Consider the following 138,295-nt stretch of genomic DNA (forward strand, 5'->3'; position numbering starts at 1 on the left):
CTCTGTGTGCAGCAGGGGGGCTGCGCTGCAGCGCTTTGTTCTGGCAGCTCTTGCGCTCCTGTGTGGGATCGTGCCCACGTGCAGCCCCAGCCCTCCTGCTCCCGGCAGCCCCGGGGGCGCACGCGCAGCAGGGACGGTGCAGCCCAGCGCGGCAGGGGGACACACGGTGGGGACGGTGCAGCCCAGCGTGGCAGGGGGACACACGGTGGGGACGGTGCAGCCCAGCGCGGCAGGGGGACACACGGTGGGGACGGTGCAGCCCAGCGTGGCAGGGGGACACACGGCGGGGACGGTGCAGCCCAGCGTGGTGGGCGCCGTGTTGGCGCTGCTGCAGCCTGCACTGGGGTCGTAGGGCTGGGGCTCGAGCAGGCAGCAGTGCAAAGCCACGAAGCTGCTCTGCACATGCAGGCACTGTGGAAGAGTGGGGGGACATACCTTCAGCATGGTTTAAGCTCCGTAACAAGCAGATTTCCCTAAGGAATTTCAACTGCTGGCATATCTAGGAACTCTGCACTTTAATCTTACCTAGAGTCAAGGTCTTCTGAACACAGGCAGCAGAGTTGTTTTGAATCACATCTGATTAAAATTAGGATTGCTTCAGATTCAGATTTAGCCCCAAGTTCCAGTGCCAACTTGTTTGTTTCCTAAATAGATCTTTCTCCTCTTTGAAAGCTTCATGCTAATAGAAGAAACACCGATTCCACAATAAACACTCACATCCCTGATAATTATTTCTATTCTGTTTCAGTTGCAGAAGCTCTTGCTGTAATTTGGATCAAGAAAGATAAGTAGAGCCAAACTACTGTGAGACGAACCAGGGTATAGCAGTGAGTCAGGCTTATGCAAACGAAAGAGAAATTCAAGTGTAGGAAAGTATATGCTGAGATAAGTGGTAGTGCTGTGAACACCAACAATCACTGATAGCATGATTGTCCTTTATGCCATTTGTTACGAACAGTTTGTGAGGTTTGACGCAGTAAAATGACATTACAGCACTCACCACCTTTCAGGTGATCCTTCATCTCCTTTGAGCTTGCATCACAGAGTTCCTCTGTGCCTTTTTCTGTAACAGCATATGAAACCTCTTTATTCCAGCATCCAACCACCAATGTAGAAAGGAATAGAAAGGAAGGAATTTGTCTTTTTTTTTTTCAATCCATTCCTGATTGCAGTTGTTCAGTGAAAACTGATTAAAATGCAGTTCTGCGTGTATCTGCATTCTTTCCATTCCAGTCTCCTTTCCTGCAGTTTCCTCTGCTAGCTTTTGCTTTGCACCAGAATTGTCTGAATTAAGATGCTGCCCTCTAAGAAGGAACTGTTTGTAAACACAGCTTAAAAACACAGCATCCCCCAAGCAACCAGGCAGCTGGAAAAACTGAGCTTTGCCATTAACTGACAGGAGTGTCCTTGGGATCAGAGGGCAGCAATGCTGCCATGAAAGCACTTTTCAGTTGAGCAACAGTTTCAAAGAGTTAATCATCTCAAATGAGAAGGTTTCAGCAAGCAGTTTGAGACAAACGTAGAAAAACAGGGGTGTAAATAGGAGTCAAGGCTTAGAAATACAAACCAGAGAGATGGGATGGGTTTAAAAGGGCAACAGACAAGCTGGGTAAGGATTTATATACATGGATGAAAATGTCTAAGTACAGGGCAAAGAGGCAATGATTTTGGCAGCAGTGGAAGGGGAGGAAGAGAAAGCAACAGCAGTGAAAATGTTCCAAGAAATGCTGGGAGTGCATGTAAGCAATAGCAGAATCCAGTAAAAGAACTAAGCCTCATTAATGGGACTTTCCTACCCCGTGCATCACACTGCCATTGCACAATATTTCGTCTTTTCCCTCACAGTTCAAATAAACTTCAAGTTTTAAATACCCTTCCCTTTATCAAGCCTGTAGGAGCCTTCTGGGATGCTACAGAGCGGGGTAGTGCTGGTGTCTCGTACACCCCTGAGGCTGCCCTGGGGGAGGCCACGGGCCCCCTCGTGCTGCCATGGGGCTCCCGGGACCCCCAGTGCCTCCTCAGCCCCAGCAGCAGCTCACGGGACCCAGTCCCCAGCACTTCTGCCCTGGGGGTGGCTCGTGGCTGCTCCGCGCTGCCCGCGGCACCGCGCTCCTGGAGTGGCTCTGGATCCACAGCGCTGTCCTGGGCCCCTCAGCCCAGGGCAGTATCTAAACATACCCAGCCCTATGAATAGGCACCAATATCCCCCGAGGAGTTCAAGGGGCACCCATAGCTTTCTCTCTAGCAGTGCTCTTCCCCACAGTTGGCACTGATGACTACTGACAACATCCCCCTCTCCATAGCCACAGGCATCACTGTCTACTGCCTTCCATGCCTATTGGGTAACAATCCCTACCAATAGGTATCGATACCTCCCCATCTTGACTGGCATCCACAGCTTTCCCTCTCAGACTGTTTTTGCTCTTGCTACACACCAACGTTATCAGCAAGGACCGTCCTCAACAAGGGAGGCTTCAGCGTGTGTTATTCCCAGATGTATCGCTAGGCAACGACGGTTACACAGATCCAGCCCTACTGACGGGCATCAGCGTCTCTCGATCTAACGAGGCACCTATAGCTTTTGCTCTGTGCAGAGCTTGTCACAAGACCAAGCAGAGAAAAGGTCAGGAGGGAAGTACATGTGCTTGTCCATATCCATGGCTAGGATTAGTCCTGGAGCAGTCCAGGATGGGCCAGTCTGGCCCTTCCCATGTTCAATTCCAGTCCATGACAATGAGGATTTTTTCCTAATCAGACAAAGATGTTCCTTTTCCAGAAGTCAGCCAGGTCGTCCCTGGGATCTGCAGGAGACATGGGCATACCGGCTGCTCAAGCACTGCATGGTCAAACGCCCCAGGGCCTCAATCAGTGCTGGTTTCTGCCCTCAGGCCTGGCTGAGCATGAGTACACTCCAGCCTAACACCAACAATTTCACAGCTGACAGTAAATTCTTGCCAAAAATAGGGCAATCTAATTATGTTACAGCTCCACTTTGCCCACAATGGGAACAATTCTTTAGCTTCTTCATAGCCAGCCTCCCCTGTAGCCCTGCAGATGAGCTGACTATTTGTTAGGGCAAGTCCCTCCATGCTCCCCCCAGTCAGAGCACACTGTTGGAGAGTCCTGTTGTATCGAGCTGGGGGGCTGGCAGGAGGGCACAGCATGCTGGCAAACTGTCCACTCTTCCTAAAGCTCCGAGCTGCAGAACAACAGAAGAGGTGCACAACAGTGGAGTGTTCATTTACAGGATGTATTTATTACACTGTAAAAAGTCCATTGGATTTGTAGCCATTTACTCTATGTACACTGGCTCTGCGCCCAACCCAACCTTAGGTTCTTCTCAATACATTACATACTGGGTTGAAGCCATGCCCGTGCCCCTCCTAGTCACCAGTGGGATTTCTGAGATTGGTATTATTGAGGATTTAGCTGGCTAATTCAGATGTCAAGAGGAAGAAGTGAAATGCAGCGCTCGCCAGGTGGCTAGCTCAGCTCCACGCATGATGGGGTGGAAGAGAAGGATTGCAGCAAGGGAGAAGCAAAGGAGAAACTAGCAGGGCTGCGGCTCCCGGCTGCGGGAGCACTCTAGGTAGAGGAGGAGATGGGCTCCCAACAACTAGAAGGTGCAGAAGGGTACTAGTACTGCGTGAACTCCCATGAGAAAGGCTGTTCCTTAGCACAGCAGGGCTTGCCAGGCATCCATAAGCCAGTGCCACACATCTCAGGGTCTTCCCAAACTAAAAAGATATATATGGTCTCCTGAGAACTGAAGACAGCCCTGGGGCTGGGCACTAAGAGACCAACATAGCATGTGGTGAACAACACAGCACTCTCGTGCACCACAGAAGCAGCTCCCAAATGCTGTTTAGGAGATGGCCATACTGCTCTGCTCTCCAGTCTCTGCTTCCTTCCCATTTGCATAAACGGGCAGAGCTGTCTGAATTTTATCCCTCAACCCATAAAGAAGGGAGCAGGGCAGCCCTGCCCCCATGAGCCTTCTCTTCTCCCCATTGCCTATCTTTTGCTACTAGAAGGCCATGATGGACATCCCAGAAGGAAAGCATACAGCCACAGGAGACAAGGTCCTAAATAGCATGTTGGGAGCTGGACTGTAACTGATCCACATTTCTAAGCAGAATTGTCACCCTGCTGAGCCCAGGCATGCCCAGAGCTCAAAGCTGTGCAATCAGAAGCATGGGCAGAAAAGCTTGGGAATTGTTCAGGAACTGGACTGAATAATCGAAGACGCGGACTATACTCTAGCCCATCTCTGCTGTTACACTGAAGTTTTTCCTCTCTTTACCAGATGAAGTGATGGTGGCTTGGTCCCAGGCTGCTGAGTGTGGCTACTGCCTGGCCCCTGAGATTGTGAAGGCAATGAAACTAGTAAGTGGAAGTGGGCAACCCTCAGAGAAGGCAGCAGCCAGGGATTTCTGGGCAATTGCCACAAGAAGGGAGCAGAATCTGATAAGCTCCAAGTGGATTGCAGCAACTGCCTTTCGGCTAAGGTTTCCATCATCTTCTAAAGCAAACATGCCCACTCCTAGGGAACATTTGGCCAGCATCCTCCACCCGTACAGCTTCCTTAACAGACAGTTTTCAGACACCCTCAACCTAATTGACTTCAGAGGTTGTCATGGGGTCAGTGGGCCGTGGAGTAGCTAAGAGTGGAACAGGAGAGGTGGCTTCTATTAGTGCTGGGTTGAGAATGATTGGCAGAGACATAGGCGGCACCCCAACCTGCAGGGGAGAGGCAAGAGGCTGCAGGATGAGCGGTGGCTGTGCTGTCGTAGGAGGTATGTCTGTAACGGGACTTGTCTTCGCTGGAGCTGATGCCGAGAAAGGAGGAGAGGCAGGGGTGCTGATGGTGGGTGAACTGGGTGCAGTGGCTCTCTCGGGCTCTGGAAAAATACGGAGATAAAACAGATCCTTACATAGGCCCTGACAAAGTCACCTTTCAGATCTAAGCTAAGTGGACTCTCGCTCAGGGTCCTTACTCCATTTCTCCACATACCTTCATATGAGGCCTCAAGAAGCAGGTGCCAACCTGGCATTCTGCTCCAGCCTCTGCCCACCCAAATAGCTTCACTGAGAAAGCCAGAATTTGTTCATTTGCAAGCAGAACAGTTCCACAACACAACAGACCTGCTCATTGTAGATCATCCTAAACTAAGGGAAAGCAGATCCCCACCATCATGCCAGGGATCATGCTTCCGGAAAGAAGAAAATGGGGCTCACCACTGACACCCGGTTCACACAGCTTCTCCGGAGGTGCCGTATGAGTGGTTGGTCTCACATCCCCTGCAGGAGAGGGGGGTAAGGCAGACACTATTGATTTCTGAGGGTGCTGCTCCACTGGTAAGCTGGAGACAGTATCTAGACAAAAGAAACAAGGAATTAGCCCAAGCAGCAGTTCAGTCACCCCTTTTCCCCACCATCAGTTTGCCCTTTTCACACCAAGCTCTCAGGGCCTCCTGCACCTATTATCTCACCAACATTCAGGCACTACTGAAACTGGGTGGCGGAAGAAGTACAAGCACTGGAACCAAAACCTGATTCTTGGCGTTTCTCACTCCTCCATACCCTGGATAACTGTCTGTTTGAAGAGTTCATCCCGCAGCCTAGGTAAGAAGCAGTCGATCCGCTCCCAGGTTATTTCCCAAAGATCTGAGTATCCTGTCCGCGAGTCAGCACTGTGGAATATTCCAGCTGTATCCATTACAAGCAGCATATTCTTCAGAGACTCTGGGATGGCCTCCAGCTGTAATCAGAGACACTCCTCAGAACACAGAGAGGGGACACAGCAATGAATAAATGCTCAAAACAGCTAAGTGACACCAAAATGATAAACCATGGAATGAGGGTGTTTGGAAAGGAAGGGGTAAAACACAATAACTACCACAACCGCACAAGACAAAAACACACCTTGTAATGGTTGTTAAAAGCACTGCAGCATCACTTTTGGCACCTTACCAGTAAGTCACTGGAGCCAGCATGCATGTATTTGTCCATGAAGTCCAGGATTGTCAGCCACAGGGCAGCAAAGGTGGTCAGTGAGAGAAGTGGGGAGAGATGCTGCAAGAATACCTAGAAAAGAGCACAACTATGGTCAATGGGTAGCATCACGGCTGCTGCTCACAGCTCTACAGCCAATCTTGCATATCTAGAATTCACCTTCCTTGTGGCAAGCCAGAGGAATGCACAGGCCCAGCTGAAATAGTAGATACTGCCACTCCTCTAAGCTACACATGCAGGAGTGGAGCTTGTCTCCTTTGCATGAGACCACTTCTTCCAAGCCTTTAAGACTCATTAGCTTAAGGCTATGCAATGGGCTTCTGACTTGCCTCTTTTTTCCACTAAAATCAATCTTCAACTAACACTAGATGAAATAATCATCCCTATCCTTCAAAAGTCAAACTCCTGACAGCGTTTCTGAAAGTCAACATCAGGGAGACAGTTTTGGAAAAAAAAGGCCTGTCCTGGCAGCAGAAGGTGGTGAAGAAGCCCAGCATTGAAGGCAGTCAGACTATCAAACTGACACCAACACACACCAGAGCTGCCAAGAAGCTAACAGAGCAAAGAGTTTTGTCATGGTGATGCTCATGGTCTTCCCCGAGCTTTCAGGCAACAGCAGTATGTTCACCTTGGAAAGCAGCGTTGAAGCTCTCATCCTGGTCTCTTCCATCCCTCCAACATCAGCTGGGCTGATATTCTCAAGGAGCTTGGTTAGCAGCGGGAACAGCACCTGTTGGATCATTGACACTGCTATTTCATATCATATTTCATGGGAATGATATTTACATAGACGACGTTACAGGAAAGAGCAGGCTTTCTTTAGGGACTTGTTTCCAGACAGAGATGGGAGGAGCCATTCCTGTGTTCAGCATTGCTCTTCAGAACACTGTTGTCCTGCCCACATGCTCAGCCCAGCCAGGAGCTTACCTTGTTGAAGCAGGATTCCCACTCCAGGGCATCCAGTGCCTGCAGGTCATGCACCAGGAGGGCTCGCTGCAGGTAAGTGAGAGCCTGCATCCGCACTTGGCGTCGGGCGTCGCAGCACAGCCAGGCAATACCTGCAAGAGAGGGATTCAGGCAGAGCCCACGAGGAGGGAGAACATCCCCACGCACCCAGGAAAGTGGTACTTGGTATTGTAAGAATAACCACCACAACACTCAGTCTAAGGGGAAGAGGCTAATTAAGACCAAAACATTCTCTGTGGAAAACACTTATTCCAGGCCACAGATTGAGAATCTACTGTCTTGTCTAGGACCAAACTGGTAGCTAACTCATGATAAAGATACCTTTCTGTATCAGACCCAAGTCCTTTTTCAATTACACAAACCCTAAAAACAATCTCCTCTGCTTTCTGCAGCTAGTCTTTGGCTCCTCAACTGTCCTTATCTTGAAGTCTTTCTTCTTGCTCTCATCACAAGGGGTGGCTTTACCCTGTAGCAAAGGGCACCAGCAGTTGGACCACAGAGTTCGGGAATCTGCTTCGATTTTCCTGCCGGCAGGCTCTAGGTGGCGTTGCTCCTCAGCCCAGGAGCTGTAGATGGTGGCAGCTCGAGTGTGCAAGGTGTGCATGAGGTCCAGGAGCTGCAAGTCAAGCATCACATTAAGCAACAAACAGAATTCGAGCTCTTGAAGCAAACCTGATCTCTGCTCTTCCGCAAATGAAGACTAAAAGGTTCCCAGCAATTCAGCCATGCTTTCTCACATCCATGCATAACTATGGGATACTATCAAGTCTGAGTGCTCCCCAAGTGCACAAGTGCCAGCACCTTCAGTGAAACCTGTGTCAGACAGTAATTGTGTCAACCCGATCCTCACGAAGCAGCATCACAGGGCTGCCGAGTGAGAAAAAAAAAGAGCCATTCCCTGCAAAGACCATCCCAGCCTGAGGGAAAAAGCAGTGATGCAGCTGGGCTACACAGGAACAACCTCTCTGCCTTCCCTCCAGCTTAAAAAAAAAAAAAAAAAAAAAAAAAAGACAAAGTTCTCCCAGCTCTGTTCTCCACAGATGAAAAGTGGCATTCTAGCAAGTTTGACAGCAGCATTCTAGTAAATTTACTACTGAGCTGGGCCCCAACAGCCTGACGCTCAGTAAGCCTGTGTCCACAAACATCAAGAGACCCAACTAGAGAAACATAACACCAACATCCCAGTTCACTGCACTTGAAAACTGTCCCAGTCCATGGGACTTGCCTTCTATCTTGGGGACACTCACCTCTCCACACACTCATATGCCCCGTAAGACTTCCCTTCTAATCCCACAGAAACCTCATGCCTCCAATAGCTCTTGTCCTGTATCTGTCCTATATCTGCCTTCTGCAACGATTTTCAGTTCCAGAGACCCATCCTCCTGGTTTGATCAGAGGACTCTCCCCAACACTCTTCTTCCTCCTGTCCAAGTCATACTCTTCCTCTCTTGCTCCCAGAAGAGCCAGACCAACCCTTTGCCATCAGACCCACCCTTTGCTACCCAGCAGCTACTAACCCTAGATGCAGTCTCCCTTCCCACCATGCAGAATCCCAATGACTTCCTAGCCAGGCCCCGAATATGGGAAAGGAGAGGAGGAAATCCTTGCTATACTTACGTCCTGACTAACCTGTAAAGACACAGTGTGGTAGCTGGCAGGGATGCTCTCATCCTCATCCTCATCACTGTGTGCATGGCCCTGGTGCTGACTCGAGGCCCGTGATCGCCGCGTGGAGCTCTCCTTTGGCTTTTTTTTTAACCGGTTGGATTTGCTGTCATACCTGTGACTCTTTCCCCTCTTCTCCTGGGACTTGTAGCCTAAGAAAGGGAAAGACAGTAGAATATCACCCTTATGCCCCACAACAAAATGTTCTGCCTTTCAGTCCACACAACAATCACCTTCTAATACCCCCAATGGAGGGCCCTGTCCAGTAAAGTGACTGCTATCCACCTGAAGATGTGCCCAGAACCCCTCAGGAAACCATGATCCCTACTGATACTGCTAATTCCTTGTCAACTGCAGGCCTCCCTCCAACCCCAAATACAGCAGTAAGGTCCCTCTTGCTAGCACAAGCCAGAAGATTAGTCTCATGGGAGACTGTTTTCTGGAGATGGAGGACTCCTTCCCCGGCAGTGTGCTTCATGCATTCTAGCTTGCTGCCTGGTTACTCCAAGCCTCATTTTGGTTGTGAAACCAAGAGCCATCTCACCCCCATTCAAGCTCGCCTCCACAAAGATGCGTATGGTTTTGACACAGAGTTCGAAGTTCTCAGGCGTCACATGGGCAGCATCTCGCACGATGAAGGACAGGGACTCCACACACTTCATGAGAGACTTTGTATCATGAGGGCCCAAGTCCAGCCCCACAGTCAGGCTGTACTGGTTGACGAGAGGACATGGCCCCAGCCTGTTGAGCCCAACACTGGGTCTAGAGGTGTCAATGTCATCCTTTCCCACCTGCAAGGCACAGCAAGAGTGTAACATGAAAGTGTAAAAAGCAGCACATCATGCAGATGCTGAAGGGCCTTTCTTCAGAAACCAGCAGGTGATATTACTTTAGCAGGACTCATTGCTTCTTCCATACTTGTTCCTGGCCTTCCGCTACCCATCTGCATCTCTTCCCAATCCTCCCTTTACATTGTTACATTGGTCTTTTACTGTCTTTTTCTTTCTTTCTCTACCACATCCTCTTCCCACACCCACACCAGGAGTAATCTGTTTCAGGCACCAGAGGCCCATCCATTACTCACCACCAGCCAGCCACTGTTCATCATATCCACATCTGTCACCGAGCGATGCATCTTGCCTTGCTTTCCATGGTCAGTGTAAACCTCTGAATCAGAGGTGTAGCCACGGTCCAGGCTTGTATCACTTGGGTGGTAGGAGGAAGAGACTTCACTATCTGACTGAGCACCTTCAAGACAAAAGGCAAGGGTTTCAGACCAAAGCCAAAACAAGAACTCCAGTGAGGAGCTGTGGGATTAGTGGAGAAGCAATTCAGGTTAGTCAGATCAGTCAGCTGAGAACTGCCAGTGGATATTGGAAGAAACTGGGCCAGACCTCTCCTACTGCCAGAGGAAGAATAACTATCACAGCAGCATGCATAAAAAATGGCAAGAAACGGACCTTTGGCTCTGTTTCTCCCCACTAGGTATGTTTCCATTTAGGGGAAAGGAGTGTATTGCTCTCTGTCACTTCACTTGCCCCTGTCTATAGCTTTTAAGTAGCAGGAAGTCCAAAGTTTTGATGCTGCTAGAAGAATCAGACATACCACACACTTTAGGAACTACTGGAGGTCCTAAGTTGAACCAGGGCAACTCCAAAAATGCAACACAAAAAGACATGATCTAGATGGGGCCTCTGAGATCACTCAAGAAACTCCAAACAAATACTGATAAAAGTCCTCCTTATGGACAGCAATCAGCATCAGCATGTTCCACATCTGTTAAATCTCCCTTCCCTGAACTTTAGGGTAATCCATATCCCAAGCAGAGAAAGGCCTAATTTAGGCCACTGATATAATTTGATGTAGAAGCAAAAACCTTGTTCCCTTCATGATTCAACAATATCTAGCAACTCATGAGAAGAAAGACTTGCTGTGAGCACAGCACATTAAACATTTTCTGCAAGAAGTAATGAGAAATGATCTTCTGATTCTTTAAGGTGCCACAGTCAAGTAGATTGCTCAAGCAAAAGTAGTGAAAAAGACCTGAGTAAACAGCCCAGCATTATTTCCAGAAGGCAAAGACCATACAGGCTTGATCCTTCCCCAAGCTAGCTAGCAAAAAGCACCAGGACCTAGGTCTAGAAAAATAGAGAGAAAACTGAAATCCTCTAGAAAAGCTTTTGGTGTTTTCTTTAGAGGTCTGAAGCTGTCAACCTCAAATACACTGCCAGTCAGCTGAAGGGGAACATGAACAGACTTCTTTAACACCATCAAGAGAAGTGGGAAATAGTGTGTTGGTCTTGGCAGAATGGCTCAGGCACTCCCAACACAAATGGATTTAAAAAGAAAAGTTTAAAAATCAACTCCCTTTGCAAGATTCTTAAAAAAGGGATAGAAAGGAACAGTCTCACAAGAGAAACAAGCACCACAGAAACAACAGCTGGGTTTACATTACACACCCAGATGAGAGATTAAGGCTATATTACCCCAAGCACCAGACCACAACCACCAGAAAATACTCTTTGGGCAGAGCAAAGACCTTCTACAGCTGCTACAACTGATATCAGTTTTCCTCCCACTGTTTCCCCAGGGACTAGCACCTGGACTGCTGCTCAGGGAGTAGGAAGAGATGGCAGAGTAGAGACAGGGACAGACTATGGTGTACGAGTGAACAGCAGGTGCTGGTCTTTAATCCTGCTAATGTAGTTTAATATCAGCTTTGTTTTCTTCAGTGCCCTTTGCTAATTGAAAAGCTTGAGGAAGCAGCTGCTTATCTGGCAGGCAGGGCATCAGATTTCCTAGCAAAAGCTGGCCTGTCTTACCTGTGTCATTATCTGCCCTTGCTGTAACCTGCAGGGCTGCAGGCGGCTTCACTCCAGACCCAATACACTCCAGGAGGGTGAAGAGCGTGTACCAGTCATCCCCAGCATGAATGTTGGCAGCATTTGTCTTCAAGAGTTCATGAAGGCCATAAGCAACCTCATGGCTAACTCTGGAAAGCACATTTGGCTTCATCATGAGCAGGATACGTAGAGAGAGGAGAACCTGACCAAGAAGGGAAATGGCAAGAATAACAAACTATTATTTACACTGCATTCAAAGTCTTCCTCATTTGTTTAATGCTACTTACAACAGCAGTTCTGTTGTCACCTGCAGTGGAGAGGTTAAATGTGAGTCTGTATAACAGCAGTTGGTTTCCTGAGTTGCCAAATGTAGCCACAAACTCAGAGACTGTCCTTCATAAATCCCTTACCTGTGCACTGATTTCTTCCCGACGAAGAAGCCGAATTGCCAGTCTCAACAGCCCCACCACTGCCCTCTCCACCAGGAAGCAGAACTCCACAGCATGAACACAGAGATGATAGAGGTGGTCTCGGACAGTTTGCCATACACAGGTCACACGGTCCCTAGCCACAACAAGGAGGAGAGAAAGGGCAGAATGAAAGAAGATGAGACAAGAAGGATCCAGCTACCTCTCCAAGAGCTACAGACAACTTAATACTTCATTACTTCAGTGAAAAGCTCAAGCAGGGACACACTAGCAGACACAGAAATAACGAGGCCCACAAGCTTCTTTTTATTTACTTCATTATTCATGAAGCAACCAGGTGGGAAAACTCATTCTCTCTCTAGAATTTAGTTTGCCTTCTCCAAATCTCAGGATGTCAAGCAATAATTCATGGGTGAACAGTCTCTCTGTTTACACATGCTGGATTGGAATTGCTAAAGCCTGAAATTACAACCACATGCTGCGTAAGCTGGCAAAGCCAGCACATAAAGAACTTATTCCCTGAGCCTAGACAACAGCTGCAGTAGAGCAGGGACATTTACAACGAATCTGCACATATTTCAAGGTCCTACCTGTTCTCCAGCACAATCCTCAGAAGCATCTCCAAACAGAAAGCAGCATCCTCTTCATCATATGTCTCCTCATCAGGAGTCACAGAGATGAGAGCCTAGAAAAGCCAGGAATGAATCATTTGTTACCGACAACCCCACCAAAGTGCCAGGGAAGTCCAACAGCATGCTGCAACTCTAAAACTGCACTCCAACACCTGAGGAGGTTGTGCATAGTCTATAAAAATACATTGGAGCCTGGGTACTAAGCTAAACATATGGAAAATTATACCTTTTATTATGCAAACTGCATTATGAACTTAAGATGTTAAAACTATAATGGAATTTCCCTTATGGGGAGGGATAACGAAAGCCTAGCAGCATCTTACTAACAAAATATGAAGTAAAAGCAGACATACTGCAGAAAAACTACAAATATTGGAAGTGTCTTTCTCCAGCCACTAGCTCACAGATGAAGGGAGGCATAAAAGGAGTTACAGAAAAATGTTCATCCAAAATTGAAGTGGCAAGGATGGCATATGCAAACTGAGTCAACACTCCTCCAGGTGGTCCAGCAATGTAAGGTCTTTGTGTGAGCTAAGTATTAAGTTTTGGCTTAATTTTTTAGACTACTGTTCATTGGTGTTTCCTCACTTATAATCTACATCTGGAAACTCATTACTTGCTTTTTCAATCCTCTGCACAAAGCCTTAATAAACAAACCTTTCCTTTGTTTTAGCAAACATCTCAATAATGTCATGAGTCCAGATGAACTATGATAAGGCAGGAACTTGAAACTACAAGAGTCTGGAGAGAAAGGTCTTTGGGGTTTGAAGTGCTAACCCCCCGAGTATCACTGCTGAGCTGCACTGCACTACTGACTTTTCAAAGTGGTTTCCCTGCTGCACACCAACCAGTTTCCAGGCAGCTGCTGTGCAGGATTCATACTACAGCCTGGAGAGTCTCAAACTCCACACCAGCTTGAGGAGCTACCACTAGGCACCAGGTAGATGAGTCTCTATAGCCAAGGACTACTGAGTCCAGCTCTATTATACAGCAGACCAGTACTGCAGTATTTAGAAGAACAGAGTCAAATAATTCTGCAAAACTCCTGCATCTAAACTGGCCTCTAATGCCTCATCAGACATATGGCACACCAGAAAAGGTGAAAAGCACAACTTAAGCTCCTAAACAGAGCTACAAACATTTTTAGGCCCTTAACCTGACCCCCACTATGTTAGGATGCATTCCACAAATTAGTGCTTTCCTCTGCTACTAAGGCAATTGTGGCTTCCTGCACAGATGTCATACGTAACAGCTGAACTAATGACTGGCTTCAAATATGGAGCAAATCCAAGACCTCCTATGAGGAGCTAAGTGAATACATCACACATATCCGTGATCACGCACAGTATACCTTTCCCATCATCGGTTCTATCTCAGCCAGTATCTCTCACCTTCATGAGCTCCTGGAGTGACTCAAGTTGAAGGAACTTGCTTTCTGTAATCAACTTCTCAGGACCACATTGCTGCAAAAGACATGAAAGAGTAGAGTGTTTGGGCAGGGAAAGGCATATGAACCTTCAAAATCACAGCTCATTTCCAGAGAGACACAGTGTGTGGCTTCAGCACTCTAACCTGGCAGAAAACTCCTGCCAGCTGCTTTACCCAGTGAGAACCAATTACCCCCAACAGACTTGATCAGTGCTAGACAGATTTTAAAAAATAGCTCCCTGCACCTTAGAAAGGATCCACATGACCATAGACTAGAGCATATTATCCACCCAGCACTGTTACCATGTACCAGGGCATATTCTTCTATGGCCTTTGCACTACCTTTATGCACTCCAGAGCTGTTCGCTTTGCCTCCTGTGTCTCTGTAGATGGCCCTCTCATACCAGACTGTTCTGTGCCACTGAGGGTGAGCCAACTAACAAAACTCAGCACCGTAGATTCACCACTGCAATTAGAAGACACAAGTATCAGCAAGACAAGTCATATATTTTAATCTCCAACATTGGTATTAAAAATAAAGACACATGCAAGCATTTGCCTGGGCCATCTGCACCACTCACCGGTTAGACGGTGTCTCCTCACGCTGCAGAGAGATTTTGCCATTGGGATCCACAAAGTCTTCCACCTTGAAGATAGACAAGAACATGTATATGTTCAACATTGAAATGCTATACCCTCCTTGCCACGTATTGCCAACTCACTCTCTCACACACACACCTCCTTTAATCAAGTGTGCCTTCCATTCGGCAATGTCACAGCTGTCCTCTAACACTTCACCTCTCTGTTACATGCCTTTGTGCACAATATTCAAAATCTGCTAAAATCAAATGAATGCTGGAATTTGTCAAATCTAATAAAAACAATAAAAAGTGAACTGTATGAAGGAGGCTGGAGCCTGCAGGTAACTTGAGCACTGAGTCCTTTGCAGGCTCTCTTTCTCTGTACACGCTCTACCAAAGCCAGGCCTTTGCATGAGAACACTCACACCCTTTGGACTGTCTCTCTGCAAGGCCAGCTTCCCACTCCCCACCTTCAGTTAGCCCTGAGCTGGCAGCTGTTACCTCCACCATGCCCTTGGGCAGCAGCTCTGCTCGGAAAAGCTGCAGCATGGCCTCCATGATGTTTTTCCAGCCCTCCCGCAGAATGTCGCCATGGCGATGGGCCAACTGAAACACAGTCTTCGCTGCAATATGGGCCTTGGGATTACTTCCAAAAACAGTGGGCAGGTTCTCAATAGACTGCAGGAAAGAAAAAAGGGTGGCAGTTAGTCAGCAAGAGATGTTTCTTTTTCAACACAAATTAGGGCAGACTGTTCAGAATTGGTTTGGGAAGTAAAAGTCTGTGTACAACGCTGCGGATAACTCTTTAGTTCATACCTTCCAGAAAAAGTGGAGACATGGTGGGTTATGTGATACAAGCTGAATCACTGAGATCTAGATAGAGCTCACCAAGAATGACAGTGATACAGAGCACTCTGGAAGTGCTTGCTGAAAATTCACTAAGACTTTTTTTTGTACTATGAGAACTCATTTCAGGATCAAAGCCTCCGACAGTAGACTTTATTCAGTATCAGAGCTCCTCTGGGAGACAGCAATTATTTTGCACTATCATTTGAGAAAAAAAAAAAAAACATAGCAAAAATATTAGTGACTTACAAAGCTATTCTCACCACTAGTTAACAGTCAGGCTCAAAACAGAAGTGATGATTCCTGACATACAGTTTCTGGAAACAATTGCTGGGCCACAACTCCTCCATAACGTGCTCAATATATCCACTGCTATTCAAAATACAAACAAAATGCTAAAAACATTTACACCAACCAAATGCTTGATGCCAAGAAAGCTACCCAAAACCAAAAAAAAATCCCAGCAGCCATGTGAACTTGTATCAGACATAATAATAAGCTCGTATTTCTACAGAGTTGCTTAAGTTCACTGCAATATTACTTTTGATAAGAGATGGACTTTGCCATCCTCTTGCTTATGCGGACAAAAAACATACCTAATTCCTCCGTTAAGAAAAGGAGAGAGATGATAAAAGATAGGAAGGATTGGAAACTTGTCTCTTCAAATATCAGATTTGAAGGCCAGAAAATAGATGTGTCCCCATCCTGTAATTCTTAAATTCAACAGCTGTCTTGTAAACTACTTCTTGTAAACTCTTCAGCCAAGAGCTAGAAGCAAAGGGTCTTTGATCTAGAGGTGAAATGCATTAGAAGTGCTAGGCAAGACGCCTGCAGAAGTGACAGCCAATTTATTTTTTCTCCCACTGTTGCTTTGGTGAAATCTTTCCTTACTTTCTGGCGGTTACTCGGTTTTGTCTTCTCAGGGTCTGAGGACAACCTCTCCTTCTCCCCTTGCACCACATTGCCTCTCAAATATTTGTTCAGTTGTCATATTCTTGGAAATATTCAAAAGCTGTCTGATTAGGATCCTGTGCAACATGCTCTAGGTGACCCTACTTGAACAAGGGATGTTGAACTAAATATGCAGAGGTCCCTTCCAACCTCAACTGTTCCATGATTATGTGATCTACTGTCTCCAAGAGTTACTGGAATTTACTGCAACTTTGGTGTAGTTGGAATCCCACCAGAGATAAGAACTGTTTACATCCAAAAGTCCCTCATTCTACATCACCACCAAGAGACATTGCTTAATTCAGAGACCTAAGACTGCTTCAGATTCCAGTCTAACACAACTAGATGGGATGCAGCTGGCAATAGCTAGTGCCTCTGCAGTCTTAGTAGAGTAGTTTGACAGATATTTATACAGAAGCACCATTTGTTTCATGGCAGACATTCCTCTGCTTTATCATCTTTGGTCTCAAGGTCTGGCAAGCCTGGAGAGGATCAAGTATTTTATCTTTACTGTTGTAAGTTGCAGAAGGAGAGGGAATATAAAGTAACCCCATTATTTGGGATTTGTCTTTTAATAGCCAGAGAGGTACTCTCTCACTGCTACCTTGCCAGGATGCAAGTGACATAAAACATCCAGTCCACACAGTTCAATTTCCCCACAGAATAAACTTATGGTTTCAGAATAGCCTAATTCTGTTAACTGGATTAATTCACAGGATTATTTATTGCCTTTAAAGAGATTTCTTTCCTTTTAAAGGATTTCAGAAATCACTTGGCTTGATCTCTTTGCTTCCATGCTTTAAGTCTTGGATGACCTTGTTTCCCTTTTTTGTATGTTTGCACATTGTTCTGCTCACTATGGGTTTCGTGTAGTTTCTCAGAGCAATGCTGTGGACTTCTTTGCAAGTCTCGACCTTTGAAACGAGTTGCTTTTTTCTTTCTAGCACACAGCATGATCTGCCACTATCTATCAAGTACTTCAGAGAAAACAGGCTGACACTGTGCCACAAACAGATTTGGGAAAGAAAGCTTTTATCAATGACCGTATGATGACTTTATTCTCACAGTACTACTGGCAGAAAAAGTTTTTGCTGCTTGGCAAAAGTTGGACCAGCTCTGCTGATCCAGACTCCGGACAACAAGTGTCAATTCAGAACATTTATTTTTTTCTAACCCCTTTTTGCTAGGTAGATGCACAGCCTCAACACTTTGGAAGACTAGGTCATAAAACATCTCCTCCTGATGTTGTACAAGCCCTATAATTAAATCTCTAGTAGCTGAAACGTACAAACTTGCTTGGAATTGTGTATGATCGCTATCTCGATCACAGTGAGATTTAAGTTTCCTGAGACTAAGTAGGTAGGATATGGACTTCTGTATCATGGCATTCTGCTCTGCACAAACTAGCATCTGTGTGATAAGCAGAAGGAAATTTGTTTGTTTAAATCTGTGTGATGGAAATCCTGCTTTAATGTGTGCTTTGTCTTTACCTCCCCCAGAAAACTCTGGGCCAGGGCGGGGAGGAATAGCTATCTACAGATGCTTTGATAACTGAATAAATGAATACCACTGCTTAACAGAGAGGAAGAGAACTCCAACACACTAGAGCCACGCTTCTTTCCCCTCCACACAATCTTACCTCACTGCTGAGGGCTGTAAACTTGCAGAGAGAAATTATGAGATTGTCAAACACATCACTCAGGCCATAATGAGCAGAAATCATTGCACATTTCCTAGGGTGAAGAAAACAAGAAACAAGGTAACAACACAGCACAGGCATTTTTCTCTACAGAACAGCAAGTCAGATAGCCCTGTCACTTAGGTTTCAGATTCTCCTCTCCACCCACTTATAACAAATGTTAATGTACAACATTCTCCCTCAGGCAATGAAAATGCCCATCATTAGATCTGAGATCCTGAGTCCTTAATATTTCTCTGGATCACTTGTGAAAGTGATTCAAGGATCACTTTCAAGAAAAAAAAAAGTCCAAACAGGCCTCATACACCTGAGTTAACGTCCCTAATTTCATGTCTTGACATGAGTTTCTAAGATTAGCAGTAGTGCTGAAGTTCTAGTTTCCAAGAGATCCTTGCCACTGTAGTATATTAACAGAGCTTTAAAACTATGCTTGAAGGCCTGTTTTGGTATGAATTCAAGCATGACCAAAGATCCTTCCAATGGAGTTTCTAACAGATAGCAAGATTTCTGAATATTGTCTCAATAAATAAACAAAAACCCCAATGCCCCCTCCAAAAAAAGCCCAAAACAACAACAAAACACAACCAAAAAACCAAAAATGTCCCATCCCATTTAACAGCAGATATGGCTCCACTTATGACAGATTTTGCTTTTTCTACCAGCAACGGGCCAACTGAGAGCGACCATCCCTGTCACTTCTAAGCAGCACAAGTGTGTCAAGCAAGTCTTTTAAATGTAACCAGGTTGGAGTTTAAAAAACAAATGAACACCCTGTGCACTTTTATTTATTACAACGTAGCAGTCAAGCCAAACAGTGAGTGCCACCAAGAGAAGCTTAGATGAAATGAATCACTAGAAATACCAGAAACAAAACAAGGGGATTGTAGGTCACAAGAAAATACCCTTCAACTGTAGGGAAAGTAATGGTTATTCACAGTGATCTCTCTAGCACTCAGACATAACACACCAGCCGGACTGAAACCTTTCTGGGCCTCATCAATGTGAGAGAGTTACCTGAAACCACAGATAGCCTTCTGGATGATTGTTTCTTCTAAGCTCTTGTCAAAAACATAGGAAAGTGCTGCAATGGTTGGTCCCCATGTCATGGTGAAGAGGTCATGGTCATAGCTTCCAGGAGGCACATGGAGAAATATTCCCTCATCAGTGGCACCACGATGGAGCAAGACATTCCAGACATAATTTTCCTTCACCAGGCCTGTCTGTTCTTCTGGCATCACTATCTCATCATTTCTAACACAGAAGAATGCAGAAAAGGTCAGATTTTTCATTCTGAGCCAAACCTAAAACTCAGCAACACCTTTGGGTTGTCTGGGACCATACTGGTTCCCATAGTTATTCTGGAGTCACTTTGCCAGCTCTTGACACATTCTATCTTCCCAGCCTCTCCTGCTCCTCTCTTATATCCTGGCTATGATTACAGTGGTTCTCAGCAATACCCAGCAGCAACTGAGTAAGACTGGGTAAGAATCCAAAAACATAAATCCAGTGTACTCGCTGGGACAGGCACACTCTATGTCACTACCTATGCGACCACCTACATACCCTATGTATGTGTCACCACATACCCTATGGTGCTGGAAGGCAGTCTGAGGCAAACTGGCATGTGACTGCCTTCTTAGTACTCTCCAAAACTCTTACATATCAAACAGCTCTAGTTTACTCTCTGCACACAAGGAAGCAATGAAAGGCTGATTCTTACTTGATGGCATGGTACATATCTTCCAATATGTCCTGTTCAAAGTCTTTGCCTCCATTCACACCCTTCAGGTTCTTCCGAAACTCCTGAAAAAAGTTATAGTTAACAGCAAGGTAACTCTCCTAATATATCCTGCTTTAAGTGCTTGGCTCCGGTCACTACTCCAATTGCTTTTCACCAGATCCAAAAGTAAATTTCTCTCTTCTCCTCAATGTACAGCCTTAGAGCCCAAGGACTGCAAATGCTGTTGTTAGTGGCACAGCAGTGTGCAGCAACCCTTTTCACTTACAGAGAAGTTAACAGAGGTAGTACTATATATGCTGAGCTAAGGGTGAGCACTAGAAGAACATATCTGTACCAACACATGAATGCAGGCCTGGCAATCAAATTGGTTCAAAGTGGTTCAACAACTCTTCTCCTATTAATCAAATCTTCTCATTCTTACTATGATTTGTGATCTAGTTTGTTCACACACACTCGAGCCCCCTTAGCTTGCATTTCTTCAGACTCTCCCTTTCCCCCATCCCTCCTCTCTAACTGCATTCAATCCAGTATTCACCAACTTACTGGATACTGGAGTGAAGAATGACAAGTTAAAACAAAAAAGAAAGCATAATCACTACAGAAAGTAGATACCACCACTATCAATATTAGAGAAAAAAAGGAAGTGCCCACGCTCTAATACTCACCTCTAGAGTCATTGGGACATTCTGCTTGCGGACATTATGGTTGTGCTGGTCAGTGTTCAGCATAATAACTGCATAAGCCAGGGCAAAGCAGGCATCACTGTTAGCAAATGGGGACCCATTTGATTTCTGAAAAGCAAATGTAGACACGATTCAGTACTACAGGAATGGGCATACCAGTGATCCAAGAGAACCATTTTCCTTCTGCACTACTGAATCACCTCCTGGACTAACTAAAAAATAAACAAAAACACCTCAAGCGTCAGCTGCAGTTTTCAAAGAGGACCCTGGAAAACCATGTGCCACCTCATACAAAACAGATGCTGCCTGCAGGACACTGCAAGCTCATACAGACTGTTTTATCTAACAAGTCCATCATGGCAACCGGATGCACATCAAAGAATACATGCTCGAGTGTGTCTTCCCACCACGTACACACCCGCCAATGCTCTGTGAAGGCTTCCAACAGCCTGTGGATTACAGGTGCCTCTCCTGGTAACCTGAAGGCCTCTAGATAAAGTCGTAAAGCTTCATCCAGCCTTAAACCTTGGAAGCTGAAAGTCCTGCAAGAAGAATAAAAAAATCAATGAGAAATAACGAGGATGGGAAAAGTAGCAGAAACTTACTGACTGCAGTCTTGTCTGGTTCACCATCAGAATGCCAGATTTCAGAGAGGGCAGACAGTAAGGATGTGAGGATGAGGATAGAAGAAATATATCATGTGCAATAGACGAAAGTAATAAAAGAAAGCCAAAAGCCATCCAGCTACGGATGTCTGTAATCATCTCTGCAGTCTTCACAGAGACTGGAAGTACAGAAAGAAGCTTGGGTACCATGATGTATCTCAGGTGTAACCATATGCAAGAGCTGCACAGTATTAAGGTGTGCTGGTATACCGAGAAACAATCAATACGGACTCCATGGCTCCTGCAGCTCAGGTTCTACTGTTTTTAATGCATCATTAAATTCTCTAACTTGTACCCCTTTCTGATTAAGGGATACAGAAAGATACTCACCCCACAAAGCTCTCCAGCAAGTCTATGTTTTTACGGTCACTCACAAATTCCCCAATCATCTTCTTGTCCAGACGAGGATTTTCCCGTAGCCACCTGGCCACCTCATTGTTATCAATAGGGGTGGCGAGAAGGTTCTTCTCCTGCAGGAACTGGATCCCTTTCTTTGGCTTTTGGTTGAACTGCTCGGTGCCAGTTATCAGGAGCTGAAGGAGACATTCTGATAATTAGAATTTTGAAAAGGGGCATTAAGATTGCTTTTGGCATTTGCACCAAAAGCACAAGAAAAAATAAACTAACTTTAGCACGATCTAACTTATTATACTGTGCAAACGAGCAAGAAGGCTAACCAAGGTCAGAAAACCTGTAGTCATCCCAAGGAATCCATATTAAATCATACAGAAGAGAGCAAGCATGAACCACTATCTTCTAAAAGTTTTGAAGTTTCACTCAGTGATTAGTTCTGCTACTCCAAATGCCCCATTCACTCTGTTATGTAAATAGAGCAGCAGAAGGTTTCTGATGAACCCCAAGTGCCAAGGACACCAGCTCAAACCTTACAACAGCAGTGCTGCTCTACACCTTCCTCAGCCCCCTCTGTTTCTCATGCTCTGCCTCACTGCTAGGAGACATACAGCAAGAATCCCCAGCATGTACCCAGAAGGTATAAGAAGTGTTCTGAAAGCTTAAACTAAGAACATTCTGCTAGCAAGGCGTGTTCCCAAGAACAGCTGTTGCTCCAGCATGACAAGGAGCAGTGTAGGAAGAACAGATGCATTTTTGATTTTGAAGAGAAGCTGGCTTCTCTGCTCTGCCTGACTCTTATTTTAAGAAAGAGGACTGTGCCACAGCCATCGTGTAAGAAAACACCTGAGAAAGGGTTAACTGGAGGTTCTGCTGGTGTTCAGAAAAACCAAAAGCACAAACAACTGTGTGAACTTTACTAAGGCACCAGAATAAATGTCAGTTCCCCGTTAGCTCCTATTACCATCAAACTGCTAGTGGTGACCTAGTGAACTAAATTCGTGACCACCATGATTACTGGTTCCCTTGGGTTCTCGCATCTCAGAAGGCACCACCCCTGCCCTCCCTGCAAGCCTGTGTGAACATCCCCAAGCTGCACTGAAATATGGGACACCACAGAAGGCAGAGAGCTGCAGCGGGTGTGAAACAAAATAAACATGTGCAGTATGACAGGACTGAGGGGACTGTGTGACACAGTGGGAGCAGTTCTGTTGAGCAATAAAGCCTGTTACAAAAGCCCTAGGGTTCTCTAGGAACATATTCTACTTCCTAAAAGCACCTGAAAGGAGACCAGAGTGCTGGCACTTTACACTGCATTACGCCAGCTCTATGGCTTCAGGGCATCTGTTCTTTGCCTTTGGAAGCAGGGAAGAAATCTTCTCCTTTGATGCATAACTTGGTTTCTGTTTATTTACCTTTTGTTTTCTACTCTCCCAGCTATGGCAGTTTTTAGTATTTGAGAGGTTTAAGGAAATAGCACACCCTGGTGCTTTGTCAGTATTGACATTTCTGAAGTTGCTGTTCTGTGTGCCTTGTTCACATGTTCAGGATGAAACCATTACTAAATTTAGGGTCAGAAAAGAAGCGCCCATGGGGACTTTACAAATCAAATTCATTCACCATCTCCTGAGGTGAGCAAACATGCCATACTTGAGGTTTGACACAAGACAGCAGATAATTTCAAACCCACCAGCAAAGAGCATCTTTGCTGACCGTAGAGCTGGACCATGGAAGAGCTGCACAAAATTTAGACTGTAGCTTGGATTAGCAAGATTGGAAGAAACCAACACCTAGACAGAGAATGGCTTTGCGATAACCAAGCCATTATTTTTCCAGTCATCTTCATGATAAAGCAAAGATGAGAACAAACAAGAGAATTAGCTAGACTGTCACTTCTACCATTGGCCCCTTGATATGCTCCCCACCAACAGGTTTGACAAGAGCAAGCAACCTGCCCCTTTTGTCAAAGGCTGCCCAATTATCACAGTGAGATGCAAATCAGATCCAGCAACTTTCCCAGACAGAAGTCAGATGGACCTAGCTTACAAATTGTGCCAAATTGTGTCCCCAACACCTATTTTAACTCTTAGCACAACTGAGTAACCATAATAGGTAATAATCACTGTTGTCTCTGCAGTGTAGAAGAATTTTTGATGAGTGACTATTTAATTCATATCAACAGACTGGAACACAAAATTTCTAAGATATGACCAGTCATGCAAAACCCACATGAGAGAGGACGTAAGGGGAACGTTCAGAGATAAATTTGTAATACACTCCCAGTCATACCTTCTTTTTGTTCTTAATCTGCATAAGCTCCTGAGGGCTTGGAAGGACACATGAAAATCGAGTAGGCTTCCTGGAGACACTCTTGTCAGCTAGGAGGACAAATGATCATTAGAGTCGGATCCATTTCCATAGAGACACTCAGCACCCTATTGCACCCCACTTTTAATTTTCAGTCAGAATCTTGCTCCAATGCACTGCCATGCAAACTGTTGTCACACTTACCCTACTATCCAACCACTATATTCCCACCATCCAAATTTTATGCTGTGTAATTGCTTAGTAGCTTCTTGGTCTGAACTATTTCGTACTTCCACAAGATGTATTTTTCTGGCTATTGTGACCTGATTACTTTAAGAACAGTAGCATAGGAATGAATTTTACACACCTCTGCCCCAAAGAGGCCCACCAAATCTAACACAGAAGAAATGTAACTATAGCAGACATGTATCATACACACAGTAAATCAGTATTTGCCACATACCTCTTTCCAATCTGATTATAAACACATCATAGCTATAGTGAGCTATGGTATACTAGAACCAGACAGCAAATACCAGGACCATTCTCAGCACATACACATTCAGTAGGAATCAGCATCCTGCAGAGACTATTACCTGCCTCGCTTCCTCCTTCCAGTGCCATGCATCTCTGCTTCATCTGGTCAGCCATAAGGCACCCACTGGTAGGAGGACATGTCCCAGCTGGCTCAGCAGCCGCACTAGAACATTTTCCCTCACTGAGCACTCTCTCAGTATCTGTAGAAATTAAAATCAAAAACACACATAGACCCATAAGCCAAGGAAAAAAGCTACTAAAAGAAAGTTAGGAGAGTGATCATTCTGATTTGAAATGTGCTTATTCAAAACATTGAGTTATTTCCCCTGTAGTAATGGTAATTCCTCAGTATTTTGTTTATCTGAACTCCATGCCATGCCATCCTTCTGTTGGGACAGCCAGTCTTGAAACTGAATTTAAATCAAGCTTCAAAGGCGGGGGCACACTTTATTATCTATAGATTTCATTTCTACCTTATTGCATACTCAAAAGAACAGGTTGGGAAAAAGTGCTGAGAAGAGGCTTAACTCAAAAACTAGATACCTCACTCTTTCTATGCAATGGCTGAAAGAAAAAGTAGTTTGATAACTATAATTATGCTGATGAATGGCAAAGCAGGAAGCATGGCTGTCATTTACCTCACTTTGCAGATAACACAAATGAAGTCAGGGCAGGAATGGCTCTGCCCACTAATACTCATACAGATACAAATAAATCTCAGTTGCAAAAGCTGCTGGCCAGGAGGAGTCTGGTCTTATCCACAAGCACATAACAAGCAAAGTAAGGCTGTGTAATTTCTTTCCCCTGGTGAGGAGAAAGAGCATGTGCTGACTTGACCAAAAGTAAGATTTAAAACAATAACCAGAGCAAGACTAAAATTACATGTTCCCTTCTATGAAGTTAATAAAAATTGATCATTTTTGCGTATAAGGTTGCTAAGAGTATTCCATCCCTAAGAAATCTCTAGATCCTCTAACAGGTAAGGTATGGAAAGGAAAAGAGGCATAATATCATTCTGGAACAGTGGACTGCATCTCTCTGATATTCACAACGCAGTCTAGGCCTCCCTGGGGCCCTGTTCTGACAGCAAGGCTATCAACAGTGCAATCACAAAACACGTGATTTATTACATGAGCTATCAAAAGGCAATCTGCAGTATTATTGCAAGACTGAGTTAATACCAAAGTATCAAAGCAAGGGGTCTTACTATTGCTTGTTTCTTTGGTGAAGTTCATGGCTTCTGTGTTAGGTTTGGCAACTTCCTTCTCTTGTTGATGGATGCTGCTCACTTTGGCCTGGCAACGTGCCTCTGTGCTATCTATCACTGTCAACAATGCTTCCAGAGACAGCAGATGGACAGTATATAGTTGTCCAGAAACAGGAAAGGCATTCTGGGAAATAAAATCAATATTAGACAACTTTCATGCTTCTCTATGATGGAGGAATGGGGTTTTCTGCTTTCTCCCACTGCTTTGGGAACCCAAGAGTACACATGAGAATCTCCAAAACTTTCCAAACAAAGCTTTTGAGCACACACTTAATGGTTCAGATCTCCTCTCTTCTGCCTCCGAATGTTAAATGCATTCTTTATCACTACAACCTACTCATCCCAAATCTTCCACCCACTCCCAAGTTCTGCTTCTGTGCCTAACCCTGTTCCGAGTTGGCAGCCTCCCTTTCTGCACCCTCCTGCCCTCGAGGCCCAGGGCCGACGAGGTAGCGCAAGCCTGGCCCAGCGGGCACCTTGGAGAGCAGCTTGGTGAGCTCCTCGAAGAGGTTGGCGCAGTAGTAGTCACAGTCGTAGTTAATGTAGAGCTCAGTAGCAAAACTGGGAATCCGCCATAGCTGAACTATGGCTTCCAAAGCCATCTCCTTCATTTCATAGGGCATCTTGGGGTTTTCCACAGTGATTATTTCCATCAACTTCTTGACGTACATCTGACAGAAACACAGGGTAGCTCAGTTTAGGGAAAAAAAAGGAAAGCAGGACAGTGAATAGCTCTGAGGGTTACAGAACTATATGCGAGCTTAATCTTCCCACATGATATAACACACTCCATATTTAATGGTAGTTCGTTCTGGAGGAGATTGTAAAATAAGTTTCAAATGGCTCTACATCATTTGAAAGAGTACACCAATTCGGAAAACTACTGAGGCATTTATGCATACGTAACCTGGTAGTTAAACCACATCTTGCTGCCTTTGCAGTATGGCATTTGCCCAAAGGCACCCATATATTGATACTCAAAAACTCACCTCCAGCTGGAATTTCAGATGCTCTCTCATGCTCTCAAAGAGAAGAAAGCATACCCTGAGGGAGGTTGCATACAGATTGAGCCGTTCAACACTCAGTAGCTGAACAAGAAACCAACACAAAAAAGCCCAAGAATTACAAAGATTAGTCATTTTGGTTATGAGTAGCAGTACTATGACACTGCAGCCCCTCAAGATCCACACATGGCTTTCCACAGCAATGGTATAACAGAAAACAATCCCTATTTAACCTTCTGGTCTTTCTGCCAATGAAGATGAATATACTTTCTTTCTGCCTACAAGAAACACGATTTCCTACTACAATTTTGTTCTTTTGGCAAGCCCACAGAACACCTTAGTGGTGAAATAACTTGGGAGAGGACCCGCATTTAAGATGGTCCTTCTACAGTAAATAATTGGTTATTACAAAGGTCCTGCCTACTACTAAGTTGGCAAGTTGCAACCATAATTACCTCAGAACTTGTAGTTATTTCAAATCTGCAACACATTATTGATCTGTATTATCAAGACTGCTGTTTCACGCATACACTTTAGAACTCTGACTGCAGTATATGAGAGCTCATCTGAGGACTGAGACCTGCCAAACCTTTCAGCATATTAAAATTCCAATAGACTGTTTAATCCAATCAATATTTAAGTCCTCAGTGTCATATCCCATGCTAGCATAAACCAGACTCACTTGAAACAGGTGCCGGCACAACTCTTCCTTCACAAGTCCCAAGAGGGACTGGCAGTTTGCAATGGGGGCCGACTCCAGAGCAACAGTGAGCAGCTGCAGCCCCATATGGATCATCACATCAGAGTTGTGGCGGTCATTAGGGTTTGTGAGCGAGATAAGAAAGCGGAACAGCTCTCTAATACATGGGAGTCCATAGGGCACCAGCGCTGCTCCTGAGGGAAAATGAGAGCACTCTAACAACTTTCTTCACACTTTTTCATGATGTCTAACTAGTGGCACAAATCATATCATTTTAGACCAGTTCAGGAACATGAGCTTAACACCCTCTCAGCAGAGGGTGGTGCAGATTAGTGGAAACACAGAATCATAGAACAGGTGAGGTTGGAAGGGACCTTAAGAGACCATCTAGTTCTTTCCCCGCCCTGTTCAAGCAGGTGGCACACAGCTCATGATACCACCGGCTTTCTTTGCCACAAGGGCACATTGCTGGCTCAGGATCAACTTGATGTCCACTAAGATTTCCATGTTCTTCTCATGAGAGCTGCTCTCCAGTAGGTCAGTCCCCAGCCTATGTGCTGTACTGGTGCCTGGGGTTATTCCTCCCTAGGTGCAGGACTCTGCACTTCCCTTTGTTGAACTCCATGAGGTTCCTCTCTGCCCATCTCTCCAGCCTGCCAAGGTCCCTCTGAAGGGCAGCACAGCTCTCTGGTGCACCAGCTGCTCCTCCCAGTTTTGTATCATCGGGGTGCACTCTACCCCTTCGTCCAGGTCATGGATGAGTAGGTTGAACAAGACTGTAGCTGGTTTTGACCCTTGGGGAACACTTATAGCTACGGGCCTCCAAATAACTTTTATGTCACTGATCACAACCCTCCAAACTTTGTCATTTAGCCAGTTCAGCAGAAAGGACTGAAGCTCTACTGCCCTGCCCACCTCTCACCTTCTTTTTGGGAAGACTGAGTAAAACGAACTCCACGAGGATTTACATAATCCATATCATGAACAGAGGCAGAGTCAGAATGTTCTGCTACAGATGTACACTCCTCTAGTACCTCAGGGATAGACTCGACAGAGGCTGACTGGATCTTCTCCTCCCTCAGACCTTCATTCTTCATTGATATGGCATTTAAGAAGGAAAAAAAAAAAAAAAAAAAAAAGAGTAAAGTGTTAACAGGCACTACCTAAGCTAGGAAAATAAAGACTTATTCGCTCCCTGTTCCTTCAGAGTTATCAAAAATGTACTTTCTCTCATGGGAGAGAAGTAGGAGAAGTTTTAAGATGACCGAACACCTCTAGTTAATCTCTGTCTTCCTCCGCCCTTTCAATTCCATCTAGTTCAATCTATTTTGCATCAGTTTTGGCTGTTAAGCCTTAAAGACTTTACTTTCAAGATGCTCCTATAACCTAACAGTTCTTACTGCCAATGGGGTTGGGATTTTGAAATGTCATATAATTTCAACACACTATTTCTACCTCTTTGCCTTTAATCAGCTCAAACAATCCTCCCTCTTTCTTAGCATTTGTACCATTCATAATATCTGCAGTTCAGAAAGATGTAGTTCTATATCCACCCCCTCAGCAATGTGTGTTGTGGGAGAACTAAAGACAACAAGTGAACAGACTTATTGACAAAGGCCTTGGTTCAGATTTTTTTTTTTCCCCACACTAACACATGTACATGCATAGGCACCAAAACCTGCAATCTCCAGAAAGTCAAAAAAAATGTTCAAAGATAGCAAGTTTTCCTACACATTTCACTCCAACTGTTTCTCCTTTAATTAAGGCTGAAAACATTGATGGAAGCACATCTCGATATGACATGCACTGCTGGGCTGCACAGTTATCTTTTCTGTGCTAATGAGGCTGGTCTTGAGAAAAAACAAATAATGAATATTTGTGAATTTTCATATCGTTTACAGTGAAGGAGCTTTTATTTTGACCTAAGCCTTGGAATAAAGAATAAACAATATGATGAGAGAGAGGAGGAGGAGAAAAAAACATGCTCAACTCACAATTAGTTAGGTTGAGAGTTGGAACTTCACATACCTGGACTTCCTGCTGATTTTGGTGTTCAGTGACTTTGGCCTCACTGACAGGCATTCCTGCATTAAGCCCCAAAGAATTCATCTGGTCCAAGTCTGTCAGATCTTCCTTGGAGGCAGTCTGAGACGACAACTCTAAGCCACTGTCTGTAACTGGGCTGACTGCAGATGAGACATTTTCTGAGCTTCCAGATGAGCTGGGAGAAGGAGCATCTGTGAAAGTAACTCCACTTGCTGATGAGAAACAGAAGCAAAGAGACTGGTATAATTTTGTCCTCAACATACTGAAGACAGCAACAAAGGATTGCTTCGATCACTATATTACACCACAAATGATCTCAAACAGTTACATATTAAATAAAAAACATGGCAAAAAAGTTCTCTTTTATTAGGCATTACATGATTCAAATAGGTAAACAGGTGAGATAGTAACAGTTTTCCAAATCAACACACACCAGTTTAGAATGTAACAGACTTGGAAAAAATATAACTCAGTTAAATAAAGGAGGCATGACATTCAGAGAGAGAAAGGGAAAAGGATAGATGAAAAGCAAGTGATTGACAAGATTCAGCAAAAACATAAGCATGTAAAAACAAAAACTAACAAGAAAATAAAGCAGAATAATAGGTTAATAGAAATAAAAACTAAAAATTTAAAGAAAAAAAACAAATCATACAAAAAAAGCCCTTCTCAAACAAATACCATCTGGTCTCTGGAAACACATTTCAACCTACCTGTTATGTTACTACCATTGGTTACTGCTTGTTCTGTCCCAGGAGAGACCTTAGTTACATGTCGAGGTGGTCTTGGCGATTTCTTCTGCCTTTTCCATTTTGATGAATCACTCATTCCTCCAGCTCTCATTTTCAACTGAAAACCATAAATCATTAAGAATATCAGTATGGCAAAACCATATGGCAACGAGATCACACAAGCCAATCAAAAAAGGCTGCCTCAAAACCATGAGTCAGGCAACAGTGATCAAACATATCATATGAATTAATCAGCACCTCAATCATGCAAACCAGCTCATGGCTTCTCACTGCCCACACATTAGCCAGCATCTCCATGCCTGCATTAAGGTACAATGTGCTGCAGCTACTCTACTTCAACACATACCTGCTGTCCAAGTAACATAACACTTCCTCTTCCCTATCTGTGCCTCCTGATTTTATATTAGGATAAAAATTCTCTTAAGACATTCATGCACATCTCAAAACTCATTTGCTTTTGCCAATTTTTCCAACACATACTGATCTCTTCAGTTTGGGATGAAGGCTTAAACACCGTGAAGAGGTACCTTGTGTGACCTAAAAACCATTAAGCTTAAATCTCAGTACCAGTTCTCATTTGGTATTTTCCTTTGTAAAATTATTTATACCAGTCAATTTACATTCTAAGCTTATTTTAATATTCTTGTCTTACTACTTCTTGCATCAGTAATATTAGATTTAAATTCTCTGGAAGACAGCTATTGTATTTAGTCTCTCGGTTTTCTTCCTTCAGCATGATTCTTTAACTTCTCCCCTATCAGCTATTACTACTCTTAAATGTGCCAGTTAACCTTACAGGTTCCACTACTGTTTTTCTATCTCTTTCCCTTTTCCATCTAGAATTCTAACACACTCTACATGGCATAATTTTTCTCATTTAAACAGAGCTTGTGAAAATGTTATGTCCCAGTGCAGTAAACCATATGTGTAACTTTTCTTTGCACCACAAATTATATTTGTTTAACTACTAATCCCTAAGATTTAGCTATGCTACTGTTTCTTTGAACTAGTTAATTAAGAACAAATTCAGAACTGCTTTGTCCCTTGCTGTTTCTTCCAAATTTTGAAGCAAGAACATCACTCTAAATGTTTTTTTTCTTCTAACAAACATTTGCATAACACGCATAGTTATAATGTACAATTTTGAAGGTTTCAAGTGTGTCAAAAACCTTACAGATTGCAATTCTTTCAATTTTGTCAGCTATCTCATCTTTCCTATTCCCCAGTTCATAGGGTTATAAAATACTTGTTATCTCTTTCTAATCCCTAACATTTCATCTCTATTAGTTTCACTTTCATTTTAAAATCTCTTGGAGACTTAAATATTATCAGTAGATTTATCCATGAAGGCTTAAGCAGCAAAATGAATCACATAATTTCTTTTACCCACTACGTGCTCTACAAATAGCTGTATTTACATTAATCTGTATTTACATTAACCTGTATTTACAAATTTACAATAAGCTGTATTTACAATTAACCATGTAAATGCCACTGCTTTGTTATCGCCATCTTGGAAGTCAGTGCAGAATCCATTACGTGTATCTATATTACCTTGCATAAAAAAATGTGCACATCAAACAGTAGAATTAAGAAATGGGAAGACTCCTAATGCATCCTTTGGAAGACATGGCTGTAACAAACACCAGCTCAGGGCTAAGAAAGTGAAGAAAAAATATAATACTGCAAGGTTCTTTTTAAATGGTCCAGGAGGCCCAATTTTTCCACAAGCCACCTTACTTGCACTCATTTTTCTATAGTATACTGTAAGCCTCAAGGAAAAAAGGCATTGATTAGTAGCTAAAGGGGTTATACTGAAACATGAGCTCAGTCTAGATGCCGCACGGAGCTGGTCAGCACACCCCGTGGCGTTCCAGACAGGCAGCACGCACGGAAGGCAGTTCACGATCCACGTCCTGGAGACGCTGACGCGGTCCCGCCATCTCACCTGCCTGCCTGGACTGCAGCAACCAATGACTTTTATTTGGTAAAATACATTCATGTATCTTAGACAACTACAAACATAAACCATTCCTCAAATCTGTGAAACTGCAGATTTGGGTTCCTGACTGCCACCTCAAAACCCAGCATTTAGATGCGGTACTTTTACCTTCAAGGGAAACACTACTTAGGTTCCTTTACTGGGCAACTCTCAGTAAGTCTTGGGAGCCTCCAACCATGCTTTTTCCAAACTTTCCTTACCACAGGCTGAAGAAATAACAAAGGCATCTCTAAGTGTTCATTTCAGCACTATCTGGAGCAAACAACAAAGGGCAGACAAGAACTGCATTTGGACTGAGCTAATCAACCAACACAGAAATCCAAGGGAGTTTAGATAGAACCAAAGGCTTCTCTCCAAACTAGTTTCCCAAGGCTTCTGTGATAATCTAAAAACAATAGGCTACAAGCCTAAAATACTTCTTTAAAACTATTTTGTAGAGAAATTGCTTAGTTCAGTCTGGGCCCACTCATCTTCCATTAGCAAATGTGATGGAAATAATATTTTTGTTCTGTAGAAAAATGACTAAAGACATGGAAAACATAGAGCAATCTGCTTCACAAAATTTGTCAACACTGAACTCTATGTGCCTGTACCAAGCAACAAAATCCAGAGAATCACCTTGAGTCTTACACATTAATATTGAGTCTTCGGCTATGTTACTACTTCTATAATCAATGTCAGTATCTAGGACATACAATAGGGAAACAATCTACATTTTTTAATATGTTTCTTCAGTTTTTCAGTGTCACAGAGGATTGGATCTTTGCCCACACCCTCCCATTCCCATCCTTCAAAGGGCTCCATGACGGTGTCTTCGATGCCACTTACCAAGACACTGCAAGGTTCAGTGAAACAAGGCTGTCTCCCCCCAAACCCTGCCCAGCTGGAGCCACAACACTGCAAAGCAGCCACATGCGCTCTCCCCAAAAGCCATGCTGCGCCACGTGAGTGGAGGGAGATTTGCTACACACAACATAACTGTCTCCACGTTGTGTTTACAGGAGAAGGGAGTGAGGGACAAAGGGAGAGAGAGAGAGACCTTCAGGTTCTTAAAGAGCAGTACCCTCTCTAATTGGTTCAGGGCTTTGGGCTGTTCCCCACTACTTAGCTCCAGTTTGTTGAGGAGACAGGAAGAGATCTGTGAAAGATAGGCAAATGTATGGTTTAAACAAAGCAAAAGAAACCCAAAGAGAAGAATAACCTGGTGGAGTGTAAGGATCTAGTGGAGACTCCTGGCATGCACAGAAAATATGTAGTACAAGGTAAATGATCAGACACAAGACATAACATTACTTTATGGAGCTGGGAGCAGCCATCACTTGATAAGGGAAAGCTTCCTGAGCTTAAATTCACTTTCATGTTACACCTTATGTTACACCTTCTGTACAGATGAGGACAAATTCTGGTATTCGCAGTAAATCATCCTGTTCTTTCAGCTTTCCAACCTACACGCAACACAAACTTTGCCACATTCCTCCAGTGGCAAGGGAAACGAGATCATGACATCACTTTGTTACTACACAAGACTCAAAGCACAATTGCTTTCAGATTCCTAAAAATAAGCATATTCAATCTTCTAAAATCCTGCTGCACCAGCTCTGAAATGTAAATTTACCCAACTTTGTCATTTTTCTCATGCCACTCAAAGAGAGTGGCGAGTTGCATGTTATAAACAGCATGTTCACTATAATAAGCTCAAAGGTAGCTTTCTCTATCACTTTTTTTCCACCCTGTTACTCTCAATATTTGAATCGTGTATTTTTACTGACATTCTTTATAACCCAGATGAAGATCCTCAGGTGATCTTCCCTCCATCTAAGAAAATGCTATATTAATATACATATAATGTTAGTAAGCATATACCATTAATAAGCATATACTATTAATAAACAAGAATGTGAGATCACATTCATGGTATTTGTCCTACTGTATCCATCTGCTAAAAAATCCCTGGAAAGAGTGGTATGTTTTTTGTGAACAAAACTTGGACCTTTCACCACTGAAGACATTGGCAAGGGAGAAAGAAAGAGCAGGTTACTCTGGTTTGTTACTAAGAACAGAGATGGGACTGTGCCTTGAACTAAGATTTTCATTACAGAGTGTCCCTTCTAAAAGCCATCAAAACTGTTCCTATAATATCCCATTCCTATCTTACCAGCTTTTTCAACTTTTTAAATTAAGAATCAGAACATCTTGAAAGCGCAATGTTAGACTTGCCATGAATAAGGAAGGATAAGAAAAGCTGCAGAAAGCAGGCAGCAAAATTCTGAAGATATTACCATCAGGTCCCAGTATTTGTTGGGGCTTTCTTGCCCAGCAGCTGATGGCTGTTCCCAGAATCCAGGGTGACTCACCTAGGCCACAGTATCATTGCCAAGATTCACTGATGGACTATTTGGGCTTAATTCCACAAAATTAATGAAGCTATGCCCATTTATGCTTTTAAACATGCTCCTTCTGTGAACTAAGGACTTGCAGGAATGAAGAAAAACAAGTGTGAAAAACTGGAGAGAGGTGAATGCAAGCTTGAGACAAGAGCCAAACTGCCAATAAGGTAATGAGCCTTACCTTCTTCATATTAGTTCCCATGTAGCTTTTGGGCTCTTCTTTAAACTGAGGCAACCTGAAAGACAAAAAACAAGCTAAAATTCAAAAGCTTCCTTGAGTTAACAAGAAGAAAAAAACAAGTCTAGATGGGAGGCTATTTTTAAACCATTTATCATTACTGATAATGGCAATTCAACAATATTGATCTTCAGTGCTAAGAGTCATGTAAGTGCAGTTACTCTTCCTTCAGTAAATGTTCTCAACAGTAGACTAATAAGATAAGTTCAAAATAGGTTCCATTAATGCTATAAACAGCTGCTGAGACAGAGTATCATTCATACCAGGACTGTTACAGTTTTAGCATACCTAGTCTTGGCAGCTCTTCTCATCAACTTACTTAGAAATGCTAGTGGTTATCCTCCATTCTGAACCATACGAACAGAATTACAATGCAAACTGGATCTGAGCTTAAGTTGAATGCTCAGAGTTAAGCAGCCCCTCTCCTAGAAGTAAAGGAGGCACACAGCTCTCACCTGCACTACCGAATGATCTCCAGAACAAACATTTACACCTCTACAACTCCACATACCCTGCACTTCCCTCTGCTCCTTTACTACATCTCTATCTTCACTTGTTGAAGGGATGCAAGCCTGCAGTACAGCTTTGACTGTTCCTCTTTCTGAAAAGCAAGATGACAATACTCAAAAAATAAACAGAGAGCCACATCATGTCCACAGCTGCTGCCTTTGCCTTGCTTCTATATCCCAATGTCTGCAAGCACTGCTAATTTCAACTATTCTGCCACCTTCCCTGAAAAGGAGAGCCTCTCTCAGCCATACTGACAAGAACAACAGAGATGATGCACAGTAACTAATGAATAAGTATTATGTCAAAATCACATGTGTGTCTGGAGAAAAAGAAAGTGACAGCCTCTCCTCTTTGATAATACTTGCTTCTGACTCTGCCCTACATCCTACAGCTCTGCCTAACAGGATGCACAAAGGAAACAAGTCCTGAGAACTCACTGGAGCCAAGTGTGGCAGTAGAGGAAAATGATTACCTGAGCTGTGTTTCAGAAGTGATCAGGTTTATTACAATCTTTTCCTAACACACTTGTTTCTATAGCTGCACACACCCTTCTTAAAACACTCAGAAAACCTGCTTGGAGAACAGTTTTGAAGTAACTTCTGAGTTTAAAACAGAGGGACCACCTTAATTACCTGAAAGGTGCTGAAAAGGGTAGAACACTTATCAACACAACATATGATTTCAGGAGTTTAGAATTCTCTTTGATATGTGAGGGCAGAGCTCTCAGATTGAATTCAGCATGTGACTATTCAACACTATCTCTTTTCTTTCTCTTAAGAGAACTAAATTTTTAGAGAACTATTTTTCTGAAGAGAAGTTTGCATTAACTGCCCTTAAAGAACCAGTTCTCGATCTTAAAGCTCTTCATTACTTGGCTGTCCATCTCTCCTCGAAGGACACCGTAAACCACGCAACTTTGCCTACCTCATTCTCCCCACAGTCTGAGAGGGTCAGCCCAAGAGAAAAGGACCAAATCCTTCATCCCCTTCCACCTCTAAATAATGGCCATTTCAGATGATTTTTCTGAGGCCCTTAAGTGGAAGCGTGGAATCCTTCTGTCCTTAGAGGGCCATCTCAGCAATGCTGAGGCAAACACAAGCAGGTTTACCTTGTGAAGAGCAGCTGCACCATGTCGACCAGAGTGTGCTCTGCAGATTTTCTCAATAACTCTGCGAAGACAAAAACAAATAACACAGGTGTCATTACTCAGTGTGATATTATCAAGAGGCTTCTTCAAGCAGACTCCCCTCCGAGCCTTGTTTACAGAGATTACGGCAAATTTATTAAAACCAGCTCCAAGGCTGCATTACTGCAAATGGACATATAATCACAAGGTGGCGCCACAAAGCTGAGGAAAAAAAGGAGTCCAAAGTTGGACAATGAGCTCTGAGCACCTAACAAGTTTTACATGAAGTTGCAGAGACACACAATAATACAAAGCTCAGCAGGTTTCCACAGCTGCATTTTCTATAGTGGAAGCAGTCAACTAATGCTGAAGAGACCAGACCATTTTCTAGGAGTAACCACTGCAGAAACACGAGCAAACCTACCGCTGAGTCTCATCTCAAAGCATATGCGGAAACAGGACTGCATTATCTCACACACGGATTCATTGGTGAGGTGGGCTCCCACTGGAGTAAGCAGCAACGTTCTCAAAACCTGTAAAAAACAGCACACGTACATCACGTTGTACCAATGCCATCTACGTGTACGTCCAAGAGAAGGCTGTCTCCCTCAGAAGGCCTCCCTGGAATTACCACCTTGAGCAGAAAGCAAAAGTTTCCTCAAAGTCATTTCAATCTTAATGTTGTGCTCAAGAACAGAAAGAGTAAAGTTAAGAATGATGTCTCAGCCTACTTCTCAAAGACTGATATGTGCTGCATGCCACTGAACATTTAATTCAGTAACTAGCCCTCTGCCCAAAAGTAAATAGACCATAACTGTGTATCTCATAGGTTTGTCTCTACAAAGAATTTCTCTCAAAAAAAAAAAACTTTGAGAGCTCCATATGCTTACCTTCCCCCTCTCCAGCAAAGACCACGCATAAGGCATGATTACCAAGGTTACTGCATATCAAGCCCTTGATTTAAAATCATTTCATTTAAGCTTTTAATTATTTTCATTTGGAAAAGCTTTTACCACAGGTATATGAGCCATCTGTTTAAAAATAAGGTCTGTCACTAAGCTCCTGCAGAGTCAAAACACTGTTCCCTCCTCCTCAGCTCCATGTAACAGGATACGGCCCACGATGGGCAGCAGCCATTATGGTAATTACCATTTCTCTCCACTTACCTGTAGGATTTTCATCAGGACGACCTCATCGCTTGCATGATCTGTGCCCACGAACCGGGCATGAGTGACAGCATCTGCCATATTCTCCATTCCCTCAGCTGTGCCCTCATGGCTGGGATCTGAGTAACAGAATAAAAATACATGATGAGGAAAAGCCACCTACAGCTTGTCACCTCTATGGGGAGACATCCACACGGAGATACTTTGCTTCCTTCTGCCACGTTAATTTGTGCAATTCATACTAAGCAGGCTGTATGAGAGAGAAATTGAACTCTCACCAACAAAAACTTTTTAGAATGGGGAGCTTTCATTATGACTTTATCAAAAATCTCCTTACACTTTCAGAAAAATGAGACTTAAATCACAGCAAGAGAAAGAATTGCAATTCAGTTTATTACTGGCGCTAAAATTTTAAATGTTAGTTTGTAAGATTATGTCTTCTCCCTTATAACACAGCACAGCCAGCTGTTAAATACATTGAAATTTTCCCTGTGGTGGAAAGAAAACTGATTTTAAGCATACAGAGCCCTAAATTTACTCCCACAAGGACAAACTGTCAGTTTCCACCAAATTGAGAAGGAAATTGCCTCTCATTCTACATCCCTCCCAAGGAATAAGATCTGGTTAAGGAATGGACTGGTAGTTTTCCCCAGAGAAAACAGCAGACAGACACTATCCTGGTTTAGATATCAGCTTTGCAGGCCTCCCGCTTCAATCATTCATCAAGGCTCCTCTCTCCATTTCAGCCTTTTGTAGCTACAAACAATGGTGCATTTGAGAGAGTGTTTGGGACAAGATTGTTGCTAGTAACCGTATCTTGTGCTACATTACATTGGCTTGAGAAAGGCTGCCTCCGGCTTTGATTTCATTCTCACTTAAACAACACTGCATTGGGCAAGAATCTCGTTACCTTCCTACCTAAACAGTCATTAGGAAAGAAAAGAGACAACCTAAACACCAGCTAATACCTCATTAGTTGGTGATGGGGCCTCCTGAGCTCCAGCAAGCTGAATGAAGCTAGCAGAGAAAGCAAGCCAGGCTTCCTACACTTTGCAGAGAAGCTTTTGCAGACTCCCCCTTTACTCCAGTTGTGGTCGCACCTAAGGGCTAAGCCTGAGGCATTAAAGAAAACTGTCCTTACTGTGGTCTATATCCAGTAAGAGCAGCATCCACCATACAAGGTGGATTTTGAAAACCTGCAGGGTAAGAAACTTTTCATAATTGAGAAAAAGTGAAATGGAATCAGTGCACGTGAAAATACCATCAGCTTGCACAGGTAGCAGCTCTCCTTTCCCTTCTCTCATGTGCGTGACAGAAGATCTGCCCTACTTGGGCAGACCTTGCCTGCTTTTGAATCCTCTCACACACAAATCTTGCATAGTTCACACTGAATTCTCCTCCTGAGCTGCTGGTCAAGCCTCACTGAGCCAAGAGATCCATTCAAAGACAGCTTCAGGGGCGCTATTCAACAGGACACCAAACAGTGACACTGGGCAGCAGCAGCTGAGAGGCCTAGCCGATAAAGGCACTTCTTTTTGTACCTCTAAGTGCCCGTATAGGAATTTATATTCCACCAGAAACTACTGCGCTTCGAAACTAGAGGCAATAAAATTAAGACACAGATTGGGACTCTATGCATCCTGATTCACAATTGAGCATTTAGTTTTAATAGTCAGTGGTGATCTGGGATTATCCCAAACTGCTGTAATTAAATCAGACAGGCCAGTGTGGTTACAATGCCAGCAGCTCCATTAACATCACTGTTAACCAACATCACTGTTAACCAGCCTCATTGCTAGAGCAGAAAGAAACTCGAAGGGCATCAAGGGGAAGCAAAAACAAACAAAAACCCCATACTTGCTGCATTTGAAGACTGCATTTGTAAGTAGACCATGCGAAAAGGAAATACAAGTTGTGTGAATGCTTCTTTAACCTATCTGTGACTGCTGCTTCACTGTTCTATCCTCTACTTTCAATGCTAATAAACACACCTCTCCCAACACACATCACGCCTGGCTACTTCAGTCCCGGGTCCCTGGAACAGCTCCACAAAATTCAGCTCAATTTATAAAGTCTCTTGAGTTCAATTATGAACCATAGATATTTCTACTTTGCAGAAACAAGATAGAGTCAGGATCAACACGCTGCTTTGTTCTGTGGTGAGAAAACAGTATGGAAAGATGTGACAATGCCTGCCCAGAATTACTAATAAAAGTAAGTTTTTGTGATATAGAATTCAGACTTGAAGACTGCAACCTGTGATGCAAAGATTTGGAAATCTCCATCTAGACTCACACATTTTGTATAGGGCACACTCCCAAAACAGACAGGCAAAGCAAAAAGCAGAAAGGGGAAAATCCAGGCTCTTAACCTTCAGAGAAATCCAGGAAAGCCAGAGCCTGCTCAATAAGACCTTTAAAGGAGCTGAAATAAATCACCAAGGTGACCGAGAAGGCAGAGGGGAGAATGTGCTTTTAACTCTCCAAATGGCCAGTTGCGTTGCTGAAAGCTGAGCAACAGCTACCCACCTATAGACATGCAGCTTCCAGGTGTGAAGAGAAAGTTAATTTCAGAAACAGAGACCCTGAAAACTGCTACGGACACACAGTGACAATAATCACAGTAAAATAACATATTTTCTTCAGCTGGAAATACAACAAATCATTTTCAAATTCAACCACTAGTCTTCCTGCACCTCAGGTCTGAGCCCATGATAAAGACTGACATCTAGCTGTGGTGCATAACTGATGAATAAGGAAATTACTAATCCAGTGGATAAAAATCAACGAATGTAGAAGTAACACAAAGTTTTCTTGCATTTTTCAAATAGGGCTCTTGAAACAACAGTGTTTATTTCAGAGCAGAAGACAACCTCTGTAATGCTAGCTATGCCTATCAAACTGCATGTATAAGGGATATTAAACCATTTTATCCAACTGAGCTGCTGACTGCACACTATACCATTAGTCAACTGTGGATACAGGCAACATAGAACAGGTCTTTGCAATTCAGACAATTAAAGATCAAAAGTATAAAGGTTATTTAAGAATTTCGCTTTTCTCAGTTGTTTAAAAACACATACTCCTCAACAATACTGACCAGGAAAGCAGACAGACAACTAACTGTTGACATGTGAGAGACTAAGAAAACAATGTAAGAGTATTAAGATTAGCCATGGAATGCTCTGAAAATATGAAAAAGGCAGTTTTAAACAAAGATAACTATCAAACAAGGTTGGCCCTTTCCTGTCCACTTGTTTTAGACCCAGCACACTGTAGAAGTTGCCTTAACACAAATCAGGCACAACTACTGATGCTTTTGAGAAGAGTTCTGGTTTCTACTTCCAGTTATGCAGCACCAAAAGGCACCACAAACATCAGTCACATTATATTTTCTTCATTGTGATTATGCTGGAGTCCTTCCTTGTCCTGTACGGTTTGAAAAGCCCTACATGATAAGGACAGTTAAAGCTTTTCCTATCTTTGAACAGATAGTCTCACATTACAGGGAGAAATATAAGAGCAGGAAACTTTAATTTAACAACACAACCCTAGCCAGATGTTCAGTTAGCACCGTTAATCCCTGCCTCACTGGTATCTAGAGCAGCAGAAAAGACAAGGTCCCTGTGAATGTCACCTAAAGCAAGAACTGAGGTCTTGGATTACAGATTCTGCTCCTCAACAAAATCTTTTCTACTGGAGCATGAAGACACACATCCACGCAGAGTTACAGAAATGGGCTCTTCCTAGGGTGATACAATTAATATTTTAACTAACAGGTTGCTAAAAAAAAGTCTACAAATTTGCAACCACTTTTTTCCACCCCGCCGTTTCTCTGTCTCAAATTAAGTATTTGTAGCCAGTTGCCTACACAGAGACTGGAGATGTGACATCAGTCTCACAGTCTGATCCCATTAAGACCATAAAAGACCAAAAGATTCTGTGTTCTCATTCCAATTTGTAACAGATATATTTTGCATTATTGCTTATTCCTTCAGAGACATATGTTAAAGGCTTATTTATACAGATCTTTTTTATTTTGCTATAAAGTGATATTAATATCTCATCATTTTAGATGAGGTACCCCTAACAACAGGTTGTCACAATGCAAAGGCAGACAACAAGCTACTGCACATCAGTTGAGCCATGATACCCACCACACGTACACTGTTAGACTTTCCCCAACATGAAGGAAAATACACACATGTAAAAGTGATAGAAAGAAAAGTGAATGTGTTTTATCTCATATTGAGACAAATAATATGCACAGAGAAACTGAAACAGTTCAGCTGATACACTGAAACTTGAGTATATTTCACAATTAACCTGTATCCCGAAGATAGCAAAGTGTTATCATGTTCATGTTTCCCTAACACATCCCCTTTACACCTAGTGGTTTTATCTGAGCCCAAAGAGAGAACTAAGGCCATTTGCCAGAGGCTGCTACTATCAAGCTTTCAAAAGTCCAATATGTGTGCACGCATTCTGCATATAAGCAACTAAGTCATGCGATGGCCTAGTTCAGTGCAGGTACATTACAAAACCTTTGCACAAAAGCTGTCTTCCAGAAAAACTTTCCAAGTGATGAAAATTTCCTCTAAGTAAGGATGAAACCCACATTTACTCCTATTTGTTCTATTCAAGGGCTTTATTTCTTGTGAAGTTGCAGTGAAAAACACAGGAAATCTAAGTCACAACATACTCTGCTTAGTTTTATTTCAAGGAGCTGCCTTGAGAAGCTGCTGCTTAGGAGCAGATTTCAACTGCAGCATGAGACTAAAGGGCTTCCTCATATTTCCGATCTCTCCACCTCTTCATTACAGGTGGTGACTTCTGAACATCCTGGAATAACGCAGGTCTGACCCAGCTATGCTCCACAATTCAGCAATAGGTCTTAAGCACACACAGCAGTCAGGAAAGACTAACAGTCTGGCTCCATTTCCCACCACTGCTGTGGTAGTGCCATGAAAAAAGAACAGAAATGATGCTAAGAAAGTGTGGATGCCTATTTCCCCAATATTATTTTCACTTCTTATTTCCCCAGATTCCTCATTTACACTGCAAGCCTACATGCTGACCAAAGGGACACTGCTCAAGGAGACACATTTGTCCAGCATTTGGGTAAGTCCCAAGAAGTCACATAACATACCTATTAATGCATACGACAGAAACTTATTCACAGAGGTGAGGGCCAATCCAGTGATGGGGCCTGTAGTGTCTTCAGAACGGATTACTTCCAGGAAAGGCCGAAGAAAGATATTGGGTTCAATTTCAGAGAGCTCTGGGGGGAAAAAAAAAAAAAAAAAAAGAGCATTATTAGACTCATTGTATTAGACTTCCATTTATCAGGTTTCATTTCATTATCCCTTTAAGAACTTGGAGCAAGCTTAACCTCTGGCAAAAGAGGCTTTGCAAAAGCTTTGTTTCAGGAAGTTGGTGGGAAGGTCAGGGCTGCATGTGTGCATGCATCTGTTTGTGTGTGTTAGTACGCAAGCAAATAAACCAACGAAATAAAAAAGGGCACTATTTTTGGTTGGCTGCTTTGACAGCAAGCATTTCTAAAGCTCCCTATAAAAGATGGCAGAGCTCTCAAGTTGGAAAATAAAAAAAACAGAAAAGCAACAAACTTTCTAAACCTGAAGACCATCCCTGCCTAAGAAACTTCAGGAATGAAACACAGAAAAGAACAGCCAGAACTTGGGAGTGACAAGTAAGACGAAAACACAAGGAATTAAGAAGAAAACCTAAAGAGGATCGCAGAGAAAAAGCACTGAGAAGTACGTGTATGCAATGACAACGCAACAAGCAGACAGGCACAGAAAAGCATATGAAAAGTAACTTGGAAGATCACAGTCTCAGCATACAGACCTCTCCTTTACATTTAAATAGAGATACTTTTCCCAACTTCATAAAATGTACATTTTATTCCTAATAAAAGTCAAAAAGCCTGTTGGCTAATACTGTCACAGAAACACTGACATTTAAATTTGTGACAACCTGATATTTCACTTGTCCGTAATATGAACTTCTTTGGGGTGGGAGAGAAAAGTCCTGTGATTCCTGAATCCTTACACAAGCTGCTGTTTGTTGTTGTTGTTTTCCTTTTTTTTTTTTAAAAAAAAACTCATAAAATTCAACTAAATAAATTAAAACAATAAAACTATCCCAAAAGTCCTAACTGTAAAATAAGCAAAATGTCATTTGATCATAGTTCCTATTGAAAGGCTATACATATCAAAGTAAAAAGCCTATCGGAAAGCATGTTAATATACCTGTGACAACTTATGAGTAAGACGCAAATAATTTTTTTTTTTAATGCTAAAGATCACACAGACAATAGCGAAGTGCAATCATTTTGTTGTCAACTACAACAAAGCTATATTTACAGAAGACGTAAATGTGCAAATCATTACAGCACACAGAGTCTCTTAGCTTCCAGCTTCTAGTTCAAATCAGGCCAACACAGCTAACTTGTGAGAGGTTAAAAGGAACGTGATGATTCAATCTTTTTGGCTTAAGGACAACTCCCCCGACTTGTCAGATAATATTCTGGTGTTACATTACAATTGTGTCACCTCTCAATAGCTCATGGAAATGCAGAGGACTTGCTTTCATCAACCTTTATTTAAGTGTCCTTTATGGAGCACCTATCTCTGGTCATAACCATTCGGACAATATTAAATACAAGACGATTACGGATCAACACTCAAACTTGCCCCAAAGCTGTCTATACAGCAGTCACCACCTAACCAATTCATCATAATTCTGTCAATTCCTGCAGCCGCCTTCATCCCATCCGCAAGAGTCCTAGTTGGATGAGCTGCACTTTGAGCAGCAACAAAACTGGACTTTAGCTGACATATTGCTGCCCCAGCACGTGTCCCAGCACCAGGCACTCCACACAGCAGCAGCTCAACAGAGCTAAGTGGCCTCTTGTCAAACCCAGAGTTGGTCATTCAGCTGTTCCTGTTGGGTTCTGTGATTTCTGTTTTACAAACACTGTGCACAGTAAACCCTAAGAGAACACGCACTACATCACCAGGATCTATCCTGCTGCTCTACTGCATTACTGTTGAGCCAAAACAGGATTAACTCGAGAAAACTTACAAGCCTACAAGAAAGCCAAACCAAGAATAACAAACACGTGCACCCTACCAGTCGAGAGGACTTATATAAGACACTGATATTTCTTTCCCTAAGCCACAAGCACCTCCATAATAGTTCTGTTAAGCTGGAAAGCATAATACATTTGCAGCAAGGCAAAAGGAAGACATGCCAGACATCATCCTGAATACACAACAACTCAGCCCACAGTAGCCCTGCTAAATATGCACATAACTGCACAGGTGGAATGAGATGATGAAGCCATATTTGCTAGCATAGGATACATGGCACACCACAATCCTCTCGCCACTAATTCAGTTTTTGGACAACTAGACCTTCTCTTCAAAACGGCAGTTTTCCCTCTGCTTTTTAAAAACCACACTAAAGACAAGGTAGTTGTAAGTCCTGAAGAGAGAATTACTTATGGATTAGATTCCCATGTAGTCCAGTTCAAATTTCCAACGTAGGCAAAACTCACAAAATTGTTTTGCCTCAGAAAGGACAGTAAAATCAATTAGAACTGTGATAGTTCCTTTCCCAAAATAAAGGATGTATATTAGGTAAATAAAGAACATTTGGAAAGCCAAATTTGCACTCAAAAATTAAGCTATGCTTTTTCATCCCTTTGATTTTTGCTATGCTCAGTTCAGGCATTCAGGCACTGCAAGTGAGGAAACCATAACCAATGGGAGACCTGAGAAATGCTGATAGTGATGTTTCTCCAACTGTATTTCCCAACAAGAGACATTTCTCATTGTTTTAACTGGAAAACATGCGAAGTTTCTCTGTTTAGGTAACTACTTGCAGCTACATTACAAAAAGACCACAAAGCATGACCTCAGCCTAATGCATTATAAAGAGGAAAAACTGAGTGAGTGTCAAAAAGGAGATCAGAGCTTCAGTAAGGATTTGTACAAGCAGCTTTCCTTTTTAAACCGCTCTGAGCTTGGGAAAATTATATTAAAAAATAATTTGATTTACACAAAGAGCCATCCGTCAATGAAGTTTGAGGAAATGAGACCAGCACCAACACTGCACAGCTCAAACCAGTGCACGGGGACTGAAAAGTAGAGAAAACTATTCTAAATCAGCACCATATCAGCAAGCTAGCTTTTCAGGTGAGCAAGTTTAGTATCAGTATGGAAATCCTGAGACCACAATACCTACCTTCACGCATCCTATGGATAATTTACCTTTAGACAGACATACCTACAAGGACACTTAAACAACTAATTTATGTTTAAGCACCCGATTTACATTTCTACAATCCCACCCGGCCGCTCCGGCAGCCCTGGCAGCCACCTGCATCAGAGCCCGGGTCCCCTCGCTCCTCAGGCACCGCAGCAGGTGCCCCCGCAAGAGGCTCCTCGCTGCCCATACGCTGTTGGCACATTCCTGATCTAAAACGCTCACATAAGCTGCTTTCCCCAGCAGTTAAACTCTTCACTCCTGAATGACTCTTATCAGGACCGACTATGCGTTCCGAATCAGACTAAATGAACGAGAAAAGATTGTTTATGACAAGTTATTTCAACATCATTTGTCCCCAGGACAGGCAACTGCAACCCAAACCACATGACCTGGACTCCTCTTCTGCAGCAGCTGTTGGCCTTTGACGCGCAGCCTTCAGAAAGGCTGTTTAAATTTTATCCCACGCACCTCTCTAATGCAAACCAGCTCGGAAAAGAGCAAAGTTTCAAGCATGTGCTACTGCCTTCTCAGCTTATTCACTGAACTTATGAACAGCCATTCCCTTTTCTTGTTAAGGTTAGGGAAAAGAGAAAAAAAAAAAAAAAAAAAGGCAAACCCCAAATCCCAACACTGGTAAAAGACTAGAAACCCTGGTCTGCAGGACTCCTGCCTAGGAGCTCTACAAGTTTCTGCCACAAAAAAAACTGATGCACCCACAAGCACTTCCTGGTTCACCATCAAGAATACCTTCTACAAACATGCCCTTCTGGCCTACACGGTGCTACATGAGCCACACTCCTAGCTCACCCACCACACAGCACATGGCTCTTTTCACAAAAGGGTGGGAACTTCCCGCAGTTCCTCTCCAGCAAGGTAAGGAGGGAAGAAAAGATACAAGAAAGAAGGACAAAACTGTACTTCTAGTACAAGTGCTGGAACAACAGTGGCTTAATTTCATCTAGACTAAACTATGAGACCAAAGGGAAGGAGAAAACTTTTGAGTTATCCCCACAATTACTTGTTGGTTAATTTTGACAATGACAAACATAGCAAAAGGAACTACAGTAACTTGTCCTGCTCTAAAAATGGGCACAGCTTGTATTTGCTTCTCTTGTAGTACACTAGGTAAGTGCCACAGCACATGCCTGTTCGTTATAGGACCTTCAGTTGACTAGAGCATGGGCCAGTCTGCACTGCAGTGAAAGACACGTCCCCGAGTAGCTAGAAAGTTTGGTCCGACATCAAACTCCAATTCAATAGTGGCCAACTGCCATTGTTACCCAAAGATTTTTTGTTTTGTTTTGTTTTTGTTCTTTAATAAAAAAGCTAGATGATTCCTAGACATTGCTCCCCTCCACATAGACCTGGCAGAGTCTGCTAGTTCTCAACTGAAATGCATCCATTACCACCAGCACCCTCTCGCAAACAAAGAGTCTTCCTAAAATTTTGATCCCATTTTCCTTGCAGTGTCTAGTCCAGCCATTTCAACATGATGTTTAAATTAGGATGTAGCAAATTTCTAGAGAATTTCTCATCTGAAACCAGAATGCACTGCTACTTAGAGAATCTGATGCAGCAGCTAACGTGATTATAGAAACTTACAATCCCAATTACCTGAAAACACCAAAGGCAAGCTTACTACACTCAAAACATAGGAAGCGGATATAGAAAAAGAGCACAGTTACCTCATGTTTCCTACAGGTTCCCCAGAATATCATCTTCTCTCCTCTAGCCTAAGCTCTTAGTAGATGGTAAGGACTTGATTCCACATCTACCATGTGCAGGCAGCACAAGAGAAGCAGAGGAGCTGGGTGCTTACATTGCAGCTTCCAGACAGTATAGTTATCTTTACTTTAAAAATACCAATTATTTTAAAAGACTGATGATACACAGCATACGAACTCACCATGGTGATCCATGGAAGTGAGTTTTTTAAGTCCCTGAAATCAATACTTTATTGTAATAAATGTTATCAAACCAAAAGGTTTACATTGTAATAAATGTTAACAAATCAAAAGACTTACATATGATAGAAAACATAAATCTACAATTAAGGATAGTCATGCCAATAAAGGAGAACTGAGAATTAACTGCAATCCTTTTTTGTATTCCAGTAAAATATACTCTCCAAAGCTAATTCCCTGTGAATTAAAGCAGCCATTCAGGGGCCCAGACCCACCATACCAAGGGGAAAACAGTGCCATTCACAGCCACACATGAATGCAAGGCTAGAATTACAAATGCAGTTTGACAGGGGAAACCCAGAGCTGTCAAGCCTGTTCTGTTTGCCTAATTTCATTACAATGGTACAAATGCTTTCATTTGTCACACTGCAGCTTCATGTGTTTATCTCCCTTTCATTAGACATGACTTTAACAAATGATTGTTCCGCAGTGTCAAGATCTCAAGAGCCCCTCAGAATTGAGATTTTATTCTGGGGAAGGATGACAGAATACACACTGAGCATTTGATGGCCTTGATATGCTCTGGTCAGGGCAGCATTAGCTCAACTGAAACCTCGTCTCCTACAGGAATTATTTACACCTACTAGCAAAGCAGTATCACTCACAGTCTCACCCGTGATGGCCATTAGTTAAGGGGTTTCATCTGCTGCCATGCTTCAGCTTCAGCTGTTCTGCCCACACAATAAAAATCCCTGGACATTTCTCATAAGCAGGTACTTGCTCTAGTATCTTCAGCCAAAATTACACTGAAAACTCCATCCGTGTCTCCACTTTTATTCCAGTTGCTTTTCACCCAGGCATAGTATTCTATTCCAAAGGGACATATGCTTCAGTGATATTACAAAAAGCAGAAGATATTCACTTCAGTCACAAGAAAAAGAAATGCTATCAACAGGAAGTCTGGGGCTACACAAAACACAAGGCTTTCAGGATTTCTCTCCAGATGGATTTAAAGCACAAAAGAAAAAAAAAAAAAAAAAAAAGGGATCTGGGGTGCATTCTTAGCCCAACACAATTTATTTTTTCTTGGATTCTCATATAAGCTGTGAAGGCATTCTAGTCATACATGCTGTTGACTGCAGAAAAAAAATGTTGCTCCAAGAATTTATTATTTCAAAGGTTAAAGTTAGAAGAATTTTTTTCAACTCTGCTCTCATTTCTGAGGAGACTGTGATTGGAATAGTATTTTATGAAACCTTTCCTGAGCTGTAGCTGACACGTAATTAGTCAGAGATGATACTCAGAAGGCTCCGGCGCTCCGAAAATGAATGGAGTGGTAAGTTGACAGAGAGACATTGGAGGTCACTGGGAAGAGACTTGCTATGGACCCTATGATGTTACCTCTTGCCCTGTGACCCGATACCTCCACAAGAATCTTGGCTATTTGGATGAAAAGGCAAGAAATCTATTATTCTACACCAAGTACGAAAAGCCTATCATTTCTGTATTGTCTACTCATCTATCTTCTATCTCCCCAACGGTGTTCAGAGACAGTATTAATGGCAATACCCATCTACCTTGTAGTCTATTTTAAATGCTTATTACCCATACTTGTTTTCTAGAAACTCATCTGATCTCATACAAGAGGATGAGCACTAGAATAACACATAATTACACCAGCACATTTCAGGAAAAGATTGCACTGGGACTCATGCTTTGTAAATTCACACATGCAAAATCCTAATCACTTAAATTTTGATCTCTGCTGTGGGGAAGCTGATGCCCTTATCTCCTTTCCTTCAAGGCAATCCAGTTGAGCTGAACCCCTAATAGGTTTGGGAACACAAAACTAGTTTCATGTCTTTGGAAAAGCCACACGAGCTCTGAATTGTAGGGTCCCTTGTAGTGGGTCTTCCTTATTCCACGAAGTGTTCAGCACTGGAGATAACTAACATCCTCCAACCTCACCAATCACCATGTGAATTCTGAAGGCCTGACAGAAAGTGTGACCAGGAGCATTCCCCTGCCACACAGCACAAGCACGGATGCACAGGAAACACAACTCCTCCACAACTGGGCAAAGACGCTCTGAGCCAGTGCTTCTCATCCACTGTGGACAATATAAGTAAAATATAAAATAACTTGTGTCCTTGCACATCATCAAAATGGAAGCAAGCATATTTATAGGCTTGCACCTAGCTCAAATATTTCAGTGGAATATATCAGAAAGCCCCAAGTTTAAAGCTAGTTTTATTAAGACTTCCTGGCAGCTTATCTCTTTTTAAAGAATGAAAATACCAAGTCTTAAATCCATTGCTGAATAAAAATCAGTTATTCACACTGATAAAGGTTGATGCTTTTAAGAAACCCTTTCTTCTGGTGTAGGAAACAGCCATCTGTACAATTGCTCCAAGGCTCAAAGTTAGTGAAGGTAGTCCAGAGTAGCCTTCTGGTAGCTGCTTATACAGATATTCTCTAAAAGGCTTCCTAACCATTCTTCTGCAGACAGTCAGTATTCTTTACTAGGTCAGCAGCTCCTATGGCCGGCCTGGGGTGGGAGCACTGTTTTATTAACTGATTTTATAAGATCTGTGATGAAAACATCCACAAAGTCTAATTAAAGTGCACTAGTGAAATGCAGGTATGTTTTACCTTTTATCTCTGTTCAGAGCCAGCAGACATGGTTTCAGAAGATTTCTTACCAAAAATACACACAGGACAGCAGTCAGTCCCTGTGATGAACCTGCAGCAGCTCCAGGGTTCAGTACTCATGGGCAGCCCTCTGAGGCAGCAATGTATGACCGCAAATGAAATTACTAAATCAAGCTAAATCAAAGCAAAAAGCAGCCACCGCATGACAAATTCATCTGCCCTTGACCAAACACTGAGAGTTATTGATCTTCCTGCTGTTGCGAATTAGGGCCAGGTTTCCCCAGGTTCCCTCCTAATATGAGGAAGGAAGCATGGCCACTCTAACAAGGCCAACCAGGCTAAATGAAACCTGCGGGGAATTGCGTTGCACACTGCAAGTGCAGGAGACGGGCTGATCCGTCCATCTCGCTAACAGCACAAGTTTGATGTCTGTCAAGTTTAAGCACTCTTCCTCTCTGAAAGAAATTGGCACATGTCAAAGAAAGAGCAATTACTTGTGACACTCCATAGAACTCTATTCAGTCACTCTGCTTGCTCCACTACGGTATTTTATACACGTCTTGCAGGGTACCGGGCCCAAACTAAGTAGGCAATTTCAAAGCCCAGGAGAAATTAAAACTTCTTTTCTGGTGTTTTAAAGCGCTGTAATACTCCACAGCTTTGTGTGTCAACCACAGTATGAAGAGTTCTCTTATTGCAAATTCACCATGTTGTCAAAAGTAAAGCTTTTCTATTTCTAAGAGGCAATGGGGAAAAAGGAAAAAAAAAGGGGGGGGGGGGCGGGGAAAGAATTACAGTTTTATCATCAATTAGCTGCCAGGATGTTATCCATTCTGTTTCCTCCTTCCTCAAGGAAAGCCCCATGAATGCCAAGGGGAAGAAAAAATAAGAAAAAAATGAAAGAATAGCATATCTCTCCAAAGTCAAGACATTTCTTGTGTTGCCAAAGAATCTAAAAACATCGGCAAAACAGAAAAAAAAGTATTATTAATAGAAAGCAAACGTTCCTGGTCCTAATGGGAAAATATAATTACCTACATTTCAAGTTCCAGTACACTAACTCACCACAGATTCTAAATGGAACCTCATGAAACCGGGTGCAAAACTTTCTTTGGAGTATCAGTTTCAAACTACCCCACAACTTTACTCCTGCTAAAGAGTGTAAATGGTAGAGCGAACAAAAGTAAAAGGCAGGCAAACAGACCTGGCCATAGCTAGTCCAACTGTTGTCCCCAGGCTGCAAAAGTCAAGGTGTTTAGCAAGAAGATTTTTTTGGCCTGCATTAACAAGACCCATAGATTACTATGGTTATAGCATCACTCCAAAGCATTCTCTTTATGCTACTATTTCAGAGAGCAAATACCCATGGATGCAACTATTTCCATGAGGCAACATGGTACTCTGGAGCCCTAGACTAAGTTGAAGTTTCCCCTGCAACACCTTTGCCCCTGATCAGCTGCAACCTGGGACAAGATTCTTCTGCTCAACCCTTAACTCTTCCAAGTTTGGCCAAAATCTTTTCAGGGCAAGGAGAGATCATGTGTGTACTGACAACATGTATCTCTTCTGAGATCATTCCAAACACTGGGTAAAGATTCAGGTACCATGCAAGCTGATTAAATGAACTGATGGTCTTATCCCCTACTGTATAGCAATATGGTACTGGATATGTTTAATATATTCATTCAATGGATAACAAATAACCAGCAACCTGGGCAGCAGGCTTGCAAAGGGAATATAAGCAATGCTTTGGCATACAGGACACTGCCACTATAGCCTGGAAAGAGGATATTGGTTTCAGTCTCTAAGAAAACGACAAATAAATCCATTAACATCCTTTTCTGAAGTTTGTGATGCAGCATATGCCATGACAGAAGAAACCTGAAGCACTCCAAATGACCCTGTCCTCGCTTTATGAAGATCATCACTGACTGCCCGTTGTCTAGCAAGAGCAATCTAAAATCAACAGCACAGAGCAAAACTTTAATTCACACAGATAAATAGGACCTGTTTGTTCAAGCCATCCCTCAGTTCACACACTTACGTAGGCTTCTTCAATCCCTCTCTCCTTCCCTTAGGGCATGAAGCAGACAGGCTCTCCAAGTGAAATATAAAACACACATTTAACAGATCAGCAGACACAATTCTGCTTTAACCTCTCACCTCTAACTTTTCAGCTACCACGACCTTTGGGATATAATCATTAAACTTCAGCTGCGTTTGTTCCTAATACTTGTTTAAAAGGCAAAGTCGGAAGAATTTCTTTTAGATTTTTAAACCTAGACCTGATAGAATTTGCTCTGACAGGATTTAAGCACATGCATAAATAAACGGGGCATCAGATGGTAGCAAGGGTCTTGATCAAAGATACGGAAGCTAGTTCAGTTCTCTGTCCCTGCTACTGTTCCCCCTTCATGCTCTTGGCCAAGTGACTTTGTCTCTACTTCAATTTCTCATACAGAAATGAGAAATACTCGGCCTTTGCAGGTGCTATACTATTACCTTACCTGAGAATAACCTTTAAAAATAATTCACTGCAGCAATCCAATAAAAGCCTCCGGTCCTACCATCCCACTTTTCTCCCCAATCTCAAGTAAGATTCACAGCAAAGGATGTTGCTTTTCAAGTTCACATTTAAATTAGCCAGGTTAAGATCAAAATGATCTTACTGATTTATCACATACAGCAGCAGTAGCTCAGAGTTCAGTTTGTCAAGCGTCAAAGAAATAAACAGGACATACTAGAATCACATCTAGAAACAACTTTGCAATGTTTGGTCGTCCACTTTTGTGATGTTGCTGTTAAAAAGCATTTGCTAACTTATTGGGGAGATAATGAATGAGGGAAAATGTACATCATTTATTAGGCAGCAGCAGTTAAAGAGCTAGTAAATCCCCACGGCCTTGCTGGAACGAACGGCTCGCTGCAGAGCAATAGTCTGTGTGGCTTGGAGGCCATTGCTTAAAAACAGAAAGTGACTGTAGGTAACAGAAGGATTTCGCAGACTCTTCCAAAAACTTGGGATGAAATCCCAAAGCTCTGGGAGAGCAAGGCAAGCACCTGTTTTCCTGAACAGTCCATTTTTTTATGCTGCATACTTTACACAGAAGCTGCATTATTCTGGCAAAGCTGCATTCCAGCCAAAAGTGCACAGTTAATGTTTTTTGCAGCCCCTCGCGTCCAGTGATGGATGACCATTTTATAATGAAATACTTTATGCTCAATCAACTTACAAATAACGGATGTTTTATCACACTGAATTAAAAAAAAAAAAAAGATTTTCAGAAAAAGAGCAACAGACAAGAAGATCAGTGATGAGCAGAAGCAAAAGTTATTCCTGCTAAGAGTAGTTAAAAGAGGAAACAAAAATCCAAGTGCTGTTTTCCTTTAACTCTTTCACTACTCTTCAGTAAAATGAAAAGAAATAATGCATGAGGGAGTTATTTTTTTGAAAACACTTGCAAGTCTTGGTCCAAATTATTTGAAATACAAGTATTTCAAATTTCTACAAAAGGTTGTGATGTACAGCATCTTGAGTAGGTGTCCAAAAAGCTAAGTAGCATTTCTATATACTACTTATATACTCTATAAGGCTAATGAATAAGCATTGTCAAACAAAAAGTCTCTGAAAATACTCAAACCTCCGTACTCTTAAAATTCAGAATTACAAAAAATCATTCCTCAAACAACCCTCAGCTGGCTGGGAGATTTCTTCTCCTAGTTCCACTTTCACCTCTCAGTGATAAACCAGAGAAGCTGCATGCCAAAACTGCTGCCATTTCTGGATCAAGATCTTGAACTAAACACCAAAATTAAACTGATAAACACGTTCAGGATCCAGTGCTCACTGTTACACAACAACTGTCACTGTTGTCACACATTACAGGTCAAGAAAACCCACAGCTTACAAGGCCTTACATTCAGGCAACATCAGTCCTTGAGAAAGCCTCTGATCTAGTCCAAACATGGCAGAATGATTCTCTTCAGATAAATACAAGACAAAATAGACACAAGTTGCAACTGGGGAAATTGCAATTAGGTTTTAGGAATGACATTTCTGAAAGAAGGGTGGCAAACACCAGAACAGTGCTCAGAGAGGTTCCGAGATCTCCATCCTTGGCCGCATTCAGATTCCAGCTGGCTCTAAACTAAACATCATGATCTCACTTCCAGGCCAGCCCTGCTCTGAGGAGAGGATAGGAGCAGATGACCTCAAGGGGTCTCCTCCTACCTGAAGGATCCTAATTTTGGTTTCAGATTGAACAAAAATCAGAAAAGCTTTGTGCTGTTTTGCATGACAAATACAGCTTTTCTAATGTTTAGTGAACGAATTGCATGAAGTTTCCTTTCTCAGGCCCTCTGTTGGTTAATATCAGTAACAATTCAGTAACAGTACAGTCACAGTAACACACAGTGACAGTAAAAATCAGTAACAAACGAGAAGCTCTTTCCGGAACTATCCCTACAAAACATTCATAATTTTTCTAAATCAGCCTTTTAAAGAGAAAATGCAGACTCAGGCTGAGAAGCACATGGTTAGTTTACCAAATTTGGGGATTTCCTGAAAACTGGAATAGAAATGGAACACACTGGTCCAATCTAGAGCAGAGGCTATAGATATTAAGATCCACAAAGAAACAGCACCTTGGTCCTGAGCCACATCTCCAGACAGAATTTCCACCAGTCCCACTGCACCACCCTGAGCTCCTCAAAGTTCAGAGTTAATTTATGAAGCTTTTATTCTACTGGTGAAGGACTGCAAATATTAATAAGGCTAAGATTTTAGGGGAAAAAAAAAAGCCCTCTTCCCCTCCCCATTCCTCAGCTGAAGGCTGGCACTCAGTGAATCAGAGCAAAGGGAGAATAGGGTTTCCAGCACCTGCTTCTGCTTTTAAGTGTCCAACTGAAACTGCTGTGATCCAGCAGCAGGCAGTCTGAAAATGTCGTTTTCTTGCTCTGTGAAGGACTGAATCACAGCACACACAGAATCCAGATAGAGAAATGAGTGAAAAGAGCAGCAGTGCACAAAGGAAGCTGTATCTTAACTTCATGTGGCCACAGGAAAAACGCAGCTGAAGACAGTACGTTTAAGTACCATGTCCTCCCTAGTAGCAAACACAGTATTCACCCTCTGGACACTGCTGAATATGCAGCATTTTTCACTTTAGCATCAGCATTCTTTCAAAGAAGAGGGTAGAATGCAACTCCTCACTGCTGTTTGCTTTGGAATCACATTGGTGCCAAGACATTATAGACAAAGGTGTTTTCCCCAGAAATTTCAGGATTTGGGATCTGCAAATATAAAATACATTCCCTCCTAGGAGGAAACTCAGGAAACAGACAGCTTGTTCATGTTATACCAGCACACTGCTGGGAAGCTTCCTTTCTACATAAAGAACAAACAACGTGGAAAATAAAATTCCACAAACTGGGAAACTCTTCACACAACATGCTGTAATACAAGGCAAAAGAAAAAAAAAAGGATACCCTCTGGCTCTGGTCAACACAGAGCATTTATAACATTTCCGCTCAAGAATGAAATTTAAGCCTCAGAAGCACCCACAATAGTTAAGTTGCACTGACAGATTGCTGTAAAAGAGTTCAATTCGAGTTTAGATTTACTACAGAAGTGGAGAGTTATCAGGATCGTATACTATCACTGCAAAAATGCACCTGTATTAAAGGAGCTAGAAACTTCCTGCACACATCGCACCTCATTTAAAAGATTATATACCGTTCCCCTAAATGCTCACTGAGATCCAAGTCTTCTTCCACCTTTAAAGGCTTCTTTGTCCACAGAAATTGCTCACTGAAATTTCCCAGAATTTTGGAGAGACAGAAGGCAGAGTGGAGAAAGGGTTAATCCACAGCTGGGAGAAAGTTGCCCTGGAAAATTGGAACACATGCTGCGGCTGTGACTAAATTTCACACTGGTTCAGTTGAGTACAAACATCCACAACTGTGTGCATTTCAGAGTCACAGAAAAAGAAATGCTCCTTATATATTAGTTTCACCTGCTAGGTTCCTTCAAATGGACAATGACACGCTCCAGGGAACAGCAGAATCCTTCAGATTCACTGCACTTTTCAAGCAGAAACGATGTGCCAAAGCAAAGGGGAAAAAAGAGAATAAATGGAAGGAAACAGACCTTCCCTTTCCTGCTCTCACATTTTTTTGCAACATACTGGAAAGTCAAGCGTATGGTCTGGAAGACTTGACTCCACTGTTTAAGATTAGATATGCTAACACAGAAGCCACCTAACCTGAAATTTAAGACACATCTGTTCCATGCAAGTAAATTAAAAGAGAAATTACACAGAGGGGAAAAAAGGAAATATCCAAGATTTTATATTACATACATACATATATGGTTATATATATATATATATATGGCTATAGATATATATAAATGGATATATAAAAAAAATGTATCTATGTGTTTGTGGTCATCTATCCACACACATATATGTGTATATAGATATAAAATACATACATACATGCTGAAAGAGTAATGATGGCCTAGATCGGCTAACCCAGAATCACAGAAAGATTCAGGCTGGAAGAGATCTCTGGAGGTCGCCTAGTCCATCCTCTTGCTCTAGAGCTGTATTCGATCACTCAGGCCTTGTCCAGTCAAACTTTGAAACCCTTTAAGTGGGGAGATTCCAGTCCCTCTCTTTTCCCATGTCCCAGTATTTAATTCTGTCCAAGGACAAATTCTGCCCTATCCCCAAGTGGAAATTTTCTTGTTGAAACAACAAGATTGTCACTTCTTGTACTTTTGATGTGTTCCTCCAAGGAGGAGTTCCTCCTCTGTCTTCTCTATAACCCTCCTTCAGGTAGCAGGAGACTGCAAACAGATCCCTCACAGCCAAAGGACCATGCAAAGCAGATTGGTCATCTGGAGTCAATAGTCACCTGGAGACTGGTCGCCTGGAGTCAATAGTGAAAAACAGAGTCATTTTCACGATGTGGGTGATTCTCATGCAAGTTTGTATTGGTTAAGCGCATTGCAATTAGAAAGTAGTTCTTATTCTCAGAATAAAAAGAGAGGTAGTGCGTCAGAAGTGGCAGGCAACAATCTCTTCTGCTAGTTTACAAAAGAAAAATGGAGGAAAATGTTACGCGTTTAACCCATAGTGATGCAAAGACTACAGGGAAGTGAGAGCTATTCTACTGGAGAGCCAGAGCAGTGCTCTGAATTGAGCAACTACTCCAGAAATAATTTATGACTTAGCATATGAACACCCACCACATGAGCTAGGGAAAAAAAAAATCCTACTTCCTCACTGTTAAGCTTTTTAGATGCCGCAGTCACGTTATCTTGCTCTGTTTCATGTTAAAATTTTAATTTCTCAGGATAAATCCTATCAATTTCCTTGCTTCCTTGTGTATCTTCAGAGTAACAATCAACTTGGCAATCCATAATACAACAGATTTCAGAGGATATTAAGATCCTCCTGTGCAAACTGGAATTTCACTATCATCCAAACAAATCTGTACTGCTCTGTTCGTTGATGAAAAGCCGTAGCAGCACTGTGAAGGGGGCTTGGATGAGGAGCTGAAAACAGTACAAAGTCAGAGGAAAAACAAACAAAAAAAATAGAAACGATGGGCGTCTGCTACCGTTAATTGATAAAATCCAAAAGCCAGATAAAACAAAACAACAAAAAATTATTTGATAAGTCATTAACTCAATAGCAATCAATTTGACAATCTTGTAATTTTGTATTTGACAATCTTAGCTCAGAACCATGACGATATGGGACAATAAAGACCAAAACAGACATTTCAGCAAGCTGCATATTTAGCATATTTTAAATTTCCTTACTACAACCAGATTTATTCTATCAGAAATGTTATATGGTCTCTGAAGAACTAGTGCATGACCCTGCATCTCTTATGAGAAGTCACAGCTGTATTCCCACATTGACTGATAAAGACAACTGAACAGACAAGCAGAGTCCCATCCCCTCTTCAAAACAGGCTAGACATTTTAACTTATCTCACTGAAAATGATTTGCTGCCATCATAATTATGCAGTTCTGGCTTTCTATTACATGGTTCAAAACTAAACACGCCGCACAAGAGGTGCCAGAGAACTTCATACTCTTGATTACAAATGGCAAGAGGTAAGAAAATACCATGAAGCCTCACTCATCCCCTTCTAAAAGGCTAACACACTCCCAAGACAGATTTTAATGCAGTCAAAATTGGCTTGGATCTCAAAGAAGATTCAGCACAAAATCAGAAATCTTTGAAGTTGAAAAGAAAGGTCAGATACGGGAACTGGAAAACATGGCACTAAAATATAGTAGTTGCAGAAGCAGAACACCTGGCTAGAAAAAAAAACATATTTCAAGAAAGCTGGGATGACAAAGGAAGCAATAGGCAATAAAACAAATCTGGGGAGAACTTTGCTTAACATCACCAAAAAGCAATTAAGTGACTCAACACTTAGCAAGTAAGCAATAATACATATTTTTCCCCCATTGTACAGAGAGACAAGTCTTTAAAATGTTTTAAACGTCTGTCACTTACCAGTCATCTCCGAAATCCGTGCCAAGGCAAGTATTTCAACTCAAAGCATTGCAACTTAGTGCAATAAGCATTCTTATTGATACTAAGGAAGCCAATAGAGCAACTCCAAGCCCACTCTCCACAAGGATAATCCCTATTCGGTCTAAGTAGTCTTTAAATATAAGCTTTTACTTCTGTTTAAGTGAAATATCAAATCTATTGAGCAGTTCTGAATCCCTGTCAGACACAACTCAGCTAGCGCCGTGCCTCTCACCAGCCCCTCGGCAGCCTGCAGCTCGGGCTTAACCAACCTGTATGTCTGTACCACATCCTGGGTTAATTCGGCCACTATCGCTTTATTTTCCACCCTGTTAAATGCAATTGGCTCTGTCTTGTTGGGCCTGTATTTTCACTCTTCCTGTCACACATGACCAATGAGATACTGCTTCTTTTGAGCAGCTTTCCATTTCAAGAGAAGCTTTAAATTTTATTTTAGATTAAAAAAAAATGCAAAAAGGGATAGGAATAAAGACCTTGAAATACTTGCACAAAAATCGTAATCTTTCCTTGCCAGCTTTTGCACTGCCTCTTCAACTCATGCTACAGCTTCCTGCAATGCAGTATTGCACAACATCTTTCAGCCTGTCAGCTCCAAAAGACATTGATTAGACAGGACTTGGATCATTTTCTAAACTCTAAGTTTGGGGTCCTTCCCAACTACAACAAAACAGCCATGTCACCAAGGCTGAGGTCAGAACGTCACTTCTTCAGAGCTATATAGGCAGACACTCCTTGCCAAGACCGTAGCTTGGCTTTTCCTGCTTAGTTTCTTTAACCAACCCTTTTTAATCTAAACCAGTAAATAACCCATCAAAAACAATTCCACAGAGGCATACACTATGCTCACAAGAAAAACCCAGATATTTTTCCAAAGTGTTGGAATTGGAGCCTTAGATAATTTTAAAGAGCAGGTTAATGCTCATCAGCTTAGTGCTAATTAACTGTCTGCATACTCTGTAGCTTGAATGTTTGCTGAGGGGATGTTAATTGGCACGTTGCATTGGGAGGATCAGAACAGCTACTGGAAGGATCTGCTACCTCCTCACAGCACAGTGCAGAACCTGAGCCGTTTTTGCCGCTAAATACAATGTGTAAGTGTATCCACGCTCCTCCCAATCTCTTCATTTTTGACAGCAGGTCTTTTAAAGACGCGTTTGAATAAGTTTACCTCTTGACACATGCTGTGTCCAGCTAGAAAATCATTACCACTAATCCACAAAGGTAAAGTCCACTGAACCCTGTGATAAGGATCCCTTCCACTCCTGTTTCTTCCTAGCCTGTCCTCCAATTGTGTCCCAATCTGCCAGCATTAACACAGATACACAGCGGTATTTATTTGATGCCTATTCCACCAAGCTGTATTCACACTAAATCCTCCATGTGTATTTAATAAATCACACTAGTTAGGTGGGCAGGATTAGTTCCAAGTCACCTAATGACTATATCATGAGCTGCAGTATTAAAGGGATTAATATTAATCTTAGCCATTTCAATTCACTGCGAGAGGCCAGCCCCTGCTCCAACAGGAGCCGCAGCAGGCGGCACAAGAAATTCTAAACAAGAGCACGAAGATTAATGAGGGCTTCCTCATTCTGCCTGCGAGTCTTCCCCACCAGGACACGGGGCAGCGAATCCCCAGCAAAGACAGGCTCATAAATAAACACAAGGCACCACAAATACTTTGAGCAGCTGAGCCCAGCATAGAGTTGTTTTCACTCACTATCTGCTTCTCCTGTAACCCACACCTCCGGGCACACTCTGGAATTTGAAAGGCTCGCGCAGCGGCTGGTTTGTTTTCTTTCACGTAAAAGCACACACCTCATTACTCATAATAAATTACTCATTTTAAATGAGTCTGTTTGTGGAACTAACAGCTAAAATGAGCTGTCTGTGCTCAGAAAGCAGGAGCAGAGCAGCAGGGGAGGCTGAACAGATAACTCACTGCAATAAGGTTAAAAAGAATCTCAGACTAACAGATCTTATCTGTTTTATTTTTGGCAAGAACAGTTGCAAGCAAAAGGAGTTACTAAAATACGGCAGAAAGTCCTTTCTCTGGTCTTTGTGGCAAATTAAAACAAACGAATGGATTAATACAACTAAACAAACCCACCACAGTGCTGCATTTCATCACAGAGCCACCAAAGATCCCTGACAAAGCAACAATGATGGTCTCTGCTCCACTGATGTGTGAGAGTATCGGCCACAATCATTAATAAAAAAATTGCAAAAATGCATCGTGGTCCATTGAGGATTTTGATGCAGCTGAATGCTGAGGAAGGAGTAACCTTTCACAGCTTCACCGTTAACTCAGCAAGGGTGAACATGACGGCAGCAGCAAAAGAAATTCAAACAGCTACATCTTACAGAATACTGGAACGGGAGCTGAGCTGGCAGCGTTCTTCTCCTTCAGTAAAAAACTTAAGGCTCTCAAAAAAGCCCCAAGTCAGGCTAAGCTGGATTGTAGACACACCACAAGCCATTAACAGCTCAGCAGGTCCTCCAGGGCCGCAGCGCAGATACGCTCTGGAGACGAACACAGTACGTCCGCTCGCAAGCGAGCGGCTGCTTCGCAATGCAACAAGGACGGACCACGACATCAGCTAGCACGGAATAAAGGCTTGAAGTTTTATTTCACTCATGTGTAACAGATATGAGGAACTGGTGCCCATTTATCTGAGTTTATAAACTGAACACCAGCAAACTGAGTGGAACTGCTTCCCATGCAGCTGAGCAGATGGGCAGGGACCCATTAGTGCAGTATCCAGCCATTCCAGAGGCAGGATGGAGCAGAGATGGAGTTGACATTTTCTGTATTTGTCAACAATCTGCTGTTCTGTCACACGAGAAATATCTGGCAGCAAAGAAAGGCAAAGCTCAGATCTTACACCTGGCTTCCCCCCCCCCCCTTTTGTTAAGGAAAATACAGAGGAGGAAAACCAAGAAACCAACAAGACATAAGGCATGTAAATCTCGAACTCCATGAGCCCTCACAGTCAGAGCTCAAATCCCAATGCAACTTTAAAAGCTCTGCTAAGGGCTATGCAGCTAAAACCATTTTAGAGGTTTGTTGTGTTTCAGAATGAATGTAACACTGTGGAGGTACATTAAGACATAGGCAGACTCTTGAATATATTACTCGGGGTAAGCAACCAAGTAGTCAGTGGAGCCACATAAAGGTTTGAAAGATTTCAGCTCCTGAACAGTTCACGGAGTACCAGAAAAACAAGAAATTTGATGCCCAAAAAAAAACCCTCATGATTTTAAATTACTCTTAAAAAATAAGAGAAGGCAGCAAGAAGGGGAAAAAAAAATCTGTCTTCGGGTTTGAGGTTCCAAAAAGTTCACATTAAACTGTTTTTCAATGCTGCCATGGTTAGTTCAACGGTGAAATGCCATCACCCAACCATTTCGTGCTGCAGGAGGCTGGAGCTCCTTCCGTGTGTCCATCTATGCACCCTGGCAATACTGGGTGCTCCCAGGGCTCCAAGACCAGCTGCATGAAGCCACAGAGCAAACCGATGTTGCGCGACCAAAACGGAGTTAGCCAAGACAGGGGATCCAGAGTCATCTCTTTGCATTCACTCCAGTGTAGTTTGAAACACATACCGTACTGTAATAACCACCGTACTAGCTCTCTTAGAAATTTTACTTCAGGATTCTTTTAAAGATGACAGTCTTCATTAAACCTACTGTTTAAAGATGGGTTTCGGTTAAAGGTAGCCATCCAGCTTGCAGTTTGCCTTGCAAGCAGATTAAGTTGAAACTTTGGTAACTTAGATAACTGTGAGGAAAAATACCAGATTTGCTTCTATCTACTAAATTACATTTCTTGAAGTGCTTGCTCTTTTATATCAGGAAATGGTAAAACAGTTTTCACATGCTAAAGGCCTAAGCTGTCTGCTTTCAGGGCTTCTGGAGTGTTTATTTTTAAATGAAACAAATAGAACCTTTACATTCAAACCTCCTTAGAATTGATGACACATATGTATAACTTTCACTTTATTTTACAAAATTAACACAAGCAAAGTCTTCTTGCAGCTTCTGATGAGGGTATTTATAGCACTTTGGCAGGGACAAAGACAGTCCCAGTACCAGACGTTCTTGTACTGCTAACAGGCTGTAAAACCCTCATACGAAAGATGCTATTCAGACCGGTGGACACTGTATAAATATAGGCGTATGTGAGAACTATTTCTGTGCACGATAGCAAATTTTTCCTCCCCATGAAGTGCTCTATAGATGAAACCATTCTGCCTGCTGCTGTGTCCACAGTCCATTCTGCACACAAGGTCAGGCCCATCCAGTGGAGCTGCATCAGTCTCCTGGAATGCTGAAGTCCACATATTTGCCATTCAACATGAAAACTGCTTTTCAAGTTCAATCAGCTATAAATGTTGCTTTGTTTTAATTTTCCACTGAACTTCCTGGAACCTATTATCAGACTGTCAGGGATGTATATTTAGCAATGGCAACACAGCCTCTTTGCCGCTGCCCCACTGATCATGTCACCTCCAATAAACAGAAAAACAATCCCCCAGCAAATGACTATTTTTTTGCAGGCTATCTACTGCCAGCATTGAACTGTGGATGAAATAGGAAAGGCAAAAGGAAGCCTTCGCTCACTTTTGGGGTGTGTATGTGCGCGTGTGTGTGTGTGTGTGTGTTAATCAAGCGCTCCCTAAGGAAAGGAACAAAAGGGAACATTAATTTACCACTTACACTTCAGGTCTCATTTACTACCTGGAGCTGATATCCACGAGGTCTCAGTTTAAGTGAAAAAGAATTGCAGAGAAAAGCTGACTCAAGGAAAACATTTTGTTATTATACCTGCAGTTGTCTAACCTTTGAAACAGCCATGCATGAAGGGACTGCATTTGCATAAATGATTATTCTGTGGCAGTACAGGAGGCAGAGCTGCTGAATGCTGGAGCTTAAAAGAAGACAGATAAATAAATAAAATGATGAAATCCAGTTCCCTTCCCTGTTGAAATACTACCTCAAAGAAAACGTTCTCATTTCTATTCCTGAAAAATATATTTAGTGATATAATCTTCTCTCAAATGCAACCAGACATCACTAACTTTAAAGAGCCTGTGAGAGGCAGATACAAAAGTCAAACAGCTGATTTATTGCAATTAATCATTAGCACCCTTTTTGATAGCTCTACACATAACTTGCCACTAAGAAAAATAAATCAAAGCATTTCATACAAATATGCAAGGCTACTTCAAGAAAACAGAAAGTCAACAAATCATCAAGATGCAGTACTGAAATCTCTTGATGCCGCTAACAGCAGCATAAAACTAACCCTACAGTGTAAATCATTAAGTCTAGCCTTTCTTTTTATTTATTTATGCCCATCTTTGCCTAAAGCTTGTGATCAAATACTGCTTTAGATCTGTGGAGATTCACGAAGACAAGCTCTGAGATCTGAAATTTCACCTTTCTGCAGACAGAGTTGCCAGATCCTGCATATGAAAAATTTTAAAGGGAATATACATTGTGATTGTTTTCATGTCCAAGTTAGCCTGAATAACTAAGGTTTTAGGAAACCAAAGACTGAAAATGATTGGATGAAAAATTCCAATCTTTCACAAAAATCTGGTATAGTTTGAACAGCACATTGGTTGGACGATCAATCATGCTCTATATCGACTTTGGTACACTAATCCCAGAATTACAGCAATAATTGCTGCATTCTGAAATAAGCTGAATTTTTATTTTCTTAATGGACTCTTTCTGAAATAAATTTGCCTTTGATGTGCTTTCACCAGTGCTACAAATACACTTGAATTCAAAGGCACACACTGAGGAAGGGCCACCCTGTGCTCTAAGCACAGTCTCCTTTTCTTCCTACTCGGTTCCTTCACAAAACTTACTCAAGGATCTTCAGTCAAGAAATGGACATTTTCCAGAATGCATAAAATCACAGCTATATGTGAAATCCTAAGAATGAGTTTGGAGAAGCTGAAATGAAAAAAGATCTTGTAAGAGAAAATTGTCTGCCCATCCTTCAGTGTCCTCGGAAACAATTTGCATACGTAGTAGCTGGCGGAAGTTGGCAGCTGCAAAACAGTGACTATCTTAGTTTTCCTTTTCATCTGCAAAACTTTTCACAACAAAACTACCATTCAGCACTGCTTCTAGAGTGGTACATTAAAACCTTTTGCCTAAAGTTCACTTCGCACGGGTAGCACAATTCCTAGGCAATTGACAGAGTAGGCACCTGCAACAGAATTTAGAGCAAAATTTGTATGGCATTTTAATGCAATTAACCATCAGGCAGCTTCTTGCCAAACAGTAATAGGCAGAAATGAATTAGCCAAAGAACATTTTCATTAAAGTTACCAGTTATTGCCACACATTTATGGCCCGTTCTTCAGAGATTAGAATACTGGCCCTCCAATTTCTGCCAGAGCTGGTTACAGACAAATAAATAACGTTTTAGAAAAACAATACCAACAAATTTATTGACTTAGGTTACTTCAATAAACAAAATAAGATTCTATTACTCAAGGAAAAATATTTATACTTGTGAACTGTATAAAAGCCAAGAGGCAAATGCCATTTATCACCCGAAAAGAAGGTTTTCATAATAGACTGTGATAAACATTTCCTGAAGGCCAACTCTTATGATACCTAAGAGATGACTGTTAGCTCTGTTATACTTGTTTTATACACTTTGTCCTGCACGACTAGATAACTACTCACTTTTGCTGAGGAAAGGCCCTGAACACCGGGAATATACAAACCTCAGAACAGGACTGCTGAGGGGGAAATTCCATTAGCAGATGAGCAACGCAGTGCTCAAATTTTTACAAGCAGGTACCTAAGAGGGGGTAACCTAGAGGGGGCCGATGCAGTGTCACTTCTCCCCACTTTTCCCAGCAGACAGTCTAACATGGCAGAATGGCAGACTTCTCCACTTCCAGAAATAACCTAAAATATTGAGGATTACTATATGTGTGGATTTAAATAACCCAAAAGACAGAAGAATTAGATGGATGGCTCAGTAATACTGAATAATCATAAAGGGGAAACTCCACTGCCTTCAATACAACTACTCATTAGCCTAATTTAAAGCATATACATTTTTCTCCTCCAGAGTAAAAGCTGCATTGTGCAAGTTCTTCTGGGCTAGAATTTGTGGCTTTATAAAGACCTAGGATGATCACTCTCTAATCCTAACTGCGTTCTTTATATGGTATAACAAATTAAGTAATAGAAGCATTTTTCATAATAAGAAATACACAAAATATGGTACAGGAAAAGCCTTGTAAACATTCAGGCTCAGTACAGCCAGATTAGTAAATGGAAATTCTACATGAACTCCAAGCAGAATCTCTTTCCACCTTCCACATAATTTATAGCTTAATGTCAGCTAAACATAGTAACTAATCCCATTTATCCACTGAAAGTAAATTCTTGGCTGCTCTTCCAACGTCATTGCAGACATTGCTGTCAATCCCCAAACTGCAGCCTGTCCAATCAAAGTGTCAGCACTTACCTGCTGCTCAACACTTCGGACACATGGGCTGTCATATCAGTCAGTGACTGATCAGGCGCAGAAATCAGATAGAGCCTCCTCTTGACAACCAGGCTTGACCGGAGCCCAAGCTATGCATCAGCCTCCAAAGCCCAACAAACGCAGGCCCACGTTAGTAGAAGGCAGCTTTAAAACTCTTGATACCGGAGCTGCTATCGCCTTTGCAAACACTTGGTAGGGGCAGGCTACCAATAACAGCAATAGCTGCAAAAGCTTGAAAAAGCTCCCCTCCTCCCTTACTGCATATGCTGAAGTGATTAAGAAAATGCTTAACAACTAGTCCAAGGATCAAAAGTCTTCTGCAGATTCACAGAGGAAGTAAAAACAGGGACAAAGAATGATGACCTCTCTGCACATGAGCTCCCAATACAAAGTCTAAATACAGAGGTACAGAAAGGAGGCGCTCTTAAGAACTGGTCTCTCTCTAACCCCATTCCAACTTTCATACCAAAAGCAATATATGAACTGGGCAATGACAGCAGAAACAAGATAGGATTGCTCGCCTTGCAGAGGCTACTGAATAACCTCTGAAGAATGTGCACTTTTCCCGGACTTTTTGGAGGTTCCAAAGGTTACACATGGAATCTGCAACAAATTTTGATCTTTTCCTTGACCTTAGCTGCACATGAACCAATGCAGTGGGGAGCAGTGCACAAAAACTGCATTCCATTACTAGCCTACCCTCAACCTCCTATACCGTATTAGCAAAGAGCTACAACAGGCTACAGGGCTCCGAAATTATGAGGGAATTGTGCCTGTCCTCACGAATGAAGGTATCATTACACTAGTTTCTCCCAGATAAAACAAAGATCATCAATCCCAGTGCTGAAGAACAGAGCCCTTATCTTTTTACAGAAATACACAATTTCCGCATGTTTGAATCCTTTGGGAACATTCAAGCTTCAGATGCTTTCTGTAGCTTGTGCTTTGCACTGGTTTTCTCTTCTTCAGGGAGGGCTCCATACAAGCCCTCTAGCAGGAAGAAGACACCAGCATCTTTGTTAAGACGTTTTCCCACAGTGAAGCCTTAGCCCTAAGGCAGAATTGAGCAGATACTTCCTAGCATGTATTATACACAGCTATTTTGAGCTCACACCAAACACTGCAAAATAAGGAACATGGCCTCAGTAAAACAAAACCAGCCACTACAGGACTAAGTTTATCAGTAATAATGTCAAAGCTCCACTTTCAAAACTTTTATTCCCATCGCAAGTGCAAAAAGCCTATGCCAGGACGACCTTAGATTTTTTTAGCTCATGAGTCAAGTTTGCCCACTGCTGTCATCTTCTAATACAGAACATGAGTCTGGCAGCAGGAAACGACTCTAGGAGTCACAGCTGTTGCAGAGCCCAGACTTCATCCTCCAGCCACGAAGACTACTTCTGATTTTCTTTTTCTAATCGACAGACCCCATGCACCAAGTTAACCACTAAAAAAAATGATGTCCCAAATCTACTAATACAAATAGTGGAAATTTATCTCCTCTATAAAGAAAGATAGAATCTATGAAGTAAGATTTACTTTATACCTGCTGAAGAGCTTAAGTCCTTAGACACTTGCTTCTCTAGCATCATGCATCCATAGACTGTAGCAACAAATTATGCTCAACAGTCCAAAAAGCTCAGAAAGATTCAGTACAGCCCAACACAGAACAGAGTATTTCTGTTCATTACAACAGAAATATTTTAGGATAAAAGTGACTTACTGACTGCAAACCCACATTGCTACAAAAACTTGAGGCCATTGCAAGTTTAGACAATTATTAAAGATCCTCCAGCCAGTATTTCAAATTAAATTCCACTGCCCAGAACTATCTTCCAGGTCCTTTCTTTACAAGGAGGGAATCGCTATCTCAGTGAAAGCGGAGAGAGAACAGCTTGTATTTCTGAATTTTGAAATTTTCATCTCTCATTCTTAGCTACTTGAAGATGTCAAAATATGTGAAAAAGTGAAAAAACAAAAGCTGATGGTAAAGAAATCATTGCCTATTTCAATTCACTTTAAAATGCCACAATCAATACACTAGGTTTGCAGTTAGACATCACATTACACCCTCAAGAAACAAGTTAGCTTTACAGCTTGACACCAGATTAGACCCCAAAAAACACAGAATTCCTCAGGATACATTCTACAGAATTCCTGAGGAGTCTAAGTGCCTCCAAAACCCATCTTGCCTCTCACGTCCATAGCTCAGGGACAGCTTTTGTTTCAAAAACAGAAAACAGAGATTGTTAAATTGCTCCCCGATTATGCTGCTCTCATCAGCGTAGCAGAGTCTGCAGCTGAAGCATGGCATTAAGAATACAGAAGCAGAACTGCCAAGATGTATCAGAAAGAAACAGAATATGTGTCCCAATGCCCATAGCACCCACATATGCTCAAGAAAAGTAGGCATTCAGATCTCTTCAGAAAGAAAGTGAACTTCAGAAGGCGGCATTACTGTGCAATTTGATGATCCATCAATATCCACTCCTGCATCTTTCCCTCTCTCTTAGAGGAAAGATGATATCTAATGAATAAGAGCAAAACTTTCATTAGAGTTTTGTTTACACATTATTATTCAATACCAACTTTCAAAACAAGCTATGATAAATAGAGAAAGATAACCTATACACGGCTGTGCTTTAAATTCACCTCATCCGTTAAAACAAATTAACATTTAAAGTATAGATAAATTTTTACCCAGGAGCAAAGCAATTGCTTACAGAAGGGGATGGGGTAGGGAGGAATACTTGCACACAATACAACAATAGTGCAAAGATAACAAAAAATGGGTATTTCCATGCATAAATAAACACATTATTGTAGTAGCCTCTGCACGACTTGCATTCGCACATCTGATTTACCAATAATCCTCAAAACCTCAAGAAAGAATGGGAAAAACAACATCTGTAGCATTCTAATTTGGGGGCTAAGCGACATTCTCATCTTTATTTTTACATCCTGTCCTTCATCTCACATTTTGCCCTTCATTTACTTAGTTTGCCTACCAATACACATTCAGTACTTGAAAGGAACTCCTCAACACAAGACCAGAATGAAAACCTAATTCCATTGCCTGCAGGCTGCACACAGGCAAACCAGCAAGTTCTGCCTAGCAAAACATGACATTAGGAAGATGCCCTCAGTCAGTAACAGCACTGCTGGCCTCAGCCTCTCCCCTCGCTCCTCCACTTCATAATGTGCATTATCTAACTGAAAAGGAAAACGTTGATCCTAATGATTTCCGACACCTGATGAGAATAAAGAAACACAAAGGGGCCGGGTGATGTGTTATTTAACGCATGATTGTTTTAATAGGGCCGTCTAACTTTTGGATGCACAGGGCCCATATCCAATGCCCCCCACTGCAACCCATCAGCTATTTGCCACATTCCATTCGCCACATCACATGGCTGCATTATTGGCAGTTCCTGAAGGTTAGTTTAATCAAGGCACCAATAGGACAATAGCTTCCTGGGTTAGAAAAGGTTAATTAGAAGCAGCACTTAGAGCAGAGCAATTTGCTATAGTGCAATGTTAAGCTTTTACTATTCAAGAAACTTTCAGTACCAGTTTCAAAGACTTACAAAATATTACTGTATTTTTTCAATCCTGTATCTCAATATGCATTACAAACGATAGCATTCTTGACCTATTTTTTAAATACCGAATTTAAAATTTAGACCACTAAAAGTGCTTTTTCAAGCTTCCACTGGCTAAGTGATGGAAAAGTCTTCTATGTATCAGCAAACACATATTTATAGTTTATCTATAAGAAAAACGAGCTTGAAAAGATGAGACATATCTTAAGCTAGACAAGGGCAGATTCCAGCTTGAACATTTATTTCAACCTGTGAGCAGCTTTCTTCAATTGTTAAAACTTGATAAAAATCTTTGATTAAATAAAACACAAGACAAACTGTGCTCCTTCAAACTCTCTCTCACCCCTAGATATTAAAATTTGCTGAGACATGGTGTGCCCTATTTGCATCCAATGGCAAGTACCATAGAGAGACAAAAAGATAACAAAAAAAAAGTTTGAAACTTTAACTCTGCCCTCTACCACCATCAAAGGAAAATGCTACCTGATGATTTTGTTCGTTAAGTGTTTTCTTTAAATCTAAATACAAAAGCATTAACACAAATGTCACTAAGATAAGGAATTACTGCGTAACACAGAGAAGGCTGAAGCTGTGACTGTTTGAATGCCTTTTCTAGATCTTTTTTTCTTCAATACCCAATTTCCTTTATGCCAAGGTATGGATTCATATTACACCAAATCCAATAGGACTGCAGGTTCCACTGGCTGACAGGAACAGTCCAGTTCTCCTGCTGCACTTCTGTGGCTTCCTTGCCTCACACACAGCCATCACTTCATTACAGATAAGCTAGTTCACCAAGTTGATCTGATGGTAAACAAGAGCAGAGCAGAGGGAGCAGCTCTATTGCCTTCTTTTCTAACAGAGATGCATGAAGGAGAACACTGCAGTGAAAATACAAACAACGGTCAGGAGAGCTGGCCAACTCATCTAAGCACCTTGGTAGTTGGATATATCCAAATTCCTGTACACCAACTTAGCATTTCTGCATAAAATTTGGCTGCAAAGAAAGGGTGCAACTGGTTTACCTCCAGAGTTGTAAGAATGCATGCTCAGAGTTGCAGAAGCTCCATGTCAGTAGCTTGTAAAAGTCACTACTTAATTAGTACCTGCTGCTGTCAGCTGGGCCTAGGCTAGATACATTCCCAATTTCCAAGTCTGAAAAGTCATCTTCCATTAACATCCATTCAGCTCATGACAAAAATGCTGCATGCTCAAAGGCCCGTTTTTAATCGATTTCAGTGGAACGAAACTTATGGGTAAACTTTCAGAAATCCATTCTAAGCTCGATATCCTACACACTCACAGAGGACTGGATTTCTCCTCACATAAGAAGCTAACCAAATCCTAGCCTTCTATCTGCAACTTAATTTTAACTATGGAACCAGAGAGAATATTTGCACAGATAAAGATGAAACGCTACAATTATTTAGGAGTGGCAGATCAAACAATTTATTACTTGCAATTCTAAGTTAGTAAGATAAACACTTTCTCCAATACAAACTGGTCTCATATTCCAGCCTTTGAAATGGATTTTCTTACACAGAAAATAAACACCTATCTCTCCTCCCTCCTAATGCTTGGTGGCTCATTTGCACGAGGTTCAAAATTTAACTAATAGTGGATGAATCACAGCTGTCATCCAGACCTGGGGACTGTACTGCTTTGTTAATACAACATCATAAACAGGCATAAGTTCCCTTCTAATACCAGACTTAACCTGTAGCCAACTGCACACATGTAGCCAACTGCACCTTAACTGCTACAGTTAAGATGTACTACAGATGAACAGAGATCCTGTTTCACCACTGCTTCATCAACTACCATCAGGATTGCTGCCAGGCTCATTTATACTACCACCAAACACACACGCAGCAGACAGTGTCAAGAAGCTGTTGTTAGTCTCCTGCAAACTGTACTGGTCAGAGTTAGGCCAGCAACAGAGCGGCTACAGTCCCAAAGCTGGTTTTGCAAGGATCCCACACAATGCTTCTGTCAGCACTTCAGGAACCCCAATCTGATTAATTACATTTGTCTGGGACCCTCCATCCAACCAGCATATTGTTGAAAGCTGTTGAAGCAGGACAACAGTTGTAACCTCCTTCACATCAGGCGTAAGACAAACCTGTCACTCCCTGTTTAAAGTGCCATTAACTGGCCAGATTTACAACTCCGACCCAGTAGCTTCAAGGCTGCTCATTGTAATGACTTCTGTGAATCACTACAATGTGTCCAAGTCACATGGAGACTTGCAGTCGCTCACTCCTTCCAGTCTGGGTGACAAAGATAACAAGATATGTCATCTCAAAAGAAAAGACTAGCTCGCTGCTCTTAGCCACAAAACGTTTCAAAAGCCTTGAAGGCATCAGCACTTGTTTGTCTGTTTCTGGTAACCTGAGCAGCAGCAGGAATTGCACTGTTATTCCGACCATCTCATTTACGTATAGAAATAAGAATTCAGTACATTTAAAAAAAAAAAAAAAGTCTGAATAGGAAAAAAGAGGCCTTCCTTTAAATAAATAAATAAAAAAAAAAGGGTTCAGTGTTACCTGGGTGGTTTAAAGAAAAATTCACTACTACCCTTTCCATGCCTGTTTATTTATCAGTCCATGAATCCTGAAACGTCATGCTTTAAGCTGCAATTTACACAGCGACTACCTGATACTTTCTTCTTTACAGACATGACTAACAATGGAAGAGATTTATCAATTTGACCAAAATTTCAAGAAGGAAGAGGAAATGATGTCCTTCAAAAACTTTCAGTATATAAATTACCTTCACGGACATAAGAGAGGCTACCTGGATGAAGCTGGAGATGAGTCTGGCCAGGCAGCAGCCACCATTCCCACTCAAGCTTCAAGGAAGATTTCCCCCAACCCCTTTAAAGGGGCAAGAAGTGCGGTGCCACATGAAGCATTTACCAACAAAGACAACAGGCAAAAGTTACTCAAAATAGATAAATTAAATATGTGTTGAAATAAAGTGCATCATTTCATAATTAATTGAAAGACTGATCCTCTTTGCTCCCCCACAGTTAATTATCCATATAGAATCTCTCTCATACAGCTTATTTCAAGTTACATCTGGCCTAAATTATCAGCAGAATCAAGACTTTGCAGGCCAGGTTATCTACACAGAAGGCAATTACCTCTTGTTTTGTTTTAATTTGATTCATGCTTTGTTAGTTAGCTGTTACCTTAATGCCTGCCAAATGCCCTTCGCCACCAGTTTTCTGAGGCTCCAGAAAGTGAGGTGGAACACATTTAAACTGATCAATGAGACGAAAAAAAAAAGCCTCTGAGATACCAAAGCCACTTAATGCAATCACCAAGAAGGACAAGCTTTGTGCACTTTACTTCCCTTCCCTCTCCTTCTGACTGATTAACCACGACCTTATGTTTAAAATTGCTACTCAGGTCAAACCCTTCTGAAGGCCTGGCTTGCCTATAAAGCAACAAGGTTAATCTTCAACAGATTCCATTACAGCCCATTCAGCTATTCTAGCAATGCTGTTTGAACACGCTTCCTCCACAAAGCAGGTCTTTTTCCAAGGTGGTGTTAGCTGTCTTGTTATTTTGAGAAAGCAGGCAATGCCCTTTTCTTCAGCCCCCATACTCACCCTTCTCATCCTTGACTATGTGGAGCCCAACAGAGGCTTATCCCAACTTGAGACTGAGGAACATAAATACTGCAGTAACATTACTAGCTTCATTCAGTTATTGCTTGAAAGAAGCTCAATTCATCCTTGCCTACTACTTTTTCACTTAGTAGCCAAAACCTATTTGCACAGGAGAGGCAACAAGTAACCTATTAACACAAGGGGTTGTCAAAACAGTTCCTCACTACTCAACCTTTAAGAGGACCTCAGTTGTCTAGCGGAGAGAGTACTAAAATTAACTTCACCTTTGGACCATCACATTTCTGCTTCAGAACACCAAGCTCAAGAGTTAAGTTGTGTTCTAGCATTTTAAGGTCAGTCAAAAATAAAAATGCTTCTTCTAAAGAGGAGCAAGCAGGCACAGCCCCACAGATCATCCCTCAGGGCTCCAATACAAGTTGGCTGCTCTCACTCACAGTAAGGCTAGGAGCCCTGCATGAAGGCACTCGTTAAAGCCTCCACCTCCTCAACCAGTCTACATCTAAGGCAAAGCTAGTTGCAGATCATCTTCAGAGAATTGTCATTACTGTAGCTAAAAAATGAAAGGTGTTAGTAATAAAGCAAGCAGAAAATGATACATACTAACACATTTAATATTTTTCTTCATTTTATCCAATACTAGATCATAGTCTAACAATTTCTGGTTTCTAACAGTGATCCATTCAGTAAACCTGATATGCCATGAACACTGATGTGAACCTGTGCTCCCCCATCCCGTGACAGTGCTGCATTAAATACAAAAGGCCAGCAGGAGAAAAAAAAAAAAAAAAAAAAAAAGAACACACCTTCAAAATTACCTACATTGTATTGTCAACCTTGACATAAACAAGTTTGGTTCAGAAAACTTCAGATTTAGGCACTGAATATGGTGTACATCTGTACTGTCTTAGTATATATGTTATACTGGCAAAACCTAGTGTGGTAGAAGCTAACAAAACCGATTTCTGCATAAAAATCTGCACAAAACTGTGGGAATACAAAAATTGTTGTACATTTAAAAGTCCATATCATAAGCTTAGATAAACAGAGTGGCAATGTTTAGGAAACATAGCTCTTATTCATAACTAGTACACGTGTGGATGCGTGTAAATGCTACAGGTAGGAGATGGAGCCCCCTAGCCTCTGGAGAACCCCTCTCTGAATGAAATTAGCCATCAGCTTCCCCCTGCCCAAGCCTTTGCAGCTGTCTGCTCCTCCTCTTTCCAAAATTACAAACTCTTACAGTGGACTTAAGGAAACATATGGCCACTATGATCCACTTCAGTATGAAGTCCGGCACAGTATCTGACTGTTATCCTGATGCTGACACAAATTTCTGTGGGTAATTTTTATGCATAATTATGTAATGAAAAATTCATCCTGCCAGTGCAGCATTTTGCTCGGCGGTATAAGTTATAACATTATAAAAAACACCACAGACTTGCCAGATCTTATCTGTCAGCTGCCTTAGTCATAGAAGTTATTGTGGGCAAGAAAAGGAACTTCCTTTTCCTCCTAAACCTTCCCGTTTATCTGCATTGAAAGAAGCGAGGATGGAGACTTCCCAGCTAGCTCAGTACTGAACGATGCCTCCAACTTAAACCCACAGCTGTCAGGGGAGCAGGTCCCTGCCAGTCGTCTCTGAAGAAAGGGGATACCCAACTCAGCCAAGTCTTCACGCGCTTCCCAACGACCAGCTGCATACCACAGAGCTTTTCCAAAGCTGAGTTGCGCATAATTGCATAAAACCAAACTAAAAATAGCTTCAAGAGGATTTGCCATTGGGGACTCCATCACTTCATTGACTGGATCAGAACAGGAAAGGCTCAAAAGAAAGTATTTTGCTGTCTCACCATGAAGAACCAGTGCTAGATGAGTGAATACGATATGTCCCGATACGACAGCTCTTCAACTCTGAGGCCTAGCCAGGAAGCATCAGGACAAGATTCAGATCCCAGCTATACGAATACCGGCCACCCTGGTATTCCAGGGCCACAAAACCACAGACCACGGCAAGTTCTACCATACGTTAATTATGTGGCACTGCTACAAACGGCTGCCATCCTCTGCCAACAAGGCCAGGGTAAAAAAAATCAGGTGGCAGGTTCACTCTGAGAGATGCATCTCCGAACTGAACTCAGGTTCAGCAGCCTTGCCCAGAGCTTTATGTGTCTCTGAATTCTGGGGTGACTCTTACTCACTAAACACTAACATTTGTATGAATAAAAATGAAGGGATTTAACAAATCTTGTTCCTGCACACAGTTGTCAAAAAAATCTGACCTTTAGAACAGGAAAAAGAGGGGGGATTTAAAGGTTTAAAGAAGAGGCAGTGGCTGCCTGATGTATAACAAACCTTTGAAAAATTATGAAGCAGTGAAAATCCCCTACAGGTACCAACAAAATATGTCCAATTTGCATTCCTGCAAGCCTTCCATACACACCACTCTGCTCCTGTGTGTACACAGGCAAATAAATCCCTAGGAACAATACAACTGGGACCTGAATCTGATCTCCAATATATTATTGCTCCAGAGCTCTCTTCCAGCCTTCACAAACTGCCTTTTTTGTTCCAGATAACTAAATCAAAGTAGTCTCGATAAGCTTTCAAAACAGGGAATGTAAGGAATGGTTTAATGAATGTTACAACTCAACCTATTATAGACTACAGAGCATTATAAGAGAAGAGAGAGGAAAAAAAATTGCAAACACCCCTCCACGTCTGGAAGTCTTCTACTCAAAAGCAGAAGCACCTGCTTTTTTAAGCTTCTTTATATTAAGCCCAGCAAAAATTCAGTGTTGACTACACAAAGGAACACACCAAACAGGAACTGAGAAGTACTGGAACTGAGAGGCTTTCCTATTGAAAAATTATGTGAAGAGACTGACAAAAATGCATAAAGGAAACCAGTGGCACAAAGGGAAAAGAGTAAGAGTTATGGAAAAGACATTCAAAAACAAATCAAACCTTCTCTAGTAGCATTTTCTTTTTGCAAAGTCATTTCTGCAGTATCTACAGTTGACCCTAAATACTATTTACACACTACAAGAAACAGACACAGCTTTTGCAGTAAAGAAGTTATGCTATGCAGGGCATGCTTGAAATCTCTATATCCTGGTCACAATTTTTGCCTCACCTTCATCCACCTCTGTCTCCAAACAGAAGAGATTCTCCTCTCAAAACCAGAAATAAGGTTGCAGCATAAATATTTTACTACATTTTCCTTTAGCCAATAGAGTTATCTGCAGTTTAAGTTTGTTGACTCAGGCTGAAAGATTATGTTAAGCTAATAGACCAGGTGATTTTTACAAGGTGGAATTTTAACTCTTACAACACAAGACACACTAAGGTATCTCACAAAGGCAGTGACCACCTCCATTTGTATGTACCACCTATGTGGTGGTCAAGAAGAGGAGAAAGAAAAAAAAAAAAAAGGTAAGAATAAAAGTAACTACGTTCCACTTAGATTCCATTTGCCTAAATGTCCCTCTTTGCTCCACTCATCACCTTATCCACACCTTGTCCCAGAATCAGTAGCCCCAGCACTAAAGTGGCCTAAATAAAGGCATGTTTAGATGAAATGACTGCTGTCCTCACAGAATAAACAATTGAGATTACCAGAACAAGCTAGCAGTTCAACATTTACTACCATAACTAAGGCTCAAATACACTAAGATCTCAGTATTATCTAAGATGTTGCTGCTGACTTGGTTGTCAAATTTAAAAGAGAAAACTGCAATTCTAGAACTGAGTAAGCCATCATGTGGATATATTTAGAACAAAGTCATTCTTATAGTAGAGCAATGGTCACTTTTCCTTTACAGCAGGAAAAATGTCTTTCAGCATTTTCCCATTTTTAACTTATTACGGAACACATCTCTCCCCTTTGCAATTTCATGGTGCACACACAAGGTCTGCTATTTTTCCTCCCACTTCCACTTCTGATCCATGTTCATGCAATGCTGCAGTCTCTCAATTCTTTCCTTTAGTCCACAGTAGAACCCTGCCCTTTTTGAAAGGCAAAATATAAATTACAGGGAAATGACCAACAGCCTTTTATTAAATACTAGAGAACACATGAGCCTAGACAATATTTTTTGGAAATGGGATTGATTTGACTTCTGTTGTGTTGGCTATTTGATTACAAAGGAGTTCACTGCAGTCCATGATGATGGCTGATGCACTGAAAAGCAAACAGTTCCTTGACGTGACAGGCCTGTGAACCAGAACCCGTGAACAGACAGCATGCTGTCCTTTGACATGAAACTTCTGCAAGCAAATGGAGTACAGTCACTTAAGCTTTATTCCAGAGTGGGCCAGACAAAATACAGCAAAAAAGGTTCCACTGTTCATAAATTCTGGAAAAAAGCAGATGAAAAAACACAGCCCAGTGAATCAAGAACATCTTTCAAATTGCATTAGATCAAGTTATTCACTGATTTATGGACAGGGAAAAAGCATAATCGGCTAGTACTGACATCTGAGTGGTATTTTCACGTTATCTCCAGCTTCCCTTGACAAAATTTTAAAGGTCTGCAATTAGCTGTTGAGTTTTCTGTTGTTTGTATCTGTTGAGATTGCAGCCGTCATTACCCACAATTATGCCTTTCTGTGTAAAACCAGCATTCTTGAATCCTCACACGTACTTCTGTAAGCCACTCCTTAACACTGTTGCTCCTCTCAATTTTCTCCACGAAAAGCAGTATTTGGTTTGGGACTAGAACCCATATTGCAAAGGCAAAAGCAAGAAGCTTTATTCCTTTCCCAATCATTTTTCCTTGGTGTAAAACCTTGTAATCCACTGTTTTTCTATCCCTGCTCATCTTCTAGACAGAAGCACTCAACCAAAGAAAGGTCTCAGTATAAGTTTCTGGCACCTTTTCAGTTTTTTTTTTTCCTGTAACTACATAGGCTAGAAACAACTGTGCTTCGTAGCAAAAGTCTGTATTACCATGTCCTGAGATTTTGGGAGTTATCTTCCTATCTGGTCTCCGTACAATGAGACCCTCTGCCCTATTTTCTAAAGTAGCTGAAACTAGAACGAAGCGTGTACCACTACTAATTAAACACCACAAATTATATCGATGCCAATTCTCTAAAACTATCATATCTACCATTTCTGGCAATATTCCCACACACATGGGCGAACGGCAACACACACAACAAGGCAAACATGCAGATGCTGCCAATGTCTTAGGTACACTGCGAGAAGAGAAAGCTGCAGAAATGTAGGAAATCATTATTCAGTTGACAGACAACACTTCCTTTCCCAGAACAATCCGTCTCCTACTCTGACAACCCGTTCCTGCTATATTTACCCAACCAAACTTTGCCAGTGCTAGGTTTCCAGATGCACTTGAGCCACATGGCCCTGTCAGTCAGCCCGAGCACAGAGGAATTTGAGCAGAGAACAGCTCCTAGAAATCACTACATGTTAATCCATGCTTCCTCTCTCGCCGGCCTTTAGAGTTAAAGGAGACAAAATGTGCAAAGCATTATTCTCGGTTTATTTTGGAAGCAGTTGTGGGGACAAGAGGTACTCCATGTGATACAGCTATTTACTTCAACTGCTTTCACTGTGGCTGACAGAGGCACCTGAGCAATAAAAAAAATCTGAAGCATGCAGTTAAAAATAACTGGCTGTTTCAACCAATTAATACGGGCTGTCTATAAAGCATTGTAAGGCTGCCTGAAAAAAGCCTAAATGCTAAACCAGGAGCTCACAGCTCTAACCTGCCCTGGGAGACCCAGCTCCACAGCCAGATGAAGTTGCCATCTTTGCTGCAGAAAGGCAGCACAGATCAACCGGGGAGAAACAGTTTTAGACTGCAGATAGCTCAGGTTAAGAACGGGGATGAGCTAAAACACACCCGGGTTTGCAGCAATAAAGATAAGATCTTCCTATACCACATATACTTCTTATACTCTACCACATATACTTCTGTTCTCATTCTATCTTTTCCAAACACAACTGCACAGCTAGGTCCCCCCTTATTTTCATAATTCTATAAAATACTCAGCACTCGTATCTTCTGACAGCAATTCAGCAAGAGCTATATAATTAGGTTTCCGGATATTCTTTGGTCAGAGAACCACATAAACTCCACTCGTGTTTTTTAAATGTGCTCTCAATATTTCCTACCTTAACATGCCTTCAATACCAAAGTGCATGTTTTTAGACTGCAGCAGCAGAAAAAAAAATAAGAAAGTCACCTCCAGGGATCTTATTAGCAGGATAACTTTAGGCCAGGCAATGGAGCAGAGGCGCTCTCAGCCCTCTAAGAAGGATGGGGTCCAACTTCAGCATGTGAGAGCAAGGGATGAACAGAAGAAGAGAAGGAGTTTAAACTTCTGCGGATCCTTCCTCTGGCTCCTTGCTCCCCTTCTCTGAAAAGTGCGCAGACAGTTTTACCTTTCTGGGGTTTATAACTGGGTTAACAGAGGGTCCTAACAAGTCACAATCAAGCTTCGTAAATAAAAAGCAGAAGTTGAAATTAACCGTGGATATATTAAAACTCATGGCAGGGCCAATTACTCAAGAACGAATTAAGAATCATTGCAATCTTTTTCTTAGTTCTTCACATAACAAGACCGCTGCAGCTGGCTGGATGAAGCAAAGGATGGTAAGAACAAAAGTTTTTTTTTTTTTTTAAACAGATTCTTCTAAGACAAAAAAAAAAAAAAAAAAAAACACCCCTAGGCTCATATCCCAAACCGGTACTGTTTAAAGACCAGTACATCCTTTAGAATAAGCTAGATAATTTTTACTGCAAGCACTAAACATGAAACATCTTGAAAAATTTTTAAATATGAAATTTTTTTAAAGATTTTCTACAGAGATTACTCCTACTTCTTAAACCGTATGCACTATTATATTTTCTAGTATCCTTTCCTTTTGAAAACCTTCGCACTGGAACACTTTTCAAGCACTCAATGGCAGATGAGTTGAGGGGACTGGAGATGGGATAGGCAAGAGAGCAGTGAAGGTCTTATGGGTGGTATTGAAAGATGTTAAAAATACTGGCTGATGCTGAGCAGGCTCACATGAAATGTGGACAAAATACGAACTGCATTACATGTTACAGCTCATTAGCAGCCCCATACAGCTGCTCCAATTCAGGCATCTAGTACAGGGATGTGAACAGCTGGTGCCATCACCTGCTCTTCCTGCAGAGCCAGTGCTAGTGCGTGGCCTTCCGCCACGCGCACGAGTCCCGGGATGGGCTGTGAAAACCAACAGCATTAAGAACTGCCTTGCAGGAAAACGAACTACACAGTTTAGGGCAGTTGAATAAAATGGCTTCACTTCAAGATTTCTAATAGATTGTTAATAACAGAAGAAAAATGGGAAAAGTTTACAATATTTAAGCTGACGCTGCCTCTAACGCAAAGATTTAATAGCCAGTTACTAATCAACCATTAAAGTAAGCATTCCAGAAGGCCTGTGATGGTTTCCCTCCATTACTTCACTTGGGGTCTCTTGAGCAACTTCTTTTTTTGAACAAAAAACTTTCTTTTTTCCCCCCCAACACTGAACTATCACTCAACTACTCTGCCGGAAAGCTTGAGAAAGCTTCTTCTGACTTTAATGAATTACCTTGCAGCAAACACTTTTTATTCAAAATTCAATGCTTGAATCTTTATTTCTTCCTCCTCTATGTTTCCAAAGCACATTGGAAAAGAGGAAATATTCCTTTCCCAGGCAAGTACATTTTTATTTACCAAACATGTATATTGCTTCATCTGAGTTCTTAATGAAGCAAAAGTTTTCATGCTATAAAAGATCACACAAGTGTTCACACTCATGCACCAAACAGCGAAGGCATATGCTTTCTCAAAGATTTTAATTTGTAATTTATTCCAAGAAATGCTGGCACAATAGACCTTAATGCTGACATCATATTTCTACATCAGATAAAAAAATACCGAATATTTTTTCGTAAAAAATAGTGTTCAGATAAAACAGTATATTTCTGAATGACCAACGTGAAAAATCTCAGACTGAAGTGACAATCAGCTAACGATGTCTCTTCCTATGGAGCCACAGCAGCCATCCTAGTTATTACAGAACTGTAACAGACCATCATAAACCGTTTAATCTAGCTTGAAGAACATCCAAGTTCCCAAGCGCAGTTGCTGAAGATAGTTAGATAAGCAACCACTGTCATTCTTTTTATTTGCAGAATAAAGCCTCTCCCCTAGGCTACCACAACTAACAACCTAGGTACCACAACTAACAGTGCTCACCTCCAGGTCACCACGGTCAGGATCACAACCACACTCTGGGCCTCCACTTTGGCCCTTCTGTCAAGAACTTTTAGTTCAACACTATCTCATATATATAATCTGTCAGCTAAATTATTTAAGCAGTTAATCAAGGGGTAAACGGGATCTAATTCAACAGGCACTTGGCAGACTTCCTCTTCATTATATCAAAACAAAGGACAATTTCAAAAAAGCAGGGGACATAAGGAGACTTTTTGATAATAAACCCCTCGTCACCATGAGGTTAAAAAAGCCTGGCAACGCTGACAGTAAATTAGTAGTGCAGGGACAGGATGCAGAATGAATGTATGATCACAGTCAAAGTATCATCACCACTGAACAATTTAAGACAGTTGAGCTAATGAGCATTAATTAAGTGCAGTCCGTGAGTATCACAGTTGTATAACTGATTACAGTGTAGAATACATTAGCATAAACTATTATGGAGGTAGTTTATCAGCTAAAAGATTTTGATTTTAACAAGATAGCTAAAGCCAGTATCACCCTAAATTTTAGTTCCACTGCTTGTATATGCTTGTATAAGCAAACATGTTTTTACTTTTGCATTTTAGCTCCTCTCCAATTGTCCTTTTCTTGTCCTAATGTCTAGCCTTGTTCCTCAGTTGTCACATACCTACACACCTCTGCTTTCTTCCGTGACCTGCTCAAACACAAAAGCAACTAAACCAGCAATTTCAACCCCATAATTACACCATGGAAAGAGCACAGGCATTTTCATTCAGTGAAGTTCAAGTGATGAGGAATCCCTGTATTCCAGCAACCACCTGTTCATAGCCTTATATTCTGACATTTCTTGGTTGATTTAAGTAGAAGAGGCGTTTAAAGAAAAAATAGGTTGCTTTAACATTTAGAACGGTTGTTCCGCATCGCATGGATACAGCACCTCATACAACAGTGATGCTTAAGCTTTCCACAATAACTGCTGTGAGTAGTTGGTAAGTACTGCTCCTAAAAATGAGGTTTATTTCTTACAATTCTGTGATGACATGTATATTCACTGCCTTTAGAAAGTGTACATACTACAGTAACTCAGTTGTGCATTAACCTCTTCACACTTATGATCAGGTTTTACTGCACCCTTTAAACTTTACCCAGAAGATATCTGCTGGAAACACCAATAAGGGAATGAATGTACTTCAGACTCACTTGTGACATGACACTTCCATTTCTTTTACATTGAAATCCACCACATGATAAACCATCAGACCATACATTTAAGTTATTTCATTATAAGCAATATATACCAGAATTTCTTTATAGCATTTGGAGGTGCTGTTAGGCAAGTTAAAGTCCTGTCGTATAAAAGATAACAGAAGTTTTCAAAGGACTGGATGCAGCTGGAAATTTTTATGTCTGCTTCCAGGTCAAAATGCCTTTATTGTATTATTTTCTAAAGACAAATAAGGAAGTGAAATGTTCGCTATCTATCCAAAATTCTTCTGAACTTACCCTGAAGAGGTCCATAATGTATGGGAAGAAAATATCTTGCCCCAAGCACAAAAGGTAAAGTTGCCTTAGAAAGGAGAGAACTCATGCAAGTTTTCTTCAAACAGACAAGCTACCAGTTGCACATCCCTCAATATTAGTGCTCCTTAACCAATCAAAAATCCTGCTTCAGTAACGACCTGTTAGCAAGTACTTGACTACCCTTATTCACACCTTTGAATCCGTCCAGTTCTGCCTTTCTTCCTGCTAGCTTCTGCCTCCCACATTGAGGATGTGGAAGCAGCACTTCATCACATCTCTCTGCACTACCCCTGTAAACAAACTGCATCATCTTTCAAACCTCTCCTTAAAACTCATCTCTTGCTATAATCTGTATCGGATACCAGCCAATGATGACTTGTTTGAAGGACAAATGGAGGTAGTCATTAAGAAAAAAAAACCTCTCAAGTGTTTAACAACTTTATATACTTAATGACTTCTCTCTGCTTCCACCCTCTTGAGCTACTAACTCTTCAAGGTGAGGAATGTTTCAGTATGTGTTGTGTACACATGACCAAGACTTCTTGGCAGTCCTATTACATATTAGATAGCTACATAAACATGCATCTGCACTTCTGACACAAGTATTGCTTCTTTCAAGCAAGTAACCTTCCAGACACTCTTTTTTAAAAGAAAAAAAAAAGTTAGATGGCAGCAGTTTATCAACAAGAGGGGATAGTAAAGAGAAGGAAGGGTAACAAACACAGGAAAAAAAATCTATATATTTAAGCACTCCTACTTGAATTCAGCAATTTCATATACACTGCTATTTCCAGAAAGTTTTTACTACCATATGAATATCTTTATGTTTTGTTAACTCAACCACAGTCCCTTTTAACTTCAGTCTCAAGCAACTAAGACAAAACAGCATGGCCAAAACCACCTGGAGCAAACCCTCCGTGGATGACTTGAGAGGAACCTTAACTTTAACAGAGTATCTGGCACTGCCTTTCTACCGACTCAAACTACAATTTATTGCCTTCTAATATATGTACACAGGCCGTTTCCTTTATGGCTCCACTTCACACAGAGGCAGTAACTGAAGGAAATAATGGAGTGCCCAACAAGTGGGATGGTAATTGCTCAGCAAGCGTGGCACCAGGCGAGCCAGGCGCACAGCGTGCACATGTGGCAGCCCCTCCGAGCCCGGCGGCAGCGCTCACACAGGGCTGGTGTTTCAGGGCAAGCCCAGAGCGGGCACCGCGCCAGCACACGGCCAGCAGCGCTTGTCCATCTCCATCTGCAGATCCCTAAGGATCAGGGGCCAGGAAACAATTCCTTCCAACAGCACCACCTCCTGCCTGACCTGCCAGTCACTAGCCACGCAGACAGGAGTCAGTGTTAAGCTTCAAGCTCTAGTCTTAGATGACTGCCATTCCAAGGTTTCTATTCCCCGGACTCTGAGTTCATGTAGCATCCCAGGTTGGAGGCCTCAGTGACCACGTCAGAGGTGGTTACTGTCCAGAACGACCCCTCTCTGACTGCTCACACGCTGCCCAAATGCTGCACAACGCAGAATAAGAAGAGCCTGTAACAAGGTTACAGTGCACCTGCTATTGCCACAAATACTCACAGCTACCCCCCATCAAGCATATGCCTTCAAATTTGGCATTAGCTCTGGGCTTGAGAAACTTGCATTCCGGGTCCCCCAATGTACTTAGCATTTTTAGGACACACTGTATTTAAAAACAAACCAAACCCACACACAAAGTCAAACGCTCTCCTGGATCTCATTTGGAATTGCCATTGCATAGTGCTTCTATCATGAAAGTCCAACAGTCACTACTGTCACCCCAGGTATCTCACTTAGAAAATGAGAGCAACCACTTGGAAAAGTCTAGTTTTTGATTTCTTTCCAGCACCACAAAGAAACACTATGACACATATATCCACAGAAATCAATTCCCTAGCAAATGCAAAGATCTCGGCCATAATATGGTCATTTGATTCATTTCATGCTACAATGAGATTAGAAGGAAGATTCACATCTCTCAAAGACTGTTTTTGAAATTATCTGCAGCTCCAAAGCAAAAATACTGCATCCGTTTATATTTTGCCTGCACTCGAAGAATGCCTGCATTCATGAGGACTAGGAACTTTTTTTTTTTCTTAAATTACAATTTCTAGCACCGCATAGCCTGAATACAAGTAGAGTAGTGTGGATTCAGCCTGCTAGCAAACCATTTGACAACATTCATCTTTACTCATAACAAGAAAGTGACAGAAAAATATTAAAAGAAAAACGTCACTTAAGTATAGTATCTCATGTGATCTGATATAAACAACTGTATCCATCCACTAATTAGAATGAGGTTGATTTAAAATGTATGCAAAAAACAAGCAAACAAAAAAACCCACCCTTCCGCCTTGTAGAAATTTTATACAGAATGCAAAAACATCTAAATGTCAGCCTAAGTTGCTCAGTCTTGCAAAATACCCCGATAACATGTTAGTCTGAGTTACTTGGTCTTCCAAAATACTAGGTTAACATGTTCAGATATTTGCTACTTAAATAAATAAATAATTGAAGTCCTCATATGAACAGAGATGAACTAGGAGACCAGCTAGGCTCCTAGGCATTTTCTATGAAACTGACACCCAGGAGAAAGCAAGCGAGCAGCTTAGCTCGTGATTTTTTTAAAAATGTCCTTCTCTACATCAGCTGCAAGTCCTCCATACAAACAAAAGGAAAAGTGTCCCAGCTTACTGTTTAGTCAATATTTGTTATTGACTAATAAGTCCAGTCACTTTCTGCTGCAGCTCTAAGTATAAATAATAAATAAGGCATCGCTTGCATCTGCAAACTGAAATCACGGCAACAAGCATTACAGAACTAAACATATCTGTATCATCCAATTTCTACACTTCTTTTACAGAAGATTATTTTAATTTCTTCATTTAAGCAGACGCCAATGAATCTCTCGGATCTATTCAACAGCACTGAACAGCTGAGAATAGACTGAGAAGAAGCCATACATTTGCATTTACTCTTGTGAGTTACCACTTCATAGAACTAGATCTTACAGAAAAAGCTCAGACTTTAATACCACTTCATACGAGTGTCAGAATTCCCCCAAAACTTGCCTTTCCAGAGCTCAAACAGGGAAGATGGGTGTGCAATTAAATCTACACACCAGCAAACTGATGGCTACAGTAACAAGTATATTAAATCACTACACTGGGCAAAGGCTCTCTTACAGTTACAGTCATTTGACCTTTAGCCAGCTCTTAATGCCCCAGCCAACCCTCTAAAGATGGAGATTTGCAACAGCTTCTTGTCTGAAATAAGCCATGAAAAGATTCTTCTGAACCCACTGCATAAGCATTCATTTAAAATGTCATGAATGTGCATGAAATCAGAGTGCTTCTAACAGCTTACTTCGCAGCTCCTGTTTAAATGCACCAACTCTGAACCACTAGAGGATAAAAGGACTCAGACCTTCCAGTCTGACACTCATGGCCCTAAAATATACACAAGCACCTCTTCACAGGTGTGTTTACCTACTTTAAACCTTATTTAAATAGACTCTTGATGCACACACTTTCCACAAACACCTGCTTCTCGCATTGCAGAGCTGCCTCGTCCGAGGCAGTTGCATTCAGTCATTTTCTGACCTAAAGTCATCCTACACACCATTAAGCAGGAACTCACTCATGAAAAGCCTTGTTACTGACTCAGCCCCAAATCAGAGCTAAGTGCAAATAGGTGAGCTGGAGGGCTAGCAAATTTAGCTCTGCCTCCTGGTATTTAGCCTCTGTAGCTCCTGTAGCTCGGAGTTATTACCATTTACAGAGAGTACCCTTCATTTCACTTTCTGGAGAACTATTACCGAAGTATCTGCTCTGAATTTAACTGATGCATCATACTGGAATAGCCTGAACTCAAACAGCTACAAGATTCAGGGAAATCCAATCCTCATTAGATTCATAGAAAAAGATGGGCTTATAATTAATTCATACTCCCAGCCATTTTGTTATAAAAACTCCCTGCCCAACTCAATCGTTCTGCTGAACTCAAGGACACCTTAACTTGGAAATGCTCAGGAAAAGAAAGGTGCTAAGTCATCACTGGATGACAAAAAGTTCCTTTTTGTTGACTCCAATCCATAACATAACTGACAAAATTAAGTATAACCATGATTTCATCCAGAGATATTTTTGCAGATAAACATAACTTCTTTTTAAAGTAATTTGAGTAAGTTGTGACAACACTGAACCCAGATTCAGAGGTATCATTACTAAGCTTTCCATCAGCTTCTAAATAACTGTTGAAGATATAGTTTATTTCAATTTTGCACATATGGTAAAGCTTAATAATCAGTGTTTGCATCTGATCGTAATTCAGGATGCTGAATTTTGTTTATTTCAGAGCACTGGGAACGAGATACCACATCAAACCTGGCTTTTCATTGCCTGTCTTAGTACGAGCATTCAGCTGTTAAACTTGCTTTGGACTAACCTCTACCACACTTGAGATGCCAGAATCTCTTTCTTATCTATCTTTCAGGCAACTACTATCAATAATATTAGCATACATGCAGCACATGCAAAGTGTAAAAAAATGACATAAAATATACCAAGTGAAAAAGTGGATCAGAGCACACACACTTCTTATTTTCAAATGATTAAATAGCTTTCATAAATCTATATAGAACTACCACAGAACTTAAATTTCACAATTAGGATTTAAAGAGCAATAGGATCATTCTACATAATCCAGGTCTGGGGCCCTTAAAGCTGGACTGTAGAAGCAAGAAGTTACTCTTATCGCAATCACAGCAGTCTCTGCACCCTCTCCAGATGCAGCCTTCAAGAGCCTGCTTAGATGCTGCAGTGGGGTGGGATACTACAAGTTGGTTGCATGCAAGGATTTACTATTTTTGGTAATCAAATAAATCAGGTTATATAATTTACTTACTCTTGAGGAACAACATATTGAAATGAGAATCTTTAGCTGCTGGAGGCATAGGGTGCCTTTATACCCTTGACCAGGGTATTTGAGCATCACAGCCAGGACAGAGTTAATACCCACTAGCTCAGAGGAGAACAAAAGGTACTCCACTGCAACATGCCTAACATTTACATTGCCTCTCTTTGCTCATTAAACAGGTTTTGGTTAAATAATGAACAAACTGTATTACAGACTCCGATGAGAATTCCAAAATTATAAATCAACTGGTAAAGCCCAGAGGAGAATGAAGGGAGTGGGAGGGAAGGAAGGATAATATTGACTGATATAAAGGGCGCAGCTTGACAGTGGATATTCCTGCCACACCTGATCAAACACGCGCCATGGGGGAGGGGAAGGCAGGGCGAGAGCAAGAGGGGAGATGGGACAAGGCAGCCTGAAATTTGCATCCGGAACAGATTAAAACGGGTTCTTGGGGGATTGAGAAAATACATAATATATATTACTATAAATGCAAAACTGTACTAAAAGCTAACTCAAATGTCAAAGATTACAGCTTGAATAAATTTAAATATAAAAGCAATGTGTTTCCATGAGCTAATGAAAGAGACATGAAAGGAAGGTCTAGGCAAGAAAACTAAGCTTGGACTTTTCCTTGCTTGGAAGACGAGACAGGAAGCTCCATATCTTTCAAAGTATTACTTGGGAACCATCCCATACCTAAAACTGAAAGAAATGCAGCATAGCAACTATATTTATTTCAAGACATCAGTCTATAAATAGCAACCAGTGAAGCTGAAATAATGTGTTTAGAGCCCCACACAGTCAAACCAATACAGTATCATTACATATAAGCAATTATTAGTTCAGTATTAACCACATACACAAGATGCCTCTACTAATTCAGTTTCAGTCTCTGAATCTCTCAGTACATAAAACTTTGCTTTCTCTAACATGAGCAGATAGTTGGCTTGCAGGTTTTCCAGGCAAGTCAACAGCAAATCATATCTAGGTACTCAACGGTCCCTACTGTTTACTCATATTGCATTTATTTAAGTATCACAATATTCTCACTTGTTATTAATCAAATAATATATTAGCAACAACAGTGAATCAGCAGCCTCACTTTGAAGAAAGCTTCATACCACTGAAATGAAAGATTAGACCCAGTAAGTATTTCCTCCTAAAAAACTTCTGATGACTGTGCTCACATCCTACAGAAGATGAGCATGCTTACAAAAACTGTAAATCCAGTCTGTCACATTTTGGGGGGACAAATCATCCCCCCAAAACAAATTCTAAACAAGATATTATCCAGAAATGCAAAGTATGCAGAAATTTCCTAAGAGGTCCATATGACATAACCTGACATGAGACTTCCTTTATCAAGGAAAGTCCATCAAACAAGGAAAAATAAAGCACTACACTTGCAGGTATGCATAGAAGAGGAAGGACAACAGGTCAGAGATGGCAGATGCTCTCAGAAACTCTCAACGACAAGCAGCTGCACTACTGTAGTTTTACTGAAGGTATGTTTTTAAGGGGATAGCAGGCTCAGCACTAACATTGGAAGAGCATGGTCCACAAGCAGAAATGTAAATAGTCCATCTCAAACTTGCAATTCTGAACACTAGTTGGACTAAAGAGACCAGAAACAAAGTTTACTTTTAAATATTAAAATCAGTAAGATGACAAATCCTGTGGTGAACCTTCAGAATGCCACATGCAGCTCAGGATTAGCCTTCCAGACTCCTGGGTTAAGTTAAACAAAGACTCCCGAAACAACCAATGGAGAAAATCTCAGAGGATAGTGGGAAAAGAGGGAGGACCAAAAACCTGGTCATAGTCCACATCACAGCCACGCATAAAGAAGAATCAGATAACGGGAGGCTCCTTTCCAAGCAGATTCTTCCCATCATTCACATGATATTACACACAACAATACACCATATATTTGACTATAGACTTCAGTGCATTGAAGAAACACGTCAGAGGTAGGGAGGGGTTTTTCTGTTACCTTATAAACATAGAGTGTTATCCACAAGTACTACATCCATACTACACAATACACAAAAACAAACAACAGTTTGACAAAAAGGAAGCAAATTCATTCATCTTATCGAAAAACAATGGTGTTGGAGGCAAGTTTTAAAAAGCAGTAACAACTTGGGATAAGCCGATTTACAACATACCAGGGCTTCTTGGGTGGATTAAATCTTAACAGTACGTGTATGTGCTTGCATTTGTTATTCTAATTTCTTAAACAGTATGGAATTGTACAGGCAATATATAGTTTCCAGAGAGTGCAAGTAGTGTTATATGTTTACTAGTTTCACGCTGATATTATTTATATAGAAGTATAATCATATTTCTCCATTTTGTCAATATTTAGGATGATTGAAGCATTAGAAAAAAACAGTGCTGTACAAGTCCAAAAAACTTATCCATATATACGCTACCAGGTGCACATACCTGCAAAACTCTATAAGCTTACCTGTTTTACTATTCAGTACTTCTTTTAAAAGGCTAAAGCTATGCAGCAGGGGATCCCTTTCTTCATCCTATAGATTACATATACAAAGAAAGTCATTGACAAAGGAAGCAACATTCCTGAAGGCATGTATTAATAATGGATCCATAAAGACTTCACCTTCATTTCAAGGAAGTAACAAAGCTTGAGTTTATCACTTTCAATCTACTTACTCCATTAAAATTAAGAGAAGCATATTATCTTCCTTCTAGGGCTACCCAACACTGTAGAGTCCAAACGCCAAAAAGCACATTAAAGACTGGGCATCTTGGTTTCATTTTGTTGTCCTTAGAAGTATTTCTGATTAGCCCTCTGATTTTCAATAAATTTTGGGGCAAATCTATCCCAAACCATACTGAAACGGCTCATCAGGATTTTCAGCAAAGTTAATCTATGCAACAATTTGTAATGAGAAGAGAAATACAACAATATTTGGTGCCACTCAAATATTTTGAAGAAAGAATAATTGTGTGAATTTTATATGAATAATTGAATCCTTTAATTTCGGTCTATCTTTGTTATATAAAAATAAGGAGGAGAAGTATTTCCTCCAAACACATGTGTACATCTGCAGCCACACACCCTGAGTGGCAAGAGCAACTAATGGCAAGAAGGCCCTGCCCTTCGATGGACTGAAGCTATTTGTGTGGCTGACAGCCACCTGCCTGCCATTTATATGACATTTTCAAGTGCAACACACCCGCAGCTCTGCCGACACACCTTTACACTGGGGAACCCATACACAAACCAAGACGTCATTACATCTAGAAGAATTGTATTAGCGGCTTTTGACAAAAGAGACTGGAAACCATTAACATGTTTCAGTCAGGAATATAGTCAGCAGGCACAAAACAGAGCAAAGACACTGTGCCATATGAAAAATGGCCTGCATGTAACAATTTCTCCAGTTTTTTGTTTCATACATCTCTTGATAAAGGATATGATCTGTAGTAGGACACAAAAAGATATATAAAATGTTCTAAATCAAGAGTAACCATATCTTCAAAATCCCTGATGCAACAGGAGATAAAAGTTTTTTAAAAATACTGAATGGCCTTGAAATAATTTTATGATATTCCCACACAGAAAGACAGAATACAATGTTGTTTTTACTATTCACAAGGTTTAAAAGTGGGAGAATTTCAGTTTTGTACCTCTGACAGTCAGTGACACACACAGGTACAGCAAAAAAAGCCTAAACTGCTTACCATGAAATAATGCAGAAAATAATTGCAACTGTACTTACAGAAGTGCTACCAAGAGTGCTAAAAATCAGGACCTTCCTAAAGCAGATGTTTTTGACACAGCATGAACAGACAGCATCAATTCCAGAGAACTTACCAGATGTGTGTGAGTGCTCCATCGGGCGTTGCGCTTTATGGCTCCCACCACTGCATTGATTTCACCTTGGACAATGTAAATGTTCTTATCCACCATCCTGGCAGTCCTGAAAATAAAGATAAAATAAATTAATCAACAACCCCTCGGAATCATTCGCATTCTCAGGTGAAACATCATGTTGTCTCTCGTCAACCAGGAAGCTGTGAAGATAACAGAAACATCTTCAGATTTTTTTTGTGTGTGTGTGTGAGGATGAATACAAGGAAGACGCACACTTTCCACAGAGCACATTTTCAAAAACAAGACAGCAGAGAGTTAGTTGTAATAGAGCACATGGAGGAAGAGACAACTTCATCAAGCCGTATGCATTTTTTTTCCAGTATACATAATTTCAAAGGAAGATGTCATGTTCGGGAATTAGGACATACATTCATGACAATGCAATACCAACAAGCACGTCCAGCACTCGTGCAAAGTCCTGCGGCTCCACATAGAACAGAAAGCCAATCTCCCGCTCTGTTAAATAAGCATCAGCAGCTTGAATAACCTGGCCAAAATGAAAACTCTTGGGGACTTTAATCTTTGACAAAATAAAGTCATTCAGATGCTGATTTTACACTTGCTTCATGAAAAAGGCTTCTTAGGAGAAGAAAGGACAATCACAAAAGCCAAGATTTATACTTCCAAAGAGATCAGCAAACTGGAAATAAAACTGGACAAAAGGAATGGAAAAAGTGAGAACGGTAGCCCAAGGTCTCATGATGTACCTGGACAGATAGCCAGAGAAGAAGGAATTCCATATGGAAGAAAAGAAACATTTTTAATGGTGCGAGAAAAAGAAGCCAAGAGTGGATTACTGTAAGATTGTTCTCTCTATAGTATCTGTAACCCAGATACAGTCAGTTGTAAAGAAATAAGGACAGAATTTATAGACCTGACCATTTACAGAAAAACAGATTTATATGGATACCAGAAAGTAAAAACATATAATCTCTGCAGATGGGGGAGATTTAATGAAATAGTAATCAAATAATGAGAAATTTCCAGAATATGCAAAAGGAAAATACAAGTATTTTCCTGAGGAATACAGTTTGAAATCACAACAGGGCATTCGCAGAGGAAAAAAAAAAAAAAAGACTGAACACAGAGCAAACACTATCAGCAACACTTCAAATCAGAGCATCTTATTTATAGACTCCATTCAAAAAAAAAAAAAAAAAAAAAAAAAAAAAAAAGAAACAATATGAGGAAGATTGTTGGCCATGTAGCAAAGCCCAAAGCTGAGAGGAAACAATTTGGGGATTATTTCTACAAGCTTCAAAATCACCAGCACACACAAATTTCAAAGCATATATCCTGGATCTGTCAGGCTTCAGGTTAATTAAAATATCAGAGCTATCAACAACACTTCAAATACACGAATATCCTCCAATGGAAACAAATAAATTTGCTTTAGGAGTCTGTAAACAATGAAAAAAAGCGAAATACCATAAAAGGATGTCTTACCAAGAGAAAGCTACAGATTTGGCATTTAGATTTAACATGGGTTTGTAGCAGGATGAATTACCTTGGCAGTACTACTATCTCTTACTTCATTCTATTAATTAAAAATAATGTAATACCCAAATGTTATACAATAAATCAGGGATAGAGACATTAAAAAACTGTAATACAGGAACAGTCATAACAGACCAGATCAGTATTTATTCTAGTTCACTACTAGATGATTCAGAAAAACAAACAAATAAATCTGCCAAGTAGTTTGCTTACGTCCTGCGGAACAAAGGTTAATTATCCTTCTACCACGCTCGCATATAACAAAACCACAGATGTTCTTGCTCACATGTCTAACGTCTGAAAGATGTTCTTGTCCTCATTGATACCTTATTCCATATATTAGCTACAGGTTGCATGAGAATACTGCAGAAAAAAATCCCTTGATTTTTTCAAATTCAGTATGTCATCCGTATTTTAGCAAAAGCTGTTAATAGGAGGTTTTATGCCCCATTTAAAATTCCCAAATTAATCATCTCTTCTATTATTAATACTGATATTTTCCATGTCCTTCCCTAGCAATTTTCAGAGGTCAGCACTTTAGCGCACAGAAGTACTTTTGGGAAAGAGCATCTACATTTACACTTGGCAGAACCCAAGACAGAACTTTTAGAAGACAATACTGAGCAGGTAAACCTCGCTGGGCCGTTCCAGGTACTTAGCAAACTGAATTTTGTAAACAAAAGCTCCCCCGGACCTTATCTGGGAAGCATAAAGAAATGCTAAACATACATATTATGCGTCTTGCATACACACATACACTCAAAAGCTCTGACAATATTTTAAGTGATACAGAAAAGAGTCCTATTACTTCTACTTTTAATCAAAAGGTATCAAGAAGAAAAAGTCCATTAAATTCAGTCCTCCTGAACATAGGGTGCTTGAAATGCTCAACTCCAGGCCCTATTTCCCATTCAGCAAATTGTGAAGGGGGTAGGCAAAAATTCCAACATAAACATTTTACTTTTCTCATGCTGGGAAACAAACAAAAAAAATTATTTGTTTGACAGCCTTTCCTAGCATATTAAAATGCTGCATGACTTAAGGATTTTTGTAGTGTCATCATTTCAGTGCTAACTTTTTTAGAAGATTTGATGAGAATGTCTTCGTTTTTATCTCACTACAGATTATAATGGCAGTTTTTACTTTACACACAATCTAGTGGTCCAATGCAATTAAATGTCTTTTTATACTGGAAGACCCAAATTTGCTGTCAGAGCTCTGCCATACTGCACATACAGCCCACATCACCACTCACACTGGGTAAAAGTGGAGGTAACTCCTGCTTTATCTTTAAATTTGTAATCAGCCAAGCAACATCACAAGTACATTTTAGAAGAAACCACAGCTAGCTATCCTCATTCTTGCAAAACATCTTCGTAACTGTATACTGGTGAAAGGTATAGGGGAGATGCACTTCGTAAGCTAAATTTACCAAAAGCTGCAACCATCACTGTATGAGTTCAAAGTTTATCTCAAGCAATGTATGTAGCTTCTCTTAAACTCTGCCTATCCCTTTGGAATCACCAATTTTCAGTGTGCACTCCTTCAATTGTATCTTAATTACAAGAAATAATGGCTCACACTTTCTAGCTCAGTAACATTTCTTTCGACCTAAAAGATTAGCAACACAGAAAGCAACACTTTGTAGAGAAAGTAACAACATTTACTAGGTCAGCACTAAGTGACCAACTGAACGCAAGAGAACATGGTGCTGGCCAAGCAAAACCAAGCCAGAATATAAATGGTACCACTGAACCAGGCTTGATACTAAAAAGGAACAGCCTCAAGCATGGGATACCATTTAGCTGTCAGGCAGGCTATCACACTAGCAATGTCAATGGACACTAAATGATGAAGCAAATTCCCTAGCAAAGTAGCGGATTCTACACTTCTTGATGTCTTTAAATCAAGACAGGACACCTTTCTTAAAGGTAATATTTAATCACACACAAGGTATGAACTTGGGACAGGAACAAATGGATGAAGTTCTATTGCCCTGAGTTAGGCACAAGGTCAAGATTAAAACATTTAAAAGACACATATCAAGTTTCAAATGCATTTGAGTTCCTAGTATCATTAGTTAATCTTACACAAACAGACATTTCTTTCTGATGATGGGTTTATACATCTGCTTAAATGTGCAGACCAGTCCTCAGATTTTGCTTCTGCTTGGAACTCTGACAGGCTGCACAGTGAAAATGACAGCTCTGACCAAGCCAACACAGCTGCCCAGCACGCTGTGAGAAGCAGGGCAGCTGCAGGCACTCACTGCATCACTGCTAGCAGGCTGAAAGACCCTTGGGTAGAAAAACAGGGACAGAAGCATTTCACAGAAGAGCGAGATCTAAACTCCATATGCTTGTCAAAGCCTGCAGGAGTCTCTTCTCTGAGAAAGGAGTCATCCTTCTGAGAGTCATCTGCGGAAATTCAGATATTCAATTTTCATGTAAAAACACTGGTATGATTTACACCTGCTAGAATCTCAAACGTGCCTAAACAGGCCACTGGTCAGCACTGAAATGTATTGTCCTGAAGCATCCTGGGGTGTAGGAACCCACATTTTTCCTGGGTATTATTGCAAGAACTCTGAGGTGCACTTTAGGAAATACTCCCTTCCACGCAGGGAAGGATCTACAACTCTTTTGGAAAATGAGCAAGAGTTAGCCATGAAAGTGACTCTACCAGACAGACTTCTATCACGCTACTTCTTCCTATCTCTAACTTTGGCCTTCGACTACAGTAACTGACTCAAATCCAGTGAAGCTACTGCAACAAATAGCTATAGTGAAAAGTGGCATAATCAGTACACATGCAAGAAAAGCCATATTTAAAAATAAGCGTCTGTTGACCTAGATTTGCACCGTTTATAATAGCACACAAATAATCTACAGAGGTTCTGACCTGGATGTGCTCATCCAAGTCTAAATCAGAACGCACACACGCCCTTCAATCCACGTATTACACTAGCTAGCTTACCAAGGAGCCCAGGCGATACTGAAAAATCTTTTTCTTCCTCTTAAACTTCAAATGAGGAGTACATGAACGTGAATCACAAAATCTAATTTGCTTGGCCTTTTCATGCAAACACTACTCTGAAAAAAAAAACAACAATCAGAAGAGACAAGGGAACTTGAGGTGTTTCTCGAGAAGCTGAAGCTAAAAAGGGAGTGATAATTTAGAACAACGCCAAGGGGCTGTGCAGCTCGCTGACGCTGCGGCCTAGAGCACTCAGAGCTGGCCGAGGGGACAGCGCTGCGGCGGCAGCCGGGGCACACGGAGGTGAAGGCGGGATGGGCTTCCCAGCAGCGCCCCGAGCTCCACCGCAGCCGCGAGGCAGCACCAGGGCCGCGGGCAGGGGGCAGGCGCCTCCCGTACGGCCGCCATTGGCGCCTGCGGAGCGATGCCGGGGCTAAGGGCAGGCGGAGGAGGCCGCTCCCGCAGGGGCGGCCCGGGGACCGGCACCCTCCGAGGCCGTGGCCGCCCCGGTCCCGCGGGGCCTCCGCTCCGCTCCCTCCGCAGCCGCCGGGCTCCGCGTCACGCGCCACGTCACCCGCCCAGCGCGCGGCCTCCGGGAGCTCCCGGGCTGCCCCCGCCGGCCCCGCCGCTCCTCCCCGCGGGCGCCGCGCCCCCCGCCGCTTCCCCCCGCCGCGTCGCGATACTATCGCGACAGGCGCTCGCCGCCCGGCACTGACCCCCGCGTCCAAAATGGCGGCGCCTGCTCCCCGCGGCGGCGGCGGCCGCCTCGCACATGGGCAGCGGGGGCGGCCCGCGAGGGGGCGGTCCCGGTGCCGCCGAGCGCGCGGGGCGGCTCCCGGGCGCGGCTCCCCGGCGCGGGCAGCGCAGCCGGCACCGCGCGGCTCCCACCGACGTGGAGACCGGCGCACCGGAACGCGCTGCCTGGTTACTGCGCCGACGGGCAGCCTGCGCGGCCAACCGGCGCGCGCCGCGGTGGCCCGCCCGCTAAGCCGCCCAATGGAATCACGAAGCCGCCGCGAGGGAGGCGGGCCCTCCACTGACAAGCGGTACCGAGCCAATGGCAGGGGAGGGGGTAGCGGTAGCATGCCCATAGCGCGGAAGCCGCGGGGCAAAGCAAGGGTGGTTGAGCGGCAGCAGCGGGAGCGGCGCACTGCTGCCGCAAAGCATTGTGGGCCCGCCCAGCCGCCGCGTTGGGCTCGAGGGCGGCTAGAGCGCCCCGAGCGCGGCCGCGCTGCGCGCAGCGCTTGTCTGCTCCGGCCCTGCGGCCTCCGTGGGGGGTGGGGCAGGGTAGCCGGGCCGAACCGAACCGAGCCGGGCCGGGCCGGGCGCGAGGGCAGCCCCGGCGCCTCGTGGCCGTGAGGAGGCGTGACGCTGCACCTCGCCTCAGGGAGCGGAGCTGCGGGACGGGAAGGAGGACGCAGCGGCCATCTGGCTTCCTGCCTGCGTCCCCAAGGCTCCCTGTGTCCGGCCCAGCCAGGTCTCCCTCGGCTGGAGCTCCCGGCTGCCTCCTGGCCCCTTCCCGTGTGGCCGCGGCACTCCGGCTGGCACGGTGCCATTCGGTGAATTGCCGAAGTGTAATTATGGAAGCCTGTCACGGAGCCCGAGCTGGGGGCCCTGTGCCTTGCCCCAGTGCCTCCTTGTGCATTAATAAAGAGCAAACATGGCAACGTGTGTCGCATTCTTACATACACGCAGCACTGCGCTGTCTGCAGAGGGGAGCGCCAGCGCGCGGCCCCGCTGTCGCGGAGCAGAGAGCTCGCTGTGCTGTGCCATGTTACGTAGCCTCCGGCACCACCTCAGCCTTGCGGAGCGTCCTGCGGCGCTGCGGCCGTCCCGGAGCGTCGCCGCTGGCCCCAGTGCGCAGTCCGGCTCCATGCGCAGCCTGCCCGGCAGCCCTAGGCGCACTGCTGCACAGCTGCATGCAGCCCCGCGTGGGGCTCTGCGCACCCAAGTGCGCAGCGCAGGACGCACAGAGACAGGGCCGTCCCTCCTCTCTTTATTCACCAGTTAATACCCTGGTTCTTGTGCACAGAGCACTACAATTACACCAAACACGAGGGCAGAAGAATCTGTGCAAATTCCGCAGGTTCTGCTTTCTCATCGCCAAAGCTGGGCTTTACCCTCACCACAAGGATGCAGCTTTTGAGCAAAGCTTCTGCCTTGGGTGTTCCTCCTCAGCAAACAAGAGTATGCAGAAGGGCCGCAAACTCCCTGGCAATTGTCTGCACAAAGGGGATGGCAGGACTGAGAATTTAACAAATGTTTGTTGCCAGCCAACTCAGCCTCTGCAGTGTGCATTGATGAATAGGATCATCCTTGCACCATCCATTACTCCTGCTCGGCCCCTGCCTCTTCAGAGTCATCCACAGAGCCCAAATATCAGACCCATGGACACAGGCACTACAAAAATAGTCCAGCAGATGAAATAGCCTGAGAAAGACTGAACATCCATTCCCTCTCTCGGAAGCTTTTGCCATTTCCCTGAGGCTTAACAGGTCCCCAGAGAAAAAGCAGAACCAGTGATTGGACTTAGTAGGTACAAGCAGTTGTTGTGCCTAGGAGCTACATGCAGCCACTCCCCTCAGAGCTGAGCATCCCAAAAATGCTGCTGAGCAAATCCACGCTGCGCACTGCTTCGGAGCAGCTGCTGCTTTCCGGAGCAGGCGCGGGTAGCGGCGAGCCCCAGCCCAGCTGAAGGCTCTCCAGATGGAAAGTGATGTTCTGCATCTGGCACAAAGCTGGGCCGGAAGCTAGAAGTGAAGCAGCGGAGCTAAGCTGAGGCTCTCAGGAATATATATAAGGCGCTTCCCTAGAAACTAGCAAAGCACCTTGCTGAAGCTATGGAGCAGCTTCCCAGCTGTTCCCGCTAAGTCACGTCCCAGGAGCTCTCCTGTGTGTCCCGGTGACGTGATGCTCTCCCAATGAACACCGCCCGTAATGGTTTCCATTGCCGCTACTCAGCCAGGAGACACCATGCCTTTTTGGCAGGAGTGACTGGGCCGCAGTTAGTCACATCTTCGTCATCTCTTGGCTAGCTTGCAGCTACACGATACACCTGGGCACGAAGCCCACAGCACTTGGCAAATGCCAGCTCAGGGAGCCTGCTGCAGTAGGAGCCCTGGCTACCACAAAGGCTTTACCTCTGCCCTCTGTTCTGTGCCCTCAACCGCCTACCCTGCTAAGCCAAGGAAAATTCAAGCCCTAGTCCTGATCTTCAAGGCATTTGATGGCATGGGCCCAGCGTGGCTAAAAGATCAGGTCGCGCATGGAGATAGAAACCATGACCAACAACCAACAAGGCGCCTCTCTCCGGAGCACTGGACACACTGTTGCCTGCCATGGAGATGAGGCTTCCACTGAGAAGAAATTCTTCCTGGATAGTAGGGAAAAAAGTATTTCTGAGATGCTGAGTAAGTCCTTCCCTTTGCATATCCATCTCTGCCAAGACGTGAGTTGGGTTTAGTTTGCCTTTGCTTTTTTTTTTTTTTTTTCCTTTATAAATGAGCAACGTCTGTCTCCTGGACTCAGGTGAAGTTCCTGGTCTCTTGGCCAGCAGTGAGTTCAGCAGCCAGCAAGATGAGTTACAGCTAAGACATCTTGGCACCAACCAGCAAGAGCTGCTACTACATTTCAGCAGTGAGCGCCGCAGCACTCCATCTCAAGAGACCGTTAGAGGGGCAGCCCAGCAATTGCAAGGAGACTTCCTAGTTAAAAACACTTAGTTTGGGTCACTGGATTGTCCTGACTAATCCAGCAGTCTTCATACTACTCTGCACAGAGTACAAGCTTGTGACGTGCTGGGTCAAATTTCTGTATAAAGCTGCAGCAAATACGGCTAGTGTGTATGCTTTAAAGTAAGAGTGATGGCCAAAGGCTTGGCGAGGAAGGGAGGGCAATTCAAAATGTGGCCCCTTTTGTGTTTCAGACCTTGAGCAGGGGTTTTGGCTCCCCCCGGCATGTGGTGATAGAGCTAGGCTGTGCCACAGAAAGTGCTAGTGCTACTATATCCTGTCTGCGTCTCATGATGGAGACAAGTTTACGCAGAGATGGATTAAAATCTGCGATGGAAAAAGATGTGGTCCAGTTCACTGTCATTTTTGGCAGGCAAAAAGCAACGAAGCAAACACAAGCCTTGGATTAGAAAAACACGGCAATTTCTCAAGAGCATGTCAACATTGTGACTCTTTAAACTCTCCACACATTATTGAATTAAGATGTTTATGCACGGTTTTGAACTGTAATCCATAATGCTTATGTCTACTTAACCTCTCTTTACATCCTGTGCTTTTTCATGTGCATTTGTCTTCCCATACATGCCCATATGCCAGTGCACTACGCATTTAGCAGGCTCCCGAAACACAGCTCATAAATCACCTGGGGTTAAAATTCACTCCTATTCTCACAACATTATTTACTAATCTCTAAAACATGTCAGTGGAAGAGCTCGAGGGCGACCTTTGGCATCATAAATCGGAGAGCAGGTCGGCATGGAAGTGACCTCAGGAAAGCCTGACTGCAGCGTTGTGCATCCCGCCCTGGACGCGCCCGGCACACGGAGCCCTCCCTGGGGCTCAGGCATCCCGGGTCAGCACAGAGGCTCAGCTCTGCAGACCAATTCCTGGGAAACTGTGGGAGATGGGATTTGATCTAAAGGGACACGGCGTTTTGGGACATTTCAGGGAGCAACTGGACGCTGCACTGCTTCCCCGAGTGGATGTTTCCCTGTGAATTTGGTTAGAGTCAGGCTGCGCCCTGAAGCACAGCGTTGGGGAGCCGAGCGCTTCCTGCGCAGCAGGTAACCAGCCGCCTTGTCCTGGGAAAGGTGACACGGATTTCCAGGGAAGCGCAGCCCGGCACAGCAAAGATGCGGTAGGTACTTGCAGAGAACGGTGTTCAACGCCACCGGTAACCACCATGTGGCCCAAAACAGCCCGCTGCAGCCCAGCACGGCCCAACACAGCCCGGTGCTGCCCAATATGGCCTGGTGCAGCCCAGCACTGCCCGGTGCCGCCCAACAAGGCCCGATGCTGCCCAACACGGCCCGGTACAGCCCAGCACTGCCCGGTGCCGCCCGACATGGCCCGGTGCCGCCTAACACGGCCCCGTGCAGCCCAGCGCGTCCCGTCCCGGCTCGGGGCGGGGGGCGTGGTCTGGTGCTGTGGGCGGGGCCATACCCGTGGAGCGGGCGAATCGGCGGACTGGGGAGCGGCGCTATGCAAATGAAGCGCGCCGCGATTGGCCGCGGCGGGCAGGGGCGGGCCGGCGCTGGACGGGGCGGGCGCGGCGGGCGCGCAGCTGGAATGGGGCGGGCGGGAGCGGGGCGCCCGGTGCAGCTGGCGGGGGGCGCCGCCGCCCGCCATAAAGTGAATGGCCGGGCGGAATGGGCGGCAGTGGGACGGCGCCCTCCGCCTCCGCCCGCCCCTGAGCCGCGGTCCGGCAGCCAGGCAGCCTCGGGCGGCCGCGGGAGGTCCGTTCCGAGAGGGGCCGCGCAGCCCGGGAGCGGGGGCCACGCTCGCCCCTCGCAGGATTAAGGCCGCCCAGCTGAGGCCACATCTGGAAGCGCTGTAAGTGCCCCCTCCGTGCCCGGCCGCCCTAGGGGTGGCCCCGCTTTGCCTCAGTCGTCGGTGCCGGCGCCGCGGCCCCTCGGAAGCAGCGCGGGGCACGAGCATCCCCGGCGGGGCCCCTGGGGAGACAGGGGCAGTGCGGGGTCGGGCCCGGCCCTGCGATCGAGAAGGGACCGTGTGCGGCGGGGCGGCCCTCGGGACGGCTCCTGTCTCCGCCGCGCTGCTCTCGACGGCCCCGGCCCGTCCGGCCCCCCGGGCTGCGCTCCCGAGGCCGCTCGCAGTTGCTAAACTTAGTCATTTTTCCACTCGGCGAGCCGGGCCGCGGCTGTTTAAATTAGCCGGGACTCGCTGTAAATAACGGCGCGGCGGGTGCCGGGGCAGCTGCCGGCAGGGTCCGCGGAGAAGGGCGCGGGGAGCAGGGGCGGGGAGACGCCGCTGGGGAAAGGGAGGCAGCCCGACGGCTTCTGGACACTGGGATAAATGATATTTATGTAACGGGCTGGCTCCTGTTTACAGCAGCGTCGACCTCCCTGCAGCGCCGGGGAGAGGGCGAGGCGGCCCCCGCGGGCGGCGCGAACCTGCCCGGGCCGCAGCTGCGCCGTCCCGGGAGCCGCCGGGGCCCGAGCGGGAGCAAAACCTTCCCCTGCGCCCGGCGCGGGGACGTCCCGAGTCTACGGAACCCGGCACGGCGGCCGCTTCCCCGCGTATTTCCCGCTCAACGAGTGCGGGTCCGGGGGCAGGAGGCGTCCGGCGCGGCGGCGCCCCGCGCCTCTCCCTGCCCGCCCCGTCCTCCTGGCAGCGGGGAAGGGGCCACGCTCGCCCCGCCGGGGCGGCCGGCGCCAACCGCGGCCCCCGCAGCTGCCGCAGCGGCCCCGGGGGGGCGGCCCCGGTGCCGCCGGGCCGGGCGCACCTGTCGGCGGCGGGACAGCTGGGCGGGCGGCCCCGCAGACGCGGCGGCGGCGGCGCTGCCCCGGGGGGCGCGGGCGGCCCCGTGCGGGGCCCCGGCTGGAGGCGCCGGCCTCTCCCGCCGCCGCGGCGGCGCTGGGGACCTCGTCGCGCTCGGCTCGGGGGGCACGAGCTGCTGCAGGGTACAGGGGCCCGGCCAGGGCTGCCGCAGCCCGCAGCGATGCCGCAAGCAGGGTGTGCGGGAACCGAAACCTGTCCCCAGCCAACACCCCCTTCCCTCCCCCTCCGCCACCCGTGGGGCAGCTACCCGGGAAGGGCCAGGACCCGCATGCTTTCTCAGCTGAGATACTGACGGCAATGTGCGATGGCTCTGGGGGGCTTCTCCTCGGCAGGTGTGTGGATCATTGCCTAGCCCAGGCCCTGGAGGATGCTAGGGATGAGATGGTTTCATCCCCACTGTGACTTAGGGCGATGCCACCTGTGCTCCTGTTCCATCTACCAAAAAAAGCAGAAAGAACCATGTCTGTGGCAATGGGATTTGGGACTCCCATATTTCCCCTCTCGGCCCATCCACCAGGCGGAGGGATGGGTGTTTATGCAGGATCCTGTGGTGCCCGTGCTGTGAGAAGCTGCTTGCTCCTGGGGACCAGCAGAGCATGGGAGCTGCCTCTGGACACAGATACGTGCAGAGACAGAGCAGGGGTTGATTTTTATTTATTTATTTTTGTTAGCAGATGATCATTCCTTGCCTGGTGCTCCTTACAGGGAGGCATATTTGCCCAACGCATCCTGGAGCGGTGTCTGGGAAAGGGCCTCGCTCTTCCTGTAGCTCCCAGTGCTGCTGGATCTGCACCCGCAGCCTCAGAGCTGCAGCCCAGGCTCCCCCTCGAGCACTCGACTACGTCCCTGCAGCCGTGTCTCTCCTGCTCAAAGCACTATTTAAAAAAAAAAAAAAAAAAACACTATCTTGTGCCTTGCAGAGAAGGAATTGCAAGTCTCACTTAATACCTATTGCCTTTCTGTAAGGACTTAATTCAAGCAATTAATAGTTCCAGAATTTGTGGTTAGATTGGAAGAGCACTGCTCAAGGTGCCTTGCAGGGAACCCTCAGAAAAAGAGTGGCATCTCTTTTATCTGTCAGATGCTAGCTAAAAGTGTGAGATTGAGAGGTGAGGCTGGCTTTGGAGACTGCCAAAAAAGACAGAGAGAGGAAAAAAAAAGGGGGGGCGGGGGGGGGAGCAGAAACCTGATCTAGGCGAGCGCTCCGAAAGGAAGATGAGCTGAGTTGGGGACATGAGTTCTGTCTCGTGACCTGGCACATGTGCCCTGGCTCTGGGGACAGGGCGGTACCTGCGCCGGGAAGGAGCCTCGGCGGGGACAGGCTGGTGTCGATTCCCGGCGCCCCGGCTGGGGAAGGCGGTGGGACAAGAGCGCCGGGGGTCACACGCGGGAGGCTGGGGCGTTTCTGAGCTGGCTACCCAGGCTCCTGGCCCCTTTCAAAGGGAGCCTGCTGCTGAGCTGGGCTCCGGCTGCCGCGGGGCAGAGCTGCCCTCTGCCGCGGGCTGCCGCCGCTTTCGGCCGGGCCCCGCGCGGCTCTGCGCGCTGCTCGCGGTCCGCGTCCCCCAGCTGGCATCAAAGTTAGTGCTGAGGCCACATGAAAAACACACAGTTGTCAACACATGGCTGAAACGGGCTGGGGTTTCGGGCAGAGAAAGAGGGTTTGTGCGGCCGGCGCGGCGCCGTCCTGCCCTTTGTGCAGCGCTCCCCTCGGCAGCACCCCTGCCCTCCTGCTCCTCACCTCTGAATATTAATGCGCCTGCAGAGTGGATAATAATGTGACTGGGAATTGAATGAAGCTGGTTATTAGCTCCTGGCTTCCTTGGGGCGTTTAAGGGAGTCCGGGGGCTGTTCCCGGAGGCTCGGCCGTGTAAAGGGACGGACCGAGCGCGCGGGGCTCTCGGCTACGGTAAAAACCGCTCGAGCCGCTTGAAACCCGCGCCCGCTTCTGACCCGGCAGGGAGAGGGAGACGGAGCCTGCAGCCTGCCCGGGGCTGCGAATGCGGTAGAGCGAGGGGACAGATCCGCTGTCCTTCAGCGTGCACAGCGACTAAATATTAGAATATGTTGTTTTCTGGAAAGAAGTAGGAGATCTAGCTGGTTGGCAGCTGAGAACCGTTTGCATTAGTTTTAGGCTTTAAAACAGCCACAGAGTAGCTCGGGGCTGAGCTCTTCTCTCACCGAGAGCTTTGCGTGAAGAGAACCAGTCCTCCATACACCCACTAGGAAATTTCCTGCTGATTTGAAGGCTGGAAGTTCCAGCTCAAAACACTTGTTACGGAAGAAATGTACCTTATTATGTCTTTCTTCATGAGCAACCTAGCCTTTGCATAGGTAGATCTCTGAATACCTTAGCATAAAGGAAAATATCTGTCCTGTAGCAGGGGGGAACTGAATTCTGGCACAATTATCTGATCCATCCAGCTTGCTCCAACAGATGAGCAGCACAGACAGAAATACAGTCTCTATTCCTTGACCCTCACTCCAGTGCACTGCCAGCTCTCTCTCAAACCACCGTTTCACCAGGAATTAAACATTTATACCCTTTTAACTAGTGGGGGAAAATATAGAAACCATAGCTGAACTTGCAGAAGCTGCTGTTAATTTTGTGCGCCTGATTTCTGAGCTCAGAAATTTAATAACAGCTCTGGAGCACCTCCTGATCCCAGCTGAAGCTGACCCTGGTAGTTGGGACCTGCGTGTATCAAATTAGCCCTTAAAAATTGGTGTCAGAGCTACTGTAAATGAGACACCTGTTTATAAACCTCTGTTTTATAACAATAAAAAGTTCCATACTTGCCAAGCCTGAGGGCCTAAGAAACATTTTTATCTCCTTGATATAGCATATGCTGTGCCCTATTTTGCATAACCCTGATCTTGCAGACCTCTTTTAATAAATAAATGTACTTATTTGATGCTTGCAGAGCATCTGTGGTATGGTACAGGCGGGAGGGATCAGCTCCTGCAGCGCTGCCTGCAGAAACTGAAGCTCACCCATGAAATAAAACAAATCATCGATGAAACAAAACGAATCACTCGGGAGCTCCCTGTTACTTTGTCTTTTCTCTCTCTTCATTCCTTCCTTCCCATCTCATTTCCAGCAGAAGTGGCCCTACCCTTATCTCCTTTTATGCCCCTTCTACTGGCGCTATTTAGGCGAGCCTAATTTTTAAGAGCTGTTTAGAATAAATGTCCAGAGCGAAGCATGAGGATTTAACTATAAATCAAGATGCCCTGTCTGTTTGTGGACATTGTTATTTACTCCTCTTTCAGAAAAAACAAACAAACAGTGAATCCCTCCCAAATAAACCAGCTCCCCACTTAGATTTGAACACACTTTAAAAGAAATGTCTTTTGTTTTAGCCATTTTTTATTTCCTGTTTGTTTCTGAGCTTAGACTTGACAATGAAAACCACATGAAATTCCCTTTTTGTTCCCTCAGTTTTATTTTTGGTGCCACAATATTCAAACTTCCAGTTCTACAAGACATTTTTTTGTATGTGCATTTATGACTTTTTTTTTTAAATAAGTTCATGGTGGCTTTCCTCAGAAAATATAAGGCTTTCTAGATAACTGGGTACACTAGGATAGCTGAAGCTGTAAATGCTGAACACAAGCTAAATTTCATAGGGCCAGCCTGGGTGCAGTGCCCGTGCATAACTGGGGAGAAACTCTGCGAGCAGTGTGAGGAATGATATGTGCTTTTGTGTTCAGTTTAAAAGGCTTTTGGAGCTTAATTTTTGTCAGCGGGTTTTAATAATGCTGTTTGAAAAGGCCACCCTTTCCAGTGCCTGAGCTGGCCGTGCCACCGGCGCGGCTGGGACGTGTCCCTGGGGCAGGGAGGCTCCGGAGCATGGAGCTGCTCGTGCGGGTTTGGGGCCGGATAGGGCTGAGGTGTTTGGCAGCAGCTGTTCCCCAAGCGGAGGGGCTTAACTGAGGTGCTGCGACGGAAGCTGCAGCGCTGCGAGAGCTCCCTACCCTCGAGCCGGCCCTCACCTCCTGACCGCTTTCATGGCATTGCCCCAGGGACTGGCAGAAGGAGCAGTCATGGAGCTGCAGCTTCCCTCTTGCCCGGCCCGGTGCCACCGCCCCAGGCAGGATGGAGGCAGCTCAGAACGGAGGGAAATGGATTATGGAAAAAGCAGTGCGTGCAGAGCTCCTCAGCAGTGTGGCGCAGTTCAGCGTCCCACCGTGCAAAACCTCTGTCCCACTGCTGCGGCCCCCGAGTGGGCAGAGCCCCGGGGGGCTGTGTGGGCTGTCGGGCATCCCTCCTCGCTCCCTCGCCATGGGCCCCCCAGATGCTGCCTTCGGGCGAGCGACACAGACAGCAGCCCGTGCACGGGCCGATGCCACCAGCGCTCGGAGTGGGGCCGCTTGCAAGGCGGAGTGGGAGGGCGGCCCGCGAGGAGCCGCGGCCAGAGCGGCCTTGTTTGCGGTGGGGAGGGCTAATCGCCTCCCTCGGCCCCTTCAAACAGCGTCTGGGTAAACAGGCTGACCTTCAGGGCATGTCTCAAGGTCCATAAAGGAGGAGGGGGTGAAGTGAGCTCCAGCATCCGTCCCGGAGATGGGGACACTCCACAAACGGAGGGGCTGCTGCCTGCTGGCGGGTGCTTGCTCCCCACTTCCCATGGACACTGAGATCATCTGCTTGTTTTACTCACGGCGGTCTGTGTCCTGCAAGGGCTTTCCTGCTAGAGCTTTAAAACAATTTAAATATGAATTGCTTGGTGGGGGGAAGTTAAAAAAAAAAAAAAAGGCACTCCGTCAGGAAACCTTAAAGCCAGGCACAAGAGACATGGGCTCCCTCCCGCACTGTGGCTGTGCGCTCAGAGACTGCGCACCCCTCAGAGTGAGCCGGCAAAGCCGCTTTGGCCTTTTCCCTTTGCAGCCCTGCAACCCCTTCGGCTCCACGGGGTGGTTTTAGAGCAGCGACCCAGCATCATCCCCCAAAAAAAGATTCCTCCGAGCTGTTGCTTTTGCGAAGTTCTGTCACAGAGCAAACGTTTGCAACCAAGTCAAACGCTGCAGAAAGGCTCCGCAGCAGAGCCGTGGGCGGGCGGCCAGCGCGGCAGCTTTGTGTGGCCGGTGCCCTGAGGTCGGCGACACGGCCAGGGTGCAGCACGCCGCCTGCATGGCGCAGCGCGCCCGACCTTCAACCCGGCGCATCACCCGCTTGATTAGGGGCTCTCTCGGGCTTGTTTACTAATTGTGACAATCATTTACATCTCCAGCAGCGTGTGAGTCATCCGCTGCCCTCCATCAGCATACAACTGCGTGGCGGCAGCTGGAGCCCTGTGGCTCCTGCGTTCTATCACACAATCTCAGCCGCCGTAAAATGGGCCAACTTTACAACCCAGGCGATACGGAGCAGAGACAGAGAAACGCAGCCCCATGCCAGGAGGAACAAGCTGTGGTTGCACAATGTCATCCCGTCGCCCCTATCAGCCCCATCTGCTGCTGCCAGCCCTGGCTGCCCACACGCTGTGGGGTGAACAGTGTGAGCTATGGGACACATGGGGGTGTCCAGCTGTCCCTTTGGGGTCATTTTGTCTGGGCTGCTGGTGCGCAGAGCCAGGTAGGACCAGGAGGGTCAGTAGGTTCGGGTCAGGCAGGGCCCGCTCTCGGCTCTCGTATTAGTGAGTCTTCTTTTTCGGTCGAGGGATTCACCCAGAATGCTTCTAATCGAAATCTATCTCTTTTCTCCCTTATTAAAAGCAAAATGATTAATTCCTCCAAAGGACCGATCTTCCATTATACCCCCGTGCCCCTCAGTGCAGAGCAGGTCTATACTCACAGCACCTCTGTGCAACACCTCAACCACGCCGGCCACTTTACGCAATCACAATTTTTTTGTGATCCAAACCAAGCCTTTGCTGGTTTATTTTGTTGCAGATGCCTAGCAAGCAAAATAAGCCATAACAAGGTACAGCTCATATAGCTGCGTAGTCTGTGAGACAGAAAATCACAGTCCTGGCTGACGCAGGCAGGGCGCTAAGCCCAGCTGAGGCAGAGGAGCAGGGAAGATGGGAAACTCAGCTGGACATGCATAGTGTGAGCTCTACGGTGAGGGTCTCACAAAGTAGAATATGCTGTTCAGCAAGAAAACCTCACACAAAGTCTCACAAGACTTTCCTTTGTGGTATAACTAGCTCTTCAATTCCCAGTCTTGGACGCACCAGAGACATCCCGGTAGGCTACGAGCAGCACTGGGGGTTGAGGACACAGCGTGCCAATCACAGAACTGCCTTGGGAGACGACGAGGGGCAGTGCCGTGGCCTGCCCTGCCCCGCCAGGCCCTGGCTTCCCTCATCGGCAGCATCTTGGCCAGTGGAGCGGCCGTCCGGGGCTTCGCACGCAACATCGCGGTGGCGGCACCAAGGAGGCCGCTCCGTTACGTGGGGCCGCGGTTACCTCACGGCTCTGCCCCAGACAGGCAGGACATCGAGTACGTGAATGGGACATGTGCCCATGCCGGCTTCTCTGCTGCGGATGCGGGGATGGAGCTGCCAATCCTTGGGACATTTCCACCGCAATAACCCTCTGAAATACTAGCAATTTCCTAACCCTTTGCTGTCCAGAGCAGACGTTTTGGCCACACATGCTGTCGCATGTCAAAGTGCGGGCGGCTCGCTCCCACCTCGACAACTGCCTCCGGCCCGCCGAGCGCGCACTGGGTTGTGTCCCGCAAAGCTGCGCGTTTCCCTAGTGCCCCTTGCCAGGACCTGGCAGCACCTGCAGGAGTCTCACTGTGTCGCCCCCACCAGCTCATGAGGGCTCATCAGCATCACTAGGGAGATGAAGAACGGCCTCCCCACGCAGCCCTGGGATTTTACCTACGTCACAAGCACAATCAACATCAGCACCGTATCCCCCGCTGCCCTCCCAGCCCAGCCGTGCTTTCCAGGAAGCTCCGTGTCACACGGAGAGGCACAAGAAGTGACATGAAGCCCTTTTCAGTGAGCTGGCCCATGCTGGTGGCTCCTGGGTCAAGACACACTGCAGCCAGCACCTGGGTCACCACACTTAGTGTGGCACCGAGCAGCCCATGACCCTTGCCAATGCGCTCGGCAAGTTTTGGCAGCCGAAAACAACTTGCTCTGACTGTGCTACAGCACCGAGCGCCCTCAGGGAGCCCGGGTGATTCCTACTGACAGCACGGAAAAAGCTCCAGGCTTCAAAGCAGCGCCCGTGCCACAAAAACACCCAGTGCCAGAGCTCGGGGTTTAGCACCGAGCTGTGAGGACTAAATCGAGAGCTCGAGTTTATTATAAGCTGTGACTCAGCCCTCGCTGGAGGCTGCCGAGCCGCCGGTGAGCGCGCGCTGGGAGCGCAGCTCCGCCAGCCTCACACTGCGCTCGGCCTCGAGCTTGGGAGGCAGGCGGATCGCTCGCGTGTCCCGTAATGGATCTGTGTGCCGGGTAACTGGTTTGCTGCTGCTGTTTATCTTCCAGTGATTAATGGTCGCTCTTGGTTCCTGTTGCAATTCCATTAAGATTAGAGACTTGCAGTTACACCGAGAGGTTTTGCAGTAGGTGACCCTGCACTTCCCCTAGACTTATTTTTGTAGTCTTGAGGAAATGAAGATTAACTCGGATCTTACGTCCCACCTTTTTGCTCTCTAGCTGCAGGGAAAGCACCCTGAGCACAGCAGGCAGCAAGGAAAGCCTGGCTCTTGCACTAGGCAATCCCTGTGCCCGCAGCACTCCAAACCCCAGACCCCAGGCACTCGAACACATCATCCTCACAGATTCACGCATGCAGGGATCGGTGGCTCTGAGCGCTCGTCCAGGAGGAGCCTGGTGCTGTCTCAGCCCAGTTCCCCTTCAATGTGGGGCAGAGGAAAGATGGGCTGCTACGTCTCAGCTCAGTCCCTCTTGGAGGCCAAAGTACAGCAGACAGATCATCTTCCTGAAAACATGCCATTAGCTGAACTCCCCAATGTTTATCTCTGCTAAAAGCAAGCCAGCCCACAGGAGAGAGGTGAGCATGAGAGTGCGCACGCTTCTAAGACAGCAGAAAAACAACTGGTTAAACTCCACCACCAAGCTAGTTACTCACAGGAGTTTGATTTGTGGATTGATGAAGTAGGAAGAGACAGCTCCGATGCTAAGAAATCTAATGTAACCCCATATACCTCCACCCCAGGGCGAAGAACTCCCTCCCAAACCAACTGAGCACCTTGCAGCTTGAAGGATAAGCCTAGACCACTGACAGAGAGTGGCTTTCACAAAACGAAGCCTGCAGGGACCACCACGCTGTCCAGAGCACTCCTGCATCGCATGCTGCTTGCCACAGGAAGCCCATGGGGGGAAACTTTCCTCGCATCCCTCTGTCACCCGTGGTGCCACCCCTGCACCCCTTGGCCAAGGGATGCCAGGCAGCAGGTCCCTGCTGAAGATGCCCATGGGAATTCAGAGAGCATCAAGCAGCTAAGCAGGCAGCCTCTCGCCGGCAGCTAGAGCCGTGCAGGAGGAGCTGTAGGTGTGCTCGCACTCAGCAGCACGTGCTCGCCAGGCTCAGGGGACAATATCTACGTTGCAAAAGTCACCACTATAATTAGCCTTACTTGGCTTGCATTCAGCCTTTCTGTTTCCCTCCCACCCCTCAAAAAACAAACAAACAAACAACAAAAAAAACCCCAAAACAACCCACAAGCAAAGGAATTTTTGCTCCTAGGTAATGCAGCAAATCGTTACTGAGAAGATAAGAGAAAAGTCACAGGGACTCCTGCTTGGCTTGTTGCCTTTTTTTTTTTTTTTTTTTTAATAGGCAAGGGTCATCCTCCCTTGTTCTAGAGACTAGGACTCATGCAGAAGTGCCCTTTTCCTCCTGCCCCTGGTCACCTTGGCTTGCACAGTCTGCCACCAATGCAAGAATATAAAGAAGTTGAATTTGAAAGGAGAAAAAAACCTAGAGCCAGAACATCTCCCTTCCCAGCTGCCCATCATAGCATCCATATGGGGAAAAAAAGCCAGACAGCTTCCACACTGCTGCTCCCTGTCCTGCTGGCAGGTCCCCACAGAGAGCGTCACTGGCACTGCCAGCAAGGAGCCCGGCAGAGGGTGCAGGCAGGGAGCGGCTTGAAGAGGGGACCTATTTGCTACAGATTTGAGAATCTTTATCTTCTGCCTACATATGTAGATGCTTCTAAGTAGTTACACACACCAGAGCAGCTTAGGAATCAGGGTTATTTTATTTTATTTTAATTAGAAGTTCTGAGCAAGCCTTGTTCCATGTTACTAGTATAGAAGCTATCCCTAAAGAAACCTTTCTTTTACATTAAAAGAAGGTCAGCATGAAGGCTCAAAAGGAGATGGTAAATTTGATGTTATCTAGAGACATTTCAGTGGTGCCAATTTCAATAACTCCCCTAGAACAGACAAACAACTTGGTAGAAATTCTTTGAAGATTTAGTGTTGACTTTCTTAACATCTCTGCCTACAGTGAAATCTATCCAATGTGGAAGAAAGCTCCTGTAATTAAATCCAAAAGCGATGCATAATCTAGAATAATACCTACAACCTTTTGTGTCAGTGGCATGGGGGTGTCTTTGGGCAAATACACTGGGGCAAAGCTCCTTGCAGACATTTCCTGCAGACTTTCATAATGGAGCTGAGTGCATCTCCCTCTGCCTTTTGTTTTGCTCATCTGTGATCTACTCAGTGACCTAAAAAGGCCCTGCTTGATACCACTATAATAATAGTAATAACTATATAGTTACGTATATATGTATATAATATCCTCTCTGAAATCCTTACAGTTTTAAACTCAGCTCAAAAAGCAATCTTTTTCTCATTTGTAATTCTTTGTTTCTATTTGAATAGGGGCCACACTTCAAAACCAGTTTTTAATCTCAGTCCCCATTGCATTTCTGAGCCAGGCTAAACACACAGTGTTGTGTCTACTGACATGGACCAGCCTGGTAACCACTGCCCTCGTGCAGTTGAGCATGGAGCATGAATTGTGTGTATCAGCACCAGATTCTCCTGAGTCATGTACCTTAATTTGTCATTTTTTCCTATAAAACTAGTTGTAAAATACTCCCCTTCTAGTTTTCATATCTCTACTTTAGTTTGCACAGGTGAAAAATGATGCAAGATGTGCAGAAGAGCCTCAGAGCAAACAGGACCCAGCACAGGAGGACACTGTCCTTCAGTTATAGCAAGACAGGAGTCTGAATTCCTCCTTAAATCTGGTCCAGTACAGAGTCAAGCCCTAGAAGAGAGGAAATTGTGCTTGACAGATGCAATCATATGCAAATGGCTGTAGAAGAGGCTAAATTATCATCTACAAACATTGGGCAGAAATTCCATCTGCCGCTGCCTCAAGAAGGGCTCTTAATAAATTCTGAGACAGCAAAGTGACACACATCTTAATCAAGACTTAATCCGTGGAATTAATTCACTGTGCGTTTCTGCATAATTCCAAGAGTAATGGTAAAAGCCATGGCAATATCAGCGGCAGATGGACTCCCCCTACCCCATGCAAAGGTATTAAAGAAAACACAGCCCCTGTCACATCACTTCGTGTACATACACATGGCAGAAAGCAACAGGGCTGTGCCCCGCTGCTGCCAGGGGCTTACGCAGTCTGCAGACATCAAAGGTCAGGCTCGCAATGAGGTGGAAATGGAAACCAGCCCCACGGCAAATATGGAGCCTCTGCCACTCCTGTCTGCGGGAGATGAAAAGCCCGACGCGGGGCAGAGGCCTGGGAAAGCGGCACCAGGTCGGCTCTTTAGACACTGCTTTTCAGAGAGAGCTGACCCAGACCAGTGTCAGGACAGATTTCATGCTGGGGAAGGGCAGGAGAGGGAGGTCAGGTAAAGGGGAGGACTGAAGGACTACTAGAAAGCAGAAAAAAAAATGTTGAGACAAGGGTGACCAAGAGCTGCTGCAGAAGCCAGGGAACGATAACCATGGGACGTGGGTTCCTGCCCTCTCGCCTTGCCCTTGAAAGCACTTTGCAGGTATGGGGTGAGTTTTGCCAAGGCCCTCCTTGAGCTGACGGGAGATTTTTAGACAGCTCTGAAAATACATTCTTAGTCACTGTCATCCATCTCCAAAGAAGGTCCATCAGCTATGTTATTAATCTCTTGTTTACATGTTTAACACTAGCACATCCAGACAGAATACTTCCTTCAGGAGCTCAGACCCAACGTGCGTACATTTGCCACGCATCTCTTATACATGAGAGCTCAAGTTTCACAAGTGACCTCAATCTGTAGTCTGCAAACCCCAAATGCCTGGTGCAAGGGTCCGTAGGCCTGGAGGCACCAGATCCCCCAGCCCATTACATCTGTGGCTACTACCTGCTCTAGTGACAGGCTCCTTAGGTGGGAAAGGCATGACATTAGCTTGGGTGACAGGAGACTGCTGTGCCCAGTGAGCCTCCCAAAAGTGGCCAGCTTTCAGAAACTGTTAAACCTTGTGTGTGCATGACAATACGACGCAGTGCACATGGTTGGCTCACGACTGACACTGAGACTTCAGGGGACAGTTCACCTCTCCAAGGGGACATGGAGACCCCTCGTAACTCCCTCCTGCCTCACGCCTGCATCTCTCTCAGCTTCCAACACAGCCGTGAATAGAGCAGCTCTCAGCTAAGCTCTTCCCCGGAATATAGTCCTAAATACGTGACAACAGAGGGTACAGGTGCTCCCGAGTAACAACCCGGCAAGAATAATTTATCCTGAGATAAAGAAATATGGAGAAGAGCGGTGGATGATTCCCAAACGTGCCTGCAGATCCAGGGAGCAGCACCAGCAGCTCCCCCAGCTCAGATGCTTTCAGGGAGGAGCTGCTGTTTCAGCCAAGCTTATTTGTCCCCAGACACCCAAGGGTGTGTAATGTGATTCCTGTGTTAATTCAGACTCTGATGGTCCCTGTGCCTGGAGGGTACGGTGTTTGCTTGCATGGATCCAAGTCTGCGCTCATGGCACCATCTATACCTCTCTGTTAGGGCCATGCACAGCGGTGGTTTTTCTTTCAGGTGTGCGTACGGGTGTGTGTGTTTGGTCTCTGTGCTGCCTGTGTGTGCGAATCATTAGTTGTACTTGACCAGCTTGTTGAGACGTGAAGGAGAAAGGAGAGAGAAGGTGCATCAGGGAGAATGGGGAGAGCGGGATGTCTGGGGAAGGTGCTAACAGCACTTGGCTGGCCCAGAACTACTTCCTCAGATCTCTGTTACACAGCATGCTCACAGTGTTGCTATTTCGGTCTGAATGTCACCTATAAATTGGAGGCTCTTTCTCTGAAGGCTGCAAATAGAAGTGCCACTAGATGATATTTGATTTATAGGGAGGTTAAGCAGAAAGCCTGGCATGTCCATTTTCCAGCCAGGAAACTCAGAGGAGTCCAAGGATCACACAGGGAACCTTTGCTTTTCCTAGACCTTTCCTCAAGGGTTGGCAAGTCCCTCCCAGAAGGGGTGGGAAGAGGTCACCAACACAGATTCATCTCCCTAATCACCCTGTGGTCGCTTTTTCAGATTCCACCTCCTCCGCCGCCCATTCCTGCCTCATGGATTTCAACCTGCTGGCAGACTCGGAGGCTCGCAGCCCGGCCTTGTCCCTCTCCGACGCTGGGACCCCCCAGCACGAGCACGGCTGCAAAGGGCAGGACCAGAGCGGTGAGTGCCGGGCCCCGCGGGGCGGCCGGGTCGGCGCCGTGCACGGCCCAGCCGTTGGGTTTGGATGCTCGGTTGCACAGTGGGTAGCTTCCCGAGTCAGGAAACTCGTTCAGAGGTCTCATGACCTTGGGTACCAACACAGAGAAGGCCTTTTGGCACATCGTGGAGTAGTCTTTTGATGCTCTTTAGAAAATATTGTAACACTTCTTCCTCTAAGTTTGGATTTTTCAATCCAAATTTAAGCTTTTTCCCCCCTATAAAGGGCAGACCGTCTCCTCAATGACCACAGCCTCCCAAGAGGTCCAGGGGACCCCAGACTGTTTTGCAGGTGGACCCAAGCAGCTGGTGGCTCGTGGGCCTGGCCACGGCGCCTCCAGCATCACGCCGAGCTCCGGCCGGCGCGAGCTCAGCCCAACGGCAGCTCGTTCCAGGAACACGACACATCCCGAGGCAGGAGCTGTACCTGTCCCGGCCCCTTGCTCCACTCTGGTAGAGACTCAAGAGCAGAACAAGTAGCAACTGTGGCAGCCCAGCTAGACTGCAAGAAGCCACCCGCGTGAGGCCCTAGCCAAGCCCTCATGGTCATGCACCAGCTGCTGAGCCCAGGCTCCTTGCCACAGCTCATGGAGGGCACAGTTACCCTCTGCAGCAAGTGGCAAAGCTGGGACCCAGGTGAGCCCAGGTCACTGCCCAACCAAGGCTGTGTTTTGTTCACCTAAACAGGGGCTTCTGGAAGTGGAGAGCTCTTCCTGCAACAAGGAAAGCCCAGCAAGGCAGGGAAGGCTACATCTAGTTATAAACCTTGCCCCACCTCTTCACCCCCTGCCCGCCCCCCCCCTTTTTTTTAAACTCTATTTTAACTGTTTAGGTTGAGCTTGCCTGTGGCTGAACTATCCAGATTCAGTCAGCAAGAAGGTTAGTGCAAAAATATTGTTTTAGCCCAGCTTTAAGTTAAAAAGTCCGGTCACTTGTGCTTCAGTGCAAGGCTTTGCAGTGGGTTGTTCCTGTGCCTCTGGCTGTTCCTACAAAACTAAACAAACCCTCAAACCTCGTCAGGCTCTGAAGAAGCAGCAGCAGCATTCACATCTGCTCAGAAATTCGCTACCAAATGATATAAGTTTTTCTAGCATTTTTTACCCGTCCTGTGCCTGCTCTGTGTTCTCACTCTGGGCACTACAGGGCGATAGGAGATCTCCCCTGCAAGGCAGCCGCTGTTGCCAGTGCAAGTGGTGGGGACAGCCTGCTGCTCCCTGAGCAAAGCCTCCAGGCTCACTCGCATGCAAAAGCTAATGAGCATAATGATGCAGATTAAAATTCCCTGGAATAAGTGCCCTAAAGGGAGTCACCCTGGGGCAGCTATGGTCAGAGAATTCACCAGCTGAATTCCTCATCGCACGTGTACCTTAGTTGGGCAAATTCCCAAGCTTGGTGGCTCCTAGTCAGCTGTTTTGGATGCACAACATTCATCTCAATTCAAGTGGCCTTCCCTATCGAGCCCACCATGTCATTGCACAGAACTGCCAATTTAGCTGCTGACTTTTTTTCCATGCAGCCCGAGCAGCTAATTCCAGCTATGACTGCAGTAGTTTCATTGAGGGGGCGAACGTGCACGAGATATATTCCACAACCTATTTTAAGTTGACAATAAATGCTTGCTGCCTGGGTACGTCACTCCCCATCGTCTTAACTAGTCTAGAAATAAAACTGGCCTGGGAGGTGGCTGTTTGCCAGCATTACCTGCACGCAAAAGCTGTCAGCTTCTGTATTGACACCCAGAGAGGCAGGCAGTGTCCACACAAGCAGGGTACATGCCACCACTGTCAGCAAGAGCAGGGAGGGCTGTGCTGCCTGTGCAGGGCAGGACCGCGTTTCTGGAACTTCTTGCCTTTCACAGAAGCAGCAGCCCTGCTTCTCCTTGGCTCCCCTTCCTTCACCTGCAGGAGAGACCCATAGGAGTGGAGTATAGGCCTTGCCGTTCCTGCCCAGCTCGCAGAGATCCTCAGTGACCTCCAAGGGCATGGAGCGGTTTGTAACACCCCCTTCTGTTGGCTTCATCAGGCAGCGCGAATGGGAGGAGAGCTGGACAAGAGGGCAGGAACAGATCTCCTCAGACCTCTGCCCAGGCTTTGCTCTACAAAAAGCAGCGTCTCTCCTGCAAGTGTTCTCTGTGACTCCTGCACTTGCCTTGCTCCAAAGTAAGAGCTTCCTCCTGCCCCCAAATTACTGGCAGCTGAATCTCAGCAGAGCAAATCTAGATTTCCCGTTAATTCCTCCTCCCAAATGGCACTGCTCGGGCAGTTGTTTCCAATGACATCTACCTAGCTTAGCTGAATATTTCCCCCTGGATAGGAACACCTGCCCCTTGCATTGAAAAACTGATTTTTACTTGAACGTATTTTACCATGCTGCTAGATCAGCAGCAGGAGAAGTTGAACATCAGCAATGTTTTCTTTTCTCTGGAATGGTTTTCTACTGTACTGACTTTTGCCTTGATCCCAGTAGCAGAGCTTCGAAGCGCAAGTCCTGTGCTTCGTTACTCGCAGTCCTCCCTTCACTGCCCGAGTGACTGTGTCATGACACGCGATGTAGGAAACAAAGTTGTCCTTGTGCCCTGCCCCACTTCAGAGGGTAGCAGCATCCTTGGAAGGGGTGGGGGTCCCAGCTTTGCTGACTGCCACAGCGGCAGCACCAGCCGCAGCGGGGGCAGCCAGGGCTTGGCCCGGGCAGACGTGGAGCTTAGTGACCGGCAGGGCACGCTGGTGAGGCGGCAGCTGAGCTGGCAGCAGTGCGAACACTGGGGAGATTTTCAAGGCACTCACTGAAGGGATAACAAAACAAGAGACATGTCCTCTGGGAAAGGAATTTCCGAATACAAGGAGGGCAGGGTAGAAAGAGATGCTGAAATACACTGTGGTAAGGGAGAGGCCTTGTCCTACGTTAAAAAAATAATAAAAAGTGCACGTAAGTAACAAGGTGCGAGGTAGTAGGGGGAGGCAAGACTAAAACTCAGCGCATCTCAAGCTGCATAAGATGACCTTCAACTTGCTATCTTTGGCAATTTGCCTTCCCCCTTCACCTCTCTGCAGATTCAAACCCTTTGATCACAAGCATTAAATACAAAACAACAACAGAAAAACCCCCCATACCCTATTTGAACTTTTTGTTGTGTGTTTCCTTTCAACTTTTCTAAGAAAAGCCTTAGACAGAAAGATACCAGCACAGCTGGAAATAGCCAGCCCAGGTAAGTTCTGCCATGATCACACAAAGCCTTGGGATGCTTTTGAAGGATGGGCGAAGTGACACGAACTCCCACTTCACATCTGTGGCCCACACTGGCTACCTTCTCTGTCCTTTCCCCTCTCATCCAGGTGCAGATGAAAAACTCCACTTAGTAACAGAACCCAGCTTAGAACTGATGTCAAACAAATGGCGCAGGAAAACACAAAAATACTCACAGCAAAAGAAAATAACCATCCCAATGGTTTAAACTCTGCTGACATGAGCTGAACTCAGGAGCATTAGGGAGCATCTTGACACCAGCGAATGAAAAAAAAAAAATCAGCTTGTCCACATTTCATATCCATTACGCAGGTTAAGCCAGGGCAAGCTGCAGTGTCAGGGGAGCGGGTTTGGTGAGAGACCTGTTGCACTGCTAGCCAGGGAAGGGGGACAGGGGCCTTCCCAGTCCAGCAGTGCTGCCGGCGATGGCAGCAGGAGGGACCTTTACAGAGCACACCCTGGTTTCCCCGAGGACAGGTGCCACTGAATGCATCCAAGCCTCAGCACCAACCACAGGGATTTCTCCCGTCTTTTGTTCCTTGCGCAGACACAGAAAAGTCCCAGCAGAACCAGACGGACGACTCCAACGCCGAGGACAGCTCGCTTAAGAAGAAGCAGCGGAGGCAGAGGACTCACTTCACCAGCCAGCAGCTCCAGGAGCTGGAAGCCACTTTCCAGAGGAACCGCTACCCAGACATGAGCACCAGGGAGGAGATCGCAGTCTGGACCAACCTGACAGAGGCACGAGTCCGGGTAGGGCTGCATCCCCTCGCCTGCCTTGTCCTGTAATAGGCCCTTAGCTTGTGGGGTGGACATTGACCATGACACAAATCTACCCTGCTGCGCCCACATCCCCCAGCCTCAGCCTTGTTAGCGTGGGCACCCTCTGGGGTACCCTGGGCTATGGGGCAGTCACAGGCCTCACATGGCAGTGCTCCAGCTGGAACGGGAGCTTCTCTCCGCTGCTAGAAATACGAGCTGGCGGCACCGTGAATAGCCTTCCAGCAGCTTCCACGCTCCAGGAAGTTGTGTTATTCAAGTCCTTTTAACACTAACAGTTTTTCCTGCTAGAAGACAGACTTCTAACATCCCTCCCCAGCTAAGCCAAGATGAAGTCAAAACAAGAGAGTTGATTTCCTGCAGCTCAGATCACATCCCCTAAATGCAAGGTACACAGCCCCAGCCCCTCCTCCTGGGCTCAGGTCACTTGGAAATACAGCAAGTACTTCTTTCCTTTTCCCTCATGTAAAAGACATTTAAGTGAGATAGGTCAGAAGGCAGGTCTTGGAGCACTGGAGATCTCAAAGGCCATATCCATTTGCTTTGGCCTATACCAGGACACATTTAGAGATTTCCAGCCTTTCAGTAGCAACCGAGAAACAGACTTCAGACATAAGACTCCTTGGTCTCCTGCATCAGTTTATAACAAGTGAACCCATCATAGCTACAGCAGCCACAAGTCAGAGCTACAGCAGAAACCTGGAAGGGCTCTGGGAGGAGGCTGCCAAATGTGCCACTTCCATAGCGCCAGCGCCACTGTCTGGCACCAACATCCATGCAGCAGGGTTTGACCGAGTGCCTACAGTACACCATGAGCATTACCCATTAAATGAGCTCAAATACTGTAGGATTATTCTGTGCACTGCAAGTAGAAATGCTTGGGTTTAGACCTAGGTGACCATTCTCCCCCAGCGATGACTGCAGCCCAGGCGTGACGCTGCCAGCCATTCCTGCAGTTCACTCTCCCTCCTGACCAGCTCCCTGGGAAGTGCTCCAGTGTCTACGCTGCTCTCAGCCTTGCTGGGCCGAGGGACTGAGGCAAAGTCTCCTCCAAGTGATAACCCGGAATGATTCCCCCTTCATCTTTCGCTTGCAGGTCTGGTTTAAAAATCGCAGAGCTAAGTGGAGGAAACGGGAGAGGAACCAGCAGGCTGAACTGTGCAAGAACAGCTTTGGAGCCCAGTTCAACGGACTGATGCAGCCTTACGATGACATGTATTCTAGCTATTCCTACAACAACTGGGCCACCAAGGGGCTTGCCACCAGCCCCCTCTCAGCCAAGAGCTTCCCTTTCTTCAACTCCATGAATGTCAGTCCTCTCTCCTCACAGCCCATGTTCTCCCCACCCAGCTCCATCGCCTCCATGACCATGCCTTCTTCCATGGTCCCTTCAGCAGTGACCGGAGTACCAGGCTCCAGCCTCAACAACCTGGGAAACATCAACAACCTGAACAGCCCAAGCCTCAACTCCGCCGTTTCATCCAGTGCCTGTCCTTATGCCTCGACGGCCAGCCCCTACATGTACAGGGACACGTGCAACTCCAGCCTGGCCAGCCTGAGGCTGAAGGCAAAGCAGCACGCCAACTTCACCTACCCGGCGGTGCAGACAGCAGCTTCCAACCTGAGCCCTTGCCAATACGCTGTGGACAGGCCTGTATGAAGGGCTGCCCTCCACCACCCGGGGACTTGACCTTAGCCTGACAAAAGGAGACCTTGAGCCCTACAACAGCGTACGTCCTGCAGAGAAAGAGAGTGAAAGAGAGAGTGAAAGAGAGTAAGATAGAGGCAAGCAGGCAGTTGGACCTCTATGAAGATTTGTCTAACTATCGTATGGTGAATTTTGACTGTCTTTCCCCTCCCAAATCCCTTCCCCTCTTGCCCATCAAACCTCTTCCCTCTTGGTGAAAAACAAACAAACAAACGTCTACTGGAATCCCTGCAGGGAAATAGGAGCCCCTGACGTGTGAGGTGCCTGACTTGTGTGCAGCAAACCTGAGCATATTTCGGTCTGACCCTCCAACCCCTCCAGGTGTGAGGGCTCTCCCCTCCCTTCCCCAGAGACAAGGGGGCCTAGGAAAACATAAGCAACCAGACACTGCAGATGGAGGAAACAGCCAGGGACAGGGCGACGTGGTACCGCTGTTCAATGCTTGGTTGACCTCCTCTCCCCGAACTTGTGTGAGGTTGTTGGATTTTAGTTAAAGACAACTTGCTCATTTATTTATCACACAGCCAGTCCTGCAGCTGGTAAGGAAAGTGCTGACTCAGTTGATTGGCATATTTCTTTATAATACGTATATACACATGGCCTTGAAGCCTTTAGGGACTGGGAGTTGTAAAGATATAGAATATGTGTGTGTATATATTTTATATATATACACATATACATATATAGACATATATATTAAAATATGCTTTTTTTGTTTTGTTTTGTACATGGAATAACCTATGAAGTAGACCTTAAAACCAAAAACCCCATAGAACAAGCATGCCCACCAAGGCAGTGATCTGCCTCTAATGCTTTACTGCTTCAGTCGTTTCCAGCCAGGTAGGAATTCCTTTGCCCATGTACATCCGAAGAGCTCCTTCTTGCAATGATAAACTCCCCCTTGCACATCTCCCCTTACCCTTTCCCAAATCCCCTTTCAAAAAAGAAAATAAAATGAAAGTTGGCACAATCCCTTTAAGGCTTCTGCCTGCCTCGTTATTAAGAGCACGAGCCTGTGTCTACAGGATCAGAAGTCACACACCAGCAGCCTGCAGGAGAGCGAGCGTCCCTTGCGAGCACCAGCGAGGCCCAAGTCACGCAGGGGCCTGACATTGACAGGAAGCATCGTGCGGACACACTCACAAACCAGAACACGTAGCTCCTCAGGAGCGCAGAGGCCTCAGGAGTGCGGGGGAGACGACTCGCTCCTGCAGCCCTGAGCCAGCAGGTTGAGCCTCTCCTGGCTCAGGCTCGCGCCCTGGGGAGAGTGGATAAGGCCACTGCTCTTCAGGCCCACAGCCTGGGGCAGGTCAGCCCCTCCACACGCAGCACGGATGCAGATGTTGGTCCAACACCACCATAGGAAAACCACGCTTTGCTCTGAGCTAATCCAAAACAAGGGAGCCACTTTACCCCAAGCTGCGACTGCTACCAAGGAGAACGCAACCCTGCTCTGCAACATGTGCTCAAGGATCAAGCACAGACTTTCAATAAAACATAGATAGTGCAATAGCAACCAGATCCAGATCTTACCTCTGAGATTCAGTGCTGCTGAGCTTGCTTTGCTTTAGGCTCTGTCCTGTGCTGCAACCTCCCTCTGGGAGTCCTCCCCAAAAACACACCTTGGTGCTTTTGCCTCAGCTCTCTCTTCTACCCAAACTCTTCTCTCGAGGGAAGCAGAAAGGGCCTAGAGCTCCCTGGTCCTCTCTAGTTTCCTCCCCTACAGAGCCTGCTTCACACCTGAGTCCACCTTTCCCCTCCCCTACAGCCAGGTGGTGCCACAAGGGAGCTCCCCTCTCCTCCTCTTCCTCCCACATGGAGCCTGCCCTTCCTGTCACCGTGTTCCCGTGCCCACACTCAGTCTGGGGCAGGAAGGAGCACAGCAAAGCCACAACAAGGCAAATTGACACAGCTTTGCCAGGAGAAAGAATCAAAGGGAAATACCCCATGCCTTCATGTGGGTTACATGGCTAAGGATGGAAAGTCTCCCTGATGTTCTCCCCAGGCAAAACCAGTAACAACACGATATCTTCCTTCTCGTTTAGACTGCTGTAGTAACCACTCTTGAACAAACAATTTCTGTGTTGCTGGACTGCTCGTGGGATCCCCATGGAAAAGAGGAGGTTGGGTAGGGATGGGTGGTGCAAAAAGGAAGCCCATGAGCAGAGACACACTGCTGGGACAGGTGGCCTGGCTGTGGCTGGGTCCTGCAGGATCCCATCACAAAAGATGTGCCTGCACATATGGAGCAAGAAGCTGGCTCAGCACACAACTCTCACCATCTCCTGTTGCAGCCAGCAGGCAGAAGTCAAGATCTCATTTAGCTACTGATTTTTCAATCTGAGGTTTTCTACACAGTCATTTTAATTACCTTTAGACCAATCCAGTCTGGTGTCCGAGTTGCACAAACTCACTTGGTACCTACATCTGACAACTGGCGCATGTGGGCATATGTAGCCAGTCAATCTACAGGCTGGCTAGTTGTTTCAAACTTCTCCTTCCGAAGCTTGTACAGAGAAGATGGGGGTCTGTCTCCCTTACTGCTGAGGCAGAAGGCATCACGCTATGTATCCTCCAAACCAGACAGCAAAGCACACACTGGTTGTTTTGTACAATGACACCAAATAACTGACACAACCTGGGGGAAACAGTAAAGCCCACAGGCACCAGAGAGGACGACAGTAAGTAATGAAGGAAACGAATTTCCAGCAGAGAACCTGGGAGATATTCCCACATTCCCAAATGCCACCTGCTTTCCTGATGCAGCTGAGCCACTACCACCAGGCCTCCTGCACTTGGCTGCCTTCCTACGTGCTCAGGACGTGGATGTTATGCATGTTCAGCACAAAGACAGCAGTGCCTCTGCAGATTTGCTCCAGGGCCTTCTCTGCCACAAGTCCCCACTACCTCTCTAGCTGCCTTGACACTGCCACCCAAGGAGGGGGGTCAGCACAGTCCTGCTTATTCTAGAGATCTAACCTCGTCGTGGGACACTTCCCAATCTGCAGATTTAGCAAGTGTACATTCTGCTCCATCATCCAGGTCATTAATGGCAATGCTGAACAAAGCCAGAGCCGGAACAGATGTCTCTGAACTTCACTCAACATTCCCCTTCCTTTTCAACAGAAAATCATAGATAACCCGGTGGGTACAGCTGTACAACCGTTTTGTGCTTACCCTACATCCTATCTACATCATGGTTTTCAGGCTTGCTTAAGAGCTTAGCACATGAGACAATGCCAGAAGCCTTATTACAATTCAGTTAAATGGCAGCCACTGCTCATCTTCAGCATGGTTCTTACTCTGTCACAGAAATGAAAATGAGATTGCCTTGATCAGAGATGGTTCCTGACAAATCCATATGGCTCCTGCTCATCTTCACTGCTGACAAATAGGAGATGTTTGTTCCTCTTGGGAGGGGGAGGGATTAACTGCCAGCAGTTCCTGGCTCTTGCCCCATTTCCTATTTTGAAGGTGGACATAAAGCTTGTGTTTTCCAGTCTTTTTATGCATCATAGTCCCACAGCATTTCTCCATTATAACAGCAGACGTTGAGAGATTGCTTTGGGTGAAGTTAATCAGACCCAGATGGTCTGAAAAATTCCTGTTTATCTAAATACTCCCTTGCTTGTGTTTTTTCTCTTCAAGGCTTGACTTGTAGCTCTCATCACTGGCATGGCTTGTGCTACCCATTTCCTCGTAGCTGTCTTTTTGTGAAGGCTAGTGAAAAACAGGCAAAATAGTTGTGTCTTCTCTGCAGCTGCCATCACTGTTTGTTGAAAAGCAGCACAACAATGTCCTTGGTTAGCCTCTTGCTGTTAACATAGTGGGGAATTGTTTCCTGACATCTCTTGCTTGGTGCATGCCAATTTTTACCATGGTTTCTCCAGACAATCTCAAAATGAAGACTGTCTGTGAACTACCAGGGTCCTGCTGGAGATATTTGAAACTGAGTGTGGGTAGATGCCTGCAAGAAATGGATCTAATTTTTCTTTTCACTGCTGCCTTTAGCACCTGTGCACTCAGGCATGGGAAAGGCCAGGGTGGAGGCATGTTCCCTGATCACCTCCAATGGAGCAGGAGTTTGACTAGCACCTAAGCGACTACATCACTTCCCAGGGAGATAAGCCTAAATAGTCCGCCCCACACACTGAGAGCAAGAGAGTCCTTAGGAGCAGCTTGGCACATCCAAAGTGTCCCAGCCACCATTCAACTATCCTGGGGCCACATGGAGTCCTGATACCACTTCCAAAGCCCAGATTTCTGCCCTAGCACCTAAGAATGTTAAAAGAAAAAAAAATGCAGTGGACTTTTTGTGATCATAGGTTTTTTTCCAGCTATATTGGGTCAGCGGTAGCATATTGCCACCAACAGCTGTGAGGACAAGCTTCCTAATCCCTGCTTGAGGTTTCTTTTTACAGGTGGAATAAAAAAAAATAAGATGGAATAAAAAAGTTGGAATAATCCCCTCTCTCCATATCCCTAGAAAACTTCAAAGCAGCAAATAAAGAAAGCCATCCATGTAGGACCATATTTATTTATCATTTTTACATGTCACACAATGACAGTTCTCAAATGCACACTGAAAGTTTTTGGCCTGGCTCTGGAACCCTTGTGTTTCAATGCCTAGCTGCTGTGGCTGTAGTTGAACTGTTGCACAGACCCCAACTCCTCCATCCCTCAGGGCTGTCCCCTGGCCATGACTGTAGGCAAGGCTGTAGGTGCTCTGCAGATAAGCCAGACTGGACTCTGCTCAACTCCTGAGGTTTAAGTCAAGTTAAATACAATGTTTAATACTATATGAATGACAGAGTCAAGATAACAGCCATTAAAATGCACCTCATTCTGAACATGGCTCACTGTGCCACCGAGCCCTGTACTGGCGGTAAGTAAAGGTTCTGCTGCAGCAGCCAGAGCACACGAGAAAGATGAAGGGAGACCCAGGGCCAAGCTCTGCTGCTCTTTGCTGGATGAGCCCATTGCCCTGAAGCTCCTATCTGTATCAGTAGCACAGGAGGTAAAGCTTAAACTGATATCAGCAGGCTCAACATTTACTTTGGGTCAAGTAAAGCACAAGTTTAGGGTATTGCTTTGGTGCAGCCCAGATTTGTAATGTCGCTTTCTCAGCTGGAAGTTCTGTACTCTTCCGAACAGAGGCTGGGATTTGGCTGCTGAGGCTGCCAGTGCTCAATTCCTCACCCAGGGCTCTGGGTGAGCATGTGGCACTTGAGGAAGACCCTGCTGACATCCTTGGGGCTGTGACGGGCAAGCCTCCTCCAGGAGAGTCCTGACAGCCGTCTGCTACTCATGCAGCATGGACAGGGGCCAGCAGGGCCAGCCTTTGGTCAGCAAAGAGTGATGACCTTGGACCTAGTCCCCCCCATCCACATTTTTGTGGCGACCTTGCCTAGGCGCTGAGGCAGCGGAGGTGAGGGAGCTGTGGCAGCACCCAGCCCTTTTCCTACCTCAGAGCGGGGGCGAGGAAGCAGGGCGCTTGTGGTTGCCTGAGGCAAACGGCGCCACAGGAGCTTCCTGAGGTGAAACTTCAGAGAGCCACTCAGGGATCAAGTCCACTTTTGAGCTACCTACTTTGAGGTCTGGCTTTCTGCAGGTCAGGGACTGTTCACCTCCCAGTGTCCTCTTAGGATAAGTGTGCACAAAGGCTGAGAGGGATCTTCATCATGACCAAGGAAAGAATCAAGAGAAACATTAGATGAGACATAGATTAGAGTGATTCCCTCTTCTTACTAGCTGCTAATTAAAAAGCACCATTTTTACCAGAAGGCAGTGGCTGGTTTGAAGAGGAAGAGCTCTCAAAGAGCCTTACAGTTTTTGGCTCCATAGGAACCGTGGTGAAAAAGGTACTCCTGTTCTCCTCCCCACTCCCTACACATCTTTAAAAGACAGCAGGGTCTTTCTAAGTCAGTGCCGTTCCCACTGACACCTCTTTCCACCCCAAACCCTGTGGGGGGCTTCCCAGCACACACAGCAGCAAGGTTTGCGCTCTGCTCTCCTCCTGTGAGGACACACCACAGAGCAATAACCTCCACTTTGAAAGGGGGTTCCCCACCTTTTCCCAAGAAGAAATTTGTGCCATGCAGGATCCAAGCAGTCACTAAGGGTTGCAATGCACACTGCAAACCTGACTAGTACATGGAAAAGGTAAAGAGCATAGAAAATGCAGAATCATAGTTTTGATATCTCCAGCCCTCTACTTTCTCCTTTTCTTCACACGATCAGTCCGAGACAACTTGCACCTCACTCTGGTGATTCACCTGTTTCAAGGCAGACTTGCCAAAGGCCAATGCACAAGTTCACCTGAAGTCATTCAACCAGAGAATGACTTCCTCTTAAACATCACCAGAGCAGCCCCATCAGGCATCAATATACAGGAATGAAAAATTTCCCCTTTCCACCCCCCTCCCATCACCCCAGCCACCTCCTGCCTTCCCAGTTTTACTCCCCCTTTGATTTCGTGGCAGTTGTCAGGTAAGTCTTGTAGAAGAAGTTGCAGAAGAGCACCAAGTAACTGAGGTACATCAAGATGGAAAATAAAACACCCGACCAGCAGATGTGGAAGATCTCTTGCTCCATCCAGAAGAAGATTAAGATGTTCAGTATCACAGCTACCAGCATCTGCAGGATCTGTGAAAAGGTGATTGCTATGGCAATGTAGTGAGGCACCCTAAAGCCTGCTGCTCGCATGGCATAGTAGGAGTACATGAAAGTATGGACAGTGAAGTTCATGGCAGCGAACAAGAGCGTGCCTGGTGCTGATTGATTATAGGCAAACCAGGTGTAGATGAGCGTAGTTACATGGTGGTACCAGTGAAGGAAGATGAGCCTCTTCTTCCGGAGAACGATGAACACAGTGTCACCTTGGGAAAGAGAGGCACTGTTACTCAGGTAGAAGCACAGCAGTCAGACTTTTGGGCAAGGCAGAAAGACTGAGCAGAGATGGTAAAGTCATTCATTGGCTTGATTTGGCTTTGGGTTGATCTCATCAAAAGCTAGGGTCACATTAAATTTGTCTGCATTGATAAAACCTGCACAGGTACACCTCCAATGGATTGCCCCTTCCCCAGTAGCTTATATACTTCTATCCACAGAGCACTTCAGACCAGCCTTACTGTACTTAAATGGAAACTGAGTAGAAAGAAGCCCTGCTTGTGGATATTCCTGTTTTACGTTTACATGTTGCTCAAGGATTCAGTTAGGAGCGGAAGATGGGTTAATATCAATAAACATGACTCCCCCAGGCTGCCCAGTTAGTATGTAATGGAACAGAACAATTTCATCAGGAGTGACTTCAAATGCCAACTTGTAAGAGCCAGCAGTCTGATTACTTCTCTCAAATCCCTGCTCTTCTTCAAGGAACTAGCCTTGACTCCAGGGTAGTCCCTGCTGCAAGAACACTAGGCATCAGACAATATTGGAATGGTTTCCAGGAAAAAACTTTCCACTGACTTATTCAAATCCTGTGCATTGCTGTAAGCACTTTTGTTTCTAATGAACCACACATTTCCTGAAAACCTCCATTGAGTTTCTACCCCAAGAATGAAAATTTTTGCAGGTAAGAAGGCTGCCTGGGGCCACCTCACCACAATCTGCTCACTGCAGAATTGTCTGTTCCAGGTACTGGGCTGGAATATCAAACCAGAGCAATAATGTCAGGCTGTGGCCCCATGAAGAAAGAACATTTGAGCAACAGGTCAGAGAGAAAGCAAACAACACATGCTAAGCCAGATAGCTCCATTCTGGGAGTAACACTTGGAGAGAGATTTGTAGGAAGAGCAAAAGAATTATGAAACCATTGGATAAGGAGAAGTTTGCAACTCACCCAGTTCCACAACTTTGCTCATTGCAAAGAGATAGACCCAAAGCTTGGTGGTGTGGTGAACATAGAAAGTCTGATCACACACCAGTCGTCTAAATCCCTCTGTAGAGGCAATGAAGGCCACATGCTTCCAGCAGCGATGGGCCCCAATGGCACTGCAAGAAAATCAGGAGAGGTGAAAGCTGTGAGCAGTTACCATGCCCAGGGCCCCATAGCATCCCCTGGCAGCTCTTCACTCACAAATATTATCTCCATGCCCAGGGCAGCCTTAGGAACAGCTAGATAAGCCACTGACTATCACTGCTCCTCTGTCTTAAACTGGCCACCATCTCTTTCTCTTGAAAGGGCCATGTTTCAGTCCCCAGTTTGCTGGAAAATAGCCTCTTTGGCCCCTCCAGCTCCTACCCGCGCTAACCTCCACAGGCAGCAGATCATCCGCTACTCACTCCACTGGCTGCAGTGTTTCTGGTGGGGAGGCTGTTACCTCTGCTCTCACCGATGATTATGGGATAGGGCCTCCAAAGGGAAAGAATATTGATTTCCTTAAGGATATGGTGGATATGGATTCCCCATGGATAAGGATACCCAAAGCTTCTCATCAACCCACTCTGCAGGAAAGTCTGCAGCTGCCTCCAGCTTCTGCTCTTACCTGAACAAGGCCAGACTGAAGGACCACAAGACCAGAGGTGTGCGCAGCTTATAGCCTGTCCGTTCCTTCATGACATGCTGGACTCCAAAGATCAGTATCAAATAAGCTACAGAAAATGAGAAAGACTTTTTCCTGCAAGCAAAGGAGAAGAGGGGAGCTCTCAGACAAACCACTACAGGATAGTGGTCAGGGAAAACACCAGATTTCCCTGCTAGTCCCAGGAGGGCTCCTGTTACCCCACCTGAGCTCTTCCTCACCAAGAAATACCACCCCTCCCTTCACCTTATTGAGGCTGGGCTTCCTCACAAGAAGCCTGTCCTAATAGTGAATTGAGCTGTCGAGGAAAAATCCTGGGGACTGCCGAAAAAATCAAGTGGGCTGTTACATCATGAAGATTCCCACAGAATTTGCCAGGGAAAGACAGAATCTGATCAGCTGCAAAGGGGATTCTCAGTAGAGGCTTATGCACGACTTTCCACAGGCGCTAACAGGTAGAGGATGCTATTTGCATCAGCTCAGAGGCAGCAGCATGAGAACTTGCCAGGTGAGGTGAGTGTTGGCTCCTTTATTCTCCTGACTTCCCACTTGAGCTAGCTCCAAAACAGGCAACTACTCGTGCTGCTGGCAGACGGGGCACCACGCTCCCCACCTTCATACCCTTCCATTTCTCCTGCTTCCAAGCAGATCCTGCTCACAGGCTGCAAACATGGCAGGGCCCGTGGGAGGGCTCGTGTGGAGCTGGTCTGCGGGATGCAACAGTTGGAGGGCCAGTCTGGCTGGGCAGACAGATCACTCAGCCAGAGCACTTCGGAGGCCAAATGTACATTCAGCAAGGCTGCTTCATGGCATGAGTGGCTCCGTGAACCTCCACACGAGGAGCAAAGATACATCTGAGGAATAACTCAACCAACTCCACCTTCCAGCCCCCTCTCTTAAGGCTGCAGAAGTCAATTCAATGCTCTCTTGTCCCTAAAGACCAGGGTAGGAGGTTATGTCAACCAGGAAAGGGACTGAACTTCCCTTCAGAAGTTTCCCCACAGAGCCATTTTCAGCCTAATATAATCAGAAGAGTTATGCAGAAAAGGAGGGGAGAAGAAACAAAAACAAAAAACACACACAGAGCCTTCCTCCCACCATCCCCTGTGAAGGGAAGGCCAAGGAAAAAAATCTTCTTTCCTGCTTGTGCTCGACCAAAGGAGTTTTGCACTCCAAAATGCAAAATTGCATTGTTGGAAAAAAGACAACAATATATATATTTAAATCACTGATATCTACACTGATAATATTTTCAGTAACTATAAATATTTTTACTTAACATAAGCAAACAAGCCAACCTCAGCTCTAAAATCAGCAGCAAATTGGTTGTAACGTAAACAGGCTCATAAAGTATAAGTTGAAGGAGGGCTCATTAGGGTTTCTGCTACAGTGAAAGGGAAATACTGAAGAGGCAGGTATCTTTATAAAACATGTAACTATAAGGGCAAAAAGATTCGTTAGCTACACGAAAAAAAGATCTGCCCCATCAATTTCAAAAGGCAGAAAAAGTTTAAGACAGCCTTGGAGCCTAGCATGTTCATTTGTTGTTCAGCTGGTTTCTCTATGAATGTGTGTGTTTGAAGGGGTAAAGCAAGAAATTCTGCAAGGAAACATGTGGAGATACAGTTTAAATAAAGCCCAACGCATGAACATGAGGCTGCTCTCTAATATCTCTTTTAAAATAGCAGGAACTGCTTTACACTGAATAGCTTTTTCTGAACTCAAGTGACTGGGGCTATTCGTGCAGCGCAAGCTCCACTATTCAGGCCAGCTGCATCAGAAACAGCTTCTGGGCAGCAGCAAGTTGTGGTAGGTTCTGACTGAGCCAGATTGAAAATAAGCACAGCAGCTTAAAACAACAAGGTATTTTGTTTTTCAACTACAGCTCGAGCCCCTTCAAAGCAGATCAGAGCGTACGCTTTTGCTCCACCACCCACCCCTTTCCAGGTAGCTTCGTTTCTTTCCCGGGTCTGCTTTCACCTGCACCACTGGCAGGGAGGACCACAGCTGGACAGCTGTGTGCACCGTCTGCGCCACATCTAGCCAGGGACGGCTCTGCCTGCAGTGCTTGCACAGCCACTAAAGGACGTGTCCCCTCCTCACCTCATTCCCAAAGCCGACCCACCCCGTCCCGGCTCTCCCAGGCGCCCCTCGGGGCTGGCACCGCTACTCACCAGTTGTCCTTTGCCCACCGCACTGCGCCGTGCTCGTCGAAGCGCCCCTCGAAATCCCAGGGCCGCAGTGGCGGCAGCGCCGAGAGGTTGAAGCTAAGCGCCATCCTGCCGCTGCCACTGCCACTGCCACTGCCGTCGGGAGCCGTCGGGAGCCGCGCTCCCGCGCCACGGATAAACCCCCGGGCCGCAGCCAATCGTGGCCGCCCGGCCCCACCACCCGCCCACACTCGCGCAATGCCCACGGGCTGCAGGTCAGGGGCACGCGTGTTGCGCGTTGTCGTTCTGCCCCACACAGCCCTGCGCTCCTTCCCCCACACTGCAGACTCGGCTGTCCTGGGCTGAACGGCGCTGAAGCCTCTAAAACCCAGGCCCACCGTATTTGCGCCCCCTTTGCAGAGGAAGACCTCCCCTAGCGCGGTCGGGATCTTGGATGAAAGATGCTACAGACCCACTGGCTCTCCCTCCTAGTGGTGAAGGGAGCAGCACGCGGGTGGAGCAGAAGGTTTTGCACAGCTTGCTTTCACCACCATGGCTCCGAGTTGGATGCGGGGCTCCTGTGTGAGGAATGAGGGAGCAAAGGCTGCCATGGGGCTGAGAGCACCCTCTTCCCAAATAACCTGTGGCCTCTGCACTGCTTTCACCAGGTCTGAGAAAAATAACGACGAAAAATAGCTTAGATGTAGATAAAACCATTAGCAAGGGGTCTGCATGCCCACCGGGGTGTGTTTGTAAGGGTTCGTAATAATCAGCTTAACCTTTTCATAGGTGGCAGCTGGATGGGGTTACCCTGGAGCGAGTGCAATGTGGGATAATTGTCCAGTGATGCAAGGCACTTTTGCCTAAGTGTACACTCACATAAAACTAAAGGGCATGTCCAGAGAGGGAAATGGGAAAATAGGTGAACTTATCCATGGCATTTCTGCCTCATATGGGGAAAAGACAAGCCTTGAAAAATCAAACCATGAAATACAGGCAAAAGCTTGCCTCCTCACCTCCCCTTCTGCCCTGCATCTAGAACTGCTACAGTCACTGCTAGGGCCCCATCTACATGCATTTTCCATGGGGCAAACACTCTGTTGCCCTCCTCTAGAAGGCAATCTCCCTGTGCTATAATATCCATTACTACTCCCACCACAGCGTACACCATGCCAGTGTATCTTTAAGGGACCCCCAGAGAAGTAGAGATCCCACTCAAGCAAAGGTGGGAAGATGATGTTCGAACGAGTGCCTCACCCACGAAAGCACAACTACGTCATTTAGTGCCTCCTTTAAACTGCTGGATGAAAGCTATGGTCTTGCACATTTATTTAGCATCACATCAGCTGGTTAAGGATCATCTCCAGTGCGCATTAAGGGTTCTAACTGTTCTGACTGCTTTCTGACCGTGGTGTGCTATACAGATTGAACAGTCTTTTCCTGAATAGCCTCAGTGGGATGATTCACTGATACTGTCAGATTAACAGATCTGAAAACATGTATCAGTCTAAGTTGTAAATTTCTTATTAATTAATGCAAAGGCACCATCACATTTATTTTTTCTGTTATGTACATAATCCTTCAGTGCTTGGGTTTAGTGTTTTCTCTAGAAAAATCATTAAAATCTAGCATTTTCTACTGACTTAAGTCATTACACTTCTTTTTGTGCTAACTTTCAACTATATCTAAAGCTGAATAAACAGTGTATCTTGGACTTTAGTTTTCACCACACTGAAAAAAAAAATTAAACTTTTCTTTTGCTTAGATTTTTTTTTTTCGTCTTTTGAACTGTCACACAGGATGGAAAGCTGACAGGTAGACATAACTAAAGGCTGTCTTATAGGTTGCCCATATCAGGGTAATTGCCACTGTCACATGTTACAAAATAGAACATTAAACCCTATGGGCATTCAGTTAGAGAATTAAAAAAAAAATGAGTAGAAAAGAGGCAATTATTGTAAATGATGCAGAGCAATATAGTACCAGCATAAAGACACAGTCTTTTAAAAACTGAAGGAAGAGGAGCATCATGCTCTGCTGAGTGACATTTCTATAAGCTTGGCTCCATGCTCACAGACATCTCCAAGTTCATCCATTACAGGCAAGTTCCAGGGAAGAAATCCTCGAGTCTAAAGGTTAAATTAATAGCAAAACAAAAACGATTAACTTCGTAATTTACAACCCATACCTCTACTATTTCTTAAGTTTTAAGGTACTGAGCACTTTAACCCACTGGTGCTTCACATTTCTCTCTTGCACTGGCGCCACGATGCTCCTGCAACTGCTTGGGAAGAGCAGGTTTCTGCACTGCTGGGCTCCCGCCAGGAGACACCAGAAAGAGGGATTTACCGGTGCTGTCCTGCTCGCAGCATCTCTCCGGGCAGCGAGCAGGAGAGGCAGGTGGTGCTAGAGCTGATTTATTGCTCAAGCGCAAGGCACAAACAACAATAACAACAACAACAACAAAAAAGGATTCTTGCATCAGATTTCTGCTGAATGCCCTGCTGAAACTCAAAGTCACACCAGCTGCATGAGTAGCTGGGAACACAGTCAGTCATCCCCACATGGCTTCATGTGCTTGGGAAACCTCCGGGACCTGAGGGAGCTTCACTGCACAGTGATGCTGCTCTAGCCAGAGTGCCCAGGATAAGCAGCATCCCTACCCAGGGCTGGGGAAGTCCTGGGATAAGGACTGAGGGCCTCAGGCAGAGGGTGGGTTGAAGAAGTTCTTCCCTAGCATCTCCTATGGCACAGCAGCAGCTGTGAGCCCAGGTGCCCACCTTGCGCTTGCTGCTTGAGACAGGGATGCTGATAGCAGTCCGTGCAGCCCACGACAGCAGGTGCGTGCAGGTTGGGTAGCCTCCCTGTTCTCCTACTGGGTTTCACTTTGCTGAGGAAGACCTGGAATTGCTCAGTATTGGGCAGAAATAATCTACTGTATTAAATGCAGTGTGATGAAGCTCCCTAGCAGCACCTAGAGGCCAAACTTTGGGTATAACTTAGGTAGCAGGACCTGTGAAATCACTTTGCAGCCACAGCAAGTATGGGAACACACTGTGTCACAGCGCTCCCCTGGGGCTGAGGCCCACGGCTCTCGTGATGAAGGTGAATGTGAACTGAGCTGACCCTCACTGTGTTGCCTTTAACTGAGTGCCAGACAGGCCCCAAAGCTCACCAGGAAGGAGGCTCCAATGTCACCTATCTCAGGGTGAGAGGTGACAGCCCACCCAGCGCCACCAACCACAAGCCAGGAGTGAGGAAAAGGTAGCTGGCACACGGCTGCACATGGAGGGGAAAAATTGGAAGTCGATCCCCTACGTATCCTTGCCTTGGGCAGCCAAGGGGCCTGGCAAGAGCCCTGGTTCTGGTGACTTCCCCTGGAGTCACCTGCAGGCACTGGGGAGAGGAATGCTCCCACTGCCAGAGCTGAGAAGGCCTCATGGGATCACAGAAGGGTTTCTTGTGGCAAATGAAAAGACTGTGAACATTTGCAGTGGAAAGCATGGGGGGAAGATCCTGCCCACAGCCTCAGAAGAGGCGCGTAGGCAGTGCAGGAGGCAGAGCAGGGGCTAGAGGCAAGCAGCTCGCAGCAGCTGTGGCAGGGAGCGCTGCGCCAGGCCCTGACTTCTGTCCCCACCTCACACCCATGCCTGGCCTGGGGAGCCACGGGGATCCAGGCTAGGGCTGAGCTGGGACAAGTAACTACCTCAGCCCCTGAGAAGAATTTCCTGGTGCAGAAGTGAAAAAAAAATCTCCTTAATCCAGTGCTCTTTGCTCACTGGCATTTAATGGTGTGATGAGTCAAAGACCTCAGGTCCTGAAGGTGCCTGTCTTTCAGCTGCTTTTGTCTTTGCAGAGCCCAAGCTATATCATGCTCGCCTGGAGAGGGAGGCAACTCCTCAGCATTAGCCAAATCTCATTGACACAGTTTGGTGCCACCACCTTACCAGGCTAGAAAAACAAGCCAGGGAGCTGACATCACCCCGCCATGGGCCAAAGAACAGGCTCTGTCGTGGGGATGCTGATGGGAGATCCGTGAGGCACGGGGGAGGGAGCAGCAGCAGCTTATTAACTGCTTGAATAACACCCCAGGAGAGGTGCTGCATGTACCAGTGCACCTGGCCCTCGACACAAGCTACGAGAGAGGTTGCGAGAGGAATGGGGTGGGCCCACGGCTTCCTGACTTTGCCTCAGCAGCGAGGAGAGGCAGGGAGCAGAGGCACCACTGCAGGTGCTGGGGCTGTCACCACACAGCCCAGGGCCTCGAGGGCACGCTTGCTCTCGCCCTGCCTAGGGCGCCGCTCCTCCCTCATGGGGCCCTCGTGCCTCATGCTCCGAGGGGGCTCTCAAGGAGCTGACTTGAGTTCACTAGTCCCCCAGTGCCTGCAGCCCCCAGAGATGCCCAAGTCCTTGCAGGGGATTTGTGCCCTTTGGCTAGAGGACTGGCATTTCCGCACTGCGCTCCAGCTCCCCTGCTCCTTGCCAAGAGAAGGATGGAGAGCGACTTTGTGCTGTGCAGGGCTCCACAGGGTTTGCTGCTCCTTACCAAGGTTACTCACAGCCTCTTCTGCCCTCAGAAAAGGGTAGAGTCACAATCTACTCCTCCTTGCAAAAATCTTGGTGCTTCACACACCACAATTTTAATTTTATTAACGACACCGCAGTCTCAGCGTCTCTGACAAGGGAGTGCACAAGGTAACCAGACAGCATCTTGCCCACAGACCAGCTACAATCTCAAAGGTAGAGCTGCCTGAGAAATTAATCTCCCCTTTCCCTATCAAGCCTTTAAACCATGTGACAAGCCACTCTATTAATAATTTAATAACTAACTCTAGGCCTTTCTCTACTTTCCATCTGTATTCAATATTGAAAGAACAAACAACAAATAAAAAAGTAAAATGAGGGAAAGCTATATTCTTAATAGAAACAGAGACAAAATAAATAAGACAAGAATAAAGATGAGAAGTTTAGAGAAGCCCTCATATTTAATGTATCCAAGTTTTCCCAGAAAACTGCAGACCACCGCCAAGCTAAGTCAGCCTCACACCTGCATCATGTCTTGTCACACTACCTAGGTGGGGGGGACAAGGCATCTAGCCATAGTATCAGCTTGCAAATGGAGCATTTGTCCCATTTCTCTCCTTATGTTCAAAGCAATCCAGCTCTGTCACTAAGTCACAAACTTCCCTGTTTACTATATTCAGCCTAATCTAAATAGCCAAGTTCTCGCATAAGTGTCAGTAAAGATTTCCCTCAAAGCCACCATGGTGCAACCACCACCATCGGGTAGTTAAGTTGCAAAATCTTGTGCTAGTATCTTTTTTCCCTTCCCTGCATTATCATTTTTTAAAAGTCAACTTGCATGTAGAAACATACCGTTTGGCCAGTGCTTCTACCACCTATCTAAAGTAACTCAACTGCCCCAGACCAGAGCATCCCAATAGTCCAGTCAAATGCTGCTCACTAGGCTGCAGGTGGCAATGCACCTTTCATCTGCAATAAGAAACATGTTAAAAAAAAAATCCACAGGTGAGTGCAGAGCCCAGAAATCCCAGGAATGAGATGACTCTCCAGGGAACGATAATGTGAAGAGAGCTCCAGTTGATAGCACAGCAAGGAACTCATCCCTCAGCCTCACCACCTGGATCCCCAGCCTGCACTGCAGGTGGATTGTGTAAAAGCAGCAAAGCGTGGGTTCACTGTGGAGCCTAGGGTGAGTAGAAAAATGCAGGCATTATGCCATATCCTGCCTACAAGGGGAGGGCAGTAGCATACCTGCCCATGCTGAAAGGGGACAGAAGTTTTCTTTAGAAAGAGCAGAGCTTGTTTCTTTCACAGACACACTGTATGACTATCACTCCAAGCTGCTCACTGTGCTTCCTGAC

General features: G+C 44.9%; 3 protein-coding genes across 3 annotated transcripts; 1 reads left to right on the top strand and 2 right to left on the bottom strand.

The window, feature by feature from the left end:
- Positions 1-4,112: 4,112 nt before the first annotated feature.
- GBF1 (golgi brefeldin A resistant guanine nucleotide exchange factor 1) lies at positions 4,113-92,403 on the bottom strand. The gene is made up of 40 exons (XM_088528820.1): positions 92,282-92,403; positions 90,905-90,971; positions 42,685-42,816; positions 37,537-37,655; positions 36,795-36,903; positions 36,353-36,413; positions 34,678-34,732; positions 33,149-33,247; positions 30,069-30,204; positions 29,338-29,567; positions 28,232-28,400; positions 27,292-27,503; positions 26,595-26,693; positions 26,082-26,276; positions 25,546-25,729; positions 24,398-24,538; positions 23,784-23,872; positions 21,474-21,676; positions 20,897-21,020; positions 20,461-20,586; positions 19,775-19,857; positions 19,069-19,305; positions 17,995-18,088; positions 15,060-15,236; positions 14,559-14,623; positions 14,320-14,443; positions 13,941-14,012; positions 12,508-12,602; positions 11,900-12,053; positions 11,469-11,691; positions 9,731-9,894; positions 9,191-9,437; positions 8,599-8,798; positions 7,447-7,597; positions 6,943-7,073; positions 6,644-6,745; positions 5,974-6,087; positions 5,584-5,761; positions 5,239-5,376; positions 4,113-4,901 (listed from the first exon to the last, which is right to left on the bottom strand). The coding sequence occupies exons 1-40, from the start codon at positions 92,375-92,377 to the stop codon at positions 4,615-4,617; spliced, it is 5,682 nt and encodes a 1,893-aa protein (XP_088384946.1). The 5' UTR covers positions 92,378-92,403; the 3' UTR covers positions 4,113-4,614.
- A 23,459-nt stretch (positions 92,404-115,862) lies between these two features.
- On the top strand, positions 115,863-122,414 carry PITX3 (paired like homeodomain 3). The gene is made up of 3 exons (XM_010220224.2): positions 115,863-115,971; positions 119,798-120,003; positions 121,127-122,414. The coding sequence occupies exons 1-3, from the start codon at positions 115,863-115,865 to the stop codon at positions 121,688-121,690; spliced, it is 879 nt and encodes a 292-aa protein (XP_010218526.1). The 3' UTR covers positions 121,691-122,414.
- A 5,780-nt stretch (positions 122,415-128,194) lies between these two features.
- ELOVL3 (ELOVL fatty acid elongase 3) lies at positions 128,195-132,538 on the bottom strand. Its single transcript, XM_010220236.2, has 4 exons — positions 132,435-132,538; positions 130,225-130,356; positions 129,579-129,730; positions 128,195-128,616 (listed from the first exon to the last, which is right to left on the bottom strand). Exons 1-4 carry the CDS (start codon positions 132,536-132,538, stop codon positions 128,195-128,197), a joined length of 810 nt encoding a protein of 269 aa, XP_010218538.2.
- Between the last annotated feature and the right edge of the window lie 5,757 nt (positions 132,539-138,295).

This window comes from Tinamus guttatus, unplaced genomic scaffold (assembly GCF_059628265.1).
Source record: "Tinamus guttatus ecotype Peru unplaced genomic scaffold, ASM5962826v1 Tinamus_guttatus_pri_ptg000314l, whole genome shotgun sequence".
Classification (NCBI taxonomy): Eukaryota; Metazoa; Chordata; class Aves; order Tinamiformes; family Tinamidae; genus Tinamus; species Tinamus guttatus.

Bases quoted from the DNA above. Each gene is read 5' to 3' on its own strand.
- GBF1 (XM_088528820.1), bottom strand. From the start codon at position 92,377: ATGGTGGATAAGAACATTTACATTGTCCAAGGTGAAATCAATGCAGTG. The intron at 26,694-27,291 runs GTGAGTCTGGTT...TTTCTTGTTCAG, and splicing joins TGTGCCGGCACCTGTTTCAA to CTACTGAGTGTTGAACGGCT. The intron at 5,762-5,973 runs GTAAGGTGCCAA...CTCTGATTACAG, and splicing joins CTGGCTCCAGTGACTTACTG to CTGGAGGCCATCCCAGAGTC.
- PITX3 (XM_010220224.2), top strand. From the start codon at position 115,863: ATGGATTTCAACCTGCTGGCAGACTCGGAGGCTCGCAGCCCGGCCTTG. The intron at 115,972-119,797 runs GTGAGTGCCGGG...TTCCTTGCGCAG, and splicing joins CAAAGGGCAGGACCAGAGCG to ACACAGAAAAGTCCCAGCAG. The intron at 120,004-121,126 runs GTAGGGCTGCAT...TTTCGCTTGCAG, and splicing joins TGACAGAGGCACGAGTCCGG to GTCTGGTTTAAAAATCGCAG.
- ELOVL3 (XM_010220236.2), bottom strand. From the start codon at position 132,538: ATGGCGCTTAGCTTCAACCTCTCGGCGCTGCCGCCACTGCGGCCCTGG. The intron at 130,357-132,434 runs GTGAGTAGCGGT...CTTTGCTTGCAG, and splicing joins CGGTGGGCAAAGGACAACTG to GAAAAAGTCTTTCTCATTTT. The intron at 129,731-130,224 runs GTAAGAGCAGAA...ATTTTCTTGCAG, and splicing joins TTCAGTCTGGCCTTGTTCAG to TGCCATTGGGGCCCATCGCT.